Source organism: Dryobates pubescens, chromosome 13 (assembly GCF_014839835.1).
Source record: "Dryobates pubescens isolate bDryPub1 chromosome 13, bDryPub1.pri, whole genome shotgun sequence".
In the NCBI taxonomy this organism is placed as follows: Eukaryota; Metazoa; Chordata; class Aves; order Piciformes; family Picidae; genus Dryobates; species Dryobates pubescens.
Window position 1 is genome coordinate 22,853,182 of NC_071624.1, and position 121,195 is coordinate 22,974,376.

The 121,195-nt window shown below is 56.6% G+C and overlaps 2 protein-coding genes across 3 annotated transcripts; both read right to left on the reverse strand.

Moving 5' to 3' along the window:
• Window positions 1–11,757: 11,757 nt before the first annotated feature.
• Window positions 11,758–91,690, reverse strand: TSPOAP1 (TSPO associated protein 1). 2 transcript variants are annotated; one of them, XM_054166237.1, is made up of 31 exons: window positions 91,226–91,690; window positions 72,581–72,688; window positions 70,435–70,563; window positions 67,775–67,951; window positions 61,634–61,891; window positions 55,135–55,242; window positions 54,282–54,365; window positions 51,658–51,747; window positions 50,163–50,285; window positions 49,161–49,265; window positions 48,295–48,345; window positions 45,191–45,211; window positions 40,357–40,540; window positions 38,959–39,179; window positions 37,722–37,831; window positions 36,661–36,770; window positions 34,949–35,764; window positions 33,384–33,535; window positions 31,322–31,912; window positions 30,099–30,401; window positions 29,675–29,869; window positions 26,351–27,451; window positions 25,519–25,657; window positions 24,514–24,665; window positions 23,952–24,120; window positions 21,895–21,963; window positions 20,575–20,610; window positions 18,832–18,935; window positions 17,242–17,313; window positions 14,939–15,067; window positions 11,758–11,816 (listed from the first exon to the last, which is right to left on the reverse strand). In XM_054166237.1, the coding sequence occupies exons 1-31, from the start codon at window positions 91,565–91,567 to the stop codon at window positions 11,790–11,792; spliced, it is 6,276 nt and encodes a 2,091-aa protein (XP_054022212.1). In that variant the 5' UTR covers window positions 91,568–91,690; the 3' UTR covers window positions 11,758–11,789. The 2 variants fall into 2 exon arrangements, with proteins under 2 accessions (XP_054022212.1, XP_054022213.1); XM_054166238.1 differs by having other exon boundaries at window positions 20,575–20,607; window positions 91,226–91,317.
• Window positions 91,691–112,911: 21,221 nt separating this feature from the next.
• SUPT4H1 (SPT4 homolog, DSIF elongation factor subunit) lies at window positions 112,912–114,858 on the reverse strand. The gene is made up of 5 exons (XM_054166239.1): window positions 114,727–114,858; window positions 114,293–114,399; window positions 114,006–114,061; window positions 113,669–113,722; window positions 112,912–113,226 (listed from the first exon to the last, which is right to left on the reverse strand). Exons 1-5 carry the CDS (start codon window positions 114,793–114,795, stop codon window positions 113,159–113,161), a joined length of 354 nt encoding a protein of 117 aa, XP_054022214.1. The 5' UTR covers window positions 114,796–114,858; the 3' UTR covers window positions 112,912–113,158.
• Window positions 114,859–121,195: the final 6,337 nt, after the last annotated feature.

A 121,195-nucleotide genomic window follows, 5' to 3' on the forward strand; every position in this document is an offset into this window, starting at 1 on the left:
CCCTGCAGGGCTTCCCCTGCTTTGTAGTGGGGGGAGATGGAAGGCAGCATAGAACAGAAGAGTTGGGGTTGGAAGGGACCTGAAATATCATTTCATTTCAACTCCCCTCACAGAGCTCCAGCTGTGGTCTCAGCAGAGTGGAGCAGAGGGGCAGAATCCCCTCCCTGGCCCTGCTGGCCACACTTCTCTTGCTGCAGCCCAGGCTCTGCTTGGCTCTCTGGGCTGCAAGTGCTCCCTGCTGGCTCCTGCTGAGCTTCTCCTCCCCCAGCACCCCCAAGGCCTTTCCTTCAGGGCTGCTCTCCAGCCAGTCCCTGCCCAGCCTCTATCAGTGCCTGGGATTGCCCTGCCCCAGCTGCAGGACCTTGCCCTTGGTCTTGTTGACCCTCCTGAGGTTGTCCTGGGCCCAGCCTGTGCAGGTCCCTCTGGATGGATCCTTGCCTCCAGCTGTCAGCAGCACCACACAGCTTGGTGCCACCAGCAGAGCTGCTGAGGGAGCCTCAGTGCCACTGTCCCTGGCACCAACAAAGATGTTAACCAAACCTGGTCCCAGGACTCATCCCTGAGGGACTCCACTTGGCCCTGGCCTCCACTTGGCCATGGACCATTGGCAGCCACCCTTTGGGTGCAGCCCTCAGGCCAGTTCTGTAGCCACTGAGTGGTCCTTCCATGGAACCCATCCTGCCCCAGCCTGGAGACCACTTTGCCCTGGCTGAGCCCAGCACAGCCCTGCAGGGGCTCAATGCAAAGGGACTCAGTGGCCATGGTGGTGCTGGGTTGATGGCTGGGCTGGATGAGCTTTTCCTACCTTAATGGCTCTGTGGTTTGAAAGAGTTAAGGCCTTCAGGCTTTGGCTGCCAAGACCTAAGGGCTGCCAGAAGCATAAAGTGCAGCTGGAGAGTGGAAGCTGTGCTTTGCACCCTCTGCTTTCAACCCCTCTGCTGTGCCCCAGGGGCTGATGGCACAGCTCTGCTCTGAGCTGCTGCAGGAGGCTGGAGCCAGCTGGGGGAGCAAGTGAAAGGCTGAGAGGAAATGGCCCCAAGCTGCACCAGGGGAGGTCCAGGTTGGCTATGAGGAGAAGCTTCTCCACTGAAAGGCTTCTCAAGCACTGGAACAGGCAGCCCAGGGGGGTGGTGGGATCCCCAGCCCTGGAGGTGTTTCAGAGCTGTGCAGGTGTGGTGCTGAGGGCCTTGGCTTAGCACCAGACTTGGCAGAGGCAGAGCATGGTTGGACTCTGGTCTGAAAGGGTTTTCCCAACCAAAGTGGCTCTGTGGCTCTATGCCCTGCTCTTGTTTCCTCGCTCTAGAGGAGCAGGAGCTGGCTGAGGGTGTCCCTGAGGGAGAAATTCTTCCCAGCAAGAGAGATTGGCCACTGGGATGTGCTGCCCAGGGAGGTGCTGGAGTCCCCATCCCTGGAGGTAGCCTGGATGAGGCCCTGGGTGCCATGGTTCAGTTGATCAGATGGTGCTGGGTGAGAGGTTGGACTGGATGATCTCAAAGGTCTCTTCCAACCTGGCTGATTCTGTGATGGTTCTCTGTGCTGAGTGCAGAGGGGATTGGTCTGGATGAGCTTTGGAGGTCCCTTCCAAGCCAGACCATGCTGTGACTCTGGGTGGCCTTTGCTGCTGAAGGTGGTGAGCAGAGGGCTTGGTGCTTGTGTTGGTGCTCAGCAGGAGGCTCCCCAGCACACCTCATAGGATCATAGAATCACACAGGTTGGAAAAGACCTCAGAGAGCATCAAGTCCAACCTGTTACCTGATACCCAACACCTCCTGACAACTCAACCATGGCTCCAAGTGCCACATCCAATCCCCTCTTGAACACCTCCAGGGATGGTGACTCCACCACCTCCCTGGGCAGCACATCCCAACGGCCAACAACTCTCTCTGGGAAGAACTTTCTCCTCACCTCCAGCCCAAATTTCCCTTGGCACAGCTTGAGACTGTGTCCTCTTGTTCTGGTGCTGCTTGCCTGCCTGGGAGAAGAGACCACCCCCCCCTACACCATGCCCTGGAAGCAGAGCCATGATCCCCAGGTGAACCTGCAAGAGCCCCCTCAACCCCTGCCCCCCTCCTGCTCCCTCAGCAGCTCTGAGGGCAGTGAAGCAAGCTCCTGGTTGTGCAATGCAGCTATCAGCAGAGCTCTGCACCAACTGTCCCCCTGGCCTCTGGGGAGCCCTCCCCCTCTGGCTGGGGGGGCTGCATGAGGCAGCAGATGAGGGACCCAGATAATGGCTTGGAAATGCCTCCAGCGCTGCCCCTGGGCAAGCTGCTGCTGCTGCCACCTCAGGCAGCTGCCCCAAAGCCCCAAAGGGCAGGGGTGGGAGCACCTCTGAGGCTCTGCTGGCTCACAGCTGCCCACAGCAGGGCTACCTGAAAAGCCACAGGAGGTTGCCCAAGGCTGCCCTGAAGGTCAGGGGAGGTTGTCCAAGGCTACCTTGAAGGCCAGAGGAGGTTGTCCAAGGCTACCTTGAAAGCCAGGGGAGGTTGCCCAAGGCTGGGTGGATGGATGGGTGGGTGGATGGATGGATGGATGGATGGATGGATAGAAGGATGGATGGATGGATGGGTAGGTGGATGGATGGATGGGTGGGTGGATGGATGGGTGGGTGGATAGATGGGTGGGTGGATGGATGGATGGATGGATGGATGGGTGGATGGATGGGTGGGTGGATAGATGGGTGGGTGGATGGATGGATGGATGGATGGATGGATGGATGGATGGATGGATGGATGGATAGAAGGATGGATGGATGGATGGGTGGGTGGATGGATGGGTGGGTGGATGGATGGGTGGGTGGGTGGATGGCACCAGGGCAGTCATGCCAGGTTTAACAAAGCCAAGTGCCAGGCCCTGCATCTTGGGTCACAACCACCCCAGGAACACTCCAGGCTGGGGACAGAGTGGCTGGTGGCCTGGTGGAAATAGCCCTGGGGGGTGGTGACAGCAGCTGAACGTGAGCCAGGGAGTGCCCAGGTGGCCAAGAAGGCTACCAGCAGCCTGGCCTGGATCAGCAGTGGTGTGGCCAGCAGGAGCAGGGCAAGCATTGTCCTCCTCTACTGGGCACTGCTGGGGCCACATCTCAAGCCCTGGTTCAGTTTTGGGCTCCTCACTCCCAGGAGGACCTTGAGGGGCTGGAGGTGACCCTGAGAAGGGCAACAAAGCTGGGGAAGGGTCTGGAGAACAGGGCTGGGCAGGAGCAGATGAGGGAGCTGTTCAGCCTGCAGGAGGCTGAGGGGAGACCTCATTGCTCTCTGCAGCTCCCTGGAAGGAGACTGGAGCCAGGTGGGGGTTGCTCTCTCCTCCCTAGTATCAAGCAAGAGGATGAGAAGAAATGGCCTCAAGCTTTACCAGGGGAGGTTTGGGTTGGCCATTAGAAGAAACTCCTTCCCAGAAAGGGTTCTCAGAGACTGGCAGAGGCTGCCCAGGGAGGTGCTGGAGCCCCCAGCCCTGCAGAGCTTTCAGAGAGGCAGAGCTGTGGTGCTGAGGGCCATGGCTCAGCCCCAGCCTTGGCATGGCCAGAGAATGGTTGGAGTGGATGAGCTTCAAGGGCTCTTCCAAGCACAACAGTTCTCTGGTTCTGTGACTCTCTGAAGGTGTGCTGGGAGGCAGCTCAGCAAGAGGAGCAGAGGCAACCTGCCCCTTCTGGCCTCCTGGGAGCCCCAGGAGTGAGGGAGCAGCCTGCAGGCACCTGGCCTGCAGCTCAGGGCAGACCCCAGAGCCCTGCAGCTGCTGCTCCTCTCCTGCAGGGCTCTGCTCCTCAGTTCCCCCTCTGCTGATCTGATAAAGCAACGACAGAGGCTCTTTCAAAAGACCTCAGAGGCCTCCTTTAGGGAACTGGGGCTGATAAAATCAGTTAGAGCAGCAACCAACTTCCTCCTGCAGGGCCAGCTGAGGAGAAACCACTGGGTCATGGTGTTATGCAAATGCCTTCCAGCATCCATAGCTGCAGCAACTTCCTTGCTTCAGAGCTTTCTGCCTGCCCTTGCCCTCAGTCATGGCCACCCCAGGAGACAGAAGCTCACTGGTCTCAAAGGTTGCTTCCATCCTGGTTCCATTCCTTCTCTTCTCTTCTCTTCTCTCTTCTCTCCTCTCTCCTCTCTCCTCTCTCCTCTCTCCTCTCTCCTCTCTCCTCTCTTCTCTCTTCTCTCTTCTCTCTTCTCTTCTCTTCTCTTCTCTTCTCTTCTCTTCTCTTCTCTTCTCTTCTCTTCTCTTCTCTTCTCTTCTCTTCTCTTCTCTTCTCTTCTCTTCTCTTCTCTTCTCTTCTCTTTTCTCTCCCTCTTCTCTCCCTAAGATGCAGCAGCTCTTCAGTGCTGCTCTGCTCTAGAGCTGACATCATCAGGGAATGGAGCACTGTGGGCTGCATGTAGCCACCATGCCTGGTGCTGCCTCTGCAGGGAACATGAAAGAGCAGAGAGCTGCAAGAGGGAATGTGGCTGAGCAAGGTCCTCCTTGGCTTGGTGGCACCCACAGCAGAGGGGTCCCATGCCCATATGCAGGGACTACTGCAGCATGACCATGGGACAGGCTGTGGGAGGTGGGGCTGTTCAGCCTGGAGAAGGCTTCAGTAAGAGCAGCCTTCCAGTAGCTGAAGGGGGCTACAGGAGAGCTGGGGAGGGACTTCTGGCAAGGGCTGGGAGTGACAGGAGGAGGGACAATGGCTTTGAGCTGGGAGAGGGGAGAATGAGACTGGAGATGAGCAAGAAGCTCTTGGCAGTGAGGGTGGGGAGACACTGGCACAGGGTGCCCAGAGAGGCTGTGGCAGTCCTCTCCCTAGAGACATTCAAGGCCAAACTTAATGGGGCCCTGAGCAACCTGATGCAGTTGGAGGTGTCCCTGCTCACTGCAGGGCATTGGACAGGATGAGCTCTAAGGCTCCCTCCAGCCTAAACCACTCTGTGAAGCCCCTCAAGCAGTGCAGCAGGGCTGTGTGCATGGCCCACGGAGGGCTGGGTGTGGGGTAATGGAGCTCAGGCACAGTCTGGCACCAGGGCCCCACACCCTGGGGCTTGCTCTTGCTGCTGTGCCCAGTTCTGGGCCCCTCAGTTCAAGAAGGACATTGAGAGACTTGAAGGTGTCCAGAGAAGGGCAACAAAGCTGGGGAGGGGTCTGGAGCACAGCCCTGGGAGGAGAGGCTGAGGGAGCTGGGGTTGCTTAGCCTGGAGAAGAGGAGGCTCAGGGGAGACCTTCTTGCTCTCTGCAACTCCCTGAAGGGAGGTTGTAGCCAGCTGGGGGTTGGTCTCTTCTCCCAGGCAGGCAAGCAGCACCAGAACAAGAGGACACAGTCTCAAGCTGTGCCAGGGGAAGTTTAGGCTGGAGGTGAGGAGAAAGTTCTTCCCAGCAAGAGAGATTGGCCATTGGGATGTGCTGCCCAGGGAAGTGGTGGAGTCCCCATCCCTGGAGGTGTTCAAGAGGGGATTGGATGTGGCACTTGGTGCCATGGTTTAGTTGTCAGGAGGTGTTGGGTGACAGCTTGGACTTGATGATCTTTGAGGTCCCTTCCAACCTTATTGATTCTGTGATTCTATGACAAGGAGCAATGGATGTAAGCTTCAGCACAGGAGGCTCCACCTCAACACAAGGAGGAACTTCTTCCCTGTGAGGCTCCCAGAGCCCTGGAGCAGGCTGCCCAGAGAGGATGTGGAGTCTCCTTCTCTGGAGCCTTCCCAGCCCCATCTGGATGTGTTCCTGTGTGACCTGTGCTGGATTCTCTGCTCCTGCTGTGGCAGGGGGGTTGGACTGGAGGATCTCTTTGGGTCCCTTCCAACCCCTGACCTCCTGTGAGCTGTGTTTGGTATCATTCCCCTCCCTCCCCCACCCCTTGAAGAAGGCAGCACTGAAGCTTTTGCTTTTTGTTGGTAAGGAAAAAGCCTTTTTGTGAAAATAGACTTTTATTATAATAAAATTTGATCTGAAATAAAAACAATGTCACCAAACCCCCTTGCTGGCATCACTCACCTGCCTCACAACTCTTCCTTCACCAAAAAAACCAACCAGCCCCACACCAAACCTCAAGGGAAAAAACCCACTGGGGAAAAAACAACAAAAGAATAAATCAAACAGAAAAACAAAACAAAACAAAACAAAACCCAAACCAAACCCAACCCCAACCCAAAACCAACCCCAACCCAAAACCAACCCCAACCCAAAACCAACCCCAACCCAAAACCAATCCCAACCCCAAAACCAACCCCAAACTAAAAAACAACCCCCAAAACAACCCCAAAACCAGACAAACCAAACCCAAACCAAACACCAAACCAAACCCAAAACAAAACCAAAAGCAAACCAAAACCAAAACAAACCAAAACCATACCCAACCCAAAACCAAAGCCAAACTGAAACCAAACCAAAACCAACCCCAAAAACAATCCCAAAACCAAAACCCAACCCCAAAACCAAGGCCAAACTCAAACCAAAAAACAAACCAGAAACCAACTCCAAAACCAACCCCAAAACCAAACCAAACCCAAACCAAAAACCAACCCCAAAACAAACCAAAAACAAACCAAGGCCAAACTCAAACCAAAAACCAAACCAAAAACCAAACCAGAAACCAACTCCAAAACCAACCCCAAAACCAAACCAAACCCAAACCAAACCCAAACCAGAAGCAAACCAAAAACCAAACCAAAACCAACCCCAAAACCAAACCAAAACCAAACCAAACCCAAAACCAAACCAAAGCAACCCCAAAACAAACCAAAACCAAACCAAAACCAAGGCCAAACTCAAAACAAAACCAAAACCAAACCAGAAGCCAACCCCAAAACCAACCCCAAAACCAAAAGCAAACCAAAAACCAAACCAAACCAAAACCAACCCCAAAACAAACCAAAACCAACCCCAAAACAAACCAAAAACAAACCAAAACCTAATCCAAACCAACCCAAAAGAAATGAAAAACCAAACCAAACCAACCCCAAACCAAAACCAAACAAAAAAAAACCTAAACCCAACCCAACCCTAATCAAAACCAAACCAAAACCATGCAGAGAAAGGGGGAAAAAATAAAACCCCAAAGCACTGGGAAGGATAAGAACCCCCTGGAGTGCACACCAAACCCCCACCCCCCCCACCCCCTCTCCATGGCTTTAGGAAGGGATGTGCCTGGCCTCAAGGGCCACATCACCTCCTCTGACAACAGCTCTCCAGCAGCCTCCCCCTCCCCAACCCCAAGCTCTGCTTCTCCCCAAGCAGCCTGAGAGAACTGTGAGGAGGCAGACAACAAAGAAGGGACTCAACAGAGTGGCTGGAGAGCTAGGTTCCATCCATCCATCCATCAACCAATCAATCAATCAATCCATCAATAAATAGGTCAATAAATAAATAAATAAGGCAGAGTCCCCCAGCCAGGAGCAAGCTTCCAGGCCTGAGCCTCTCTGCTCCTTCCAAGCCCTGGGAGGCCCTGGGTGCTGTCACCTGGCTGAGGCCCTGTGGGATGCTCCCAGGCACAGCTGCTTCTTATTTACAGGTTTACAGTACAAAGAGACTCACTCAGCAGCCCAGAGACAGCAACAAAACCAAGAAACCAGGGCAGGGAGCGGGGTGGAAAAAACCAAACCAGTGCAAATCTTCTTTGCAGGAAGAGAAGGAGGTGACACAACCCCCTGGGGAGCAGAGCAATGCCAGGCAGGGGCAGTAGGAGGTGAGGGGAACTCTTGCTAAGGGGCTATGGGGGGCTCTGCTGGGAAAAGCCAGGGAGTGAACTTACAACCAGGAGGGGAAAAAAAAACCAACCCCAAACCTATTTACAGGGGAGCAGTGCAGGGAGGGCTGCAGGGAGCAGGACACACTGCTGTGCAGGTAGCTGTGGCCTGGAGCTGGGGCCCCACGCCACCCCCACCACCCCCCAGCACCACCAGGCTGTCTGCAGAGCCACTGCTGGGCCCTCCCAGCAGAGACCACAGCTCACAGAGCCACCCAAGAGCTCTCTCTGGGCCCCAGATGCCTTTCCCCTCCCCAGGAAAACACTCAGCTCAGCTCCTTGCAGAGGGCTTCTCCTCAGTCCTCAGGCCCTGGGTGGGCTGCACAGAACCAGTGCTCCCTGGGGTTAAGTTTTCTTAGTGGAGCCAAGTCTCCTGAAGAGCTTTTTGCCCTTGAAGAAGAAACCTCTCTTCCTTTTGCTCTGCCCAGAGCTGCACTGGAGCCCAGCCAGCAATGCCTGCTCTGGACACTGCTCACCCATGACAAGGCAGGAAGGTGGTGGAGGAGTTGGTGAGGAGCCACTCTGCTCAACAGACACATCTGGAATGAGCTGTGGAGGAGGGGGGAAAAGGAAACAGAAGAGAAAAAAATACCCAGGAATTAGAACTGGTGAAGGACATCAACATAAAGCTCAGCCAGGGAACTCTGCCTTCCCCCCATCCCCTCACCCTGCAAGGCTCAGCCCCACTCTGCAGCTGCAGAGCCAGTCAGGAAGCTCCCAGTGGAAACTGCAAAGCAGCCAAAGGAGCAGCTGAGGGAGCTGGGGGTGTTCAGCCTGGAGGAGAGGAGGCTGAGGGGAGACCTTCTGGGTCAGTTTTGGGCTCCTCACTCCCAGGAGGACCTTGAGGGGCTGGAGGTGACCCTGAGAAGGGCAACAAAGCTGGGGAAGGGTCTGGAGAACAGGGCTGGGCAGGAGCAGATGAGGGAGCTGTTCAGCCTGCAGGAGGCTGAGGGGAGACCTCATTGCTCTCTGCAGCTCCCTGGAAGGAGACTGGAGCCAGGTGGGGGTTGCTCTCTCCTCCCTAGTATCAAGCAAGAGGATGAGAGGAAATGGCCTCAAGCTTTACCAGGGGAGGTTTGGGTTGGCCATTAGAAGAAACTCCTTCCCAGAAAGGGTTCTCAGAGACTGGCAGAGGCTGCCCAGGGAGGTGCTGGAGCCCCCAGCCCTGCAGGGCTTTCAGAGAGGCAGAGCTGTGGTGCTGAGGGCCATGGCTCAGCCCCAGCCTTGGCATGGCCAGAGAATGGTTGGAGTGGATGAGCTTCAAGGGCTCTTCCAAGCACAACAGTTCTCTGGTTCTGTGACTCTCTGAAGGTGTGCTGGGAGGCAGCTCAGCAAGAGGAGCAGAGGCAACCTGCCCCTTCTGGCCTCCTGGGAGCCCCAGGAGTGAGGGAGCAGCCTGCAGGCACCTGGCCTGCAGCTCAGGGCAGACCCCAGAGCCCTGCAGCTGCTGCTCCTCTCCTGCAGGGCTCTGCAGATCCAGTTAGGCAGTTCCCAGTGGAAACTGGAAAGCAGCTAAAGGAGGAGCTGGGGGAGCTGGGGGTGTTCAGCCTGGAGAACAGGAGGCTGAGGGGAGACCTCCTTGCTTTCCACAGCTCCCTGCAAGGAGGCTGGAGCCAGGTGGGGGTTGGTCTCTTCTGCCTGGTATCAAGTGATAGGATGAGAAGGAATGGCCTCAAGTTGCCTCAGGGGAGGTTTAGGTTGGAGATGAGGAAAACTTTCTTCACTGCAAGAGTGGCCAGGGATTGGCAGAGGCTGCCCAGGGAGAGGGGGAGTCCCCATCCCTGGAGGGGTTTCAAAGCCATGGAGCTGTGCTGCTGAGACACAGGGTTGAGTGGTGCCCTGGCCCTGCTGATTTCATGGTTGGATTTGCTGACCCCAAAGGTCTCCTCCAACCAAAACAATTCCCTGCTCCTGTGTGGGGTTAAACTTGTTTGGTACCCAGCAGCCAGACTGAGCTCAGAGCTTCTGAACTCCTTTCCCCTGGGGCTAAGAAGAGGACAGCAGAGGAGTCCTGCTGAGCTGCTGTGGAGCTGTGCATGAAAGGCTGCAGGGAGAGGCAGGGACCCAGCTCAGCTCACAGATGCCACAGGTATGTCCCTGGGACAAGGATGCTGCAGCCCCACCAGCAAACAGCAGTCAGGGAGGAGGAGGTGAGCAGCAGCTTGTGGCTGGGAAAGCCCTGCAGATGCCCAGCTGGGCTCCACAAGGCCCAGGCAGATTGCCACACACAGAGGCACTCTCACACCCAGCCAGCAGCAGGCACTCCTCTGAGGTCTCTCTGTGGCAGCAAAGCAACAGAACCAACTCCCAGAGTTCACCTGGGAAGGAGACAAAGGACCCTAAGACTGAGGGCTCCTCCTCCAAGAGACACACAGAGGGAACTCTGCTCTGCCAAGGGCCTGAGGAAAGCTTTAGGGCTGCTGAAGGGAAGAGTCACCTTAGTTTCCAGGAGGGGTGGCTGCCTCAGGGAGTGAGGATTGGCACCATTCCAGGGCAAACAACGTTTGACAGCTGCCTAAACAGGAGCCAGCAGTGTGCCCAGGGGCCCAAGAGGGCCAATGGCATCCTGGCCTGCATCAGGAAGAGTGTGGCCAGCAGGAGCAGGGAAGTCATTGTGCCCTGTGCTCAGCACTGCTGAGGCCACACCTTGAGTCCTGTGTCCAGTTCTGGGCTCCTCAATTCAAGAAGGACATTGAGAGACTTGAAGGTGTCCAGAGAAGGGCAACAAAGCTGGGGAGGGGTCTGGAGCACAGCCCTGGGAGGAGAGGCTGAGGGAGATGGGGTTGCTTAGCCTGGAGAAGAGGAGGCTCAGGGGAGACCTTCTTGCTCTCTCCAGCTCCCTGAAGGGAGGCTGTAGCCAGGTGGGGGTTGGGCTCTGCTCCCAGGCAAGCAGCACCAGAACAAGAGGACACAGTCTCAAGCTGTGCCAGGGGAGGTTTAGGCTGGAGGTGAGGAGAAAGTTCTTCCCAGAGAGAGTTGTTGGCCATTGGGATGTGCTGCCCAGGGAGGAGGTGGAGTCCCCATCCCTGGAGGTGTTCAAGGGGGCACTTGGTGCCATGGTCCAGTCATGAGGTCTGTGGTGCCAGGTTGGACTTGATGAGCTTTGAGGTCTCTTCCAGCCTTGTTGATTCTGTGAAACAACACAGGTCTGCCCCTCCCAGAGCAGAGGTCTCAGCCCCTCCCCCCTCCAAACTGCCCAAGTGTCCTCAGACAGAACAATTATCCACACAAGGTAGGGGTCAGGGACTCAGTGCTACTCCTTTCTTAGGCTGATGGTATTCAGGGGGGGGTCAGGAAGGAATAACATCCAGAGTTGAACCCCCCAAGGGTGAGGCAGTGGCTGTGCTCAGCCTGAGCAGGACCTTCCAAACACAGCTTTGGCTGTGGATGTGCCTGAGCAGTGGTGGAAGGGCCAGGCTGGATTACACAGCAGCTCTTTGCTACAGCTGAATGTGCAGCACAGCCCCATCAGTCCCCAACCCCCCCCAGATCATTGCTCCCAACAGCTGTGCTTCATGTGCTTGTCTTTGCTGTTGGCTGTCAGGAACAAGCTCTGCACCAGGAGGCTGCTGGAGCACTGCAGCAGGCTGCCCAGGGAGGTGGCTGAGGCTCCAGCCCTGGAGACATTGCAGGTGAGGCTGGGCAGGGCTCTGGGCAGCCCTGATCTGGTGGAGGATGTCCCTGCTGAGTGCAGGGGAAGAATTCTTTCCCTGGGAGGGTGCCAGAGCCCTGGAGCAGGCTGCCCAGGGGGGTTGTGGAGTCTCCCACTCTGGAGGTATTCCAACCCCACCTGGATGTGCTCCTGTGTGAGCTGCTCTGGGTGACCCTGCTCTGCAGGGGGGGTTGGGCTGGGTGAGCTTTGGAGGCCCCTTCCAACCCAGAGCATTCCATGACTCTCAATGGATAGCCTGCCAGCAGGGGACTGGAGGATGGGTTTGCCAGCAGAGCCCCAACCCAGCCTGGCAGCCTGCAAGCAAGACAAGGATCAAACCACAGGCACAGCCCCTGGGCTGGGTGGGAGGCTGAAGAGGCCTTCCCCCCCCTGAGACTTACATGGTTGCTCTCTAGGTACCCTTCATAGCTATCACTGGACTCTTCTCTTCCTCATTCTCTGAAGAAAAGGAAGCAGCAGGGGGGCACGAGGCAGGCAGAAATAAACAGAGGAGATCAATTAGAACCAGACAGGGGCTTCCCAATCAGCCTTTGACACAAGCTGCAGGTGGCTGAGGCCAAAGCCCAGCAGCAAAGCCATTCCACAGCTGCAGCATCAAAGCAATTGCTCCAGGGGGGGGAAGCAGGAGTGCTGCAGGGCCCTGGCAGGGGGCTGCAACTTCTTGGCTGCTCCTCTCGGTGCTGGAGTTGTGCTTGCTTTCCCTTTGCTTAAAAGCTCATCTCCCAAGGCTGGAAGGGAGAAGTGCTGCACCTCTTCCAGGCACCAGCACCCCCAGCTTCACTCTGAGCTGCTGCCACCTCGTGTCCAGCCCAGGCTGGGAAGGAAGCTGTCCTCTTCAGGCCTTGTAAGCTGTCCTCGCTCTCAGGCCCCTGGCACGGCAGCAGGGAGAAGGGGAGCAGGAAAACACATCCAAGAAGTTACAGCTGAGTTGAAAACTCACTCCTGATCATGCTGGAGAAGCTTCTGCCATGGCTGGGACTGCCTGTGGCACACTGGAACTGCCTGTGGCACAAGGTCCAGAGCCCTGCTGTGATACCTTGGTGCACACACATGACTGGAACTGCCTGTGGCACAAGGCTCAGAGCCCTGCTGTGATACCATGGTGCACACACATGACTGGAACTGCCTGTGGGACAAGGCCCAGAGCCCTGCTGTGATACCTTGGTGCACACACATGACTGGAACTGCCTGTGGCACAAGGTCCAGAGCCCTGCTGTGATACCTTGGTGCACACACATGACTGGAACTGCCTGTGGCACAAGGCCCAGAGCCCTGCTGTGATACCATGGTGCACACACATGACTGGAACTGCCTGTGGCACAAGGCCCAGAGCCCTGCTGTGATACCATGGTGCACACACATGACTGGAACTGCCTGTGGCACAAGGTCCAGAGCCCTGCTGTGATACCTTGGTGCACACACATGACTGGAACTGCCTGTGGCACAAGGCCCAGAGCCCTGCTGTGATACCATGGTGCACACACATGACTGGAACTGCCTGTGGGACAAGGCCCAGAGCCCTGCTGTGATACCATGGTGCACACACATGACTGGAACTGCCTGTGGCCTATTGGAGCTGCTGGAACTGGAACAATTCCAGGACAAACAACATTTGACTGCCACCTAAACATGAGGCAGCAGTGTGCCCAGGCAGCCAAGAAGGCCAATGGCATCCTGGCCTGCAGCAGGAAGAGTGTGGCCAGCAGGAGCAGGGAAGTCATTGTGCCCTGTGCTCAGCACTGCTGAGGCCACACCTTGAGTCCTGTGTCCAGTTCTGGGCTCCTCAGTTTAAGAAGGACATTGAGAGACTTGAAGGTGTCCAGAGAAGGGCAAGAAAGCTGGGGAGGGGTCTGGAGCACAGCCCTGGGAGGAGAGGCTGAGGGAGCTGGGGTTGCTTAGCCTGGAGAAGAGGAGGCTCAGGGGAGACCTTCTTGCTCTCTCCAACCCCCTGAAGGGAGGTTGGAGCCAGGAGGGGGTTGGTCTCTTCTCCCAGGCAAGCAGCACCAGAACAAGAGGACACAGTCTCAAGCTGTGCCAGGGGAGGTTTAGGCTGGAGGTGAGGAGAAAGTTCTTCCCAGATAGAGTTGTTAGCCATTGGAATGTGCTGCCCAGGGAGGTGGTGGAGTCCCCATCCCTGGAGGTGTTCAAGAGGGGATTGGATGTGGCACTTGGAGCCATGGTTTGGTTTAGTTAGCCATGAGGTGTTGGGTGACAGGTTGGACTTGATGATCTCTGAGGTCTTTTCCAACCTTACTGAGTCTCTGATTCTGTGATTTTGAAGGGGCAAATGAGTCAGGAAATCCTCCCTCCAGGTTGTGTAGCCTCAGGGCTCTGAGAGCCTGGCTCTAACAGCTTATTAACCTGTGGTTCCCCAGTGTGGACCAGCACTTATAGGCTGCAGCACAGGGTCCAGGCAAGCACAAGGGACCCAGACAACATCAGAAGGTGATCCACAAGCTGTCCACAAACCTTATTTCTGAGGCAGGCTTGAAACCTGCCCTTCATAAGGTGGCATCAAGGGTGTAGCTCAGAGCCTGCAGCCACAAAGCCTGAAGTGCCTGGAAGCAGGAGTGGGGCTGCAGGTGGAGCCCAAGGGAGCTCAAGCAGCATTTCAAGGCAGAGATGGGACAGAGAATGGTGGGCCCAGAGGAAAGGGAAGAGCTGAGCATGGAAAATAGGACAGGGAACACTGCAGAGAGCAGGAGAGCTGGGGTGGCACCAGTGAAGGACTCAGGGAACTCCCTAAGGAGTGGCTCAGAGCCAGGCTGGGCCTGCTCTTACACACTCCCATGGGCCTGGCACCACTGGGCAGTTCCAGTAACCCCCCAGGATCAACAGAAGGCTGAGTTCAGGTGAGCTGGGACCAAGCTGTGGCCCTCTCTGCTTCCCACTCTCTGGATTGACACAGGGGATGAGGTCCAGGAGTGACCAGGGAGGTGCTACACTTTTGGCCTCCCTCACTGAGGACTGACTGAACCTGGCTCCTCCTGCTGAGACATCTGTGCTAGGAGCACTGGCAACATCATCCAGAGGGTCAGGGTCAACCTTTGAAGGCCCTGCATCTGAGAGATGCCTCAGGATCCACCCCAGAGATCCCCAGAGTGTGCTGGGAGGGTAGCTGGAAGCCCCTCAGGCAGATCTACCTGAGGCTGGGTGGAAGAGCTTGGTGTTGGGGTGTCACTGCCTCCAGAACACTGGGGCATGGTCAGGAGCCTGTCTGAGGAACTCCCTGTGCCTGGGCACTCAGCTGCTCTGCTTGCAGCAGGATTTCACCACTGACCCTTCTGTGGAACTGAAGCATTTGCTGCTGGGACCTGGGCTGTGCTTTCCTCACCTGACCATCAGGAAAGTGAGGCCCCAGAGGACACTGTTGATCTGTTTGCACTAGAGGCAGGCCTTCAGGGAGACCTCCCAGCACTCCCTTCCACACTTCTGAGCATCTCCCAGGGGATGAAGCAAGCTGCATGCAGTAATTTAGGTGGCTGCATCAGGTGCTGCATGCTGTGCAATGCCCCAGCAGAGGCTGGGTGGCTGCCCTGGGCAGGGTCCCAGAGCCTTACCTGGCTCTCAGCACTCACTGCAAAAGCTTCTCTCTCTTTTGCAGGATGTTCCTTGGCCATGCCTCCATCTGCAGGGACAGCTTCCAAGAAGTTAGATGGGACAAGCCCTCTCTGGTGGTTCAGCTCTCCCTGCAAGACCAACATTCAGTTCTCACATCAGGTTTGCTGGTTGAGGGAGAAGTAATGAACAGAATAGAATAGAATAGAACAGAACAGAACTAACCAGGTTGGAAAAGACCTTTGAGATCATCAAGTCCAACCTATCACCCAACACCACCTAATCAACTACACCATGACACCTCCAGGGTTGGGGACTCCACCACCTCCCTGGGCAGCACATCCCAATGACCAATCTCTCTTGCTGGGAAGAATTTCTTCCTCACCTGCAGCCTAAACCTCCCCTGGCACAGCTTGAGACTGTGTGCTCTTGTTCTGGTGCTGGTTGCCTGGGAGAAGAGCCCAACCCCCACCTGGCTACAACCTCCCTGCAGGGAGTTGCAGAGAGCAAGAAGGTCTCCCCTGAGCCTCCTCTTCTGCAGGCTAAGCAACCCCAGCTCCCTCAGCCTCTCCTCCCAGGGCTGTGCTCCAGACCCCTCCCCAGCTTTCTTGCCCTTCTCTGGACACCTTCCAGCATCTCAACATCCTTCCTAACCTGAGGAGCCCAGAACTGGACACAGGACTCAAGGTGTAGCCTAACAGAGAAGCAGACCACAGTGGAGCAAGGGCCTGAGAGAAGCCCAGGAACACACTCAGGATCCTCAGCAAATGCCACTGCTCACACACTTGCTTAGTTATGGAACAACTGGAGTGCCACAGGACAGCAGAGAGCAAAGGAAGGAAAGGTGGCAGCAAGCTGTTGACAGATGCATTCCAGCAACATCATCACTTCTACATTTCCACTGCTATCCTGGAGGCAACTGGAGTAGGAGTGTGCCCCAAGCTTCCTAGAGGCCTTGATTTGCAGTGCTCCTTGGCCACCACAGGATCCCAGCATGGAAGTGGTTGGAAGGGACCTCTGGAGATCTTCAGGTCCAACCCCCCTGCCAGAGCAGGAGCAGAGAATCCAGCACAGGTCACACAGGAACACATCCAGATGGGGCTGGAAAGGCTCCAGAGAAGGAGACTCCACAACCTCTCTGGGCAGCCTGCTCCAGGGCTCTGGGAGCCTCACAGGGAAGAAGTTCCTCCTGCTGGTGAGGTGGAAGCTCAGCATCCTCCTTCCATGCAGTCTGTGCCCTAACCTCCAGAGAGCCTGAGCCTGTGCAGTGTGCCTGCATGCTTGGTGACAGCTCAGCTTACAGCAGATGCTGATCTCAGACAGGTGTAGGAAAATGCAGCCTAGGCTTCAGGAAACCTGCAGCCAAGTTATGCCTAGAAGCAAACTCAGAACCTCAGTCTCAGTGGTGAGACACTGGAGCAGGCTGCCCAGGGAGGATGTGGATGTCCCCTCCCTGCAGGTGTTCAAGGCCAGGTTGGATCAGGCCTAGAGCAAGCTGGGCTAGTGGGAGGTGTCCCTGCCCATGGCAGGGGTTGGAACTGGATGATCCTTAAGGTCCCTAAACCATTCTAGGACTGTGTGACTCTGTGACCCACTTGGAGATTGGGTTAAGAGGAGCAGTGTGGAGTGGCAGAGAGAAGCTGCCCTCCACTGAGCAGATGAGAGGTGATTTTTTCCTTCCACAATAGGCCACAGCTTGAGTCCTGTGTCCAGTTCTGGGCTCCTCAGGTGAGGAAAGATGTTGAGATGCTGGAAGGTGTCCAGAGAAGGGCAACAAAGCTGGGGAGGGGTCTGGAGCACAGCCCTGTGAGGAGAGGCTGAGGGAGCTGGGGTTGCTTAGCCTGCAGAAGAGGAGGCTCAGGGGAGACCTCATTGCTGTCTGCAACTCCCTGAAGGGAGGTTGTAGCCAGGTGGGGGTTGGTCTCTTCTCCCAGGCACCCAGCAGCAGAACAAGAAGACACAGTCTCAAGCTGTGCCAGGGGAGGTTTAGGCTGGAGGTGAGAAAGTTCTTCCCAGCAAGAGAGATTGGCCATTGGGATGTGCTGCCCAGGGAGGTGGTGGAGTCCCCATCCCTGGAGGTGTTCAAGAGGGGATTGGATGTGGCACTTGGTGCCATGGTTTAGTAGTCAGGAGGTGTTGAGTGACAGGTTGGACTTGATGATCTCTGAGGTCTTTTCCAACCTTACTGATTCTATGACTCTCTGAAAAGCAGTTATTTTGCTCCCTGAGTTCTGCTCTCCTGCCACTAGATGGACTCCAACCACTTCAGATGCAGCCGCAGCACCTTCCCCACCCCTGCACTTACATAGTAGAAGCCATCATCATCCATGGATCCAAACACAGTGATAATGTCCCCAGCGTTGAAAGTCAGCTCAGCCTGCAAAGAGCAAGAGAACAAAGGTCACAGGAGAGAAGCACTGCTGTGGAACTTCTCACCACAGACACAAGGTCACCCTGGGCACCCAAGCACAACCTGACCCTGAGGGAAGGAGGCCACTCTGCCAACACCTGGAAACCCAGGCTGCAGAAGAGCAGCTGCAGTGGGTAGCTGTGGAACTCAGTGCCAAGGAAGCATCTCCTGAACTCCCACAAGAGCAAAGCCCATTCCCTTCAAGCAGTTTGAGTAAGGCTTCAAAGCAGTCCCTGCCACCTGCCCTGGAAAGGTCTGGGGAGAACAAGCAGATGACAGCAAGCTGGGGGCAGGAGTTGAGCTGTTAGAGGGTAGGAGAGCTCTGCAGAGGGACCTTGCCAGGCTGGGCAGATGGGCAGAGGCCAACAGGATGGCATTCAACAAGTCCAGGTGCCAGGTGCTGCACTTTGGCCACAGCAACCCCAGGCAGAGCTACAGGCTGGGGGCAGAGTGGCTGAGAGCAGCCAGGCAGAAAGGGAGCTGGGGGTAGTGGTTGACAGCAGCTGAACATGAGCCAGCAGTGTGCACAGGTAGCCAAGAAGGCCAAGGGCATCCTGGCCTGCATCAGGAAGAGTGTGGCCAGCAGGAGCAGGGAAGTCCTTGTGCCCTGTGCTCAGCACTGCTCAGGCCACACCTTGAGTCCTGTGTCCAGTTCTGGGCTCCTCAGGTTAGGAAAGATGTTGAGATGCTGGAAGGTGTCCAGAGAAGGGCAACAAAGCTGGGGAGGGGTCTGGAGCACAGCCCTGGGAGGAGAGGCTGAGGGAGCTGGGGTTGCTTAGCCTGCAGAAGAGGAGGCTCAGGGGAGACCTTCTTGCTCTCTGCAACTCCCTGAAGGGAGGTTGTAGCCAGGTGGGGGTTGGGCTCTTCTCCTAGGCAAGCAGCACCAGAACAAGAGGACACAGTTTCAAGCTGTGCCAGGGGAGGTTCAGCCTGGATGTTAGGAAGAAATTCTTCCCAGCAAGAGAGATTGGCCATTGGGATGTGCTGCCCAGGGGGGTGGAGGAGTCCCCATCCCTGGAGGTGTTTAGGAAGAGCATGGATGAGGCCCTTGGTGCCAGGGTTCAGTTGGTGTTGGGTGATAGGTTGGACTTGATGATCTCAAAGGTCTTTTCCAACCTGGTTAATTCAATTCTGTTCTATTCTATTCTATCCTATTCTATCCTATCCTATCCTATTCCAGTGTAAAGGAGCTTCTGTGTTCTGCTCAGAAGGAGCAGGTGCTCCAAAAGGGATTGGAAGTTGGACTTGGAGCCATGGTTTAGTCAGCCATGAGGTGCTGGGTGACAGGTTGGCCTTGACTGCAGGGAGAGCAAACTCTGCAGTCTCTGACTTCAGGGAAGCCCTTTTCAGCAGCAGTGGTGCCCAGCTAGAATTGTCTCTGCCCTGAGCACAGTGCAAAGGGTCTTGGGATAAAAAGAAAGAGAAAAGAAAAGCACAAAGAGAGGAAAAATAAACTTCTGCAAGCAGTGAGCAGCTGGAGGTTACCTCAACATCTGCATTGGGAGAGCTCTCCTTAGGGTTGTAGTCAAAGACAGCCACCATGCTTCGAGGAGCCAGCAGCTCAGCTTCAAAGTCTTTCTGCTTCTGTCCTGCATGAGAAAAAGAAACCAAAACATCCTGAGCTGGAAGTCTGAAGGACAAAAATCCCCAAAGCACAGCCACTCCTCCCCCAGGCTTGGCATGGACTGAGGCAAGAAGAGCAGGAGGGGGAAACTGAATGGGAGAAAGAGGGCCTGGATGCATCTGGTGAAGTAGGGATGGGATAGGGATAGGATGGGATAGGATGGGAAAGACCTTTCATAGTATCAGTGAGGGTTGAAAGGGACCACAAGGATCAGCTAGTTCCAAACCCCCTGCCATGGGCAGGGACACCCCACACTACATCAGCCTGGCCAGAGCCTCATCCAGCCTGGGCTTAAACACCTCCAGGGCTGGGGCCTCAACCACCTCCCTGCACAACCCATTCCAGGGCTTCACCACTCTCATGGGGAAGAACTTCCTCCTCACCTCCAGCCTCAATCTCCCCACCTCCAGCTTCATTCCATTCCCCCTAGGCCTATCACTGCCTGAGATCCTGAGCTGTCCCTCCCCTTCGAGATCATCGAGTCCAACCTCTCACCCAACACCATCTGATCAACTAAACCATGGCACCAAGTGCCTCATCCAGTCTCTTTCTAAACACCTCCAGGGATGGGGACTCCACCACCTCCCTGGGCAGCACATCCCAAGGGCCAATCTCTCTTGCTGGGGAGAACTTCTTCCTAACATCCAGCCTGAACCTCCCCTGGCACAGCTTGAGACTGTGTCCTCTTGTTCTGGTGCTGCTTGCCTGGGAGAAGAGCCCAACCCCCACCTGGCTACCACCTCCCTTCAGGGAGTTGGAGAGAGCAAGAAGGTCTCCCCTGAGCAGCTAAGCCCTGCTTCAGGTCAGCACTGGATGGGCTTAGCAAGGAGTTTGCAGGCTTGGCCTCCCTGGCCATCCACAGATGCTTGTGCAGCCAAGCAGAGTGAGCTCCTTCTCAAGGGATCTTGGATTTCAAGGACTGTGGCATCATAGAATCAATAAGGTTGGAAGAGACCTCAAGGCTCCTCAAGTCCAGGCAAGGAAGGAATCCCCTGCTGCTCCAGAACACAACCATGTGTGCCCTCCACCTTCAGGCTCTCCCTGTGGAGTCAAACTCTTTGTTCAGGTTGGATGTTAGGAACAACTTCTCTCCTGCAAGAGCGGTCAGGGGTTGGCACAGGCTGCCCAGGGAGGTGCTGGAGTCTGCCATGCCTGGAGCTGTCCAAGAAATGTGTGGCCATGGCACCTGGGGACAGGGTTTAGTGGCCATGGTGGTGTTGGGCTGGATGATCTTGGAGGGCTTTGGCAACCCAATCACTCCTGTGTGTACAGAGAGGAGCCCAGGATGCTGGAATGGGCAGGTGCCCTCTCTTTAGTGCTTGGGAGCTGCTAGAGGAGATCACAAAACTGCTCCCCCAAATGCATCCAGCCTGTGCCAAGGTGGTGTTGGGTTGAGGGTTGGGCTGGATGATCTTGGAGGGCTTTGCCAACCAAAACAATTCTCTGACTGCACCCACTGCTAGATGTAAGCACCCAAAGCACTTCTGTTGTGAGAATGACCTTCTCCTTCCAGCACAGGGGTCCTGCACCTGCCCCTGAGTAGAGAACACCTCTGGATCACTACCATCCATGAGCTACTCAGAGCAAGAAAGAGCAATTCTCACCTGGAGGAGGCTTATACTTCTGCTTCTCCAACCCTGCTGGAGCAAGGAAAGAGCTCATCAGTGAGAGTTCATCTTGCAGCAGTGCCCACACCTCACACACCTGACAAACACCAACCAAAAGAACGGAGACCAAGGCAGCAAACTACAGAAGCAAACTGTTCATGCAACTCCAAGGCTACACCAACCATGACCCATGGACATCCACAAGAGTCAGAGAATCAATCAGGTTGGAAAAGACCTCAGAGATCATCAAGTCCAACCTATTACCCAATACCCAACACCTCATGACTACTAAACCATGGCACCAAGGGCCTCATCCAGGCTCTTCCTAAACACTTCCAGGGATGGGGACTCCACCACCTCCCTGGGCAGCACATCCCAAGGGCCAATCTCTCTTGCTGGGAAGAATTTCTTCCCAACATCCAGCCTGAACCTCCCCTGGCACAGCTTGAGACTGTGTCCTCTTGTTCTGCTGCTGGCTGCCTGGCAGAAGAGACCAACCCCCACCTGGCTACAACCTCCCTTCAGGCAGTTGGAGAGAGCAAGAAGGTCTCCCCTGAGCCTCCTCTTCTGCAGGCTAAGCAACCCCAGCTCCCTCAGCCTCTCCTCACAGGGCTGTGCTCCAGACCCCTCCCCAGCTTTGTTGCCCTTCTCTGGACACCTTCCAGCATCTCAACATCTTTCCTAAACTGAGGAGCCCAGAACTGGACACAGGACTCAAGGTGTGGCCTAAGCAATGCTGAGCACAGGGCACAATGACTTCCCTGCTCCTGCTGGCCACACTCTTCCTGATGCAGGCCAGGATGCCCTTGGCCTTCTTGGCCACCTGGGCACACTGCTGGCTCCTGTTCAGCTGCTGTCAACCAGCACCCCCAGGTCCCTTTCTGCCTGGGCTCAGCCTCCAGCCAGTTCCTAACCCAGCTCAGAGTGCTGCTGTCCCAGCCAGGGGCTGCCAGCTTGGCCAGGAGTTTGCTGTGGGGGATGGTGTCAAAGGCCTTGCTGAAGTCCAGGCAGACTTCATCCACAGCCTGCCCCACAGCCACCAGGCAGAGAAGGAGATCAGGTTAGTGAGGCAGGAGCTGCCCTTCCTGAATCCATGCTGGGTAGAAGCAGCAGAGGTCAAGCTCCAGAACTAATCAAAGGCATCAGTGCTGTTCAAAACTGAGACAGCAGCACAGGGTTGGGCTCTCTTTCCACTTCCTAGCAGTTGTAGAGGGACAAACACCAGAGTGCCCCCTGTGAGGAAGTGGTGAAAGACCCAAGGCAGCTTGCAGTGCTGCTGCAGAAGTGAATAGAGAGGAAGCAGGGGCTGGCACAGACCTTTCTTGGAGCGTCTGGGTTTGGGAGGAGCAGTTTGGCGGCGTGGAGGTGGAGGAAATGTGCCATTCCCTTCAGGAAAACAGAACAAACAGACAAACAACAGCCAATAAATAGACAAGGGAAACCAGACAGTGAGTGGAGAGTGCAAAGCATCCTCAAGAGTGAACAAGGCAACACCAAGAGCAGCAGGCCATGCCTCCCCTGGGCAGCAGCCACGTCGCCGTGGGCCAAGCCCAGGGCTGCAGTCCTCGTGTGCGGGCTCAGGTGAGGCATGCTCCACATCCCCCCCACACAGCAGCCCAGCTGCAGCCCTGCCCAGCAGCCATGCCACAGCACACAGCACACAAACTGCCCTCTGCTGCCTGCTTCACAGAACCAGAGACTCAATGATGTTGGAAAAGACCTCAGAGATCATCAAGTCCAACCCGTCGCCCAGCACCATCTGATCAACTCAACCATGGCACCAAGTGCCACATCCAATCCCCTCTTGAGCACCTCCAGGGATGGGGACTCCACCACCTCCCTGGGCAGCACATCCCAATGGCTAACAACTCTCTCTGGGAAGAACTTTCTCCTCACCTCCAGCCCAAATTTCCCTTGGCACAGCTTAAGACTGTGTCCTCTTGTTCTGCTGCTGGCTGCCTGGGAGAAGAGACCAACCCCCACCTGGCTGCAACCTCCCTTCAGGGAGTTGCAGAGAGCAAGAAGGTCTCCCCTGAGCCTCCTCTTCTGCAGGCTAAGCAACCCCAGCTCCCTCAGCCTCTCCTCACAGGGCTGTGCTCCAGACCCCTCCCCAGCTTTCTTGCCCTTCTCTGGACACCTTCAAGTCACTCAATGTCCTTCTTGAACTGAGGAGCCCAGAACTGGACACAGGACTCAAGGTGTGGCCTGAGCAGTGCTGAGCACAGGGCACAAGGACTTCCCTGCTCCTGCTGGCCACACTCTTCCTGATGCAGGCCTGGATGCCATTGGCCTTCTTGGCCACCTGGGCACACTGCTGGCTCATGTTCAGCCTAGTAGCAACCAGTCCCCCCAGGTCCCTTTCTGTCTGGCTGCTCTCAGCCACTCTGCCCCCAGCCTGTAGCACTGCCTGGGGTTGTTGTGGCCAAGGTGTAGAACCTGGCACTTGGATGTGCTCAATCTCCTGCCCTTGAATACAGGGCACAATGCCCTCCCCCTTTCAGAAGGAAAGAAACCCTTGCACCAGTAGCAGCTGCAAAGGGCCAGGTGAGGAGCACCCCACCAGCTCACTGTGGTGGGAAGGATCCACAGACTGCATTGGGTTGGAAGGGAGCCTCAAAGGGCATCATGTCCAACCCCCCTGCAGGCAGCAGGGACACTTCCAACCAGAGCAGGCTGCCCAGAGCCACATTGAGTCTGACCTTGAATGCCTCCAGGGACAGGGCCTCAACCACCTCCCTGGGCAGCCTGTTCCAGCATCTCCCCACCCTCACTGTGCAGAACTTCCTCCTGATGCCCAACCTAACTCTGCCCTGCTCCAGGTTCAAACCATTGCCCCACATCCTATCTCCACAGGCCCTTCTGAACAGTCCCTCCCCAGCCTTCCTGTTGCTCCCCTTCAGACACTGAAATGGAGCTCTTAAGGTCTCCCCAAAGCCTTCTCTTCCCCAGGCTGCAGAGCCCCAATCCTTTCAGCCTGTCTTCATAGCAGAGGTGCTGCAGCCCTCTGATCATCTTTGTAGCCCCTGACTGGATCTGCTCCATCAGGTCCACATCTCTGCTGTGCTGGGCACCCAGCAGCTGCAAATTCAGCCTTGGGCAGTGCTGTGCTGCAGCAGAATCAGGTATGAGAACCCAGGCCTCACAACACCTGCCTCACCCAGCCCTCCAGACCTGCCCCACAGCCAGCCCTCCAGCCCTCCCTGTTTGCCACTGCAAGGGCCACTAAACCTTCAGACCCTGGAGAGCATACCTAGGGACCCTTTTGGTGGGCTGTGCTGGCCTCCCAGCTTGGCAGCACAACTGAGCTCTCCACACTCAGTGAGGAAAGCTGCTGCCAGCAGCAGCCCAGCCCAGAGGTAAAGCAGGCACAGTACCTATGCTCTCCATGGGGGTGTCAGCAGGCAGGAACCCCTGCTTCAGGAGCTGCTTCTTGACTTCATTATTCTCCACTTGGACTTCTGATACCATGTTGCAGGGAATGTAGCCTTCCCTCCCTGCACATTCCCCCCTGTAAAAGCCATCAGCATCCTTGTCTCCACACACCTGCAAGGGAAAAGCCAGGTCAGGGTGTTGAGGCTCACAGGGACTGAGAGAGAATCACAGAATCAAGCAGGCTGGGAAAGACCTCAGAGATCATCAAGTCCAACCTGTCACCCAACACCTCCTGACAACTAAACCATGCCTCCAAGCAGCCCATCCAGGCTCTTCCTAAACACCTCCAGGGATGGGGACTCCACCACCTCCCTGGGCAGCACATCCCAGTGGCCAATTGCTCTTGCTGGGAAGAACTTTCTCCCCACATGCACAAAGGAGAAAAGGAAGGTAAGGAAACTCCCCAGATGAAGGAGTCTCTGCCTGCCAAGGTTTCTGCTGCCCCTGGAAGATCAGGCAGACCCACACACAGAGTAGGAGATGCTCACCAAGCTGTGTTCTTACTTTCAGGATTTGTCCTTCCTTAAATGGAAGCTCCTCTTCTGCTGCATCAGGGTTAGGAGACATGGAAACAGGGTCATAGTCAAAGAGAGCCACAAATATTCTAACACCATCATCTTTAAGACAGGTTTCTGAAGCAGAGCTCCTTGGAGGACCTGTGGGCAGACAGGGGACACACCATAAAGAACAGAGAATTGTTTGGGTTGGAAGAGACCTTTAAGATCATTGAGTCCCAAGATCCAACCTAAATCTCCCCAGCACAACTTCAGGCCATTCCCTCTTGTTCCACCTCCTGACACTAGACAGAATAGGCCAACAATCCCATCTGGCTCCAACCTCCTTTCAGGGAGCTGCAGAGAGCAATGAGGTCTCCCTTCAACCTCCTCTCCTCCAGCCTGAACACCCCCAGGTCCCTCAGCTGCTCCTCACCAGCCCTGATACAGAATCACCAAGGTTGGAAGAGACCTCAGAGATCATCAAGTCCAACCTGGCACCACAGACCTCATGACTAGACCATGGCACTAAGTGCCACATCCAATCCCCTCTTGAACACCTCCAGGGATGGGGACTCCACCTCCTCCCTGGGCAGCACATTCCAATGGCTAACAACTCTCTCTGGGAAGAATTTCTTCCTCCCCTCCAGCCTAAGCTTTCCCTGGCACAGCTTGAGACTGTGTCCTCTTGTTCTGGCGCTGGGTGCCTGGGAGAAGAGACCAACCCCCACCTGGCTACAACCTCCCTTCAGGGAGTTGGAGAGAGCAAGAAGGTCTCCCCTGAGCCTCCTCTTCTGCAGGCTAAGCAACCCCAGCTCCCTCAGCTGCTCCTCACAGGGCTTGTGGAGGGCTTGTCTGCTCCCCAGACCCTTTCAGCATCTTCATTACCCTTCTCTGGACACTCTCCAGAGATGATGTCAGCCCTGTTTCCCTGTGTGGCTCAGCTGCTGTTAGCCTCTCCCCTGCCATTTCCAACAGCCTCCTGCTGCCCAGCTCTCTGCCCCTCACCACTCACCTGGGCTGGAGAGCAAAGGTTTCTGCACCTGGCTTCTTCTTACGCTCCTGCTGGCTCTTCGGCTGGGAGCCTGCCAGGCAGCTGTGCCAGGCAGCTCCTGGCTCTTTGCCTCTCCCCTAGGATCTTTATTACCAGATGCCTGCAACAGGAGAGTTAAGCAACCAGAGAGTTAGTAGCAGCCTCTGCCTTCCAGCCTGGCCTGAACAGCGCTCAGCCCAAACGCACTCCACAAAGAGCAGCGCATCCAAATGCAACATTCCTCTTCTGGGACACTCCAGAGCTGCAAACACACCCAGGGGGCTGGGCACAGGCAGCTAAAGGACAGGGCAGGGCAGGCAGGCAGCCTGCCAGGCCCCCCACGACCGGCCCCCTTGGGGAGCGCGAGGATGCAGGAGAGGGCGGTTTCAAAGAGAGGGCAATGGGGTTGGAACCAGATGATCCTTGTGGTGCCTTCCAACCCTGACTATGAGACCTGAGAGTCATAATCTACACAAAGCTTTCCCAAATGGGCTTATTTCAAGCAGGGCTTTGCCTCTGGGGGGGGGTCCCTCAGCCTCCTGCCGTGGGGAGGAAAGGCCCAGGCCGAAAAGGAATACTGCATCGGTGCCACTCGAGTCAGTCAGCAGGAAAAGCAGAAGCAGCTAATACAAGAAAAGCCATGGAGCAGCACAGGACTACAGCAGCTCTCAGATAGTCTTCCAGACAATCCTAGAGGAGGGTCCTTCCTCTGGACAACACCGAACAAAGCAAGAGACAGGCAGGCCAGGGGAGCAGAGGGAAGCCAACGCCACTGCAAGCCGCTTCAAAGCCAGAATAGGAAAGGTCACCCAACCCTTTTGTGCAAGGAGGTGCTACGTATCCCCTTCCAAGGATGTTGGAGCCTCCTTCTCCAGCCAGGTGACTTACAGTCCAGCTCCCAGCCCTGCTCCTCAGAGCTGCTCTCACACCTCTGCGCCTCCTTGTCGCGGCAGAAGTCCGGCAGGCGCTGGCGCGCGGCCCCGGCCCACTCCGCGCTCCGCTCCTCCAGCCCGCCCGGGGCCCTCCTGCCATCCGTGGGGGCAGCCTCAGACTGGCTGGAGCAATCACTCCAGTCCCCCTGGCAGCTCTGGGACCTCTCTGGCCACCTCCTGCTCTCAGGGGGGGATGCACAGGTCGAATCCTGATCATCTTCAGAGTCGTATTCGATGTCTATCTCCAGGCTCCTGGGGCCGGGGCAGTGCGTCCCAGCGGGCTCTGCGAGCCCTGGCCCCGCTGCCCGCGGGTGGCTCCTCCGCAAGCTGCCTTGCCTGGCACGGCTGTACAGATCAAACCCCTCCTTACCACCAGCACTGCTCACGATGTTCAGCTCCTCCCTGAGGCTAGGAGCTCTGTATAAACCACTCCCCATCTGGCTGCAGTTGCCCAGCAGACGACTGCAGTGCTCTGTCGAATCGCTCTGCCTCTTCCTGCCCGGCTCAGGCCGACTCCGGCTCTTCTCTCGGGAACCGCTGCCCTTCCTCTTGCTCCAGGTGGGACCTGCCCCGCTTCCAGACTTTGGCTCATTCTCCTGGTAGCCCCAGTTTGCCTTCCTCTGACTCCATGCCAGCTGGGCAAAGGCAGGGTTTGCATGGTCAGCATCCCCTCTGCTCTCCTTAGCGCCGTGCTCCTCCCGTGGAGCCACGGCGGATGGATCCGTGGAGCTGTTGCTCCCTTCTGCCCTCTGAAAGGGCTCCTTGAGCAGCTTCTCTGTCCCTCCTGAACGGTGGCTGTGTGTTTCCAAGGAGTCCTGAGGCTCTGCCTTTTCCTCTGTAACACACTTCTCATCCTCATCTTCATCCTCATCCTCAGTCACTTCAGGGATGCTGAAGAGTTTCTTGCTGTGGGTCTTCTGCAGCGGCAGCTCCAGAATCCTCTCCAGAATCTCCTCATCGCTGTCAGTATCACAAAGATCCATCTGTACCCAGCCCCCAGAGAAAAGCCACAGCCAGGACAAGCAAAAGGGGGGAAAAAGAGAGGAAACAAACATTAAAAAGAGAGGCAAAGTGAGAGCTGTTTCCCTCCCAGCACAGCAGGATGGAGCGGCGACGGTGGGCTGCAGCCAAGCAAGGGGAGGAAGCGATAGCCAGCAATGGATCTTCTGGCAAAGGACACTCAGATGGAGCAAAGCAAGGAAGGCCAATGCATGGAAGAGCTCCCTCCCAGCCTCTGCCTCTGCACACACAACTCTGCATCACCTCTCACCCTGCCCACACGGTTCCCCCACAGCTTCAGCAGCCCCAGTGTGGGATGACAGGGCAGGAGAGACACAGTTCCTCCGGGGCTGCTCACTGCACTCCAGAGCTCATCAGGTTCCTCCCTCCACGGGGGTGAGTCTCACAGCAGGATCCATGGACTTTTCTTACCTCTCTGTCCTTGCACTGGAACAGAAGGAAGTGACTCTGTGCAGCAAGGCACCCCTTGGAGATGTTGCTGCTGGGGAAGGCCCTTCCCATCACCTGTCAAGGTCCAGCTCGACAGTAGTTCACTGTCTGTAAATCCAGGGGCACAGAGTTGCCACAAATCCCCATGGAAGCCCTTGACCTCAAAGGGGTCACACAGGCTTGGATTTCACTTGCAGCTGGCTCAGAGCCTACCAGGTCACACAACACTTTGGGGAAAACACTGCTGGATTTTCAAAGCTGCCTTAGACCAACCTTGGAATCGATGGTTTTGGCCTCTTACTGCATATACAACTGGTAGGAAAAGGTAGAATCCCAGATGCTTAAGTGATGTAGGTTGAATTTAGGGTTTGGAAGGTACCTCTGGAGGTCTCTTGTTCAGCTTCCCAGACAGTTTGTATCAGGACATGGTCTGCAAACATTTGCAAAAGGTTTACAAAGCAAATGTAGCCATCAATGGTTTGAGCCACAGGCATGCTCAGGTCTCTGGAGAAAAGAAGGCTGAGGGGAGAGCTTCTGGCTCTCTACACCCCCCTGAAAGGAGGCTGTAGCAAGGTGGGGCTGGTAACAAGTGCCAGGATGAGAGGAAATGGCCACACTGCACTGCAGCTCCATTCTCCCCACCTGGGAAACAGGACCCCCTTCAGAAGGAGAAAAGGAGCAGCAGCAAATGTGTTCCATGTACCAAATGGACTCCAGAATCATTAGACTGTTTGCCTCTGATCAATTCTACTGCCCAGGCCCTGGGCAGCCTGAACTAGCTGGAGGTGTCCCTGCTGACTGCAGGAGGGTTGGACAAGATGACCTTTAAGGGTCCCTTCCAACCTAATGCAATCTGTGAACCTGTGAATTTAATGCTCCCCAGACTCACCCTGTTTGTGCTGCAGGCTAGCAGGCACCCAGATCAGCACCAACCATCCAGAGATGTTCCATTGTCACATGAAAACAATGAGGGTGCCCTCCTGCTACCCAGGCTTACCACATTTCCTGCAAGCCTTTCTCCTTTCTCAGGCATTCAACCTCTAAACTTTCCCTCAGGCACATTCATCTCAGCTGCTGTCATCTGCATCCTCACACACCACTTCCCAGCCACGCAGCTGGAAGCTCTTGACCTGTTTCAGCTGCACTGTAACACACTGCAGAGCTTCATCTGTTTGAACTTGGGGAGATGAACCAACACAATCCCTCACAGTTCATGCCAGGCAGTAGTTCCTCACTTGCTGCCACATCTGAGCTGCAAAGCCAGGGCTCTGCTCCTGCAAACCATCCATTCCTACAGACAGCACCAAAACAATCTGTGCCCAGCGATTCTTCTGCTGCATCCTGCTTGCAGGACTGGCATTAGCTGCTTGTTTTGCCTTAGGAGGCAAGGGAAGGGTGGCACAGGATCTGCAGATGCCTGGACTTGACACTGAGTGCCCACCCATGCTGTCTATATTAAGAACCTGATCAATAGGATTGATTTCCAAGCCTGGGTTCCAAAGTTCCCATTACACCGTGTGTTTTTCCAACTCATTACACCCTGGCTGCATTGATCACACACAAACACCCTCCCCTCTCACAAGGAACTTGCATTTGTACTGTCTGAACACAACACTGGGAGTAAAAGCAGAGAAGGCAGGAACTCAGCCAAGCACTCTTGGGAGTGCTGGGCTCAGACCAGCACCTCCTCCCGTGAGCTGATGACATGGGATGGCTGCACTGGAGCTCCCCAGAAGCATCCCTCAGCTACAAGTTACCTTTTCCCCATTCTCCTGGTAACCTGAATCTCTCTGGTCCCACTTCTTCTCTTCCAGAGCTTCTGAAGACAGTTCATCTTCTTCCTCCTCCTCCTCTTCCTCCTCCTCCAAAATATCTGAGAGGTCAGAGCTCCGGCTGTGCTCGGCAAAGAGAGTCAGCTGCCGCCTTCCCAGCTCAGACAGCTTCTCTTCTTGCTGTTGAAAAGCAAAACAGACTTCCTCAGGCACTCCAGCAACATTTGAGCTTCCTCCAGCACACCAACAGCTTGAAGTGTGTCAGGAAACAGCCTGGGCAGCACCCAGTGCAGCACTGCTGTGTGCACACACACACAGGCAGGCTCCAGAGCCTGCTGCCTACGGCTCAGCGCCAAACACAAGCCACATCCCTCCACGGGCAGAGACATTCAACCAAGGTCAAACCAACCTCTCTTTTCACTCTGGACATTTCTTTTATCACCTCCTTGCCAGGGGACAACTTCAGGAACTCCTGGCAGCTGCTCCCACCCGTGCTTGAGTCTTGGAAGGTGCCCTCCGAGCCCTCAGCCTGGCTGGGGGAGGGCAGGGGCTCTGGGCTCAAGTGCTTCTCCTTTGCCTCTTTCTCTCCATCAGCACTGGGGCCTTCTGCTGACTCTTCCACAGAGCATGCATGGCAGGTCTCCATAGGCATCTTCAGACTACTGTGAGGTGAGCTTTCCAGCTCTGCTGCTTTGGTTACAGACTGCTCCATCTGGGAAACAAAGCAACAAAAGGTGCTGACAAACCATGACCCACCCTGGGGGAGATAGCACACAACACTTGGGCACCAAAAGCAGCCTTTACCACCCCAAACTCTCTGCCATGAGCACCACATGCTCTGGGCTGCTGGCATATGGGGAGCCACTGGAGAGAATCCAACAGAGCCTATGAGGATGATTAAGGAACCTGAATGGCCAATGGCATGCTGGCCTGGATCAGGAAGAGTGTGGCCAGCAGGAGCAGGGAGGTCATTGTGCCCCTGTACACTGCACTGGTTAGGCCACACCTGGAGTCCTGTGTCCAGTTCTGGGCTCCTCAGGTTAAGAAGGACATTGAGATGCTGGAAGGTGTCCAGAGAAGGGCAAGAAAGCTGGGGAGGGGTCTGGAGCACAGCCCTGTGAGGAGAGGCTGAGGGAGCTGGGGTTGCTTAGCCTGCAGAAGAGAAGGCTCAGGGGAGACCTTCTTGCTCTCTCCAACTCCCTGAAGGGAGGTTGTAGCCAGGTGGGGGTTGATCTCTTCTCCCAGGCAACCAGCACCAGAACAAGAGGACACAGTCTCAAGCTGTGCCAGGGGAGGTTTGGGCTGGAAAGAGTGATTGGCTACTCAGATGGGCTGCCCAGCTAGGTGGTAAAGTCACCATCACTGCAAGTGTTTAAAGTAAGACTGGATGAGGCACTTGGTGCCATGGGTTAGTTGATCAGATGGTGCTGGTTGATAGGTTGGACTTGATGATCTCTGAGGTCTTTTCCAACCTGGCTGATTCTGTGATCTCAAGCAAGAAGGATGATTTGCTGGCTCATGTTCAGCTGCTGTCAACCAACACCCCCAGCTCCTTTCCTACCAGGCATTTCCCAGCCACTCTGCCCACACATGTGGTGCAGAGGGCACTGGGCAGGAGATGTAAGCACTCACCTGCACCTTCAGCCCTTTGCCCAGGCCTTGCAGTTCCGCCTCCCTTGAAGGCTCCATGCCCTGCCCGGGGGGCACTGTGCTGCCAGCTTGCTGAGGAGGCACAGTCAGGCATTTCTGGTCTTGTGCAGCATCCAGTCCCTGTGGGGCAGTGCCTACAGGCTGCACGGAGGAAGCAGTGGGAGAGGAGAGGCGCGGCGGAGAGGAGAGGCGCGGCGGCGAGGAGGCTTTCTCCGGCAGCAGGGGTGCCGAGCCGCGGCGGCTGGAGGAGGGATCAGGCAGTTTGGCATCTGAGCTTCCAGAGGGAACCTGCTGCCTGGGCAGGCGTGGGGCTGGGCTGCGTGCAGGCAGAGGGGCCCTGGCTTCCCCCCGGGGCAGCCTAGAGGTAAGAGTGGCAGAGGGAGCAGAGTGTGCGGGGGCAGGGCGCTGAGAGGCTCGCAGGAAGCCGGGGGAAATCTGAGCTGGAACGGAATCCACCGACTCCCCGTAGGGAGACATCGTCCTCACAGACACCTCCCGGCACACCTGGAACATCTGGAGCTGGGACAGGTCCACCAGCACGCTCCCAGCCGTTGGGGAAGTCACTTCTATGGCCTGCAAGCCAAACAAAGAGGGAGTGATTATCGGCGGTGCCGAGAGCCACGACTGCTGAACTCGGAGCTGAGCACAGATCCCGAGGCTCTCCAGAGCAGGGCTGCACAGCTCTCCCCTCCCTGCACAGCATCAGTGAAGAGGAATTGTTACCACAACCAGCTGAGGAGCTGGATATTCTCTCCTCCCCAGACTTTAACCTCTTGTTCCCTGTGCTTTCAAAGCCTATCTGGTTTCTTTTCTGGTTTTCTGCCTCCCCTTCCAGACCCCTCCTTTCTTTTTTGACCTGTGTGGAGCAAAAACCATTTCCATGAGAAAAGAGCAACCACCCCAGACAGCACTGCTCAGATTTGAGCTGTGCTCCTCCAAAGAGCTGGGGCTTGCCCCTCCCATGGCCAATGGCACATCACCCATGTCCTGTACAGAACACCACAGGACACTTTGAATATGGAATAGCCTTGGAGATTCTTTGCCAGTATTCATCCTGGCCCCTGAGGGGTTTGCACACCTCTCTCTTTGCCTACCCCTAATTGAGGAAAGCACTGGAGTACTTCACCTCACCCTTCATAGTCCAGAAACAAGCCCCAAATGGTGGCAAGGTTGTGCACTTGTACTCTGTCCCTGTCCTGTGGACTCACTGCATTCATAGCTTCCCCAAGGATCAAGCTAGTGCCCAGTGACACCACTGACCATAGATCATAGAATGGGTTGGGTTGAAAGGGACCTTAAAGATCATCCAGTTCCAACTCCCCTGCCATTCTCCAGAGAAGGAGACTCCACAACCTCCCTGGGCAGCCTGCTCCAGGGCTCTGGGAGCCTCACAGGGAAGAAGTTCCTCCTCATGTTGAGGTGGAACCTCCTGTGCTGGAGTTTCCATCCATTGCCCCTTGTCCTATCCCAGGGTGCAGCAGAGCAGAACCTGTCCCCTCCCTCCTGACTCCCAGCCCTCAGATACTGATAGACATTTATTAAATCCCCTCTCAGTCTTCTCTCCAGACTGAGCAGCCCCAGGGCTCTCAGCCTCTCCTCCCCAGGTAGTGCTGCAGTCCCTTCAGCATCCTTGCAGCCCTCCCTTGGACTCTCTCCAGCTCCTGAACTGGGGAGCCCAAAACTCGATGCAATGTTCCAGGTGTGATCTCACCAGGGCAGAACAGAGAGGGAGGAGAACCTCCCTGGCTCTGCTGGCCACACTCCTCTGAATGCACCCCAGGATCCCATTGGCCTTCTTGGGCCACATTGCTGTCCCATGCAGAACCTGCTGTCCACCAGCACTCCCAGGTCCTTCTCCACAGGGCTGCTCTCCAGCAGATTGCCTCCTAACCTGTATTGGTGCTATCACTCCTTTCCAGGCCAAGGAATGTCACTCATGGCATGCTTACTGGACCAAGCTTTCCAGGTGCTGAGGCTCTGCCCCTGCAGCAGCCTGCAGGCACCCCTCAGCCCTGGCAGCAGCCTGGCACTGCCAGCACGATACCTTCTGTCCGTCCGCGTACACGGCGTAACCTGTGACCCGAACCCCGTTGGAAGATCCTTCAGCATCAATGGTGACAGGCAACCAGCTGATAACCAGGATACCTGGTGAGGGACCAGCTTCTACCTGGACATCCAAAGGAGCATCAGGTGTGCCTGTGAGAGACCAGCAGACAGACAGACCGACAGTAAGACCTGCTGTTTGCCTGACTACGGCGTAAAGTTAGCATCGAAGAGAACGCTCCCACACCAGAGCCGTCCCTGCACCAGGACAGCCAGCCTAGTCTTGGGGGGCTGCTAGGCAGAACCAGAGCAAAGGAGCTGCTCTTGTTCTGGGGAAGCTTGGAGGCACAGAAACCAGAACTTTGCCAAAGCAGCTGAGGCCAAGCTGCAGTAACCCTCACAGCAAGGTCATGGCCAAACAGAGATCATCCATGCCCCGAGAGGCATGCTGCTCGAATCAGCAACGGGGATGCTTCCCCACAGCAAAAGAAACCAAAAGAGAAGGCATTGTAACAACAAAGGAAGGGAAAAACAAACCAAAAAGAAACCCAAAACAACCAAATCCCCAAAACATTAAGACAGGAGAGTACAGCACCTCAGGCCCTGGCACCTAACCAACCCTTCGCTTCCCTTCGCCCCATGGGCCTGCAGCAACGGAGCCAGCTCTCCGAGCACCTCAAGCACACCAGCAAGGGGTGTGGTAGATTTAGGCTAGGCCTTTAAAAGTTTTGTTACACATCTGGAGCAGGAAAGTGGACAAAAAAGATAAAACAAATCACTATTGGGTGTAAAAAAGGAAAATGAAGATAAATCTAAGTGATTCCATTGTTAAGATCTGCTGTAAGACTGCTCCTGGGGGCTTCTCTTCTCTGCTTGCTTCTGCTTGACCTTGGCTGCCAACTACTATTCCTCTGCTCCTTTCTCTCTTTGGGACAGGGGTTGGGGAAGTGGGGAGCAGAGAGACAGCTCTCCTGGTCTCTGACCAGGGGAGTTCTTGTATTGTTTGTTAATTGTATAGAAAAATAGAATCAGTAAGGTTGGAAAAGACCTCAGAGATCATCAAGTCCAACCTGTCACCCAACACCTCATGACTACTAAACCATGGCACTAAGTGCCACGTCCAGTCCCCTCTTGAACACTTCCAGGGATGGTGACTCCACCACCTCCCTGGGCAGCACATTCCAATAGCTAACAACTCTCTCAGGGAAGAACTTTCGCCTCACCTCCAGCCTAAACCTCCCCTGGCACAGCTTGAGACTGTGTCCTCTTGTTCTGGCGCTGCTTGCCTGGGAGAAGAGACCAACCCCCACCTGGCTACAACCTCCCTGCAGGGAGTTGTAGACAGCAAGAAGGTCTCCCCTGAGCCTCCTCTTCTGCAGGCTAAGCAACCCCAGCTCCCTCAGCCTCTCCTCACAGGGCTGTGCTCCAGACCCCTCCCCAGCTTTGTTGCCCTTCTCTGGACACCTTCCAGCATCTCAACATCTTTCCTAACCTGAGGAGCCCAGAACTGGACACAGGACTCAAGGCAATTTCAACCCACCACAAGGGGCTTGACAGCTCTGATACCTGCTAGCGGGGTAGTGAAGTGTATCACAGCCGAGCTGTGCTCCTGCCCCTCTGGGCCCTCCTCCCAAGGCGTCTGCGGGGGCCGGGCCTCCAGCTTGGCCTCGTACTGAGTGCTGGGCTGCAGGCTGCGGAAGCTGTACCAGTAGACGCCGGGCTTGGTCAGGTCCCACTGCTCCCCGTTGAGGAAGACGGCGTGGCTGTAGTTGCTGCTGCAGGGCAGCCAGGTGAGCTCCGCCGAGGTGGCGGCGAGGCTCCGGACCTGCAGGCCGGTGGGCGCCGCGCCGGGGGCCGGCCCCAGCAGCAGCGTGCAGCGCAGCCGGTCGGAGCCGCCGCGCTCCGTCACCGCCTGCACCGACAGGCGGCAGGGCCGGCTCCGCGGCTCCAGCTTCTCGATCACCGCCTTGGGCTGCGGGCCGCTCCTCACGCTCTGACGCAGCTCCTCGTCCACGTAGATGTTGTAGCTCTGCACCTCCGGGCAGCCGGCCGGCAGCAGGGGGGGCTCCCAGCCCACCACTATGCTCCGGGCGAGCTGCTTGATCACAGTCAGTTTTCGCGGGTAAGGCACTGCTGTGTGACTGACAGGTTCCTCCTGCCCTCCTTCCGCTCTGCTGGCCAGCGGGCTGACGCTGCTCTCCTCAAGGGAGAAATCGCTCTTCTCTCCGCTGCTGGTGCTCGCACTGACCAAGCTTCTCTCCTGGTAAGAGCTAGGGGTGAGGTCGTTGAGCTCGGAAGGCGGCAGCGTCATCAGGTCGTCATCCGAGACCCTCTCAACGAAGTTGGAGGGGACCAGCCCTCGCCGGCCATCCATCAGCTCCCCTGAGCAAAGAGCAGGACACCTGTTACCGCTGCACCCACCATGCAGCCTCCCAGCCCAGCTCTGAAGACCATTCTGCGCTAGGTCACAACTGCACTGCACTCAGGGACGAAAGAAACTCCCCGGGAGGTTATTCACAGCATCAGCCAGGTTGGGATGGACCTCAGAGATCATCAAGTCCAAAGACTGGCCATTGGGATGGGCTGCCCAGGGAGGTGGTGGAGTCACCATCACTGGAGGTGTTTAGGAAGAGCCTGGATGAGGCACTTGGCGCCATGGTTTAGTTGGTCAGATGGTGTTGGGTGATAGGTTGGACTCCATGATCTCAAAGGTCTCTTCCAACCTGGTTAATTCTACTCTACTCTGTTCTACTCTACTCTGCCTCCTGACTCTCCCTCCGTGCCTAGGGAGGGACCATATGGGGATGAAACCCAGAGCTCTGCTGAACACAGGGGCAAAATTCCCTCTGAAATCACAGAATACAGAATCATTTTGGTTGGAAAAGACCTTTATGATCATCAAGCCCAACCCAGAACTGCCAGGCTGCCACTAAGCCATGTCCCTCAGCACCAGATCTGCAAGTCTTTTAAATGCCTCCAGGGGCACCAGCCCAGGACTTCATGTTTGAACCTAACTGAACTGATGGTTGGATTCAGTGAGCTTAGAGGTCTTCTCCAACCACAACAATCCTGTGGCTCTACAACCCTGACATCAATACAAACATCTTCCAAGGGAACCTGCCCCTCCTTCTGACAAACTAACTTTGGGCAGGAAACCTTTACCTTGAGGTTTCAAAATGCACTGAATTCCCCTCTTGTTCTGTTTGTTTCTTGGTTTTGAGATCAACTCTCCACAGCATTTCAGTCACCTTTCCCCCCACACACACACTAAAACACACCTTCAAAGAAGCCATCTTCATCCATGTCTCCATAGATATAGATATACTCTCCAGCAGTCAGTGGAAGCTCTGCCTCAGGATTTTCATTAGGTCCATCAAAAGGATTGTAGCTGAAATAGTCACAAAATGAAGACTTACTTTTGTGTAAGAGCTTTCACAGGACCCCAGGCTCACAGGAGGGCAGGGCTTGGAAGGGACCCAAAGAGATCATCCAGTCCAACCCCCCTGCCAGAGCAGGGCCAGAGAATCCAGCACAGGTCACACAGGAACACATCCAGACAGGGCTGGAGAGGCTCCAGAGAAGGAGACTCCACAACCTCTCTGGGCAGCCTGCTCCACGGCTCTGGGAGCCTCACAGTGAAGAAGTTCCTCCTTGTGTTGAGGTGGAACCTCCAGTGCTGCAGCTTCCATCCATTGCTCCTTGTCCTATCCCAAGGAGCAAGTGAGCAGAGCAAGTGAGCAAGTCTCTACAGTGGTTTTTTCTTTACAACTAAGGAAGGATCTATTGCTCCACATGCAAAGAGCAGCAAAGAAGACTTTGACGAGTCACAGAACAGAAAATGTGAAATTGGAAGGAGCAGATCAGAAGGACTCAAGAAAATGGTTAAGAAAAGGTTTAGAATCATAGAACCAATAAGGTTGGAAGAGACCTCAAAGATCATCAAGTCCAACCTGTCACCCAACACCTCCTGACTACTAAACCATGGCACCAAGTGCCACATCCAGGCTCTTCCTAAACACCTCCAGTGATGGTGACTCCACCACCTCCCTGGGCAGCACATTCCAGTGGCCAACTACTCTTTCTGGGAAGAACTTTCTCCTCACCTCCAGCCTAAACCTCCCCTGGCACAGCCTGAGACTGTGTCCTTTTGCTCTGGTGCTGCTTGCCTGGGAGAAGAGACCAACCCCCACCTGGCTACAACCTCCCTTCATCCCAAGAAGTCACTTGGAGGAGTAAGGTACAACCCAACATCCACCTCTAACTGTGGTGAATACTAGAGAGGAGTGTGAAGCAGACAACCATGAGACAACCTCCCAGGTCACAAGAGATGAGCCAGTACCTGTAGCGAGCTAAGAACACCTGGAGCTTTGCAGGGCCTTGGCTGCCTGCCTCTGGCATCAGGGAGATGCTGTCAACATCCAGCTCTTCCATCTCACTTGCAGTGTCCACCTGAAAACGTGAAAGATGAAGGATGTGACAGTGCCCAAAGCAGAGTAAAGGAACATTCTAATGGTGTCCAGAGAAGGGCCACGAGGCTGAGCAGAGGGCTGGAGCTGCTCTGCTCTGAGGACAGACTGAGGGAGTTGGGGCTGTGCAGTCTGGAGAGGACAAGGCTCTGAGGAGACCTCATTGTGGCCTTCCAGGATCTGAAGGGGGCTCCAAGAAAGCTGGGGAGGGACTTTTGAGGGTGTCAGGGAGGGATAGGACTCGGGGGGATGGAACAAAACTAGAAGTGGGGAGATTGAGATTGGATGTGAGGAAGAAGTTGTTCCCCAGGAGGGTGGTGAGAGCCTGGCACAGGCTGCCCAGGGAGGTGGTGGAAGCCTTCTGCCTGGAGGTGTTTGCAGCCAGGCTGGAGGTGGCTGTGAGAAACCTGCTGTAGTGTGAGGTGTCCCTGGCCATGGCAGGGGGGTTGGCACTGGCTGAGCCTTGAGGTCCCTTCCAGCCCTGACAGTTCTATGATTCTGCAACACTACCTAAGAGCTCCTAGGAGGAGAAGCAACAATGATCTGGGAGCTCTCACTGGCACCAAGCAGCAAAGCCTCTTAACTTCATCCCTCTGCTAGCACCAACTCAGCAGCTTTTCAAGGATCCTTCCACCAAGTAAAATTTTAATACCCAAAAAATCATCAGCAAAGAAGTTTGAGCCCTTCATCCACAGCTCAGGACCAAAAATAGCCTGGCCACAGCTCCTCAGCATGCTAAAAATACATCAGCAGCTTTTGTGTGTGTGAGTGGTAGCTGAGATGTCACAAGGAAGCTTAGCCAGAGCTTCTCCACACTTCCCCCTGACTGACACCCCCACTTCATTCCCTTCTCCAGGCTCCCAGCACTCTCTTCTACCCAGTTGTTTCCTTCCTGGAGCACAGCAATGTGTTCAGATGAGTACTTCAGATACAGGCATGAGCATCTGAGGCCTTTTCATTTTATTCCTGCAGCTTTTCTCTGGTGTTTTCCCCCCCACTGTTTCCTTCAGGCAGCCAGGAGGTGCTCTCAGCATTACTGGAGCTCTCAGCAAGGCCTTTACCCCCTCGTGGCTAGAAAGCAGAGGCTGCAGAGGGGATCCCCATACTGACCTCTGGGGTTGGGCAGGATTTGGGGCTGTTCTGCATGGATTCTGATTTGGAGGAGTTTGACTGAGACTCCAGTTTCTTGGCTTGCTTCTGAGTGCTGGGAGCAGCACCGGGGGAGCCACCGGTGGCATCAGGCACCAGCTGTGAGGACTCCAACTCATCAGCCTCTTCATTGTGAGCCTTCTTTGTGCTCTGGTGAGCAAGAAATGCAGGAGCAGTGGATTCTGCAACACAAGAAGCTGCTCATCACTTTTAGCCACAGGCAGAAGACAAGGTCAGCAGTGAGCATCACAGTGAGCAAACTCCCTTCAGAGCAGCTCAAGTCTCTCACCTAACGCTGCAACACACTGCACACTCTGGGCCCTCTTTGCTCAGAGAAATGTTCACTTCTCTCTCTGACTACAACATGAGCCAAAGGTATTTACAAGAGAGAGAGAGAGAGCCCAAAATTTCACTGAGCATTTGTGCTATTTCCCTTATTCCCTTATTGTGTTATTCCCTTATCCCTGCCCACCTCGACAGGCTGCACAGATGGGCAGAGGCCAAGGGCAGGAGATTGAACACATCCAAGTGCCAGGTGCTGCACTTTGGCCACAGCAACCCCAGGCAGAGCTACAGGCTGGGGTCAGAGTGGGTGAGAGCAGCCAGGCAGAGAGGGACCTGGGGGGACTGGTTGATAGTAGGCTGAACATGAGCCTCCAGTGTGCCCAGGAAGCCAAGAGGGCCAATGGCATCCTGGCCTGCATCAGGAAGAGTGTGGCCAGCAGGAGCAGGGAAGTCATTGTGCCCTGTGCTCAGCACTGGTTAGGCCACACCTGGAGTCCTGTGTCCAGTTCTGGGCTCCTCAGTTTAAGAAGGACATTGAGATGCTGGAAGGTGTCCAGAGAAGGGCAACAAGGCTGGGGAGGGGTCTGGAGCACAGCCCTGTGAGGAGAGGCTGAGGGAGCTGGGGTTGCTTAGCCTGCAGAAGAGGAGGCTCAGGAGAGACCTTCTTGCTCTCTCCAACTCCCTGAAGGGAGGTTGTAGCCAGGTGGGGGTTGGTCTCTTCTCCCAGGCAAGCAGCACCAGAACAAGAGGACACAGTCTCAAGCTGTGCCAGGGGAGGTTAGGAGGAAATTCTACACAGAGAGAGTGATTGCCCATTGGAATGTGCTGCCCAGGGAGGTGGTGGAGTCCCCACCCTGGAGGTGTTTAGGAGGAGACTTGATAGGGTGCTTGGTTGCATGGTTTAGTTGATTGGATGGTGTTGGATAATAGGTTGGACTTGATGATCTTGAAGGTCTCTTCCAACCTGGTTTACTCTATTCCACTCCACTCCATTCCATTCCACTCCACTCCATTCCATTCCCACAAACAACAGCTCATTTGGCACAGCACCCGCAGGTCATCCCCAGCAATTACCCTTCTGCCAGTGGGGCTGGGGGGAAGAGCTGCAGAGAGCATGAGGAAGCTCAGAAGTCACCAGAGTAGAGGTGAGCAGGTCGATTTTCCCTGTCTGAAGGCGGAATTGCTGGAGTTCCTGGGACAGGAGGCTGAACTGCTCGCTCTGACTGCGGCATTGGTCTTCCAGATCCTTCACCCGAGCCTGGCAGGAGAGACACAAGGTGAGGCACAAACCTGGGTCAAACCCCACCCCAGAGAGGCTGCAAACAGCTTTTGTCTTTGCTGCATCTTTCCAGGGGATTCAGACTCCAAGAACCACACTACAGGTATGCCCTGCCCAGGGATGGGCATTAGGAACTGGCAGCTCCACAGCTACAGCGCCTGTGAAAACCTGAGACTCATCAAGGAGGAGACTGGCTGGGAATCAGCTGGGAAGCAGAGACTTGTCAGGGTTGGAAGGGACCTCAAGGATCAGCCAGTTCCAACCCCCCTGCCATGGGCAGGGACACCTCACACCGCAGCAGGTTGCTCACAGCCACCTCCAGCCTAGCTGCAAACACCTCCAGGCAGGAGGCTTCCACCACCTCCCTGGGCAACCTGTGCCAGGCTCTCACCACTCTCCTGGGGAACAACTTCTTCCTCACATCCAATCTCAATCTCCCCACTTCTAGTTTTGCTCCATTCCCCCCAGTCCTATCACTCCCTGACACCCTCAAAAGTCCCTCCCCAGCTTTCTTGGAGCCCCCTTCAGATCCTGGAAGGCCACAATTAGGTCTCCTCAGAGCCTTCTCTTCTCTCCTCCCTCAAATGCTGAGTTTAAAGCTCAACATCCTACCCAAGCCCTGCAGCAGACCAGGTCAAACAAGCTAAAGACAGCTATGCCTTGAAAACAAGAGGGCTGAAAAGGTTTTGCATGTTTATTGGAGCATTAAAGTGACATCTCCAGAAGGAACTGCTCTCCCAGTGCTCATTCCAGAAGCTCCAGCAAGCTCCCAAAACCTTACCCTGTCCTCCCCACCGTTCTGGGCAGGACTTCCAATTGTCCCTTGCTCAGGGAGTAGGATGCAGAGGGAACATCAGCACCCTGGCCCAGGCTGCAGAACATTCCTTTGCTGCAGGCAGCCCACACATGTTGCTACCAGGTCCTACAGGGGTGACTTGCTGCAGAAGGATGCATGCTGAGTAGAAGCCAGCCACATCTCAGCAAGATGAGATGCAGGGGAGGCCTGGGAAATGCTGTGGGGAGAGGTGGGGGGAAGGACATTCCTACCAGAAACCCATTTGTATTTCCTAATACTCTCCTTCTAGCATCTCTAGATCATAGTATCACAGAATCACCAAGGTTGGAAGAGACCTCAAGGATCATCGAGTCCAATCTGGCACCACAGACCTCCTGACTAAACCATGGCTCCAAGTGCCACATCCAATCCCCTCTGGAACACCTCCAGGGATGGGGACTCCACCACCTCCCTGGGCAGCACATCCCAATGGCTAACAACTCTCTCTGGGAAGAACTGTCTCCTCACTTCCAGCCTAAACCTCCCCTGGCACAGCTTGAGACTGTGTCCTCTTGTTCTGGGGCTGCTTGCCTGGCAGAAGAGACCAACCCCCACCTGGCTACAACCTCCCTTCAGGGAGTTGCAGAGAGCAAGAAGGTCTCCCCTGAGCCTCCTCTTCTGCAGGCTAAGCAACCCCAGCTCCCTCAGCCTCTCCTCCCAGGGCTGTGCTCCAGACCCCTCCCCAGCTTTCTTGCCCTTCTCTGGACACCTTCAAGTCTCTCAGTGTCCTTCTTGAACTGAGGAGCCCAGAACTGGACACAGGACTCCAGGTGTGGCCTGGGCAGTGCTGAGCACAAGGCACAATGACTTCCCTGCTCCTGCTGGCCACACTCTTCCTGATGCAGGCCAGGATGCCCTTGGCCTTCTTGGCCACCTGGGCACACTGCTGGCTCCTGTTCAGTTGCTGTCAACCAACACCCCCAGGTCCCTTTCTGCCTGGGCTCAGCCTCCAGCCACTTCCTAACCCAGCTCAGAGAGCTGCTGTCCCAGCCAGGGGCTGACAGCTTGGCCATGAGTTTGCTGTGGGGGATGGTGTCAAAGGCCTTGCTGAAGTCCAGGCAGACCACATCCACAGCCTGCCCCACATCCACCAGGCAGAGAAGGGCAGCAAAGCTGGGAGGGGTCTGGAGCACAGCCCTGTGAGGAGAGGCTGAGGGAGCTGGGGTTGCTTAGCCTGCAGAAGAGGAGGCTCAGGGGAGACCTTCTTGCTCTCTCCAACTCCCTGAAGAGAGGTTGTAGCCAGGAGGGGTTTGGTCTCTTCTCCCAGGCAGGCACCCAGCGCCAGAACAAGAGGACACAGTCTCAAGCTGTGCCAGGAGAGGTTCAGGCTGGAGGTGAGGAGAAAGTTCTTCCCAGAGAGAGTTGTTAGCCATTGGGATGTGCTGCCCAGGGAGGTGGTGGAGTCCCCATCCCTGGAGGTGTTCAAGAGGGGATTGGATGTGGCACTTGGAGACATGGTTTAGTCATGAGGTCTGTGGTGACAGGTTGGACTCGGTGATGTTTGAGGTCTCTTCCAACCTTGGTGATTCTGGGATACTGATACTGTAATCACAGCCCAAATCCATTCACACTGGTGGCCAAGCCAACAGCCTGGATAATCCACAGTTTAATTCTGAGATCCCTAATTAGTTGGGTGTCTTTTCCATCTTGTGTTGCTCAGAACAACACACAACCCCCCTGAGGTCTTGCCAGCACAGCACACACAATGCCTGCTTCTGGCAGGCTGCTTGCAGAGGTTCACAGACACTTGGGCAAGCAGCAAGGTTCCAGGGCAGTGCTGGGAGGCAGGGGGCCAAGGAAAAGGAACCTAAGCACATGGTCAGGAGCTTCAGTGAGCCAGCAGGAATCAAGCCTCAGGCACAGAAGAGACAGGTGACTTTTGTGTCTATGCCCAGGCCAAAAAGGAGAGAAAGAGGAGCCCCACACCAGCTGAGCCTGGGTAGCATGAGTACCAGAAGTGGCTGGGAGCAGAGGGTCAGGCTAACCACCAGCTCAGCAACTTACTCTGATTCTGCACACCAAGCTAGGCCTGGCCACCACCAGCTCAGCCCTGTCCCCTCAGACACTCTCCTTCTTGGATGCTCTCCCACACTTCTCCTAGAGAGGCCATTCCCCATCCAGATGTCCCTTGTTACCTTTCTCCTCATCTTCTGGCCCTATGCTTTTTGGGATCAGAGAATCTTGGGTTTGCTAGAAGGGGACTCTACAGCTCTGCAATCCAAACTCCTGCTCAAAGCTGGGCCCAAGGGATTAAAGGAACCTCCAAAATCCCACACAGCTGTGGGTGCTACTGGGGCAGGATGGATGTGGGCATATAATACCCTGGGCTGCTCCCAGTTCCTCTCCTGAAAGCTCCCAATGCTGCACTTCCCTTTGGACCAGGCTGACCTGAGACCACCACCCTGCCTCAGGCACTGCATTTCCTGCCACAGTGGCCACTTCAGAGCCCACCACTGTGACCCTTTGGGCATACCTGCTTCTGCAAAGGCATGTGTCAGTGCTACCCCTCAGTTCACCTCCCTGCTACCCAGGAGATCTTCATAGAATCACAGAATCAGGCAGGGTTGGAAGGGACCACAAGGATCAGTACCAACCCCCCTGCCATGGGCAGGGACACCCCACACTAGATCAGCCTGGCCAGAGCCTCATCCAGCCTGGGCTTAAACACCTCCAGGGATGGGGCCTCAACCACCTCCCTGGACAACCCATTCCAGGGCTTCACCACTCTCATGGGGAAGAACTTCCTCCTCAACTCCAGCCTCAATCTCCCCACCTCCAGCTTATTCCATTCCCCCTAGTCCTATCACTACCTGAGATCCTGAGAAGTCCCTCCCCAGCCTTCTTGGAGCCCCCTTCAGATCCTGGAAGGCCACAATGAGGTCACCTCAGAGCCTTCTCTTCTCCAGACTGAACAGCCCCAACTCCCTCAGTCTGTCCCTCACAGCAGAGCAGCTCCAGCCCTCTGCTCATCCTCCTGGCCCTTCTCTGGACACCTTCCAGCACCTCCAGACCCCTCTTGTAATAGGGGCTCCAGAACTGGAGGCAGTACTCCAGCTGGGGACTCACCAGAGCTGAGTAGAGGGTAAGAGACTCAATGAGAGAGTCTCTCATTAAGAGATTTGAAGGTGTCCAGAGAAGGGCAAGAAAGCTGGGGAGGGGTCTGGAGCACAGCCCTGTGAGGAGAGGCTGAGGGAGCTGGGCTTGCTTAGCCTGCAGAAGAGGAGGCTCAGGGGAGACCTTCTTGCTCTCTCCAACTCCCTGAAGGGAGGTTGTAGCCAGGTGGGGGTTGGTCTCTTCTCCCAGGCACCCAGCAGCAGAACAAGAGGACACAGTCTCAAGCTGTGCCAGGGGAGGTTTGGGCTGGAGGTTAGGAAGTTGTTCTTCCCAGCAAGAGAGATTGGCCATTGGAATGTGCTGCCCAGGGAGGTGGTGGAGTCTCCATCCCTGGAGGTGTTTAGGAAGAGCCTGGATGAGGCACTTGGTGCCATGGTTTAGTTGTCAGGAGGTGTTGGATGACAGGTTGGACTTGATGACCTTTGAGGTCTCTTCCAACCTGGTTAATTCTATTCTACTCTACATGTCTACATTTAACTAGTTGAGAAAGCAAAGCATTTAAACAGGAAAGCAGCTGCTCCACCAAACTCATCATGGTAGCTCCTTCAATGGCATTTATCCCTTGGAGGTGACACTCTTGCAATCTTTGCCAGAGCATACTTCCAACAGGGATATCAAGCACCTGTCAAAGTCAGGACAGGAGGAGAGAAGTGTCCTGTTTGACAGGATTATAGCAGTACCTGCATGCAATCCAAAGTACTCTGGGAGCAAGAAGAAAAGCAAAGAGAGATATAAAACCACATCAGCAAGTTGCACCAGCCCCAAAATATCAACAATCCACCAAAGATAGCCCAACCCTCAGTGTGGCTGAGATGATCCTCCCACCAACTTGGAGAGGCTTCCTTGTTCCACACTGAGATCCCCACCTCATGCCCAGAAGCATCTCCTTGCTAAGCAAAAGCCAGCTCCCACACCCCAAATGCATGAAGAAGGCAACCATGCATCACCACTGCCACATTTCCAGTCCTCTCTGCCCAGCACACTGCCATCACTCAGGAAATCCATGCAGTGGATGCTCTGTCTCCAGACCTTTCCCCAGATCTGAGGCCAAGGAGCAGTGGGAATCAAGGCCCAGCTCAGAACCTGGCTCTGACATGGCTTCAAGGAGCTCAGCCTTGCTGCCTGCTCCTAGGTCTGGCAAGAGAAGCAGAATTCAGCTCTGCTCACCAATGAATTCCCCTGGACTCAGGCTGTCACCTTTTGAATCCAGGCAGTGTCAAAGGCAGCTGAGAATCTTCCCTCATGTACTCTGGAACCACTGCTGAACTCCTCCACTCCCTCAGCCACAGGCCTCAGGGTTTCCTTTGCTTGCTGAGACAGACTTTCTACCCATGAAACTTCTGCACACAAAGCTCCCCTCACCTCTGCTCACTCCCATCACTGCCCTGCCCCAGAACTAGAGCACAGCTGAGGCTGGATATCACCCAGCCCAACTCCCTCAGCTCAAAGCAGTGCCAACCAGGGCAGGCCCTGTCCCTGGAGGTGTTTAAGCCCAGGCTGGATGAGGCTCTGGCCAGCCTGATCTAGTGTGGGCAGGGGGGTTGGAACTAGCTGATCCCTGTGGTCCCTTCCAACCCTGACTGATACTGTGATACTAGGTTGCCAAGAGCTTTGTCTAGCTGACTCTTGAGTATCTCCAAGGAGGGAGACTCCACTTAATAGAGTCAAAAGCATTAAGTTGGTTTGGTTGGACAAAGCTCATCCACTCCAGCCATTCTCTGTCTCTACCAAGGCTGGGGCTAAACCATGGCCCTCAGCACCACACCTCTGCCCCTCTAAACCACCTCCAGGGATGGGGATTCAACCACCTCCTTGGGGAGGCTGTTTCAGTCTTTGAGAACCCTTTCAGTGAAGAAGTTTCTTCTCATGCCCAACCTAAGCCTCTCCTGGGGCAACCTGAAGACATTCCTTTTTGTTCCATCACTTGAGACTAGGGAGAAGAGACCAACCCCCAGCTGGCTACAACCTCCTTTCAGGGAGTTGTAGAGAGCAAGGAGGTCTCCCCTCAGCCTCCTTATCTCCAGGCTGAACAACCCCAGCTCCCTCAGCCAGGAGAGGGAGAGACCACACTCAATCCTCATCAGTATCACATCAAACCATCCAAACAGCTGCAAAACCCTACAACATGCAGTGTGGGCACCCCAAACCCTGCACTGATGGGTCTGGAATGGCTTTGGGTACAGACAAGTTGTTTAAGTGCCTGCTGCTCCACATGAATCCAGCTTTTAATGACAATTTCTCTCTCTTTGCTCCACCTGGTGCTGCACCTCTGTCCAAGTAACCTGAAAGCCAAGGCTGATGAAGCCCTTGCAAGAGAACAGGACACAGAATAAAATCACTGTCCCTTGCTTCCTTTGCACAGGTAGATGTCTGGTTTGAACCTAAGCTACTCCAAGCCTTCAGTGAGTTAGTTCAGGGAACATCTGGCCAGCAGCAAGACCTTTCTTTCCTTAAAGGCTTCTAAGGAACCAGCTAAACCCAAGTGACTAAAGAGCAGCCCTCACACCAGCTCTGATCCTGTCTCTGCAGCTGAAGGATGACCCAGAAGTGACAGAAATGGGGCAACAAATAATGTCACTTCCCCACAACATCCACCCAGCCTGCAGCAATTTCACTCCCAACCAGAGTGAGCCCAGCACTCCTGAGCTCTCCAGTTTGGACAGAGGTCAGGCCCCCTTCAAGGGAGATGCTGTTTGTAGCCAGGGGCTCAGGACTGAGGGAGTAGAGGCTTTTCCATTTGCCACCACACCTAACCCAACTCCCTGACAGCCACACAATCAACCCATCAAATGCCAGGGTTTGGTGCTTTGCCTTTGCAGCTCTGGGAATTCTCAGTCAAGGTTTTCTCCAAAGTCATCCTGATAACAAACCAGACCTAAACCAGTGCTCCACCTTGAGCATCTCCAGAATCACACAATGCTCTGGCTTGGAAAGGACCTCCAAAGGTCATCCAGTCCAACCCCCTTGCAGTAAGCAGGGACAGCCTCAACTAGATCAGGTTGCCCAGAGCCCTCTTGAGCCTCACCTTGAGTATCTCCAGGGAAGGAGCCTCAACCACCTCCCTGGGCAACCTGTTGCAGTGTTCCACCACCCTCATGGTGTAGCACTTGTTCTTAGCATCCAACCTAACCCTGCTCTTCTCTAGTTTGAAGCCACTGCCCCTTGTCCTATCACCACAGCCCTTTGTGAACAGTCTCTCTGCAGCCTTCTTGTAGTCCCCCTTCAGCTACTGGAAGCTCTCTATTAGGTCTCCCAGCTCATCACAGCTGCCAGGCTGCAGCACTCAGCTGCCTGCCACCATGGCCAAGCATGCTCTGGGTGGATGGCAGCTGGTTCCAGCCTAGCAAACAAGGGAGACAAGGGAGCTGCCTCAAGCTTCCCACTCCTTCTGCTCAGGTAAAGGCCACATTTCTCCTTTTCTTCCCCTATCCAAAAGCACAGAATCACAAATCTCAAACCACATGGCTGCAAGTCCTCTTCCTGCTGGTGGCTCTGCAAAGTGGAGCAGGCAGAGCTGAGGTTGGTTACTGAATATATCCCTGAAAAGAGCTGTTGGGCACATCAATCTGAATGAAGGAACCTACCTGAGGACTAAGCAGGCCAGGATTTAACCCCTGAAAACTCTGACCCCAGAGACTGCTCCACTAGCACAACTTCTTCACAGCTCCAACACTCTGCACCTTACCAAGAGCCAACAGAACCCAGGGCTTCAGGAAAGCTGACAGTAAGAGCAAGAGACACCAAATCCACAGCCCCCAATCCATCTTATTTTCCTCTGTCTTACCTCCAGAAGCTGCACTGCTCCTTCATGTTCTCTTTTGGCCTCTGCCTGTGCCTAGGAAGAAATAAATAATGGGGAAAATAAGAAAGCAGCCTCCCTAAGTTCACTTCTGTTGGCAGCAGCACCTTGGTTTAAAGCACTGGGCTAGATTTAAACAGTCTTTGGACAAAGAGCAGTGAGATCAGAACTGCCATTCATGAGCAAAGCCCCTCACTTGGCTCAGGTACCAGAGCTCTCCTAGGTGCACTCACCCTTCCCTGGTTTGCTTTGTCCTGTAATCTCACCTGTATGGGCTGCCCAGGGAGGTGGTGGAGTCCCCATCCCTGCAGGTGTTCAAGAGGGGACTGGATGTGGCACTTGGAGCCATGGTTTAGTTGTCAGGAGGTGTTGGGTGAGAGGTTGGACTTGATGATCTTTGAGGTCTCTTCCAACCTTGGTGATTCTGTGATTCTGTCCCTCCTCCTTCCACCCAAGGAACCAAAGGAGCACAGTCCCACAGTACATTAGAGGCTGGAAGGCACCTCCAGAGGTCATGCAGTCCAACCCCCCTGCCAGAGCAGCACCACCCAGGGTAGTCTGCACAGGAATGCATCCAGGTGGGTTTTGAGCCTCCAGAGAAGGAGACTCCACAACCTCCCTGGGCAGCCTGCTCCAGGGCTCTGGCACCCTCACTGTCAAGAACTTTCTCCTCATGTTGAGCTGAAACCTTCTCTGGTCAAGGTTGTATCCACCGCTCTTTGTCTGATCACCCAAAAGAGCTTGGCCCCCTCCACCTGACACCCAGCCCTCAGGTACTGCTAGACATAAAGCAGCAGGAGTCCCATCACTTCCCAGGGATTCAGAGAGGGGAGATTTCCATTCCCTCCTACCTGCTGCAAGCGCCTGACCTCCTCCTGCTTCTCCTGCAGCACTAGCAGGGCCTCCTTGTGCTCGATTTCCAGCTGCTGCCGGCGCTCAGCCACATTTCTCATGTGCTGCAGAACAAGTCACAGACAGCTGAAAGGGGACATTCCTGAAACACTGCCCCCAGGCCTGTCAAAACAGGGCCTGCACTTCATGTCACCAGCCAAGAGAGGAGGAAGGAAGAAACTCTGAGCACAAGCCACAGCAACACAGCTAATGACATTCTTCCGTCGGCGAGGGTCACCTTATCGCCCTGCCCGCCCGAAGCCCTGACAGCAGCCTTGCTCAAGCACCTCTCCTCACTTTGGCAGGTCACATCCCAGGATCCCAGTGAAGCAGGATTCCCAGTGGAAGCACAGATACATACAGAAGAATGGACTAAAAAGAAGCAAACAGGCAACACAGCCTCATAGAATGGTTTGGGCTGGAAGGGACCTCAGAAATCATCCAGTTCCAACCCCCCTTGCCATGGGCAGGGACACCTCACACTAGCTCAGGTTGCTCAAGGCCTCATCCAACCTGGCTTTGAACACCTTCAGGGCATCCACTGGGAAACCTGTGCCAGTGTCTCACCACCCTCACTGTCTCCAGTCTCAATCTCCACTCTTCCAGCTCAAAGCCATTGTCCCTCATCCTGGCAGTCCACACCCTTGTCAAAAGCCCCTCCCCAGCTCTCCTGTAGCCCACTTCAGCTACTGGAAGACTGATCTAAGGTCTCCCTTCTCTTCTCCAGGCTGAACAGCCCCAACTCTCTCAGCCTCTTCCCACAAGGAGAGGTTCTCCAGCCCTCTGATCATCTTCATGGCCTCCTCTGGACCCTCTCCAACAGATCCATGTCCTCATTTCGCTGGAGGCACCAGCACTGGACGCAGCACAGCAGAGCACCAGAGCAGAGAGGTGGAGAAATGGCCTCCTTCCCTCCCATGCCATCCAAAAGCAGCACTAAGTGTTGTGTGGATCTTACTGACCTTCAGCACCTGCTCTAGATTCTCCAGCTTGGTTTGGAGTCCTTGATTCGTCTGAATCACTGAATCCCGTTCCTTGGTGACCAAAACAACCTGCAGCTTCAGGTCAGCATTCTCAGATTCAACCTGAGGAGAAAAGATTTCATGAGCACAAGTAGCCAAAGCTATTCCTTGCCTAATGAATGCAGGACAATGGAGTTCTGTATCCCTCTAGGTTGTTTCTCAGGCCTGCTTTCTGCTTGTACTGACACCGAAGCCAGGAGACATTTGGATGGGTCCTATGGGCTTTATTTGTGCTACTTCTCCCACCCAGAGTCATCTCCTCTCCGGGGAGAAGAAGAGGGGAGAAGAAGAGGGGAGAAGAAGAGGGGAGAAGAAGAGGGGAGAAGAAGAGGGGAGAAGAAGAGGGGAGAAGAAGAGGGGAGAAGAAGAGGGGAGAAGAAGAGGGGAGAAGAAGAGGGGAGAAGAAGAGGGGAGAAGAAGAGGGGAGAAGAAGAGGGGAGAAGAAGAGGGGAGAAGAAGAGGGGAGAAGAAGAGGGGAGAAGAAGAGGGGAGAAGAAGAGGGGAGAAGAAGAGGGGAGAAGAAGAGGGGAGAAGAAAAATTAACCAGGTTGGAAAAGGCCTTTGAGATCATCAAGTCCAACCTACCACCCAACACCATCTGATCAACTAAACCATGGCACCAAGTGCCTTATCCAGGCTCTTTCTTAAACACCTCCAGTGATGGTGACTCCACCACCTCCCTGGGCAAATGACATATGGGGAGGGACTTTTGAGGGTGTCAGGGAGGGATAGGACTGGGGGGGGATGGAGCAAAACTGGAAGTGGGGAGATTGAGATTGGATGTGAGGAAGAAGTTGTTCCCCATGAGGGTGGCGAGAGCCTGGCACAGGTTGCCCAGGGAGGTGGTGGAAGCCTCCTGCCTGGAGGTGTTTGCAGCCAGGCTGGAGGTGGCTGTCAGCAACCTGCTGCAGTGTGAGGTGTCCCTGCCTCTTTTTTTTTTTGGCCTCTTTTTGGTGGTGCACAGTAATCAGACAAGGAACAACAGGTACAGCCTTGAACACAGAAGATTTCACCTCCACATGAGGAGAAAGTTCTTTACAGTGAGGGTGCCAGAGCCCTGGAGCAGGCTGCCCAGAGAGGTTGTGGAGGCTCCTTCTCTGGAGCCTTTCCAACCCCACCTGGATGCATTCCTGTGTGGACTACCCTAAGTGATCCTGCTTTGGCAGGGGGCTTGGACCCCATGATCTCTGGAGGTCCCTTGCAACCTCTGATGTACTGTGGTACTGTGATACTGCCCACGGCAGGGGGGTTGGAACTGCCTGAGCCTTGAGGTCCCTTCCAACCCTGCCAAGTCTATGATTCTGTGGCGTACACAGGACAGAGAGGTAGAGAGATGGACACACACCAGTGGTGTCAGCTGGCAAACCAAAAGCCCAGCATGGTGGCAAGCTCTGCTTTTGCAGAAGCTCCCTCTGCCCCAGGCACTGCTCCTTACCTGCCCTGCCCAGCCAGCCTTCTCGTTCAGCTGCAAGTTCTCTTCTGCCAGGCGTGCATTTTCACTCTGCACCTCCTGCAGCTGGATCTCCTGTCCAGAGAGAGCTTGCTGTTACCACACCAGGGCCCACAGCTGACCTCCCCCCAAATCCAGCCTGCAGAGCAGCTCCACTGGGGGGCTGATGGTGCAGGCTGCTGAGGGGATGCTGCCTGAAGGGTGGAAGCCCCCAGCATGCAGCACTGCTCAAGCAGATAGCAGCCCTGTGCCAGATGACCTCTTCAGTTGCTTTTGCCATGTATGGAAGGCCCAGAGCAAGGAAGGCATTTCCTTGCCTGCTTCACAGCTCCAGTGTCAGTGGAAACTTGATAGGGTGCTTGTTGCATGGTTTAGTTGATTAGGTGGTGTTGGATGATAGGTTGGACTCAATGATCTTGAAGGTCTCTTCCAACCTGGTTTATTCTATTCCATTCCATTCCATTCTCTACATGCTGCTGTCTAGAACAGCATCTCCATCCACAAGAATTAGAGGAGATGGCCTCAAGCTGCACCAAGGCAGGCTTAGTTTGGAGATCAGGAAACATTTCTTTCTTGAAAGAGTGGTCAGGGACTGGAACAGGCTGCCCAGGGAGGTGGTGGAGTCACCATCCCTAGAGCTGGGTTGGTGGTTTGACCCAGTGATTCATAGCATGGTTTAGGTTGGAAGGGACCTTCAAGATGATCATGGTCTAACAGGGACACCTTCCACTAGACCAGCTTGCTCAAGGCCTCATCCAGCCTGGCCCTGAACATCTCCAGGAAGGAGGCATCTGCAACTTCCCTGGACAACCTGTTCCAGTGTCTCACCACACCACCCTCACTGACCTTAGAGGTCTTTTCCAACTGAAACAAATCTCATGACTCCAATGCATCAGGTTTCACTGTTGGGTCAAGATCAGAGTCTTCTCAACAAGTTTCAGTGAAGGAAGAATAACTATTTGGAAGAATGATGCTAAATAGAGTTCCAGGCTGCAAACTCAGGAGATTTAAATGCCTGATTGATCCAGGATTCAGTTGGAAGAGACCTTTAAGATCATAGAGTCATCAAGCCAGCACTGCCAGCTCCCTCAGCATCACATCTCCACAGCTTTGGAACTCCTGCAGGGATGGGGATTCCACCACTGCCTTGGGAATCCTGTTGCAGGGCTGGACAATCATTTTATGGAAGAAATTGTTCCTCAGGTCCAACCTAAACCTCCCCTGGTGCAACCTGAGATCATATCCTCTCATCCTACCAGCTGCTACTTGGAAGAAGAGGCCAACCCCCATGGGGTTCCAACCTCCTTTCAGGGAGTTGGAGAGAGCAGGAAGGTCTCCCCTGAGCCTCCTCTTCTCCAGGCTAAGCAACCCCAGCTCCCTCAGCCTCTCCTCACAGGGCTGTGCTCCAGACCCCTCCCCATCTTTCTTGCCCTTCTCTGGACACCTTCCAGCATCTCAACATCTTTCCTAACCTGAGGAGCCTAGAACTGGACACAGGACTCAAGGTGTGGCCTCAGCAGTGCTGAGCACAGGGCACAAGGACTTCCCTGCTCCTGCTGGCCACACTCTTCCTGATGCAGGCCAGGATGCCATTGGCCCTCTTGGCCACCTGGGCACACTGCTGGCTCATGTTCAGCCTACTATCAACCACTACCCCCATGTCCCTTTCTGCCTGGCTGCTCTCAGCCACTCTGACCCCAGCCTGTAGCACTGCCTGGGGTTGTTGTGGCCAAAGTGCAGCACCCAGCACTTGGACTTGTTGAATGCCATCCTGTTGGACTCTGCCCATCTGCCCAGCCTGGCAAGGTCCCTCTGCAGAGCTCTCCTACCCTCTAACAGCTCAACTCCTGCCCCCAGCTTGGTGTCATCTGCAAACTTACTGAGGATGGACTCAATCCCCTCCTCCAGATGATCAATAAAGATATTGAACAGGATGGGGCCCAGCACTGAGCCCTGGGGGTCAGAAACTCCTCACAGGACTCTCAGATAGCTGACAGAGTAAATAAACATTTCCAGCCTCAAGGGCTGGAGCTCCAGATACATGACTTTGGTTCAAATGAAGACTGCTGACTCCTTCCTAAGGTAAACTGAAGTGAATCCAAGAGAAGCACACCACAATCCAGTTCCTCTTCTGCCATTATTTGGATTGGCTGTTAGGAACAGTTTCTTTACCATCAGGGTGGTGGAACACTGGAACAGGTTGCCCAGGGAGGTGGCTGAGGAGATATTCAAGGTGAGGCTTGACAGGGCTCTGGGAAGCCTGATCTAGTTGGGGATGGTCCTGCTAAGTGGAGATGGGGTTGGACTGGATGACCTTTGGAGGTCCCTTCCAACCCAGACCATTCTATGATTACCTTGCAGCCTGCTCTGTCAAAAGAGCAAGAGGTAACCAAAGCTCTCCAGCCCCTGCAGGTCTGGCTCAGAGTGCAGTCACTGGAAAGTGGCAAACAGCATCTGCAGAGGGTGCCCAGGGCTGTGCATGTTCCCCTCCATGCCTAGGGAGGGACCATGCGGGGATGAAACCCAGAGCTGGATGACCTTTGGAGGCCCCTTCCAGCTCAGCTCATTCTCTGCCAGTGCTCCCTAGAGCAGGCCACAGGAACACTCACCAGTTCTTTGCATCTTTTATGCTTTTTCCTCACTTCATGCTCAAGGTTCTCACATTTTTTGCGCTTCTTCTTGAGCTCAAACTCCTGCATGGAAGGAGCAGAAGCAGATCAGCAAGCCCAGGCTGGTCAAATGCATCAAGAAACCCAAGCCCCAGTGCCATCACTAGCTGGTTTTACTCTCTTCAGGAAACCTCTTTGTGGCCAAGATAAACAACAGAGAAAGCAAAAGGCAGTCAAAGCAAGGAACTCCTTCCAGGGGAACAGCTACCCCTCTCTTCCCCAAGCTTTCCACCTCCTGCAGCCAGGCCTCTTGTTTGCCCTTTGCACAGATGTTCAGCTTGAATATGCAGCTTGCAACACCAGCTGTGCTATCTTAGCCCCCCAGTCTAATCCAAATGACATCTAACAGACAGCAGACATCCTCTGAGGGTTACATGCCTTTAGCTGCAGTTATCTGCTGCCACTCTTGGTTCCTCGGCCAGCTAAGAGCTGCTAAACCTCACTGTGAACTGTCCTAGTTTGCTGGAATGATTCACAAGGGACACATTCCTGACACAACATCTGTCCCAGGTCACTCCTGCCTGTCTCCAGTTCAAACAAGACAAAAGCAAGCCCAGCACACAACCTACTGGCTGGTTGCCCCTCTCGTCTGAGTGTGAGACGTTCCCCGGCCAGCCCCTGTAACCAGGAGCTGCCACCCGCCCCCACCCTGCAGGCAGACAGCTGCCCCCTTTTGAAGTGCAAGGCTTTGCCTGAAGTCCCCAAAATCTCCACCTGGATTCCCCAGGGTATTAAAAACCCCCAAGAGAAAAACCAGAGCACTCCCTCACCCAAAGCCAAGCTCACAACTCACCAGCTGCTGGATCTGTGGGCTGCTCTCTGGGGCTCTTACTGCAGTTTTGGGAGGGAAATTCTCATGGCCTTCAGAGGCAGGTCCCAGGGGCTGCACACTTGGTTCCACCTGGAAAGCAAGTGAGATGATCTAGATGAGGATGACCTGCTCACTGCAGGGGGGTTGGACTGGATGGCTTTAAGAGGTGCCTTCCACCTTGGGTGACTCTATGATTGGATGTCAGAGAGCTCGGGGCCAGCCAGGGCTACAGAGCACGCCAGGCACACTGAGGGAGAAGTGGCTCTCCTGGTAGTACCATCTAGGAGAGCCTGAAAGACCCTGAACTGCACCACTGGGCAAGGAGAAAGGTGAACAATGTGCCAGGGATCTCTCAGCCACCAAAGACCTGCCCTGGGAGCCTTCTGGAGCCCAGAACCAATCAATCCAGCTTGAGTTAACCACCCAGGAGCAGCAGTGGGCTTCTGAAAGCTCCCAGATCTGAGTTGCTACACCTAAGAATGCAATGAGAGGCAGCAGCAACACCTTTCAGGTCACCTTCCAAAGCAGTAACAAGAAGGTGGATGACAGATGGGAGAACACAACCCTCACAAACAGCACAAAGCAGGAATCAGTGAGGATGTCAGAATATGGAATGGAATGGAATGGAATGGAATGGAATGGAATGGAATGGAATGGAATGGAATGGAATGGAATGGAATGGAATGGAATGGAATGGAATGGAATGGAAAAGGCCTTGGAGATCATCAAGTCCAACCTCTCAACCAACACCATCTGATCAACTAAACCATTCCAGCACATTCCAATGGGCAATCACTCTCTCTATGAAGTGATTGAGCAATAAAGCCTCCCCTGAGCCTCCTCTTCTCCAGGCTAAGCAACCTCAGCTGCCTCAGCCTCTCCTCACAGGGCTTGTGCTGCTTCCTCACAAAGTGGACTGCTGCATTTTAGCCAACTTTAGTGAAATGTAAGGCCCCAAGGAATGCTGAGTGGCTGCCAGCTAAGGCTACCAACACCACACAGCACCATGTGCCCCAAGCCAAGCTCTTTTCAGGTATCACAGAATCAGTCAGGGTTGGAAGGGACCAAAAGGGTCAGCTAGTTCCAACCCCCCTGCCATGGGCAGGGACACCCCACACTAGATCAGCCTGGCCAGAGCCTCATCCAGTCTGGGCTTAAACACCTCCAGGGATGGGGCCCCAACCACCTCCCTGGACAACCCATTCCAGGGCTTCACCACTCTCCTGGGGAAGAACTTCCTCCTCACCTCCAGCCTGAATCTCCCCACCTCCAGCTTCATTCCATTCCCCCTATCACTACCTGAGATCCTGAGCAGTCCCTCCCCAGCCTTCTTGGAGCCCCCTTCAGATACTGGAAGGCCACAATGAGGTCACCTCAGAGCCTTCTCTTCTCCAGACTGAACAGCCCCAACTCCCTCAGTCTGTCCTCATAGCAGAGCAGCTCCAGCCCTCTGCTCATCCTCCTGGCCCTTCTCTGGACACCTTCCAGCACCTCCAGATCCCTCTTGTAATAGGGGCTCCAGAACTGGAGGCAGTACTCCAGCTGGGGTCTCCCCAGAGCTGAGCAGAGGGGGAGAATCCCCTCCCTTGCCCTGCTGGCCACACTTCTCTTGCTGCAGCCCAGGCTCTGACTGGCTTTCCAGGCTGGAAAGCACACAGATAAGCAAGGCAAACGTGCTTGCTCCTGATGATGTCCCAAGCACAGGGCTACACAAAAGTCTGTCAGCCCTAATGACAGACAACTTACCAAAGGTACAGGCTTCCAAATCTGCCCCCACAGAGCTGCCTTCCACCCCCAAGAACAAAGAGGTGCCCCCAGCCACGGTGCTCAGGCACTCCTGTTCTTAGACACAGTGCTCAGCCCCATCCCCGCACTCAACAGCTGACAAACAAGGCTGGCACAGGCTGCCAAGAGAGCTGTGACCTGGAGCTGTGCCACCCTCATTCACAGCAGGGACTTGAAGATGCTCACTGAATGAGCCAGATGCAAAGAATCTATTCAGCCATACAGTTGGGAAGGGGAAAAAAAGATCACTGTAGAACAGCTGCTTTCCAACAGCCCCCGCCCAGAACTACCCACCTGGGGTGCCCGGACGCTGGCAGAGCTGCTGCCAAGGAAAGCAGGATGGAGCTGCACCAGCTAAAGCCAAAAATGAAGAGGATGGGAGTAGGAGAGGATGGGAGTAGGAGAGGATGGGAGTAGGAGAGGATGGGAGTAGGAGAGGATGGGAGTAGGAGAGGATGGGAGTAGGAGAGGATGGGAGTAGGAGAGGATGGGAGTAGGAGAGGATGGGAGTAGGAGAGGATGGACCAGACAAGATTGGAAGAGGCCTTTGAGATCATCAAGTCCAACCTACCACCCAACACCATCTGATCAACTAAACCATGGCACCAAGTGCCTCATCCAGGCTCTTCTTAAACACCTCCAGTGATGGGAACTCCACCACCTCCCTGGGCAGCACATCCCAATGGCCAATCTCTCTTTCTGTGACAAATTTCTTCCTCACCTGCAGCCTAAACTTCCCCTGGCACAGCTTGAGACTGTGTCCTCTTGTTCTGGTGCTGGTTGTCAGGGAGAAGAGACCAACCCCTACCTGGCTACAACCTCCCTTCAGGGAGTTGGAGAGAGCAAGAAGGTCTCCCCTGAGCCTCCTCTTCTGCAGGCTAAGCAACCCCAGCTCCCTCAGCCTCTCCTCACAGGGCTGTGCTCCAGACCCCTCCCCAGCTTTCTTGCCCTTCTCTGGACACTTTCAAGTGTCTGCCCACAAGAACACAGCCCATGGAGCCTGGGGTGTTGCCTGCTACAGGTTTCAGCTGAGAGACTGCCAACAGCTCCCTTGCTCTCCCTTCACTCCTGCTGTCAGGCTTAGTTGTGTTGGTATTTATCAGCCAGAAAAATCTTTGAACACTGAGGGCAGAGAAGCAGTTTCTCTCCTGAAGCAGAGAAATAAAGAGCACCCATGAGGAGGACTGTGATGCATGCTCTTGTCTGGCAGAATCTGCAGGGTCAGTTGAAAAGCAAGGCCTGGAAGAGCTGCTCCAGGAAGACAAGGGCAGAGCAGTGGGGAAAACATCCAGGTCTATGCATCCCTCTTCATCACAGAGAAATCTGGGAGGGTAAGAGGCCAGGAGGGTGGAGACTTCAAACTACAAAGACCAGAGCTGAGGATCTCTCTCACACTGAACTGCCTACAAGAAGGCCTGGTGAAGCCAACAAAATGAACAGCAACAAATCACCAAGGTCAGACAACATTCACCCACGAGTTCAACCTCCCCTCTTTGGCATGAACCCCAGCAGTGAGCCACGATGTGCAGGGAGTCATTCCTCCACCACTGCCTTTAACACAAACAACTGGAAGGTGGCAAGTGTCAGGTTCTAGGAGTGGAGATCCATGGAAACACAGACATCTGACACCTGCTCTGGGAAAACTGATAGAAACTGCCACAAAGATTAGGCACACACTTTTATATATATATATATATAGGGGGGAAAATCCACACTCACAAATCTACTGAGTTTTTCTAAGGTGTCAGCAAGAAAACAGGTGAGGGAGATCCTGCAGGTGCATTACAAACCCTGTGAAGAGAGGCTGAGGGAGCTGGAGGTGTTTAGCCTGGAGAAGAGGAGGCTCAGGGAAGACCTTCTTGCTCTCTACAACTACCTGAAGGGAGGTTGTAGCCAGGTGGGGGTTGGTCTCTTCTCCCAGGCAACCAGCACCAGAACAAGAGGACACAGACTCAAGCTGTGCCAGGGGATGTTCAGGCTGGAGGTGGGGACAAAGTTCTTCACAGAAAGAGTAAATGGCCATTGGGATGTGCTGCCCAGGGAGGTGGTGGAGTCCCCATCCCTGGAGGTGTTCAAAAAGGGATTGGATGTGGCACTTGGAGCCATGGTTTAGCTGTCAGGAGGTGTTGGGTGACAGGTTGGACTCAATGAGCTCTGAGGTCTTTTCCAACCTTATTGATTCTATGATTAGTTACTTGGGAGAAGAGATCAACACCAGCCTCACTCCAACCTTTCAAGTAGCTGCAGAGAGTTTGCTCTTTATACACTGAGGAAGTTCTCTGGAAGTTAGGGTTCTATGATTCTGCTTGGGTACTCTGAACACATTCAAGCCAGAGTGCTCTGAAAGGCTTCTTACAGACACTGAGCCTGGGATATTAAGGGAAAGTTTTTTTCTCTTGGGTAAATATCTAGTGAAAAACTGAAGGACTGAAAGAGAGGCAGCAGGAACCAGGCCCTCCAAGCACCGACACAGCTAAGACAAACAGTGAAGAGGACCTCATGACACTGAGAGATTACAGAGGGCCACCAGACAAATGATGTTTTAACAGAACCCAGCGCTTAGGCACAAAGACAAAGAGATCTATTGGGAAAGGGAAAGAAAACTTCATTATGCCACCATATAAATCAAGGAGACAGCGTGTGGGGTACTGCGTGCAGGGCTTGCCTCCCCCAACACAAAGCTGAGAGAGGGGATGTACGAAGGAAGGAGGCAGAGATGATTAACAATGAGGAATGGAAGGGGCAAGAAAGAAACATTAATAAATAAAGGGCTCATAAACTCCTGAGTGACTTGGGAATGATGAGCAAGGAACAAGAATTCAATACATCCTCTGTGAGAGCTAAATAAATGAGATGCTGGTGGGAGTCTGGAGGGAAGAGGAGAAGCTCGTCCTCCCACAGCCTATAGATGAGGACACAGTCTCAAGCTGTGCCAGGGGAGGTTTAGGCTGGATGTTAGGAAGAAGATCTTCCCAGCAAGAGAGATTGGCCCTTGGGATGTGCAGCCCAGGGAGGTGGTGGAGTCACCTCCCCTGGAGGTGTTTAGGAAGAGCCTGGATGAGGCACTTGGTGCCATGGTTTAGTTGATCAGATGGTGTTGGGTTATAGGTTGGACTGGATGATCTCGAAGGTGTTTTCCAACCTGGTTAATTCTATTCTGTTCTATTCCTTCCCCGGGACACCGCGGGCACTGGCAACTTCAGAGAGAAACGGCGGAGCCCACAACAGCAAAGCCCCGCGGGAGCCAGCGGACCCCTCCCTGCCTCCGGACACCCACGGACGGCGGAGCGGGAGGGCGGCAGGGCGCACCCGGCCCCCGCGGCCCGGCCTGACGCCCACACCCGCCTGCCAGCCCGGCCTGCGGGCAGCCCTGCCAGCCTCTGCGGCGCCTCACCCCGCGCCCAGCCCCGGCTCCCGCAGGCGCCCGCCCGGCCCGCTCCGGACCCGAGCCTCCGCCGCAGGCTGAGCCCCGGCCCGACCCACGGCCTCTCACCGCGGCTCCGATCTCCGTCCGGGAGGGTTTCGCCGCCGAGCGCTGCGGGAAAGCCCCGCTGCCCTGCCCGCGAGCAGCAGAGGCCCGGCCGCGGCACGGGCGGCTCCCGGCCGCGCCTCGGCGCCGCCCGCCCCGGCCCCCGGCGGAGGCAGCAGCGCCGCGGCCGCCCCCAGCCCGCCCCGGCCCCGGCCGCAGGACCCGGCCTTACCTGCCGGCTGCGCGGCCGCCAGAGGGGAGGCGGCGCCCTGGGGCGGCCCGGATTTAGCGGCACGTACCACTGCGGGGCGGGGGGGCGGCCGGCACCGGCGGCGGGAGGCGAGGCCGCGGCGCAGCGTGCCCGCCGCTCGGCCTGCCCGCCCCGCCCGCGGGTGCGCTCCGCATGGAGCCGTAGCGCCGGGGAAGGTGGGAGACGGACGGGGCCGTCCCTGGCAGGCGACGGAAACACAGCACAGCGAAGTGGAAGCGGCTTCTGGGGTCATCGGGGCCAGCACTGCCAGGGCACGGCTGAAGCATGTCCCTCGGTACCACGTCTGCAAGGGTGTGAATCCCCCTGCGGGATGCGGACAGCACCGCTGCCCTGCGCAGCCTGCTCCAGGCTGAGCAACCGCCTCAGTAAGGAATTTTTATCCTAACATGCAATCTAAACCTCCCCTGGTGCAACTTGAGGCCGTTGCCTCCTGCCCTATCTCTTGTTCCTAGGGAGAAGAAACCGACCCCCCCTGGCTCCAGACTCCTTCCAGGGAGTTGTGGGAAAACAGAAGCTCTCCACTCAGCCTCCTTTTCTCCAGGCTGAACAGCTCCCTCAGCTGCTCCTCACCAGCCCTGTTCTCTAGACCCTTCCCCAGCTTTGTTGTCCTTCTCTGGAGCCGCCCCAGCCTCTCCGTGTCCTTCTTGGAGTGAGGGGCCCAAAACTGAACCCAGGACTCCAGGTGTGGCCTCACCAGTGCCAAGGACCGGGGTACAATAGGGAAGGAGGTGAAGGAGGTTGGAAGGGACCTCTCATCTAGTCCAGATTCACCCAGAGCAGGTTGCACAGGATGGCATCCAGGTGGGTTTTGGGTGACTCCAGAGATAGAAAGTCCACCACCTCTCTGCTGGATGAGTACCACAGCACTCACATACCCTTAAAAGGTTTCCTGAGCACAGTAATTAGCTGAATAATTAAACAGCAAAAGGTGTAGGTCACGGACCCTCTTGTCTCACCTCTTTGTGTGCTTCCCCTCCCAGGCGAGCCTCCTTTGGCAGGGGTGAAGCTTTGATGCAGGTATTTAGCCTTGGCACAGGTGGTGCCAGGCGTGCAGGGGCGCTGGGCAGAGCTCCTCCTGGCGTGATTTTAGAGGAGCTCCGTAGATACTCCTTGAAGTTCTTCAGGGCGATCTGTCTCTGCAGCCGCAGCACCTCCCGCTGGGACTCCCGCAGCAGCCGATCGAACTCGATGACGTTCCGGCAGCGAGGGTCATCCTGCAGGGAGCACCACACAATGCGGCTGGTTGGGAGAGACCTCCAAGCTCATCCACTCCAACCTTTGACCCAGCACTGAAGGGGCAACACCAAACCATGTCCCTAAGCGCCAGCTCCACGGGCCGCTCGAACACCTCAAGGGGCACCGCTGCCCTGGGCAGACCATTCCAATGTCTGATAACCCTCTCTGAGAAGAATGATCTTCTAGTGTCCAGCCTGAACCTCCCTGGCACAGCTTGAAACCATTTCCTCTAGTCCTGTCACATGGCACCAAGGAGAAGAGGCTGCCCTCTCCTTGCTCCACTTGGCACCAAGGAGAAGAGGCTGCCCCCTCCTTGCTCCACTTGGCACCAAGGAGAAGAGGCTGCCCTCTCCTTGTTCCACTTGGCACCAAGGAGAAGAGGCTGCCTCCTCCTTGCTCCACTAGGCACCAAGGAGCAGAGGCTGCCCCCTCCTTGCTCCACTTGGCACCAAGGAGAAGAGGCTGCCCTCTCCTTGCTCCACTTGGCACCAAGGAGAAGAGGCTGCCCCCTCCTTGCTCCACTTGGCACCAGGGAGAAGAGGCTGCCCTCTCCTTGTTCCACTTGGCACCAGGGAGAAGAGGCTGCCCTCTCCTTGTTCCACTTGGCACCAAGGAGAAGAGGCTGCCCCCTCCTCGCTCCAGCCTCACTTCAGGTAGTTGTAGAGAGCAATGAGGTCTCCCCTCAGCCTCCACTTCCCAACCCCAGCTCCCTCAGACACTCCTCTTGGGTCATGTGCACCAAGCCCACATCATCTGGACAGATGGGCAGAGTCCAACAGGATGGCATTCAACAAGTGCCAGGTGCTGCACTTTGGCCACCACAACCCCATGCAGTGCTACAGGCTGGGGGCAGAGTGGCTGGAGAGCAGCCAGGCAGAAAGGGACCTGGGGTGCTGATTGACAGCAGCTGAACATGAGGCAGCAGTGTGCCCAGGGGGCCAAGAAGGCCAATGGCATCCTGGCCTGCATCAGGAAGAGTGTGGCCAGCAGGAGCAGGGAAGTCATTGTGCCCTGTGCTCAGCACTGGTTAGGCCACACCTTGAGTCCTGTGTCCAGTTCTGGGCTCCTCAAATTAAGAAGGACATTGAGAGACTTGAAGGTGTCCAGAGAAGGGCAACAAAGCTGGGGAGGGGTCTGGAGCACAGCCCTGTGAGGAGAGGCTGAGGGAGCTGGGGTTGCTTAGCCTGGAGAGGAGGAGGCTCAGGGGAGACCTTCTTGCTGTTTAAAACTCCCTGAAGGGAGGTTGTAGCCAGGTGGGGGTTGGTCTCTTCTCCCAGGCAACCAGCACCAGATCAAGAGGACACAGTCTCAAGCTGCACCAGGGGAAGTTTAGGCTGGAGGTGAAAGAGGAATTGGCCATTGGGATGTGCTGCCCAGGGAGGTGGTGGAGTCCCCATCCCTGGAGGTGTTCAAGAGGGGATTGGATGTGGCACTTGGTGCCTTGGTTTAGTAGTCAGGAGGTGTTGGGTGATAGGTTGGACTTGATGATCTCTGAGGTCTTTTCCAACCTTGTTGATTCTATGATCTTCCTGCCAGGCTCTCAAAGGTGGAACAGGTCAGGGTGGTGATGTAAGATGCAAATGCCTTACAGAGGGGACACTGGTGAGAACCAGCTAGCGTGGCTCACGAAGATTTCTCTTTCCCGGGTCTCCAAAGCCTCAAGAAGCAGTCACTTTGCATCCCTGATGCAAACACCTCATTCCACCTGAAGATCAAACCCAGGCTGGGATGCTTCTGCAGCGCAAGGGCTTGTCGGCGTGCGGGCTTTCTCGGTGCTTGCCAGCAGAGAGCGTGTCAGGATAACGTGATTGCATTCCTCAGCCCAACCAGAGCCTCAGCTTTAGTTTACCACCTTGGCGTGGGTGCTGGCTTGCTCTGCAGCCCTAACGGTGGTTAGGGCTTTGCAATGCTGGGAAGAACGAGGAACATCTGGGATTTGTTCAGTTCTTGCTCGGGATCATGTTTAGCTTTTCAAACATTCTTGAGTCCTACCCTCTTTGGAGACAGTTTCTATGGAGGAGCCTCTATCTTTAGCACAATGAGTCACTCCCATCCACTCCAAACCCCAAACCAGCAGCTTGTGAAGGAAACCAGTGCAATCTGACTCTCACAAAGGGGTGGGGTGGGGGGACCCAGTGAGAATATGTCAGCAGCTTGGTTTAATTCTTCAAAGCTTTTCAGATTTCAGGAAGCTGGGGGGAAAGAGGAACCTGCATGTCCATAGTGAGGTAGAGAAGCTGGCTGTCAAAACCTGCCTTTACAAATCTGCTGCTGGAGGAGACGTGGCTCATCCCCCCCTTGGAAAGCTCCTGAGCCAGTGGATTCAGCTCACAGTTGGTATCCAGGACAAATTTAAGCTGCTTCCCTCTTCACTTCTTATTTGCCCTAAAAATAGCCTGTGCTTGATAAATACAGTTTGTGTGGAAAGCCATGGTGACTGTCATGCTGCAAGGGGGAAACTGAGGCAAGCCTTAATGGGAACTGATTACAGATTCAAGAAGTGAGCAGCTGGGGCCTCCTCTGTGCCAGACTCCTGCTCAGGCCATCAGGGTGGTAGTTCTTTAAACAAAACTGGCTGTGGCTCTGCATAAAATCTCCCTTCCCCCACCAAAAATGAAAAGAAGAGGCAGCTCTTCCCAACAGACAGCCTCAGAAGCCTGAACAAGGGACTAGGGGGGAAAAAAAAGCTCTGTCCTCCACTCACACTTTCTATCATCCACATCCCCTGCAGCTGCCCTGCTGGTCCCTGCAATCCCCTGCTTGCAAGAATCCATGTGGCAAGCAATTGTGGCCTGGGATTTAGCTGGGGCAGGGGTTTGGTTGGAAGCCCATCTCAGGAGGTCATTTTCTCAATTTGAGAAGGACATTGAGACACTGGAAGGTGTCCAGAGAAGGGCAATGAGGCTGGGGAGGGGTCTGGAGCACAGCCCCGTGAGGAGAGGCTGAGGGAGCTGGGGTCAGAACTGGATGATCCTTGAGGTCCTTTCCAACCCTGACAGTTCTGTGATTCTCTAAGTGCCACATCCAATCTTCTCTTACAGCCCTCCAGTGATGGTGACTCCACCACCTCCCTGGGCAGTCCATCCCAGTGCCTCACCAGCCTTTCTGTGAGGCAGTGCTTCCTAACACCCAACCTAAACTTCCCCTGGCACAGCTTCGTGCCATGCCCTCTTGTCCTGTCACAAGAAGAGAAGAGGAGGCTCAGGGGAGACCTCAGGGAGACCTGAAGGGAGGTTGTAGCCAGGTGGGGGTTGGTCTCTTCTCCCAGACAACCAGAACAAGAGGACACAGTCTCAAGCTGTGCCAGGGGAAGTTTAGGCTGGAGCTGAGGAGAAAGTTCTTCACAGAAAGAGTAAATGGCCATTGGGATGTGCTGCCCAGGGAGGTGGTGGAGTCCCCATCCCTGGAGGTGTTCAAGAGGGGATTGGATGTGGCACTTGGAGCCATGGTTTAGTTGCCAGGAGGTGTTGGGTGATAGGTTGGACTTGATGATCTCTGAGGTCTTTTCCAACCTGGTTGATTCTGTGATTCTGTGATTCTATCCTAGGAGCCCTGACTTTGCAGAAGGAGGCCAAAGCTTTTGCAGCACAACATGCAGGGTGTCCTCTGCCCTGCCACTGGCAAGGAGCTGAGCTGAGCCCCTTCAGAGCTGCTGGGGAAAAAAATGTGTGCTGATTTAAATGCCCAAGATTAGAGCTGATTTGGCTACAAACTGGGAGCGTGCACATGATAGCTCTGCCTCTAAAGCCCTTCATTGGCATAATGCATTTTGCATGCTGCAGGCAGATTAGGAGAATTCTGCATTTTAACTAGCTGGGAATTAAAATTTAATGAGCAGCTTGCTTGGAGGAGAAATGGGGAAACCAAGATCAGACAGCATGATCTCCTCTCTTGCTCTCTTCTCTGGGGGTTCCCTGCCCATGTGTCGATGTCCCCTGTTACTGGTGCCTCTGTTACACAAGCAGGGTCCCCTCCTCAGCCCTGGCTTAGCAAGGCTGAGTTCAGCCAGCCTGCAGATGGCACCCATGTGTGCTTCCCTGGCCTTTTTCACCTGCCTTTTGTCACATTCCTCTACAGTTTGCTACTTCTGTTCCCTGGCAGAGTCTGACTGCCCAGCAGGCTCTGCTAAGAAAATCAAGCTGCTCTGGAAAGGGTCTGTTCCCTCTTCTGTGGGGGTCTGCAGTGGGAATTCAGGGGGACAGGAAGATAATTTCTTCTGGGGGATGCCATAGAACAAAACCAGACCTAGATTTCTTTTCCTGTGGTTTAATGCCAGAAGGGATCAGTGGGCAGCCTGGACAAGCAGAGCTCATGGAATCATAGAATGGGTTGGGTTGGAAGGAACCTTAAAGATCATCCTGTTCCAACACTCCTGCCATGGGCAGGGACACCTCCCACCAGACCAGGTTGGTCAAGACCACATCCAACCTGGCCTTGAACACCTCCAGGGAGGAGACATCCACAGCCTCCCTGGGCAGCCTGTGCCAGTGTCTCACCACTCTTCACTGTAAAGAATTTCTGTCTAATCTCCAGTCTAAATCTGCCCTCCTCAAGCTTCAAACCATTGTCCCTCATCCTGTCACTCCCAGCCCTTGCCAAAAGTCCCTCCCCAGTTTTCCCATATCCCCCTTCAGGTACTGGAAGGCTCCCTAGAGCCTTCTCTTCTCCAGGCTGAACAGCCCCAACTCTCCCAGCCTGTCCCAACAAGGGAGGTTCTGCAGCCCTCTGATCATCTCCTTGGCCTCCTCTAGACCTGCTCCAGCAATTCAATGTCCTTCATATGCTGGGGACACCAGAACTGGACACAGTTCTTGTCCTGGTGATATCTATGTCAGGGAAAGACTGAGAAGCTACTTTCAAACCCATTGTTAAACATAGGAGGAGGTCAGGGACAAAAATGAAGCTGCTTTCAGTGAGGAAGTGTTTGTCACCTAAACATCCTCTGAGTAGGGTAGGTACAAACCTAAGTTCAACTCAGCTGTGTGCAAGGGGAAATCTAGTGTGAGCACAAGCATTACTGAGCTTCTCAGTAATGACCTAAACTGAAAGGGGCCAGCTCATGAACAAAAGACCTCTCTGGTATGTCCAGAAGATGTTGTTTTAGTCACCTAGAATGGGAATCATGTCACCTTAGCTTCAGATGTCCGCAGGTTACTCCCTCCAGAGTAATCCCAGAGAAGCAGTGCTTGGAGGGAGCAACCCATCCAATGAGTGTTAGAGGTATGGCTTGGGATGAGCTGAATTATCCTTTTATCCCTTTTACCCCATCATTTACACTGGCAAATTCGGAGCCAGTGCTGAGGGGAAGCTGGGTCACCAGCCCAGCTGCAGCCATGAGCACTGGAGGTGGTTTCATGAGCTCCCATCCTCAGCTGATGGTTTGTACCCTTCCTCACAGTCACACAGGGATGCACCCAGTTACCACCAGTGCCAGGGTGGTTGTGAGCACTCAGAAAGCTGCAGCTCACCACGTGGCACTTAGGCAGGCTCTTGGGAACATGCTTGGTTGGTTTGCTTTGTAAAGGAACACCTTAAAAGGAGGTCCTCCTTCCACAGCTTGCTTGAAGCTCAGCGCTGTGGAAAGTCATCTTGGGGTTTCCCCAGGCAGGGAGTTTTAGCTGCTGCTGCTGAAAGGGGTAGCTTAGACTCATAAATTCATGGAGGGGCAACCAAAGTGTCCCTTATACTGTTCTGGAGGGGCTCCAGGCACCATCTCTTTGTCCCCTGTGCAAATCACACCCCAAATGCTCTCTGTTTTGAGACCACGCCTGGGACTAATTGCCCTCCCACTGCTTCCCGTAGCCTGGTTCCCATCACTGCTTGTCCCCAGTTACTCAGTGATGTCCCAGAAGGTTTCTTACCTTCCCTGCAACGAGTTTGGCCTGCAGCTGCCTGCACTCCTGCTGCAGAGCTTCAATCTGCTTGTCCTTGGCCAGGAGAGCGCTGGCTTGCTCTGTCAGGTCCTTGGCACGCTGGCGGGCAAAGGCTTTTTTACACAGCTCCAGGCTGGAGCCCTTCAGGGGCATTGGAGCAGTGACCTGCACCAGAGACAGCAGCCACATGTGTTGGTGTTTGTTAACCACCATCCCATCACCCCAGCAGCCATCAGGCAGGGAGCACTGTCAAGAAACCAAGCCTCAAGGGAGCAGACGAGCAGAGGGAAGAGCAGGACAGACCTATGGAAAAGTGGGAGGAAAGAGGAAGGGCTGGATGGAGGAGGGCTTCAGGAGAAGGTGCTGAGCAGATGAGGCCACTGGGGTTTGTCAGCACTGCAGGGTGGAGGGAGGGAAGAAAAACAGCATGAAGAGGGAAGGACAGGAGAAGGTAGTAGGAAGGAGGAGGAGAGGGTGGCAGAAAAGGTGAGCATGGGAGCAAGGATGGGGGTGGCCAAGCCAGGAGCTTCTGTGGGTTTCATTAGGCAGCAGGAAAGGGCTTCACACTGGTGAGTGGAAGCTACAGGCAAAGGGGGAGGCAAAAGAAAGCCCAGGGAGGGCCAGGACAGCCAGAGAAGGACTGGGAGGTGTTCACTAGAAGCAGCTGAGCTTCACATGCTCCCTGAGAAGGAGGGAGGCAAGAGCAAGGGTGGGGATGGCAACATGCTTCAGGGGGAGCAGGGCAGAGACAGGCAGCTGGCTCTGGGCAGTGACCTCAGGCAGGAGCTGAGGCTGCCTGGCCACAGTGTCCCTGGGACTCTTGCCTTCAGCACACATCCCCATGCCTGAGGCCAGTTCACAGCTCCCTTGCCTGATCAGGAACCGTGTTGCCATCAACCTTCATGCAAACTTTTCTTCCCCAGGTCTTTCCAAGCATCTCACCCATGTGCCAGCCTGTAGAGCCCTGGCCCACAGGACATGTGCACCAGGGCAACTGCTGCCAGATGATCCCCAGCTCCTCGGGGCCCCTTCTCTGGGCATGCAGCTCCTGGTCCTGCCTCCAGCCCACCCTCCATGAGCCTCAGCCATCCAAGCACTTTCTGCTGCTGGGAGACCTGGCCCAGCCCAGGAGCCCAGCAGGTTGATTCTCCCAGACTTTGCACAGGTCTTAAGCTGTCACCACCCCAACATTTACCTCAGGGAGGCAAATAAACCACTATCTGCAGAGGTGCTGGAGGGTCTGACTAGCAGTTGGATGCATAGCAAATTATTTCTCCTAATGGAGGATCTGCCAAGTCCATCTGGCAGCAACTGTTCCCCTGCAAGTACCAAAAGCCCATGACAGATGGGTGGCATAGTGCCTGGGGACAGAGAGGGCAGGCAGGCCCAGGGAAACCCCCTACACCTTCTCTCCAGCAAAGCTTTCACTTCCTTCTTTTTGCCCTCAAGGGCCCAAATTCTCCATCACAATCCCTGGTTTCCTTCCAGTGGAAGAAAGCTTTTGCCTTACTCCACCCAAATGAGGAAGGTCAAGAGCAAGAGCCCACATCCAACAGCCACCTCCCACCTCTCCTGCCCTCTGTCAGATGCTAGAGGGTCTGCAGCCAGCTGTAGCTGGGCTGGAGAAAGCAAAAACAAAAGCCTGCAGCTTGCACAGCACTGCAGAGAGCTGTGGATGGGGCAGAGCAGAGCCTCTCTCCCCTTCCTGTTGTGCTTTACCACACTCCAGTTCGTATGCAAATGCTTCCTGTGTCCTTTAGGTGAAGTCAGATGAATTATTTTTACCACTTGCCCGAGGGAAGCTGAGCTAATTAACCTCAAGCTAACACCTTCAGGTGGGTCAGCACCTCTACAGCAAGACAGCAGGTAGGAAATGCTTGCTCAAAGGCAGCTGCCCAAGCAGGAGCAGAGGAAAGTGGTGCTGGCTGGGTTTCGTGATTCTTAGGCTCATAGAATGGGTTGGGTTGGGTTGGGTTGGAAGGGACCTTTAGAGGTCATCCAGGCCAACCCCCCTGCAGTCAGCAGGGACATCCCCAACTACAGCAGGTTGTTCACAGTCCCAAACAACCTGACCTGCAATGGTTCCAGGGATGGGACATCTGCCACCAGTCTGGGCAGCCTGGGACAGGGTCTCACCACCTTCAGTGTCAAAAACATCTTCTTTCTCCCCCAGTCTGAATCTCCCTCTTTGAGTTCAAACCATCCCCTCCTTGTCCTGTCACGAGAGGCCCTGCTCAAAAAGTCTGGCCCCAGCTTTCTGATCTCCTCTTCAAGTCCTGAAGGGCCACCAGAAGGTCTCCTTGGAGCCTTCTCTTCTCTGGGCTGAACAACCCCAACTCTCTCAGCCTGGCCTCACAGCAGAGGGCTTCCAACCCTCCCAGCATTGCTGTGGCCTCCTCTGGTCCTGCTCCAACCTGCCCCTGTCTGTGCTGAGGACTCCAGATGTGCCCCAGCACTGCAGGGGAGGTCTCACTGGAGCGGAGTCCATTCGTGCCCAGCAGCTGATGTGCAAAGCATCGTCTGCTGCAGGTGTAAAAGGAAGGGGAAGAGAAGGCCTTTCTGGCTCAGAGGAGCAGCCAGCCAGAAGCCCTGGTGAGGAGGTGCTCTCCTAGCTCAGCTTCCCTGCAGCAGCCAGCCCCAGCACTCACGACTTTGAGGTTTGCCTCCTGGAGTTTGCGAGCTCTCTCCTCCAGGCGCTTGGCGATCACAGCCAGCTCTGCGTTCTTCCTCTTCAGGTGCTTCACCTTCTCCTCCGTCTGGGGGAAGCAGCTCCTGCGCTAGAGAACAGAAGGAGAGCTTTGAGGTGAAGCCCCCTGCTCAGCTCAAAGCTGCATAGAATCAGAGAATCAATAAGGCTGGAGAAGACCTCAGAGATCATCAAGTCCAACCTCTCACCCAACACCTCATGACTAACTAAACCATGGCACCAAGTGCCACATCCAGTCCCCTCTTGAACACCTCCAGGGATGGGGACTCCACCACCTCCCTGGGCAGCACATCCCAATGGCTAACAACTCTCTCTGGGAAGAACTTTCTCCTCACCTCCAGCCCAAACCTCCCCTGGTGCATGTTGGGGGTGTTAGTGGGAGCCAAGGGCCCCAGCCCTGCCTGACCTGCTCTGTACCCGCAGGGCTTTTGCCAGTCGCTGGGAGGTGGTGGAGTCACCGTCCCTGGAGGTGCTCAAGAGGGGATTGGATGTGGCCCTTGGTGCTGTGTTTTGGTAGTCAGGAGGTGTTGGATGACAGATTTGACTTGATGATCTTTGAGGTCTCTTCCAACCTTGGTGATTCTATGATGCTATGAATCCTGTGTGTTCCTGGGTTTCTCTTCATGTGACCTTTCGCTCCCCACGAGATGCCCCTTGCCCCACCCTGTGCTACCCCTCGTGGTGCCTCTCCATCCAGAAGACACTCATTGCAGGCTGGGGCTCGGCACACACCCAGCATCAGCCTTTCCTAGCCTCTCCTCCTTTGGGCATTCTTCTCCCAGGCCTTCCCAGTTTGTTCCCCAGGGCTGCAGAGCTCGACGCAGCGCCGAGGATTTGTGCCGCACGCTTAGCTCTTGGCCTTCCTCTCCTGACACCCAAGCAGGAGCTGAGGGGAATGGGGAGAAAGCAGCAAAGGGCTTTGTGATATTTGCAAAGCAAATCTCCTTTTTCTTCCCATTGATTCTGGTGGCTCCTAATCCCCTTTGATTTGTTATCTGTCCCTTCCCATAAGCCGGCGCTCGCCGACGGCTCCTTCTCTCGGGGTTGCACCCAGATGTGCTGTGCTGTCTTTTCACATCAGCACAACTGTCAGGCTGGTTGATCCTTCCCACTGTCCTCCTCTCTACCCCTCTGGGATCCCACCACTGGTGCTCGCTGCTCTCAGCCTTTCTCTTCAGCCACAAGACCCAGGCTGAGCTTTGAGGGTAAGAGTCGAAGAGAGCTTTGCCTGAGCGTGCTTTGGAACAGCCAGATGACTGATAAGGGCTAACCCCACAGCCTGCAGGTCATGCTGGACTGATGGTGTTCTGTGCAAGAAAATGATCTCAACTATGCACTTTGAAGCTGGTGATACAAATCTGAAGTGCTGAGCCACCACATGGCCAGGGGGTGGCTGGAGGTGGCTACATCCCCACGCTGCAGGGCTGCCTGAGGGGCTGCTGCTCCCCTCCAGGGAGGGGGCTGGAGGGGACCTTTATCTCTTCCTATTTCCCAAGAGTCCTGGCTGCACACCATGGGCCTGGGGAGCCAGGGGTGAAGGAGTGAGGCAGAGTGGGTGGCCCAGGCTGTGTCAGCCTGGCTGGCACTGGGTGTGGGGTGTGCAGCTGGAGAGGAGCTGGGCGCTGAGCTGCCGTGAGAGCAGAGGGCAGTGCTGCACTGTCACCCAGAGCCCAAGGCAAGTGAATCAATGTTTCTGCTTCTCCAATTAAAGAGGAAACAAGAGCGACTTCCCCTCCCCTGCCCTCGGCTCTCTGCTGCCTTGCTCTCCGCAGTGGGTGCCTGTCAAAGCCTCTTGCGGCTTCGCGCAGACAAAGACGGCAGAGAGGACAGCGCAGGGTCCTGGCTCTGCACCGTGAGGAAGGCATCCTGCTCAAGCCAGCGATGGGTGTAGTGTGAAAGCGCCCACGGGACCCAAAACACCCAGATCCCTTTCCCCCAGCCCTGCCCAGCTGATCCCGTGTGCCAGCATCCCGTGAAGCTGGCAGCCAGCAGCAGCTCGCCTTGGCCGGGACTCCTTCCCCGTGGAGCATCCCGTGGCAGCCCAGTCCCCAGTCAGGGTGCAGCCCAGGACCCGATGCTCTGCTCACCAGCAAGCTGTTCTCCTCGGCCAGGCTGGAGCAGCGGTGCTGCAGGCTCTCCAGGGCGCTCAGCAGCTTCGTGTTCTGGCTCAGCAGGAAGCCGTAGTCAGCCCCGCTCTGCAAAACAAGGTGGGAGAGGCAGGGGAGGGCTTCTCCTGCCCAGGGCGAGGGGCAGAGGCACACAGCCACACGCCGGCCCTGGCCCCGCAGCCAGCCCAGCCTGGCTGTGCAGGGAGCCTGGCAGCATCGGGGTGAGGGCAGCAAAGGGGCAGGGGGGTTATGGAGAGGCCGATTTCAGGAGGAGGCGAGGGGCTGCATGTCCTCTGAAGGACAAGAGGCCTATGGGGCCAGGCTACATCACCTGTTGGTGACAGCCACCACAGCTTTAAGGATGCCCAGTTGTCCCCAGCCACTTGCATTTTGCCTTGGTACCATCTAAACCAGCTCAAGAGCCAGATGGGCAGAGCACAAGCCCTGACACCTCAGCCACATGTGCTGCTCCCCACAGCTCAGCGACCCTGTAGCCTCCAGCACCACACCACGTTCAGAGGTGCTGAGAGCTCGTTGCCCATCTTCCTGGGCCATCTTCCCTGGAGCTGCCCAGCAGCCAAGCCCCAGGCTGTGGCCTCCCATTGTGAGCCTCAGCTGCAGAAGAAGTCCCCATGCTGGCTGTCTTTGCAAATCAGCACCTTCATTCTGTCACATCCCCAGCAGCAGCAGCTCTGCCAGGAGCTGTATATAGAGCTCTGTGGTTGCTGCTTCCTGCTCAGAGCAGCTCCTGCAGACTGGCTGCTGAGGCAGCCTCCCAGAAAGTCTTAGCTCGTAGCCCAGCTCTGTCTTCACAGCTGCCAGACAGCAGCAGCAAGCTGTGCACCTTGATGTTCTCCCAGGAGCCTACAGGAGCCTGCAGGACTCCCTCCTAGTTCCCAACAAGTCCCACTGTCACCCGAAGCAGATCACACAGGAACACATCCAGGCAGGTCTTGAATGTCTCCAGAGAGGGAGAATCCCTGGGCAGCCTGCTCCAGGCCTCTGTCACCCTCCCAGGGAAAGAATTCTTCCTCCTGTTTCCATGGCACTTCCTCTGCCTCAGCTTCCACCACTGCCCCTTGTGCTGGCATTGGGCATCCCCCAGCAGAGCCTGGCTCCAGCCTCTGGGCACTCACCCTGCACAGCTCTAGCAACAGCAATGAGGTCACCCTCAGGCTCCTCCTCTCCAAGCTACAGAGCCCTCAGCTCCCTCAGGCTCTCCTCATCAGGAAGATCTTCCACTGCCTTCATCATTTTCATGGCTCTGTGCTGGACTCTCTCAAGCAGTTCCCTGAGGTCCTTCCTGAACTGAGGGCCCCAGAACTGGACACAATATCCCAGCTGTGGCCTCACCAGGGCAGAGTAGAGAGGAAGGAGAACCTCTCTCGACCTGCTAACCACAGCCCTTCTAATCCACCCCAGGATGCCCTTGGCCTTCTTGGCCACCAGAGCACATTGCTGGCTCATGGTCAACCTCCCCTCCACCAGGACCCCCAGGTCCTTTTCCCTTTCACTGCTCTCCAGCAGGTCAATCCCCAGCCCATACTGGTCCATGAGGTTGTCCTTTCCTAGGTGCAAGACTCTACACTTGCCCTTGTTGAACTTCTTCATCTTAGTCTGCTGCTGGCTCTGGTGCCAGCGCTGGAGCAGTGCCCCTGCACACCAAGAGATGTTCCTCTTGGGGGTTTTATACCTTAGCCTTAGCTCTCTCTGCCTCCTAGGTGGAGAGGAACCTAGCCATAGGCAATTAGCATGTACTTTGGCTCATTAGCATACCAAGGGCTGTTAACTTGAATATTAAAATGGCAGTTAATTAGGCAAAGGTCTTTGCCTGGCCACTCTGGCCTTCACAATCTGTTTTGGAGTGGGGTGTTTCTGTTACTCAAGTCTTGCTGCCTCAGTTTTAGCCAAAGCAGGGCCAGCTTATCTCCATGGGCTACCCTCCCTCCCTCAGCTGCTTGGCAGCTCTTCATTAAACACCAGCACCTGCTGATTGGAGATGACCTTGGGTCCCAAAGCTACTAAACCAACTTCCCTTCCTGTCCCACAGCAAGCTGGGCAGCTACCCCACAGCCTCTCTGGATTTCAGCTCAAGGGAAAGCAAAAAGAGATTTTCTCCTTTATTTTTTTTTTTCCCTTCTCTTCCTAAACACAGAGGCACAGCCCCCAGGGACACAGAGCCATGGAATTGTCAGGGTTGGAAGGAACCTCAAGATTCAGCCAGTCCCAACCCCCCTGCCATGGCCAGGGACACCTCACACTACAGCAGGTTGCTCACAGCCACCTCCAGCCTGGCTGCAAACACCTCCAGGCAGGAGGCTTCCACCACCTCCCTGGGCAACCTGTGCCAGGCTCTCACCACCCTCCTGGGGAACAACTTCCTTCTTACATCCAATCTCAATCTACCCACTTCCAATTTTGCTTCATTCCCCCCCCCCCCCCCCAGTCCTATCCCTCCCTGACACCCTCAGAAGTCCCTCCCCAGCTTTCTTGGAGCCCCCTGCAGATCCTGGAAGGCCACAATGAGGTCTCCTCAGAGCCTTCTCCTCTCCAGCCTGCACAACCCCAACTCCCTCAGTCTGTCCTCACAGCAGAGCAGCTCCAGCCCTCTGCTCAGCCTTGTGGCCCTTCTCTGGACACCTTCCAGCCCCTCCAGATCCTTCCTGGCACAGAGGCTCCAGAACTGGCCCCAGAGCTCCAGCTGTGGTCTCAGCGGAGTGGAGCAGAGGGGCAGAATCCCCTCCCTGGCCCTGCTGGCCACACTTCTCTTGCTGCAGCCCAGGCTCTGCTTGGCTCTCTGGGCTGCAAGTGCTCCCTGCTGGCTCCTCTTGAGCTTCTCCTCCCCCAGCACCCCCAAGGCCTTTCCTTCAGGGCTGCTCTCCAGCCAGTTCCTGCCCAGCCTCCATCAGTCCTTAGGATTACCCTGCCCCAGCTGCTGGACTTTGCACTTGGTCTTGTTGAACCTCAGCATCCACCACAGCACCCCAGGAACCTGGCTGCCCTCTCCTCTCCTCTAACAACTCAGGGCTGCTCCTATGGTTGACCAAGACTGACCCAGGAACCAAAGACCTCCCAAAATTTCAGCAGCCTGGGGAAGCCAAGAAGCTGTCCTGGGAGGCATTCACCCTGCTCAGTGCAGTGCTTCAGGCCCCAAGACCCAGCAGCAGATCCTGCATCCACAGAATCACAGAATCTGACAATTGTCTGGGTTGGAGAAGACCTCTCAGATCATTGAGTCCAACCATCAACCATGGCCATTAAACCCTGTCCCCAGATGCCATGGCCACAGGTTTCTTGACCACCTCCAGGGAAGGAGACTCCACCACCTCCCTGGGCAGCCTGTGCCGACCCCTGACCACTCTTGCAGCAAAGGAATTGTTCCTCATCTCCAACCCAAACCTCCCCTGGCACGATTTCAGGCAGCTTTACAGGGACAGTGAGATGTCCCAGAGAATTTCTCCCCCATCACACGCTCCAGGGACATCAAAACACTTCCTCAGGCTGGGCAGCCATGCAGAGGATGCTGCAGGTGTTGCTGGGGACACAGAGCAGGGTGGGTGCAGGGAGGAATTCTACCAGCACCTCCCATGCCGTGCATGGCATCGCCTTGGGCTGCTTCACCACTGCCATCCCCAGAGCCCAGCAGGCAGCCCCTGGGATGAAGTCAACAAGCATTAGTTCCATCTCCTTGCCACTGCCAAGAGGCCTCAAGCTTCTTGTCAGCAGTTGCCTGCACTGAGCCAGGCTGAGCAAACTCAGCCAGCAGCCTCTGCACTGGGGGTAGGAGCTGGGGAGCTGTGGCAGAGGAGCTGATGCGCTCCTGCCCCCACCCCCATCAGGCAGGCAGGGCTTCTGCTATCATCATCACTGGGCTTCTGCAAGGGCACTTCCAAAGTGGCACTTCCAGCGTGGCAGAGGGATCTTTTGGGGGCCTACATTCAACTCTCTGCATTTGAAAGCCCTTTTCTGGAGCCCTCAAACAACCTCTTCTTCAGGGCAGGATGCAAAGCCTCACGAGCACTCACCTCCATCCTGCCCCAGCTCAGCCCAGGTTTCAAGCCTATGACCTGACAAAGGCTGGGATGTTCTGGCCCATGCAGAGACCCTCCCAGCTCCCTGGGTGTTGCAGGACCCCCAGGCAAAGCGCCACGGAGCAGGAGAGCGTGGCTGCGTGCTCCGGGCTGGGGCTGGGCGCCCAGCCAAGCCTCCCCGCTGCCAGCACGTCCTGCTGCGGCCACAGCTCCTTGGGGCTCTGCCCAGAGAGGCACAAGGGGCATCTGCAGGGAGAAGATGTGGAGGCAGCAGATCCTGGCTGTGCCAGGACGCCTGTCTGTCCCACGAGGGGACCTCACTGCCCAACGAGGGCTTTGCCAAACCTTCCCCTCGGCGCTGAGCCGCTGCTGGCTCCAGCAGGCAGCTGAACCCTCCTCCTCCTCCAAGACCACGCAAGGGCTGGAGCTGAAGGGCTGTCTAGACGTCATCCCATGCTCATTAAACATTCATTTCCTATAATGAAAGAGCTTTTCATTTATGAACCACTCGGCTGCTCCTTAAGGTGCTCGCGCTGCGTGCTGCAGCCGCCGCGGGCCGCCGCCGGTGCCCGGCGAAGGGAGCTGGAGGAAATCATTGAGGACGAGAGGCACAAACACTCTCCCTGAAGAGACTCCTCTTGATACAGATGCAGAAGTGCCAGCAGGAGCTGGAATCCAAAGGCATCTCTGGATCAGAGAGGTCTGCAGGGAGCTGGGGGTGGCAGGAGCTGAGGCAGAGCTGATACCATGAGGTGGCAGGGAGGGTCCCCAGGCATGCCATGAAGCATAGAACCACAGAACCATAGAATGGCTTCACTTGGGAGGGACCTTAAGGATCATCCAGTTCCAACATCCCTGCTGTGGGCAGGGACCTGTCCCTGTAGCCCAGGTTGCTCAAAGCCTCATCCAACCTCGCCTTAAGCCTGGTGTCCACAGCTTCTCTGGGCAGCCTGTTCCTCTGTCTCACCACCCTCAGAGTAAGGAACATCAGGTCACATCCCCTGGATCAAGAGCATCCTTGGCCACTGAAAACCTAACCCAAGTGACCTCTTCTTTGGCTGGGGGGGGGAAATTTTCTACAGCCAGGGTGAGGCAGAAGAAGAGCGGTTGGGATGCTGAGGGAGGAGAGCACCGCACAGCAGGGCTCCCCTGTGCTGCAGGCACGAAGCTTTGAAGCCTCCCAGAACAGGGAAATCATCATCATCATCTGCTGTCTCTTTTGGCAGGTAGAGCCCAAAACACAGCTTCTCCAGGCTGCTTTGAGAAGGAGCAAACAAAGAACAGCCTCAGCAGGGCAGCTGCAAGAGAGCTGCTGCTCTCTCACCTGAAAGCTTCAAAAAGCAGCAGAGAGCTGCAGCAGCTTTTGCAGGGAGGGGTGCCCAGCCAGGCTGCTAAATGGGTCACGTAGTCAAAATCCCTGCGGAACACCCAGGATCCTGCGGAGTCTTTAAAGTCCTGTGGAAAACTTGCAGGAAGCCGTTCGGGGGGGGACAGTAAATCAAACGGCAGCGAGGACGTCAGGAGCTGCCTGCGGCGGCTGCTCCGCAATGCGGCTCCGGCGGCTGGGGCCGCCCGGCACGGCCCGGCCCGGCACGGCTCAGAGGGCTTCCCCCACGCCAGCCCTGGGGAAGGTGCCAACATCCTCAGGCCAGCCTTGTTTTCAAATCCCTGTGCAGAGCCAGATGGGGAGGAGGTGGAATTCGCCAGGTGGCCTCATGGCTGGGAGGTCTCAGGTGGCCTTTGGAAACAGGTGGTCTGGTGGCTGATCTTAAAACACACTCAAGATTTAGCCAACACATTCAGCTTCAAGATTTAGCCAACACACTCAGCTTCAAGATGTATCAAACACACTCAGCTTCAAGATGTATCAAAGACACTCAGTTTCAAGGTTTACCAAACACACTCAGTTTGAAGCTTTACAAAACACTCAATTTCAGGATGCCTAAACCACTCTCAGTGTTAAAGATTTATCAAACACTCAGTTTCAAGCTCATAGAATTACCAGGGTTGGAGGGGACCTCAGGGATCAGCCAGTTCCACCCCCTCTGCCATGGCCAGGGACACCTCACACTACAGCAGGCTGCTCACAGCCACCTCCAGCCTGGCTGCAAACACCTCCAGGCAGGAGGCTTCCACCACCTCCCTGGGCAGCCTGTGCCAGGCTCTCACCACCCTCCTGGGGAACAACTTCTTCCTCACATCCAATCTCAATCTCCCCACTTCTAGTTCTGCTCCATCCCCCCCAGTCCTATCCCTCCCTGACACCCTCAAAAGTCCCTCCCCAGCTTTCTTGGAGCCCCCTTCAGATACTGGAAGGCCACAAAGGATGAAGCATTGCAGGGGAAGACAGCCAACCCTGGCTCTCTTGGGGCTTGCAGGCATGGTGCTGAAGTCAAAGAGTTATTTGCTTGGTGCAGAGCAGGGGGTGGGCTCTGGGCAGATCCCTCCAGATACAGGAAGCCTCTTGTGGGAAGAGCTGAGAGTGCTTCAGCCCCTGGCCAGGGGAGGAGAGCCTCCTCCTGGGTAAGCTCCTGGCCTTGGGCACAGAAGGGAGCTCCCCAGGGTGTTCACAACATCCCTGCTGAAGGTGCAAAGCACTTTGAGCTACCTGATAGCTGCCCTCCAGGCTTGCTTGGTTGGAGGAAACTGGGCAGGAGATGTAGCTTGGACAGGCCCAGTAGGTCTGTGGGAGAGGTGTCCTGGCAGCCCAGGGCATGACTGCACAGGATGCTCAGGTGTGGACATGTTGGCTGTGGAACTCTGGGCCTTCAACCTGTGCCAGTGTCTCACCACCCTCATGGGGAAGAATTTTCTCCTCACATCCAATCTCAGTCTCCCCATTTCTAGTTTTGCTCCATCCCCCCCAGTCCTATCCCTCCCTGACACCCTCAAAAGTCCCTCCCCAGCTTTCTTGTATAAAGCACCCTCAGATTTAGGCTTTATAAAACACACTCCATTTCAAGCTTTACCAAACACACTCTGTTTCACCACATCCCCACAGTGCCTTGCCTGTTTGCAGCAGCTACTGGGTCGAGCTGCTGGGTTTGCACCCCAGCAGCCATCTCTGCAAACCAACCCTGCCCTGGCAGGCACTTTGTGCAGACCCAATTTCTGCAGCAGCTCTCCTGCTGTCTTGGATATATATTAAAGCCACCACTTCTGCTTCATTTGAGATCACTGTCACCAAGCTTCCACCATGTCAAAGCCCTTTAGCTCTTCATTCCAGCTGACTTCAGTAATTAGTTTCCTTAACTCCTCAATCCTCCCCTCCTGGAAATGAAACCTGTCATTGCCAATCTTTTTCCCCCCCCTTCTTCCATTCAGTTCCAAGGGAGCCGATGTTCCCTCCCAGAACAAAGTTATTTTCCATCAGCTGCTCTTCTGCAGTGCCCTCCCTTGCATGTCAAAAGCCAGCCAGAAATAGCATCACCTCCTGTTGGGTCAGCGAGCCAGAGCAGCCTCCACCCTCCGCCACCAGCAGCATCCCTCACGCCTCGGCGAGCACCATCCCGGCGGAGGTGAGAGGGAGGTTTTGGATGGGGCTCTGGGAGATGTAAGAGACATGCCTGGCTGGCAGCAGCCCTGCTCACCCTGCCACTGCTTCTCCAGGCAGTCCCTGTCCCACAGCACTCGCTCTGCTTCCCTCATTCTGCAGCAGCAGGTTCCCCGTTTCAGACCCCAACCTCTCTGCTCTTCCCCTGACTCCCTGGCACTTCCCCGCCAGCTCCTCGCCCTCCGTGGGGCCCAACTCCTCTTTCCATGAGTCAGCTGGGTTTTTTTCCTCTCCTGCTGCCCATCCCTCTTCCAGCCTGCTACTTGCCCTTATTTATGTGATATCCTCATTTCTCTGATGTGTGTGTGTGTGTGTCACTCCATGTAAAAAACATTCACGGCAGGAAAAATCCATCCGAGGCCATTAACGTCAAAGGCACTGCCTGCAGCACGGGGACTGCTGGAGCCACCCATTGTGAGAGACTAAGAGGATATTCAGGAGAGCATCCATCCACTCTGTATCTGCTCTTTCTTACACCAGCCCCAGGCCTCCTCTCCTGCACGCCCTCTGCCCGCTGCCAGCCCTTCATGTGCTCCTCACGGTGTGTTTGAGATGAGACACGCAGCTCAAATTGGACTCTCACCAGCTCAGATCCTCTCTGGCTGTTCAAAGCTTCTCAGGAAAGCACCAGCACTGATCCCAGCAGTGCAAACCCAGCCAGGCCAGGAGGAGAAAAGGCAGCTCCCTAGCTCTGACTGCCCTGGCTTAGCTGCTCTTGATGAGCTCAGCTTCTCCAACCTTCCCAACCAGAGGGAAATGAATGTTCCTGCAAAAGCGAGGCAAGGAGGGACGTGAGTGGAAATTAAATTCTCAAGGCAGAGGCTCTCCCAAATCACAGAATCACAGAACTCCAGGCTGGAGGGGACCCCATGGACCATCTGGTCCAATTTTTCTAGGTAACAGTAGAGATGAAATGATCTGGCCCAGCACCCTGGCAAGAGGAGTCTTAAAACTGTCCAATGTGAGGGAATCCACAGCTTCCCTTGGGAGATGATTCCAATGCCCAGCTGTTCTCATGGGGAAAAACTTCCTTCTGGATCCCAATGGGACTCTCCCCAAGAGTAATTCCTCAGGACTCCTTGTAAAAAGGGAGTCTCCATCCTCTTGGTAGCCACCCTCCATGTACTGGCCCAGGGCTACAGCCAACGTGGCATGATTGCTCACCTCTGCCAGCTAATCCAAAACCCAAGAGGTTTTGCAAGCAGGTGAGAGCAAGTGAGACCAAAATGCCACCTGGATGCTGGAGGAGAACAAGTGAGACCAAAATGCCACCTGGATGCTGGAGGAGAGCAAGTGAGACCAAAATGCCACCTGGATGCTGGAGAACAAGTGAGACCAAAATGCCACCTGGATGCTGGAGGAGAGCAAGTGAGACCAAAATGCCACCTGGATGCTGGAGGAGAGCAAGTGAGACCAAAATGCCACCTGGATGCTGGAGGAGAACAAGTGACACCAAAATACCACCTGGATGCTGGAGGAGAGCAAGTGACACCAAAATGCCACCTGGATGCTGGAGGAGAGCAAGTGAGACCAAAATGCCACCTGGATGCTGGAGAACAAGTGAGACCAAAATGCCACCTGGATGCTGGAGGAGAGCAAGTGAGACCAAAATGCCACCTGGATGCTGGAAAGACAGCTCTGAACTGCTCCTGACACACAGTGCATGTGTCCCTTCACCTTTCACAACCAGACACGCACCAGGGCAGGCAGCTGAGGAGGACAGAGGGTTTGGAGAAAGCTTTTCCTTCCCCCAAAGGAAGATCCCAGCACAAAGATCCACAGCAAGCTGTCCTTCCAGGGAGGGACCCACTGGGGACACTCACAAGAGAAGTGTCCTGCTCAGGGTGCAGATCACAGAATCGTAGAATCAATAAGGTTGGAAAAGACCTCAGAGATCATCAAGTCCAACCTGTCACCCAACAGCTCCTGACTGACTAAACCATGACTCCAAGTGCCACATCCAGTCCCCTCTGGGACACCTCCAGGGATGGGGACTCCACCACCTCCCTGGGCAGCACATTCCAATGGCCAAGCTCTCTCTCTGGGAAGAACTGGGAAGAGCCATGGTTTAGTAGTCAGGAGATGTTGGGTGACAGGTTGGACTTGATGATCTCTGAGGTCTTTTCCAACCTTACTGATTCTATGATTCTATACTTCCCCACCACCACCACTGCAGATTTTCCTGGGTGCTGCTGAGCAGGTCATTGAATCAGCAGAGTAGGCTCCACGAGCAGTGGTATTGACAAGGGAAAAGAGCAAAACACAGAAGTGGGAAGGAAAGGTGTTAGCATCTTCAGTGCAAACACAGAGAGACTTCACAGCCTCTGCTTCCTCAGTGCTCATGCCTGGTGCCAGCTGTGTGAGCTAAGAGGAGGCCACTGGAAGCTTGCTAGAGGAATTGTTGGGGCTCTTTGTGGTTTGGGTCTGAGCAGAGGTCAGCCTGCAGCTGCCACCAGCGCAGGCTCAGGCACAGGCAGCCCTGAGGTCCTCATGGAACATCTGGAGGCTCTTCTAGGCTGCCACATGTCAGATAATTTTGGTTTGTATGCATGACAACAAAACCCAAACAACACAAAACTCTGGGGGAAAATGATAAAGCTGAGCTCCTTCCAGGTCTGGCACGTTGAGGGCTGGAGCAGGGAGTCTTGTTCTCTGCTATCACATCTTTCTCATAACAGAAACTCTAATCCAAAGAAACACTCCCTAGGAAGGTGTGGGACTTTGCTACTGATGAATGCACTTGGGAACAAAGCTCCTGGCCACAGACAGTGGCCCTGGGCTGGCTCAGGGATTTACCCTGAGGTAAAGGCCCTGAGCTGCAGTTCAGCAAATCCCTACCCATAGAGAAGTGCCACTGGGCTCTGGCAGGGTCAGAGCTCAGAAAGTGAAGGGCAGGTCTCTCCTCCCCATCTTGGAGCCTCAGCAGTGGTGTTTGTGGTCTCACCAGCTGGGCTCTATGGAGTGGAGAGATTGCTTTACCTACCATGTTCAGCTTGGAAGAGACAGATGTGCTCCTCCACCTGGGAAGGGAAAGTCCTGTCCCACACACGGGGGTGGAAGTGAGTGGAGAGACAGTGGCTGCCTGGCAACACCATCCCCAGCCTCTGACGGTGCTGAGACACTGCCCCAGGTTGCCCAAAGATGTGATGGATGTCCCACCTCTGGAAACATTCCAGGTCAGGTTGGATGGGGCTCTGAGCAGCCTGCTCTGGTTGAAGATCATAGAATCATAGAATCAATAAGGTTGGAATGGACCTCAGAGATCATCAAGTCCAACCTGTCACCCAACACCTCCTGACTACTAAACCATGGCTCCAAGTGCCACATCCAATCCCCTCTTGAACACTCCAGGGATGGGGACTCCACCACCTCCCTGGGCAGCACATTCCAAGGGCCAATCTCTCTTTCTATGAAGAACTTCTTCCTAACATCCAGCCTGAACCTCCCCTGGCACAGCTTGAGACTGTGTCCTCTTCTTCTGGTGCTGCTTGCCTGGGAGAAAAGACCAACCCCCACCTGGCTCCAACCTCCCTTCAGGGAGTTGCAGAGAGCAAGAAGGTCTCCCCTGAGCCTCCTCTTCTCCAGGCTAAGCAACCCCAGCTCCCTCAGCCTCTCCTCATAGGCTTGAGGCCTCTCCCCAGCCTCATTGTCCTGCTGACTGCAGGGGGGGTTGGACCAAGTGACCTTGTACAGGTCCCTTCCAACCCCAAATGTTCTATGGCTCAGCTCAGGTTCTGCCCACATTCTCCCCAGCCTGTTGCTGGTTTCCAGACTATTTGCAGTTTCCCCAGGAGGCCAGGAGCACCTTTTCTGCTTTAAGACCTCTTCTAGTCATCCAGGCTCCAGCAAATTGGGAAGGATGTTCCTTGCAGCTTGTAGTAAAGCAAGAACTCAGCTGGGGCAGTGGTAGGGTTTTGTCCTGGAATGAGAAGCCCCAAATCTCCAATGTCTTTAAGTAGCTAAGAGATGGAGGGGAAACATCATCCCCCTGCACCACTCACTAGGGGATGGAGGGAAAACATCATCCCCTTGCACCACTCACTAGGGGATGGAGGGAAAACATCACCCCTTGCACCACTCACTAAGAGATGGAAGGAAAACATCATCCCCTTGCACCACTCACTAAGACATGAAGGGAAAACATCATCCCCTTGCACCACTCACTAGGGGATGGAGGGAAAACATCATCCCCTTGCACCACTCACTAGGGGATGGAGGGAAAACATCATCCCCTTGCACCACTCACTAGGGCATGGAGGGAAAACATCATCCCCTTGCACCACTCACTAAGACATGAAGGGAAAACATCATCCCCTTGCACCACTCACTAGGGGATGGAGGGAAAACATCATCCCCTTGCACCACTCACTAGGGGATGGAGGGAAAACATCATCCCCTTGCACCACTCACTAAGACATGAAGGGAAAACATCATCCCCTTGCACCACTAGGAGAGGTGCACCTCAGCACGGGTGCTGCTCAGTGGACAATGTGGAAATGTGAACACCAAGAGCAGCACAAGACCTGTGAAATGCTGCCCCAAAAGGGTACTTTCCCAGAAGTGCTGAGCAGATGGTTGGGATGCAGCAAGCCTGAGCTGACAGCAGGAGGAGGGCAAGGAGGCTGCCAGCACTGCCATGCCATTTCTCTTCCTGTTATTCCAGCAGGAAGGAGGACTACAGCCACGGGACACCCAAACCAAGGCAGCACAGACATTGGTGGATCCCCTCACCAAAAATCTACAGAGAGTGAAAGGAGAAAGCTGCTGAGTGCTGAGAGCTTGCTGCAGTGATGGCCAGCACCCAGGTGGTGTGACAGCCCTGTCCCCCAACACCACGCTGTCACCAGCAGTCCATAGGAGCCAAGAACACAGTGAGATGGCAGTGGCTGCTGTCCCTCGTCCTCCATGTCCCACACAAGGGCCCTGGCCAAGCCATTTGGCCATTTCTTTGTGAAGAGATTATGAAAGACAGGTAAATGAAATGACCTTCCCCTTGCCACAGGCTGGGCTTTGCTGGGCTGAGAGAGCCTGGGCTGTTCAGCCTGGAAAAGAGGAGACTTAGAGGGGACCTTAGCACTCTCTACAACTACCCAAAAGGAAGTTGTAGTCAGGTGGGGGTCAGGATCTCCTCCCAGGCAACTTGTCATAGAATCACAGAATCAACAAGGCTGGAAAAGACCTCAGAGGTCATCAAGTCCAACTTATTACCTAATACCTAACACTTCCTGACAACTGAACCATGGCTCCAAGTGCCACATCCAAGCTTTTATTGAACACCTCCAGGGATAGGAACTCCACCACCTCCCTGGGCAGCACATCCCAATGGCCAATCTCTCTTTCTGGGAAGAACTTTCTCCTCACCTCCAGCCTAAGCTTCCCTTGGTGCAGCTTGAGACTGTGTCCTCTTGTTCTGGAGCTGCTTGCCTGGGAGAAGAGACCAACCCCCACCTGGCTACAACCTCCCCTCAGGTATCTGTAGAGAGCAAGAAGGTCTCCCCTGAGCCTCCTCTTCTCTTCTTGTGACAGGACAAGAGGGCATGGCACGAAGCTGTGCCAGGGGAAGTTTAGGTTGGGTGTTAGGAAGCACTGCCTCACAGAAAGGCTGGTGAGGCACTGGGATGGACTGCCCAGGGAGGTGGTGGAGTCACCATCACTGGAGGGCTGTAAGAGAAGATTGGATGTGGCACTTAGAGAATCACAGAACTGTCAGGGTTGGAAAGGACCTCAAGGATCATCCAGTTCCAACCCCCCTGCCATGGGCAGGGACATGTTCTGGAGCCCTCAGTTTAAGAAGGACATTGAGAGACTTGAAGGTGTCCAGAGAAGGGCAACAAAGCTGGGGAGGGGTCTGGAGCACAGCCCTGTGAGGAGAGGCTGAGGGAGCTGGGGTTGCTTAGCCTGCAGAAGAGGAGGCTCAGGGGAGACCTTCTTGCTCTCTCCAGCTCCCTGAAGGGAGGTTGTAGCTGGGGGTTGGTCTCTGCTCCCAGGCAAGCAGCACCAGAACAAGAGGACACAGTCTCAAGCTGTGCCAGGGGAAGTTTAGGCTGGAGGTGAGGAGAAAGTTCTTCCCTGAGAGAGATTGGCCATTAGAATGTGCTGCTCAGGAGGTGGTGGAGTCCCCATCCCTGGAGGTGTTCAAGAGGGGATTGGACATGGCACTTGGTGCCATGGTTTAGTCATGAGGTCTGTGGTGCCAGGTTGGGCTTGCTGATCTTGGAGGTCTCTTCCAACCTTGGTGATACTGTGCTACATGGTTTAGCTGACGTGGTGGTGTTAGGTCATAGGCTGGACTTGATGGCCTCAGAGGTCTTTTCCAGCCTCCACACTTCTGTGATTCTCTTCCATTCCCTCCTGCAGCCGGAGTGCTGCTGGCTCCCCACGGCGGGCAGCTCGCCCGGGCGGGCCGCAGGCTTGCAGGGGACAGCGCTGTGTCATCTGCATGAGGCTGAGCACTGCCAAGGCAGGACAGATTAATTGACTCCCATGTTGAGTGAGATGGAGATTGGTCCTTTCCTAAGTGGGCATTGCGGGAAGTGGTGTCTGGAACAGCAAGAACTGAGCCTCGCTGTGCCAGGAAGAACTTCTCACCCCAGGGCCGTCTCTTATTCTGCTGACCTACCCCTTCTAGTCAAGGGTAGAGCTCTGTGTGCCCTCAGCCATTAGAGGAATGGGTTTTCCACCTTTGCCAATGGAAAATGGAAGCTCTGGAAAGGCCACAAATTCCTGCCACAGGCACTGAGCTTATTGTCACCACAGCTTGGCCTGCGCCCCTGGCCTGGAGCATCTCCACCAGCGTCTCACAACCCTTCCTGTGCCTCTGCTTTGTGCTGGTAAGCCCCACAGGGAGCAACAGGCTCCTCCTGGGGGTATTTAAGTCCCTACTAGTTGGAGTGTTCCTTGGTTTAAGCATTTTTCAATTGGGCTTTATGGATTTATTGATTTATTCTTCCCCGGGAGGGTGGTGAGAGCCTGGCACAGGCTGCCCAGGGAGGTGGTGGAAGCCTCCTGCCTGGAGGTGTTTGCAGCCAGGCTGGAGGTGGCTGTGAGCAACCTGCTGCAGTGTGAGGTGTCCCTGACCATGGCAGGCAGGTTGGAGCTGGCTGAGCCTTGAGGTCCCTTCCAACCCTAACAATTCTCTGATTCTGTGAGTCTCAGCTCCATCTGACCTCAAGGGAAGCAAGAATGCCAGGATGGAAGGGACCCCAAGGATCATCTGGTCCAACCTTTCCTGGTAGTAGTGTAGTTGAAATGAGCTGGCCCAGCACCCTGTCAAGCTGGGTCTTAACACTGTCCAAGACAGGGCAATCCACTGCTCCCCTTGGGAGGTGATTCCAGTGTCCAGCTGTTCTCATGGGGAAAACTTTTCTTCTGGAGCCCAGCAGTAACCTGCACCCATTGCCCCTTTTCTTTTCCATGGGACTCCTTGTAAAAAGGGAGCCTCCATCCTCCTGGTAGCCACCCTTTGTGTACTGGAACACGGTACTGAGACTTGGCTTTAAAGAAACTCAGATGCAAAGCAACCTCTTGAGACTGAGCAGTAGCCACACTGGCCAACCCTGAGCACCCTGGCTGTGCTCCTTGCTTGTGTGGCTCATAGGATGCCAGACCAGGACATGGTCAGGCACTGAGTGCAGTGGGGAAGGCTTGGAGGGGTGAGTAACCCTGGAAGGGAAGGGCACAGGGAGCATGCCAAAACTGAACGACTTTGCCCCTCTCACCTCCACCAATTTAGGGCATCAGGAGAGAGCCTTCACTTCAGCAACCCTCTTGCAAACCATCCCAAGTTTCCAGGACCAAAGCAGATCCCACTGGAGCAGCATCCCATTAGAAATGCAGACAGCTGAGCTCTTGTGGGAAGTGCTCTAAAATCCATCTGACAGCATCATGGGAACTTTCCAATTTCCAGCCAGACTGTATCTGTGCCACTTTAACCCCCTTCTGCCTACACAGACAGCATTTTGCTCCTTCTCCTGCTGCTCAGTATTCTGACTGGGATCCTACCTCTGCAGAGCCTGGAGAGCCTCAGCAGGAAAAATCATAGAATCATAGAACTGGCAGGGTTGGAAGGGACCTCAAGGCTCAGCCAGCTCCAACCCCCTTGCCATGGCCAGGGACACCTCACACTACAGCAGGTTGCTCAGCCTGGCCTTCAACACCTCCAGGGATGAGGCTTCCACCACCTCCCCCAGTGTCCATTTCTTACCTCCTGTGCCCTCACAGACATTTTGGAAAGCATGAGCAGAGTGGTTTCAAAGGCACAGGACCACTTGGGACAGCACCCCCCCCTCCCCTAGATGACAGAATTCTTCAGTGGTATCATGGTGGGACAGACTGCAGAGGAGCTGGGAAAGACCTGCAGTGCATTGCAGGGTTCAGAGGCACACAGCTAGGGGATGGGGAGACATGGGCATGACTCACAGCAAGGAAACTCTCACCAGGCCTATGGAGAATGTTCTTCTCCATGAGAGTGTTGTAGCCTCAGGCAGGGTTATAGGAGTAGTGGCATCCCAGCCCTTGGAGACAGCATCCTAGAATGGGTTGGGTTGGAAAAGGCCTCCAAGATCATCGAGTCCAACCTTCAACTTAAGACCACCATGGCCATTAAACCATGTCCCCAAGTGCCATGGCCACAGGTCTCTTGAACACCTCAACACTTGCCTGGTCAGACCCTGAGCAACTTCTTCCAACTGGGAGACAGCTCTGCTCGGGGCAGGGGCTGGATGGGAGGCTCCAGATGTGTCCCTCCAACTCACCTCCCTACCTCCAGAGAGTCCTTGCCAGCTCCCACATGGGAGAAGGGCAACAGCTTTCCACTCTCAGCAAGCAGGAGGGACCTGAGCAAGAAAGCTGAGATCAACTTGCCCTACAGATAATCTTACCATAGATGGTCCCTGAGGGGATGGCAGAGCAGTAGTGGTGGGGGCTGAGACACACAGCAAGAGCTTCGGCGTAAAATCAACATCTTTAATCAACCCTGTCAGTGGTGAGCCCTCAGGAGGCTCTTCCCCACACTAGGAGATCACTCCCTGGAGGCAGCTGTCCTCTTTGCATAGTGTAGCACTGACATCCCAAGGACAGATGTCCCAAAGGAAGCCCAGCTGCAGCAGCAGGACACACGGCGTCCAGTGCTTGTCCCGGCCATGCTTTTGGAGGGGGCCTGTCTATGTGCCCCCTCGTCTGCCAGCTGTAACACAGCACCTTGCTCCCTGGGAAGTGGCTTCCACAGCCCAGCAGCACCAGCACTTGCTCTGCCAGGGACAGCAGCACTGTCTTCCCTCCTGGGTTGGAGCTGGAAGCCTTTCACATCACCAGAGCCACTTGGAGAGTGGAAGTGATGGACATTGTTTTCCCAGGGAAGGACAAGCTAGCTTTCCTGGGGATCCACATCAATGTTAAGGACGGTGCCACCATGGTACCACCAGTACAATACAGCAGAGTACCACCAGGTGCCACAGTGCCATTGCTCTGCTCATCACAGCACTGCCAGCACCTTCAAGCACCACCATGGCACTGCCTTGGTGCACTGGTGATGCTCCATGGTGCTGCCACAGCCCCATGGGAGTGGGAAGGGGGCTATTAACCACCCACCAAGCCAGAAGCCTCAGGGATCACAGGGAAACACTCGAAGTTCAGCACTCAAGAATGAAGGGAAACTGGCTAGCAGGTGCTCAGCAGTCACCACCACAGTCCTCACCCCTTCCACCACAACCCATGTGCAGAGCTGGTGCATGGGGGACCCACTGCAAGGGATCACTAGAGCTGGGTGCACAGCCCCCACCTCACAGGACGTTGCTGGAGCACCCACAACCCCCCTTGGAAGCAGCCACCTGCCCCCCTGCCGTTCCCAGCCTCTCCCAGCAAGACTCAGGGCCATCCCCCTGACAGCCCTCCCAAAGGAGAGAGAGACAGCAGGTTTGGCACAACCGATGTGACTCTCAGGATGGCTGGAGAAAGGAGGTGGGAACAGCAATGCCTCCCAGTGTGCTGCCCTGTTTTTCGGCTGGGCTGCTTCTAGAACGGCCAGGAGCTGTGGTCAGAGGCAGAGCAAGGACTGTGTGCTTCAAGGTGGCTTTCCCCAAAGCATCACAAGGAACAAACAGCCCTTCAAAAAGACTCCTGAGAAACCATTTTCTCCTTTGGTGGGTTTCTATCGGTGTCATTTCTCCTGCAGGCTGCTCCAGCCTGCTCACCAGCCAGGCTCAGAAGCACAGCACAGGCTTAGCTCAAAAGCCTCCTCCCAAATCTTGCTCAGCTCTGCTCAGCTCTTCATTTCCATGCTCGAGAAGAACAGGCCAAGAGCTGATTTCTCCCCTAGCCTAAAAGCACCACAAAGCTACCCCAGGGGATCCCAGGTCGATGGCTGATTTTACCCATGGGGAAGGAGGGGAAGCTGTCCCAAGCAGGATGAGCTGATGAACTTTAGAGGGCTGGATCGAGGAGGTCAGACCTAGGGAGCCTTTTGGGGCTGGTTTTAGAGAAGTGCTGCAAGGGGCTGGGCATTGCACTGCCTCAAGGTGCCCCAGTGCTGTCTGCAGGGCCAGGTTCCCCTGCAGCACAGGTACCCCAGGTCCTCCTGGGCTACCCTGAGCAGAGAGGGGATGCTCTGGAAGGGGATGGTGTTGAATCACGTCTCTGCAGAGCCATCGATGCTGCCAGAGCGAGGAGAAGACGCAGAGATGGTTCAGTCTTTGCTGGTGCAGGGGTTGGGTCTGCACCGGGTGGGCTCTGCCCAGTGCTGGCTCTGGTGAGACCCCACACCAGCTCCAGCACCAGCTCGGGCTGGGGCAGCTGGAAATCCCTGCAGAAGGGCTCCGAAGGCTCCTTCTCCCGCATCCCGGTGCGCGGCAGCGGCTCTGGCAGATCCCAGCCCCACGGGGGAGGTTTCCTGTGGGCGGCTGAGCCACAGCCAGGCGCAATGATTTCCCGTGCCCGTCTCGCACCAAGGTGACATCCCCCCGGTGTCCCGACGCCTCTCCCCGCTCACAAAACGCTCACCGCCGCTCCGCACCCGCCAGCAAACGCCCCCGGCAGCTGCCTTACCTGGGGGGGTCGGTCCTGCCGGTCCCGTCCGAGCCCTTCCATCGCTCGCAGCGGCCTAACGAGCTCCGGAGCGGAGCGAACCCGCTGCTGGTCTGCCGGCGGGCAGCGCGGGGTCCCCGGGGACTCTTCCTGGGGCTGGGGCACTCCGGTCCCCTCCGGCCCCGGGGTCGGCTGGCAGGTCGCTCCGTCCCCTTCACCCCCGACGCCTTTCGGAGTGTCCGGCTGCGGACAGGCGGAGGCCGCGGGGGTGGCATCGCCCGCTGCCGGGGCACCGCTTTGCCCAGTTCCCGGCTGCGCTGGGGCCGCACTGGGCACCCCCCGCTCCGGCTCCGGTTCCTGCATGGTTGGGGCACGGCGCTGGGCTCAGCCGCTGCCAGCGAGAGCTCCCCGTGGCTCCGGGAGCCGGCACGGAAAACCTGAAGGCATCAGAGGCGCGGCGGCGGGAGCAGCCCGGGCCCCGTTCCCTGCCGGTGGGAACGGAGGCGGCGGCAGCAGCAGCATCCGTGCGCCGGGGGAGGCTCCATCCCCGCCTGGATCCGCCACCCCCCCGCCCGCCCCTCCGGCTTCTCCACACCGTACAAAGGCTGCTGCCCGCTGCCCGCTGCCCTCAGCCCTCCGCCGCCCCCGGCCCCATGCCCGCCGCCCGCCCTGCCGGGGATGACGTAGCGGAGGGGCCGGGGGAGCTGCCAGCCCCTCACCGTGGCTTCGGGCAGCCCCCGGCGCAGACGCCGCCGACTCATCAATATTAAGCCGGGTCCGTTGCACCCCGGGGGGGGGCCGCGCCGCGCCCCCGGCCGCCAATAGCGGCGGCTCCGCCGGTTTCCACGGCAACGCTGCGGGAATGGGGGTTGCTGCCTATTGATGAGGCGGCGGGGGTGATGCGGCACTGAGGGGATGGGGTGGGGGGAGAGGATGGCTGCCCCCCTCCACAGCCCCCCTCATCGCATCACCCCTCCCCACACCGGGGTCGGAGTCCCTTAGAGCCCCGCGGCCCGCCAGGATGGGGGCTTTTGAGGACAGCCCTGAGCAGGGCAAAAGCATCTGGCCCTGGGCATGGCAGCACGTTTGTGTGTGTCCCTATGCCTCAGCCTCCTGCTCTGGTGACCCCTGGGCATGAGAAGGGCCAGCTCGGTCCTGCTCCAGGGATGCTCAGCCCTGCTCTGGGGGGGTGTGCTTGAACAGCTTCCATCTGTGCCAGCAAAACCTTAACACCCCCCTGAAATGTGACCTGCAGAAGCAAGTCCCTGCCCAAAACACGGTCTGGGCCCTGCCTGCAGCATGGACCAGGGCAGAGGCTGTGGTGGGCAAGAGGCAGAGGGTGGTGAAATCCTGGAGGGAGGTGGTGGTGGAGAGCTGATAAAGGCTCGCAGAAGAGTTTGGGTTGGAAAGGACCTTTAACGGCCAAGTCCAACCTCCCCACGGCCAGCAGAGACATCTGCAGCTAGAGCAGATTGCTCAGAGCCCCAAACAACCTGACCTGCAATAGTTCCAGGGATGGGGCACCTACCTACCACCTCTCTGGACCCAGAGTCTCCCCACCCTCAGTGTCAAACATTTCTCCCTTCTCCCCAGTCTGAATCTCCCTCTTCGAGTTCAAACCGTCTCCCCTTGTCCTGTCACAACAGGCTCTGCTCTAAAGTCTGTCCCCAGCTTTCTGGGTGTCCCCTTTAAGCACTGAAAAGCCACCAGAAGCTATCCCAGGCTGAACAACCCCAACTCTTTCATCCTGGCCTCACAGCAGATCCAGGGAGACAGGAGGCAGCAGCATCCTGCTGGGCACTGCCATGCCTGCACACACACCACACAGGCAGACAGTGCTCTGATCACTTCATTCACCATGCTGCACAGCAATGCTCAGAGGAAAGCCACTGGGCCACCCTGAGGGACATCTCTCTGTCCTTGCTCCCCAGCTCTGTTCAAAGCTACATCAGCTGCAGAGGAAGGTTTGGTGATTATTGTGGCCTTCTAGTATATAAAGGGGGCTCCAAGAAAGCTGGGGAGGGACTTTTGAGGGTGTCAGGGAGGGATAGGACTGGGGGGATGGAGCAAAACTAGAAATGGGGAGATTGAGATTGGATGTGAGGAAGAAGTTGTTCCCCAGGAGGGTGGTGAGAGCCTGGCACAGGCTGCCCAGGGAGGTGGTGGCAGCCTCCTGCCTGGAGGTGTTTGCAGCCAGGCTGGAGGTGGCTGTGAGCAACCTGCTGGAGTGTGAGGTGTCCCTGGCCATGGCAGGGGGGTTGGGACTGGCTGATCCTTGAGGTCCCTTCCAACCCCGACAATTCTGTGATTCTATGATCCCAAAGCCACGAGGGGTGGCACATATCTCATCCCAGTGCCGAGGAGCTGGGGGGCAGGTCCTGCCTCTCTGCATCTTTCTGTGTGGCAACAGCTCCCACCCTCGCTGCTGGTGCCCCCTGCTGTGTGGTGGGGACAACATTTGGCATCAAACAGTGTGGCTCCTTTTGTGGTCACGGCTCCTGCGCCAGGAGAACCTACTCTGGTTTTGCTCCAGGCAAGATACCGTGCAGGGGGTCATTGGTGGCCCTTTCAGACACCCATCAGGACATCCAGATGTGCTCCGTGCAGCTGTGTCAGCTCTTGAAACAAGACACAGCCGGCTGCATGTCAGCGCTGCCTGAGCAGAGCCAGCCCAGGCAAACCACCACGGAGGCAAGCCGACCACAAAGGCTGCAGATGACCCACATAGATGGAGTCCTGCACTGTGGGGGGTCACCACCGGGTCTGGCAGCCTCACACCTCACAGCATGCAGGAACCTGTTATCCCACCCAGATCCCAGATCCCGGAGCCATCCCTTTTGAAGCAGTGCAGGTGCGAGGCAGGGGGAAGCCCCCGGCTGCTGAGGAGCAGTGAATTCCACCACCAGACCAGAGGGGGGATTCCAGGCAAGGCATCCAACCTTCCTGCATTTGCTGGTACTCGTGCACCTGCAGCACACCACCCAAGCGATCCCTTCCCCTCCAGGATGAGTCCCACCACCTCCCACCGCTGGAATCCCCACCCCCCTCCCCGGTCCCTGCCCACAGCTGCTTTCCCCCATCCCAAGGTGACAGCAGGGAGGCTCTCCAGGTGCTGCCCAGCTCCCTGGCAAGACTGAACAGGCAGGAAGGGCTAGCAGGAGGCAGTGGGAAGGGAAATGCAGCACTGATAAGATCTGGTGGTTGTGAGCAGCTGGCGGCGCAGCCTCCTTGGAAACCCTGCTCTGACACATTCTGTGTTGCACTTCCACTGCCCTGTGCTGCTCACCAGCTCTGCTCAGCTCATCTGGGACATGCTGCCACCACAGCACACACACCCCCCCAGCAGCTTTCTGCTTCTCCAACTCACTGGTGCCAGGCCCACAGGGCTGCATGGTGCTCCCAGGAGCTGCTACCCTGGGGAACAAAGGGCCATGAACAACCCCTTAGGGCCACCACGCCAGAAGGTCTCCTGGAACCTTCTCTTCTCCAGGCTGAACAACCCCAACTCTCCCAGCCTGGCCTCCCAGCAGAGGGCTTCCAGCCCTGCCAGCATTGCTGTGGCCTCCTCTGGCCCCACTCCAACAGGTCCCTGTCTGTGCTGTGCTGAGCACCCCACAGCTGGCCCCAGCACTGCAGGTGGGGTATCAGCAGAGCCCAGCAGAGGGGCAGAATCCCCTCCCTGCCCCTGCTGCCCACACTGCTGGGGATCAGCCCAGGATATGACTGGGTCTGGCACAGCCCAGCTGGGAGGCTGTTGGTGCCCACAGTCTTCCCTAAGCCACCGTGACAGCACTGGGATGGTGCCCTGCACCCTCCACAGCACCTGAGGTGTCTCAGCCCCAGCCCCTGCTCAGCTTGGGGAATTTCTGGGGGTGCAAAGCAGCAGGGAGCAGAGCCCACGCAGCCTGCCCGCCTCTGTAGCATCGAACTGGGGCAAGGACAGACTCACAGAAGTGTTTTGGTTGGGAAAGCCCTTTAAGAGCATCCACTCCAACCATTCTCTAGCTCCACCAAGGCTGGTGCTAAGCCATGGCCCTCAGCACCACATCCCTGCCTCTTTGAAACACCTCCAGGCATGGGGATTCAACGACCTCCCCCAGGCAGCCTGTGCCAGTCTTTGAGAACCTTTTCAACCAAGAAGCTTCTCCTAACGTCCAACCTAAACCTCCCCTGGTGCAACATGAGGCCATTTCCTCTCATCCCTTGTTACTAAGAAGAACAAAGCTACCCCCAGCTAGCTCTGACCTCCTTTGAGGCTAAACAAGCCAAGCTCCTCCGGAGACCACCAGCTCACCCCAATAAGGAGAGGACACATTGCTCTGGGCGGGGGGGGGGGGGGGAGGGGAGGGGAGAGGGAGGAAACAGGCCAAACTACAACCACGTGGAGGGAGAGCACTGCAAACCAGAGCTGCTTCCCTGTTGCTTAAAAGAAGAAGAAGAAGTCTCAGTTTCTGTTTTGCTGCTCTCAGCAAGAACCACACTTCCAAGCACCGCGTTTTCAAACCTCTGCCCCAGCAGCAAGGGCAGAGGGGCTGTGACACTGGTAACCACAATTAGCCCTTGATCACAACCACTGGGTTGATTTTTGTTTCTTGAGGTGGTTTTTTTTTTCCCCCTCTTCCTAAACCATGAATATTCCTTTTTAAAAGGGGAGGGAGCTGGGGGGGATGTGAACTTTCAAACCATTTTGCCTCTTCAAAACTCCAACTCTTTGCTTTCTTTTTTTTGTCCTCCCCCAGCCTGCAGTGAAAGGAAAGCTGCTTGGGGTGCTCTGTGCTGCCTGCTTGAGGAGCTGAAGGGTTTAGCCCTTTTTGGGGTTGCCTTCTTGTCACCATGGAATTTTTTTCACCTTCTGCTTCCCTTTCAAAAAGCCACAAAGCCAGGGAAGGTTTGGGCTCCCCAGGGCAAGAGAGAGAGGGACCTGCAGGAGAGAATCCAACAGAGAGCCACGAGGATGCTTAGGGGACTTGAGCATCTCCCCTGTGAAGAGAGACTGAGAGCCCTGGGACTGTTTAGTCTGGAGAAGAGAAGGCTGAGAGGGGATCTGAGGGGTGGGGGTCAAGGGGAAGGGGCCAAGCTCTTCTCAGTGGTGCACAGTAATGACAAGGGGCAGTGGATATAAACTCCAGCACAGGAGGTTCCACCTCAACATGAGGAGAAACTTCTTTACTGCAAGGGTGACAGAGCCCTGCAGCAGGCTGCCCAGAGAGGTTGTGGAGTCTCCTTCTCTGGACACATTCAAACCCCACCTGGATGCATTCCTGTGCAGACTAACCTGGGTTGGACTGGATGATCTCTGGAGGTCCCTTCCAACCCCTAACATACTGTGGAATGTGGGAAAGCCAGAACAGCAAAGGGAAGCAAAACACCTCAGTCCCAAACTTGATGGGGCCCTAAGCAACCTGACCTAGTTGGAGGTGTCCCTGCTCCCTGCAGGAGGGTTGGACAAGATCACAGAATCACCGAATCAACCAGGTTGGAAAAGACCTGAGAGATCATCAAGTCCAACCTGTACAGATGACCTTTGAGGGCCTCTTCCAACCCAATGCATTCTGTGATTCTGTCCTGTCTGGGGTCAAAGTGAAAAGTGAAATTCCCTTTAGATTGGATCTTAGGAAGAAGTTCTTCACTCTGAGGGTGGTGAGACTGGAACAGGTTACCCAGAGTGGTCATGGATGCCCCCTCTATGTTCTTTACTCTGAGGGTGAGGAGACACTGGCACAGGTTGCCCAGGGAGGTTTTGGATGCCTCCTCCCTGGAGGTGTTCAAGGCCAGGTTGGATGAGGCCTTGAGCAACCTGGGCTGGTGGGAGGTGTCCCTGCCCATGGCAGGGAGGTTGGAGCAGACAATCTGTAGGAACCCTTCCAACTTAGGCCATTCTATGATCCTGTGGTAGCCCAAACTCGATACAGCCACCCACAAACAGACACCCCCAAGAGCTGCACAGGATGCTTTACAGAAAGTGAAAACTTTCCATTAACATTTGGGCTCCAAAAAAAGGACCCCCAAAATTGCATTTTTAATAGATTTCTCCCCCCCCCCCCCCCCCCTACTATTTTTAGATGCCCTCTCCCGTGGGCAGGAGGCTGGAGGAAGGGGGAAGCAACGTCAAGGTGGGGCTTGACTGTGGGTGTTGGGGGAACAAGGATCCTCCTCCCACATCCTTGAAAGCCAGGCTGGTTTTAGATACCCACACTGCCCCCAGGAAGGATGGGCCAGGGGTGTGTGGCTGAAGGAATCCAGGGATGACCACAGGAGGTTCTCTTTGCTCCCTGTGGCTTTGTGAGCGCGGAGGGGCTGCCACAGGCCAGGGCAGCTTTGCTGGTGAGCTCTGGTGGCCTGAAAGCGACAGCCCCGTGTTGATGGGCTGAGATTTGCTGGCTTCCTTCTGAGCTATTTCCACCACCCCCTCCCGTGGTCCCGCCGAGGCTCCCCCGGGGGCGCTGAACACGGTCTCCGGCAGCAGGGAAGCTCATGGTACCTCCTGCTGTGGGATGACCCTGCTGCCCGTGGCCCTGGGCACTGTGAGAGTCTCTTCCCTGGTTTTGCCTTTCCCGGGAACAGAATAAAAAAGTCGACAAATCGATGCCAAAAAGAGGTTTTATTTAGCAGCCCCTTGCCCCACTGCACCCAGAATCACTCAGCAGCACAAAGCCATTCCAGAGCCTCTCCTCGTTGCACGTGGCCCCCACCTTCCCCACACCCACACCCCCCCAGTCTCTTCCCAGGGTTTTGCCAAGTGGAAAAAGCAGATGGGAGGAAAGGAAATGTGGGACTTGGAGGCTTTGCTACCTACCTGACCTCCCTGACCCAGCGTGCCCCTCCTCCACACACGTGGCACAGGGGGGCCATGCGGCTCCTCTTCCCCACATGGCCAGTCCCCAGGTGCCAGAGGGGCAGCAGGGACAAGCAGAGCATCCAGGGAGGGCGGTGGTGCCCGTGGGGTGGGCGGCCAAGCGTGGGCAGCCCCCGGCTGGCAGGGCACAGCCCATCCTCCGCCGCTGGCGAGGGGCACGGGGGCGACGGTGGTGCTGCTCTCTTCTCCGTAGCCCACAGTACACTCATCCATAAAGTAGGAAACACTACACCCTGCAGTGCTGTTTAGTAGTGCTTTCTACTTTATGGGTGACTGCACTGTCTCTCAGTCGGGGTCCGGCGCTGGCTCTCCTCCGGCGAAGTCCTGGCGGCCCTGCCCTGCCGCCTCCGCTGCCCCGCGCCCCCCGCCCTGGGGCTGCTTTCGCTGCCAGCCTGCCCAGCGATGGAAGCTGCAGGGCTGCTCTTGCCCCAGGGACAGAGAATCCCTGCCAGCGTCGCCTCCCGCCTCGGGGAGCCATGTTGGACACGTTTGTGCTCACGGGGCACCTCCTGCCTTGTGCTCCCCCGCCTCCCCTAACCCCCCATCCCGAGCACGTGGGGCATCCTGCCCTCATCCCCGTGGGCAAGGTCCTACCTCATACCTCCATATTCCCACCTCGAGCCTTATCCTGCGCACAAGGGACATCCCCACTCTGTTCCCCAAGTGGAAAAGCCACCTAATACCCCACCTTGGTCACAGGGGCCAGCTTCAACTTGTCCCCAAAGTCGGGACCCCACCTCAGACCCCACCTCAGTCATAGGAGTCCCTTGTCCCCCAAGGTGGGGACTCCACCTAACACTCCATCCTGGTCATAAGAGAACTTTGACTTGTTCCCAAAGAGGAGGACTCTACCTCAGCCCCAGTCCTGCTCAGAGAACACAATTGCCTCGTCCCTGCCGGTGGAGACCCCACCTCAAACAACACCACCCCCATCTCAGACCTTGTCTTGGGCACAGAGGGTGTGTTTGCTGTGCCCCCACAGGGAAACCTCCAGCTCACAGCCCAGCCCATCTACAGAGGAGCCCCTTGCCCTGTGCCCACAGGGGAGATCCCCCCTTGAACTCCATTGTTGCCTTTCAGCTCCATCCCAGTCTCAGAGGACATCACCTTAGTCCCAAAAGTAAGACCCCACCTCAACCTCCATCACTGTGGATCCATCTGGATCAGAAAGACACCCTCCCCCCAGGTCCGCACGAGGGGACCCCACAGAATCGGCACCCTGGTCAAAGAGAACTCTTTTGCCTTGTCCCCATGGTGGGGAGCCCAAAGCTAACTCCACCTGCATCACAGAGACCCCTTGCATTGCCTTGTCCTCATGGAGAAGACCTCACCCAAATGCCACTTTGGTCACAGAGGGCTCCACCACCTTGTCCCCCTCAGCAGAGATCCTATGGCAGACTTCTTCCCTTCACCCTTGAGATGTCCCCATGGGGGACCGCAGCTCATCCCCCTATCCTTTACCAAAGACCCCACTGCCCCATCCCCCTGCCCCTGAAGCCAGAGCAACTCCATGGCGTGAGGTTCCCCATGGGACTCCACCCCATCTGCCAGCCACACGGAGACCTTTTGGGTGCCCCCATTGCCCTCCAGGCCATGTGGCGGGGCTCACCGGGAGGTCCTGACACACACACGGCCACACAGACCCCAGCCCAAAGACCCTCACCTGCCCCACCAGCCTCTGCGTCCATCCAGTCCAGTCCTGTCCCGTCCCTGCTGCCACCAAAAGTCCCTTCGGTGCAACTTCTGCTTTGGGCACTTCCCTCCTCCACCCTCCCGCCAGCCTGGCACCTCCTCCCCCCACACCACCCTGCTGAGCCCTGCTCCCCGGGATGGGGGGCACCCCCTTACCAGCCATCGGCCCCCAGCACCCACCGAACCCCTTGCAGCGGTGTTGGGGCTGCCAGCAAGCCAGGACACCACATGCTGCTCCTCAAGTGCCACGTGGGCCCCTCGGATGGGTCCCTCCGATACCGCCTTGGGGCGCGGGCGGCCCACGCTGGGTGCTGCTGGCCCACGCTGGGTGCTGGTGACCCACGCTGGGTGCTGCTGGCCCACGCTGGGTGCTGATGGTGCGAGCCGGGTGCCGGTGACCCTTGCCGGGTGCGGATGGTCCTCGTGGGGTGCCGGTGCAGTGGGGTGCTGGTGGTGCCCGGGGATCAATGGGCCCCTGCGGGGAGCGGGGCCGCTTTTAACCCCATCCTGCCCACGTGGCCCCGACCACAGGAAGAGCCGTAGCTGCCGAGCAGATAACGGTGCAGGGTCCCACCCAGTGCCACCACGCAGCCCGACCGCAGCCAGCCCAGCCGTGGGGCGAGGGGCGGCCGCCGCCGAGCGCCGGAAGCCCCGGGGGCCGTTGCAGAGCAGCCGGCTACGCTCCCCCGGGCTCCGCCGCCGCCGGCGACAAACATGTTTGTGCGAAACCCAGAGAGACACAAAGCCCCACGGGCTGTTTGTGCAGGGTGGCAGCGACCAAACCCTCCCCACCACGGCTGTGAAAGGTGACAGCAACCAAACCCTCCCTACCATGGCTGTGCAGGGTGGCAGCAACCAAACCCTCCCCCACCATGGCTGTGAAGGGTGGCAGCGACCAAACCCTCCCCACCATGGCTGCACAGGGGCCAGGATGGCTGCGTGGTTCCACCATGTCCCCTCCTCACATCCTGGTTGTCAGAGCTGCTCAGGAGGAAAATGTTCCTGACCATGGAGAGAGTTTCTGGAGAAGCCAGCAGCCCATGGTGGGGGTCTGCAGGATTCAGGGTAGTAGGGTGAAGCAGGCAGGGATGCAGGTGCTAGCAGGCTGCAAGCCCTAAACAAGCTTTTAGGAAACAATGTGTTGCCCAAGAGACCTCCTGAAGTCTCTCACCCACTCTGAGCTCTGCAACAGCAGACTTCCCTCAGCCCTGGGGAAGCTGTAACGGCCAACGGGGACAGGAGGCCCCTGGGAAGAAAACCAAAAGCTGAGCTTGCAGGGTTTGCACACCCAGGTCACAATGGCTGTCACTGCCTGATGGCCCCAGGGCTGGAGCAACCACAGCACAAGGAGCAGGAGCAGTTGGCATGGCCAGCACTGTGCTGTGTGCCCAGAGTATACCCTGCCCAGTGCTGGGTGAAGCTGCCCATTAAATGAGATTAAAACTGATGAGCTAAAAGCCCCCAACGTGACTGGAAATGGGGACACATTGGTGCCTGTGATGGCTTCCATGTGGTGCTGCAAAAGGCTCTCTTTTTTTTAGGCCAATGCAATTTGCTCTCTGCATTGATCATCTGCATGGGAAGGTTAAAAAAAAACCCTCCCTGGTGAGGTTTGCAGAAGGCAGGGGAAGGGCAAAGCCAGAAATCACCGAGCAGTGGCACAGTCAGGAGGGATCTGACCTGAGCAGCACATGAACTGATGACAGCAGGGAGCAGGGGGTGAGGACCAGGAATGTCCAGACCCAGGCTGGATTGCTCAAAGAGTTTCACTGGGGGGGGAAAAAACTCATGGCTGGAGTGAGCCTGGCCACCTGCCCAGGCAGCCTCAGCCCTGCAGCCCCAGCTCCCACAGGCCTGCCCTGCCTCCCACCCTTCGCTGGCCCTGTGCTTGTCTCCATCCCTTGTGGTCACAGGCTGGGGACATTGTGCTGATGAGAGATTCCACCGGGAAAGCTAAGCAGCCACTGGTGATGCCTCCACAGAGTCTGTTTGGCAGCCAGTGCAGCTCTGGCACAGGAGAGCATCTCTGGCACAGGAGAGCATCATCTCTGCCTCACCATGCGGTGAGCAGCTCCTCGCCAGCGGCAGAGCCACCACGTGCACGGCTGGTCCCACGTGGAGCTGGGCCAGGAGCCTCCAGAGCTTCTTGAGTTAAGCTCTCCTGGAGACACCTGGAAAATGGGAACAGAGAATAGCATCACAGTCTGGTTTGGGGTGGAAGGGACATTTAAAGGTCAGCCAGTCCAAACTCCCCACGGTCAGCAGGGATGTGTGCAACTAGAGCAGGTTGCTCACAGCCCCTAACACCCTGACCTGCAATGGTTCCAGGGATGGGGCATTTCCTACCTCTCTGGACAGCCTGGGACAGGGTCTCACCACCCTCAGGTGGTGAAAAAATTATCTTCCTTCTCTCCAGTCTGAATCTCCCTCTTCTGGTTCAAACCATCACCCCTTGTCCTGTCACAACAGGCCCTGCTCAAAAGTCTGTCCTCAGCTTTCTGGCTGACCCCTTCAAGTACTGCAGGGTCACCAGAAGTTCTCCTGGACCCTTCTCTTCTCCAGGCTGAACATCCCCAACTCTCAGCCTGTTCCCCACATCAGAGGTGCATGAGCAGGTTGCTCCTGACCCTTCTGGAGAGCTCCCAGCGCTGCCACTCATGGGGTGGCCCCCAGCAGTGGTGGGTGCCTTCACGGGGCCTCAAAGCTGGCTGCAGGCAGCCATGCTCTTGCAGCAGAGCTGAGCAGCCTGGGTCCCAGAGGTGCTGCTGAGGGACTTTCCCCCATGCTCCAGGCCTGAGGTCACATTTGCTGCAGCATGCTGTGCTCCTGCTAAACGCAGAGGAGGAGGGCGGAGGTGAGAAGCCAGGCCCCGGGCAGAGAAGGTCCATTTAAGGTTAACTGTGTTGCAAGCAAGGTGCAGAGGTCTCCTCAAGGATGGTCTCTCCAGAGGGGAGATACCAGGGGGTGGGCAAAGCAGATGGCAGGAGCTGAGCCCTCCCAAACCGGGGGTGTCCCGCGGAGCCCTGCCGCTGCCCAGCTGGTGCCGGTGTGCCAGCAGCCCCGCGGCAGGGCCACGGGTGCCTTCCCAGCAGGGAAGTGGGGGGAGGTGACGCTTCCTCTTTCCCCAGCCCAGCATGGACTGGGGGGGGTGGGGGTGGGGGCAGGACATTTTGGGTATCCCGAGTTAGTTTCCTCCTGCCAGCGGCCACCCACCGCCTGCGCGGCTGCTCGGCAGGCAGGAAATCAGCAGATCTGTGTCCTCGGGCTCAGAGGAGCTGCTCTGAAAGCCTCCATCTGCTGCTGAGCCTACCACAGCCCCCCGCTGCTGCTGAAGTTTGGTGACAGGCACAGGCAGCTGTGGGATTTTCTCCTTCCAGCCCTGGGACTCTGATGGCCGATTCTGCCCCGCTGGCTAGAGGAGCTCCCAAGGGAGACAGAGCACAGAGGACTTTTGGGGTTGGGGGTGCGTGCAATGGCTGCGTGCTCTCCCCTGGGGCCCTCACGAGAGCTTCGGGTCCCCAGCACTGCTCAGCTCCTCTCTGCACCCTGCCCAGCTGCTTGGCACCTCCCGGGGCCCTGCTGCTGGAGCCCAGGGTGCTGGCTGCCGCTCCCTGGGGTGCAGCTTCCCAACCAGCCACAGCTGCCTACCCCAAACCACCTCCCACCACGGCACCGCTCCCCCAGCTCTGCCCTTGTCTCAGGGCACCCAGATATGGGTCAGACACCCACAGCACCCCCGTGCACCCAGTTTCTGCTCTGTAACCAGCACCGAGGGCGCCTCAGCACCACCCCCAAGGTCCAAAGCTCCCCGTGGGACGCAGGCTGTTGCTTTTCCAGTAACTCTCCCAGTATCGGCAAGCACAGGGGAGCAGGGCCGGGGGGCTCGGGGGGCAGCGATGGCACCGGCCCCGGCCGGCGGGCAGGGGGCAGGGCGCTTGTCGGGCGCCGCAGCCCGAGCGCTGCGGAGGCGCTGATAGTTCTTATCGTGCCTCGCAGCGACTTCCCCTCCTCGCCTGCGGTCTCGGCGCTCGCTGCACGCAGGGGAAGTGGCGGCCAAGCCAGCTGCTGCCTTCGGGCTCACGCTCCGCTTAAAGGGGACAGCTCCTGCCACAGTCCTGGCCTGGGAACAGAGCTCTGTGCTGGGGCAGGCAGGTCCTGCTGCCCAGCCGTGCCCACATGGCTCCATCCATCCCCATCTGCCTCCAGCCAGCCAGCATCTCCTGGGCCTGAGAGCTGTGCCGGGGGAGGAGGAGGAAGGGGGTGGTCTCTCCCAAAGCCTCCCTGAGAGCCCCTCCACTGCCCTGGGGCTAGTGGGAGAAGGGATCTGCTAGCCTCAGGGACGCAGGCAGCCGGCAGAGTCCCCTGGCCATCATTCTGCCAGACCCCAACGAAGCCACAGTGCTTCAGTGGTGTCACTGTTACCACCGAAACCTAACGGCTGCGTGCCCAACACAAGCCACCACATCCCCCCCGGGGACAGGGGACAGAGGGACGGGGATGGGCACAGCTCACTCTGCTTTGCAGCACAAGGGGTGGCCTCAAAAAAGACCCCTGGGACAGAGGGCTCTGGCCTGGCAGTGCTCCTGGAGAGCACAGGGAGAGCAACTGCTGCACTGGGGGGCAACAAAAAGATCAGGCATGCCCAAAACCGCTCCCGAGAGCTTTTTGGGTGGGCAGAGCACTGTTTGCCACCACCCTGCCGGGCACCACGGGGCACAAGGAAGAGCTGCAGCACCTGCGGCAGGGCTGAGCGCCAACCTCCGCACCCCGAAGAGTAGGGCTGGGCTCGGGGCCAGCCACCTTGGGCTGAGCCGCAGCGGGCAGCAGGCCGGCAGCGGGCTGGCAGCGCCGGGCGGGATGCTGGGCCGGGCTCCCCGCACGCTGCCCGCCTGACCCCGCTGCTCGTCCGCCCCGCCGGGGCCGTTAGCAGTGAGTCAACCAGAAACTGCCGGGTGAAGGCGGCGGCGGGGCGGGGGGGAGGGCGAGGGGGAGAGGGGGAGGGGGAAGGAGAGGGGAAGGAGAGGCGAAGGAGAGCGCGAAGGGAAACCTCAAAAAGCCGAAGTGCGGCGCGGGGTGGGCGCCGGGGCGCGGCGGCCGCTTCGCCTTTGCCCTTATATAGGCAAATCGCGGCCCGGCTGCGCCAATGGCGGCGGCGGGACCGTTGGGCTGGCGCTGGCGCGGGGGCACCTCTCGCTTTCCATGCCACCTGCTGCAACCGGCCTCGCAGGTGGGGGAAGGGGAGGCCGCAGGTCGGAGCCCCGTGGTGCCCCCCAGAGAGGCTTCCCACAGGCGCGCCCCGCTCCGGCAGCTGGCGCTGCGCCGCCCTGCCGCCGATGGGAGCCTCCTGTGCTCCTCTGTCCCACCTTCAGCCGAGGGTTGTTCGACCTCCCCGGGGCTGCTCTGCCCCGGGGTGGGCTCGTTTGGGATGGAGGCTGCTCTGGGACGGGGCCCAGCAGGGATGTGGGGAAGGAGGGATGAGAGCTCCCCACCGGGCTGCTGGGGCAGGGTGGGCTCAGATGTGGAGCTGAGCTCTGTGGTAACAGTCCCTCTTTTCCCAGTGGTCCCTGCACCCCCCAGGACAAGGCACAGGAAAAGCTGAGCATCTCCAAGGTCCAGAGACCCTGAGGAGTGGGGAACAGGCACCCAGGGCTGCCAGGGAGCATCTCCCTAAGCCTGGCATTGATGCCACCTTTCCAGACTAGCCAGGTGATGCTGGGAGAGCAGTATCAGTGCCCCCAAGCCTGGCCAAGGGGCCAGATCCTGCAGCCACTGGGGTGTGCTGAGACCCTCTGCCATGCATCTGGGCTGTTTGGGAGCCTACCAGAGCAGGTACAATGTCCTATGGCTCTGCTTGGGCACTCAATGGCATCTTCTACCAAGCCCATTCCCTCAGGGGCAAAAAGCCCCTTTGCAGACCAGCACCTGCTTTGGGCAGAGCCTGGGGTGATTGATGCACATCTGGCCAGGAGGAGGAAGGACAAGTGCTACCCAGGATGCAGCAGGAAGTCCAGAACTGGGGACAGGGTAGATACCACCAGGTTCTCAAATGCCTCCTGTGACTTCAGTTGTGGTCTTCCTTAGGGTCTCCAGGCCCTAAGGAAATGCACCCTCAGCACCCCCAGTGACCTCCACCATCAGGATGAGACCCCACTCTGCCCCATCAGCCCTTGGTGTGTCCCCTTCCCATGATGCAGAGCTGCAGGAGCAGGCCAGGGAGGTGAGAGCACTGGAACAGGCACCCCAGAGAGGTTGTGGAGTCTCCTCTGGAGACTTCCAAGCCCTGTCTGAGTGCATTCCTGTGTGACCTGTGCTGGATTCTGTGGTCCTGTTCTGGCAGAGGGGTTGGACTTGATGATGTCCAGAGGTCCCTTCCAACCTGTGAGCCTGTGAGAGATCTCAGACATGAGGAGATTTGGGACCCTCCAGCAGCTTCTTGCGACCTCCAGCCACCAACCCCCCAACTCTGTCAGCAGAGCAGCGAGTTCAGAGGTGCCCAGCATGAAGCAGCAGCTTTGAACCTCTTTGCAGGCAGCACTGAGCTTGCAGGGGCTGGCAGTACCCTTCACATGCCCCTTGCAAGCCTGCTTCAGGAACTGATGGCCCACAGCAGAGCCTCCTCTTTCCACCACAGCTCCTGAGAGGCAAACACCCAGAAGACCACAGCTCCTCCTTGTCCTTTCAGATCCCATCAGCAGGGAATGTTCTCCTAGTTCCTCACCCACCAGCCTCCATCACCAGTGCAGCAGGAACCCCTTGAGATGAGACATGTGGCAGCCCTGCCTCATTTCTGCCATGCTTTGAAAGCTTTTGTGGTTGCCTGCACCTCTGAAACCTGTCCCAAAGCCCTCTGCAGCTTGCCTACAGCTGGTGGCCCCCTCCTCTCCCCACCACATCACACTCAAAGACCCCCTGTGGCTTCTGCCCCAGCCCTGACCAGAGGTGATGGTCAGGATGGGGCCACCCCACTGACATGGTTACACCATGGCTTTGCCGTCCTTGCTCCAGCAGTGTCTCACTCCAGCCCTAGGCAGGCAGCATGGGTACCAGGAGGACAACCCAGGTCATCTTCCCCTGCATCTCTACCCTGCCAAGGTCTCCTTGGCCATTTTCCAAGGAAAACAATTTTGGGCTGGGGTTGGTTTGTTTGGGGCTTTTGTCCTGCCCAGCACCCACCACGGAGGGTCTTCACAGCCCTGCAGTAAGCAGCCCCTCCAGGCACACAAGGACAGCTGAGAGGCACCTGGCAGAGCCCCGGTCCACGCACTGGAAGGCAGAGGGGCAGCAAGTGAGAGCAGATTTAGGCTGAAGCAGGCCAGATGCTGCTGCAGCCAGCCCTGGGCAGCACCTCAGCTTGCTTGCCCTCACACCAGCACCGAGGTGACAGCGCTGGAGGATGTCACAGCCTGCGGCCACAGCACGTGCAGAGCACCCACAGGAGCAAAACTGGGGCAGGGGGACACACTGGCCCACCTCAGCCACAACCCCCTTTGGCTGGAGCCCACTGAGCTCCAGCACATGCCCCCTGCCACCTGAATCCCACCTTGCCCAGGCTGCCAGACAAAGGCCAAGGGGAACCAAGGTCCCAGGGGTGGGCAGCAGGGAGCCTGGGCAGGTCCCCTCGTGGAGGGGGCTCAGCCAGGCATTTCCCAGCAGCAGCAGCAGCTGCTTCAGCAGCAGCAGTGTGTGCTCTGTGGTTTGGAAAGTCACTTTTCTCACCCGGGGGGAGGGGGGCCGCCGGGGCACAGCCCCGGTATCGGTTCTCAAAAGCCCCACAGAGAAATCCACCGGCCTGTGCTTCCTGCTGGGGGGCTGCCCTGGGCACCCCTCCCTCCCAAGCTGCAGATCATCATTGTAGTAGCATAGTATCATTCAGGGTTGGAAGGGACCACAAGGGTCAGCTAGCTCCAACCCCCCTGCCATGGGCAGGGACACCCCACACTAGATCAGGCTGCCCAGAGCCTCATCCAGCCTGGGCTTAAACACCTCCAGGGATGGGGCCCCAACCACCTCCCTGGACAACCCATTCCAGGGCTTCACCACTCTCCTGGGGAAGAACTTCCTCCTCACCTCCAGCCTCAATCTCCCCACCTCCAGCTTCATTCCATTCCCCCTAGTCCTATCACTACCTGAGATCCTGAGCAGTCCCTCCCCAGCCTTCTTGGAGCCTGGAAGGCCACAATGAGGTCACCTGGGAGCCTTCTCTTCTCCAGACTGAACAGCCCCAACTCCTTCAGTCTGTCCTCATAGCAGAGCAGCTCCAGCCCTCTGCTCATCCTCGTGGCCCTTCTCTGGACACCTTCCAGCACCTCCATATCCCTCTTGTCCTAGGGGCTCCAGAACTGGAGGCAGTACTCCAGGTGGGGTCTCCCCAGAGCTGTGCAGAGGGGAGAATCCCCTCCCTTGCCCTGCTGGCCACACTTCTCTTGCTGCAGCCCAGGCTCTGGTTGGCTTTCTGGGCTGCAAGTGCACACTGAGAGCTCCTGTTGAGCTCATCCTCCCCCAGCACCCCCAAGTCTCTCTCCTCAGGGCTGCTTTCCAGCCAGTCCCTGCCCAGCCTGGATTTGTGCCTGGGATTGCCTCGACCCAGCTGCAGGACCCTGCCCTTGGTCTTGTTGAACCTCCTGAGGTTGGCTTGTGCCCACCTCTCCAGCCTCCCAAGCACAGGGCCCCTGCAGGCATCCTCTCCTCTCCCCTGGGCCGGTGGTGCTGCGGACATCCCACCCAGGGCTGTGAGGGATCCCAAGCCGAGCCTGGCTTGTGCTCAGCCCCTCTCTTCCCCGGGGTGGCAGGTGCTGGCAGTGCCATGGAACCTGCAGGGCTGTCGGGCCCGGGTGAAACGTGTCTGTGCCACTTGGTGCAGGGGGAGGAGCCGCCTGCAAGTGCCTGAGAGCCTCAGCTCCCTGCACGCTTCCCCGCCGCAGCCCCAGCTGCCGCCGCACATTGCGCCGCCGGTGTCTCCAACGTGAGAGCCGCTGCCCTACTTTCCTCGGCAGACACGGCTCCACATCCCAGGGCTTTTTGGTGCCGCAAGCCGCTCCCGGGCCCGGGGTTTAACCGAGCCGCTCGTCTCGGGTGCTCTGCAGAGGTCCGAGGCTGGGCTCTGGCGGCAATGAGTCACCGCGGGCGGCGTGGGCTGGCGGAGGTGGAGCAGGTGTGGGCGAGGGAGCTGCCAGGGGAGAGGCTCACCCAGCCAGCCCCGTGCCAGGCAGCAGGTTGTTGGAGGTGCTGGGGGCTGCTGCAGGCAGAGGGGGAGCAGCTCTCTGCCGGACCACCAAGGGGGCAGCCCCTTGCCTTCCCCATTCGGCCTCCGTTCCTCTCGCTCTGCAGCCCTCCCCGGGCTCAGCTCCTGATAACCTGCAGTGGTTGTGAGCCTGGCAAAGGCTGAGAGCCCCTGGGGGTTCCCAGTCCCCTCCTCATCTTCCTCAAGAGGCACAGTGACAACGCACACTGCTTCCTGGGGACAGTTTATGGGCTCCTTGGTTCGAGAGAGACTGGAGAGAGTCCAGGGGAGGCTACAGAGATGCTGAGGGGCCTGGAGCAGCTCTGGGAGGAGCAAAGGCTGAGAGCCCTGGGGCTGAGAGCCTGCAGAAGAGCAGCCCCAGAGGGGAGCTGAGCAATGCTCAGCAAGAGCTAAAGGAGCTGGGGAGGGCAATAGGATAGGGCCAGACTCTTGTCAGTGGTGCACAGGGGCAGGGCAAGGGGCAGCAAGGGGCACAAAGTGGAACTCAGGAGGTTCCATCTGAACAGGAGGAGAAACTTCTTTGGTGTGAGGGTGCTGGAGGCCTGGAGCAGGCTGCCCAGAGAGGTTGTGGAGTGTCCTTGTGTGGAGAGCTTCCAAACCCCCCCCAGGCATTGTGATCCTGGGCAAGCTGCTGTGGGTGCCCTGCTTGAGCAGGGGGGGTTGGACTGAGGGGGGATGGCTCTCCAGAGGTCCCTTCCAACCTCACCACACTGGGATTCTGGGATTTCCTAAGGAGAGGTCCCAGTCCTGGGCAGTGTGTTACTGCAACCCGCAGCTTCCCAGGAAGGCAGAGGCGAGCACCACCCTGCCTGCAGACCAGCCCAACAGCCCACCCTGCCAGGGTCACCTCCTCTGCACTGTGGGGCTAGAGGACAAGGTGGCCTGGGACTGGGGAAGGGGTTCTGATGAGCCTCCACACGGCAGCAGCTCCAGCAAGGCCATCCCTGGAGCCAGGGATGAGGGAACACAGGCTGGGAAGCTGGCAAGGAGTGAAAGATGCTGTGAAATACAGTGGAAAATAGCTGTGCTCCAGGCATCTCTTGCTCAGGTCCAGCAGCAGCAGCTTCCCCCCAGCCTTGCTCAGGTCCAGCAGCAGCAGCTTCCCCCCAGCCTTGCTCAGGTCCAGCAGCAGCAGCTTCCCCCCAGCCTTGCTCAGGTTCAGCAGCAGCAGCAGCTTCCCTCCAGCCTTGCTCAGGTCCAGCAGCAGCAGCAGCTTCCCTCCAGCCTTGCTCAGGTTCAGCAGCAGCAGCAGCTTCCCCCCAGCCTTGCTCAGGTTCAGCAGCAGCAGCAGCTTCCCTCCAGCCTTGCTCAGGTTCAGCAGCAGCAGCAGCTTCCCCCCAGCCTGGCTCAGGTCACTTCAGCAGCAGCTTCCCCCCAGCCTGGCTCAGGTCACTTCAGCAGCAGCTTCCCCCAGCCTGGCTCAGGTCACTTCAGCAGCAGCTTCCCCCCAGCCTGGCTCAGGTCACCTCAGCAGCAGCTTCCCCCCAGCCTGGCTCAGGTCACTTCAGCAGCAGCTTCCCCCCAGCCTGGCTCAGGTCACCTCAGCAGCAGCTTCCCCCCAGCCTGGCTCAGGTCACTTCAGCAGCAGCTTCCCCCCAGCCTGGCTCAGGTCACTAGCAGTACTTCCCCCAGCCCGCAGCGGTCCAGCCCCGCTCCACAAAGCTGTGCTGCCACCCCGTGGCACCCGAAAGCTTTGAGGGCAGGTCGTGGATCTCCATCACCTCCAACACCCTTCCGACCTCCGTGGAGCCAAACCCTCCCTGTCCAGACCCAAGTCCCTCCAGCTGCAGGAGCTGCCTCTCTCATCCTTCTTGACCCCTTTTCATCTTGCACCTTGCCAGCTCTCCCCAGCCTCCCATGGCTGCCCAGGCAGTGCTGGCTGCAGCTTCCCTGGAGCACTCTGCAGGGGATGAACCTACCCCAAACACCAACACACCCCAGGGGGACCCCAGCTCACCCCAGCCCTCTCATGTTATCACCAGTGGTGGGAAAGGCCTCTAAGATCATCGAGTCCAACCTTTAGCTAAGTGTACCAGGCCCCCTCCTACCCCATATCCTTGACCACCATATCCAGATGGGTTGAGGGCCCAGAGCTCCACAGCCAACATGTCCACACCTGAGCATCCTGTGCAGTCATGCCCTGGGCTGCCAGGACACCTCTCCCACAGACCTACTGGGCCTGTCCAAGCTACATCTCCTGCCCAGTTTCCTCCAACCAAGCAAGCCTGGAGGGCAGCTATCAGGTAGCTCAAAGTGCTTTGCACCTTCAGCAGGGATGTTGTGAACACCCTGGGGAGCTCCCTTCTGTGCCCAAGGCCAGGAGCTTACCCAGGAGGAGGCTCTCCTCCCCTGGCCAGGGGCTGAAGCACTCTCAGCTCTTCCCACAAGAGGCTTCTTGTATCTGGAGGGATCTGCCCAGAGCCCACCCCCTGCTCTGCACCAAGCAAATAACTCTTTGACTTCAGCACCATGCCTGCAAGCACCAAGAGAGCCAGGGTTGGATGTCTTCCCCTGCAGTGCTTCATCCTCTGTGGCCTTCCAGGGGGCTCCAAGAAAGCTGGGGAGGGATTTTTGAGGGTGTCAGGGAGGGATAGGACTGTGGGGGATGGAGCAAAACTAGAAATGGGGAGACTGAGATTGGATGTGAGGAAGAAGTTGCTCCTCAGGAGGGTGGTGAGAGCCTGGCACAGGTTGCCCAGGGAGGTGGTGGAAGCCTCCTGCCTGGAGGTGTTTGCAGCCAGGCTGGAGGTGGCTGTGAGCAACCTGCTGGAGTGTGAGGTGTCCCTGGCCATGGCAGGGGGTTGGGACTGGCTGAGCCTTGAGGTCTCTTCCAACCCTGACAATTCTCTGATTCCATGATCCCTACCAATGCTGCAGCCCCCTGTGCTCACAGCAGTCTTCCCCAGCCACACACCTGCTCCAAAACCCTGCAGGAGCCATGCTCTGGCTGATTTGGGGGGCTTGGGTCTCTTTTGGGGGGGCAGCTTTACAGAGTGGAGCAGTTCAGAGAGATCAGCTCCAGCTCCTGCCACGTTCCCCTTGCTGCAGCCACTCTTGTCCAGGATCAAGTGCAGCTTTCAGGTGGTTCTGGGTTTCCACTACACTTCTGTTTGTCTACAGCAAAACAAAAGTGGAGCTTTCCAGGCACAGGATCAGCTAAGAGAATTAAAATGGTTGTTTCACAGAGCTGCTGGTGTAGGACTGCCCCTGGACAAGCCACCCCTGTGCTCTGTGGCTGCCGCTGCTGAACTGGAGCAAGCCAAATTCAGCAAGAGCCCCTGGCTGAGACCAGACCTCTCTGGAGCCTGGGCAAAGCAGACCCCATCCAAGCTGACAGCTCAGCCAGTCCTCTGCACATACAGACCTGGGTTGGTGCTTCCACCCTTGCTTGTCCCTCCCTACCCTCTGCAGGACCCAGTGCTGCCTCCCAGCCACACCAGCAGCTGGCTTGCTCTGCCTGCCCTGGAGGCCAGCTGCAGGTCCTTCAAGTTCAACATCCCTTATACAGGACCAGGGCTCTGAGCAACCTGTTCCTTGCAGATGTCCCTGCTCACTGCAGGGGGTTGGAAGAGATAACCTTTAAAGGTCCCTTCCCCCCCAAACCATTCTGAGTCTCTGATTCTGTGACCTGCAGGTAACTACCTCTAGATGAACTTCTGAACACCATCTTACCAGGTCCATCCAGCTGGCAGCTGTGAGGCACAAGCCACTGCTCTGCTTGATCCTGCAGTGCAGGGCAGGGTGGCCCTCTCAAGGCAAGGATGTGGCCCGTGGCAGGAGTGGTGGTGACTGCAGGCTCCAGCCCTCCAGCAGGCAGGAGGCTGGTGTGAACCCCCTCACCACAGCAGCTGCTCCCTGCAGCGGGTGAGAGCAGTGCCCCAGCAGGCAGCTGGACTCAGCTCTGAGCAGGCAGGATGTTTATTGAGATATTTACACAGCTAGAGCCCAGCTCACCTCTGTTCCACACCACCCCCTGTGTCTAACACCCCTCTCCAGACCTACTCACACCCTCCCCCTGGGCAAGGCTCAGAAAAATGTCCGTGGTCCACGTGGGCAGAGTCCAGAGGTAGGGAGTGAGAGGAGGCAGCAGGCTCCCTCCCAGGGCAGGCTCACTCTCCCCACTGCTAAAGCTGAGAGGCTTTGGAGCAGTGCCCCTGCCAGCCCCTCAGGTCTTTATGGCTGTGTCTCGGGACTTGTAGGCCACCCCTCGGCTCTTCAGCTCTCGCACGATGCCTGCAGCAAGGAGACAAACACAGCTCAGTGCCCCGGGCCTGCCGCGGCTGTCACGGAGCAGCTCCTCCTCATCTCGAGGTGGAACCCCCTCTGCTGGAGTTTATATCCACTGCCCCTTCTCCTCTCCCAGGGTGCAGCTGAGCAGAGCCTGGCCCCTCCCTCCTGACCCCCAGCCCTCAGATATTGATAGACATTGATCAGATCCCCACCTAGTCTTCTCCAGACTGAACAGCCCCAGGGCTCTCAGCCTCTCTTCATCAGGCAGTGCTCCAGGCCCTTAATTAATTGTCCTTGCAGCCCTCCCTTGGACTCCTTCAAGTAGATCCCTGTCCCCCTTGAACTGGGGAGCCCACAACTGGCTACAGCCCCAGCACCTAGCAGGCAGAACAAGCCCTCGGCTGCCACCCGTGCAGGGGTCTCCCACACGAGCTGGGAGCATTACCTTGGGGCAGGCGGCCGGTCACAGACACTGCATAGACACCGGGCTTGAAGTTACCTGGGGGAGAGAAAACACCAAGTCCCCTGGGCTGGCAGCAGGGGGGTGGGCAAGCATCCCTGCCAGCCTCTGCCTGCAGAGCTGCCTCCTCTCTGCGGGCAGAAACTCCCCCACCTCGGGAGGAGCAACCCCATCACAGCGAGTAGAAATCCCCTCCTCAGGGGCAGAAATCCCCTCCGCAGCCCCAGCAGGAACTCCCAAGGCCCCGGAGAAAGGCTTAACTGAACAGAAAGAGTTCCCCAGCTCCCAGAACAACGGGAAGAAACCGGGAGAAGCCACTCACTGATGCGCTGCCACTTGGAGACCCAGCTGTCCTCAGGGCTCATCATGGCGATGATCCTGCGGGAGGGATGGGGGTCAGGGGACGGCTCTCAGGCTGGCGTCTCCGCGGCGCCCCCGAAGTGGCAGCCCGGGGAAGGCAGCCCGGGGAAGGCAGCCCGGGGAAGGCAGCCCGGGGAAGGCAGCCCGGGGAAGGCAGCCCGGGGAAGGCAGCCCGGGGAAGGCAGCCCGGGGAAGGCAGCCCGGGGAAGGCAGCCCCGGCCGAGGCAGCCCGGGCCGGGCCCCACTCACCCGTCGAAGGAGGAGCTGGTGCAGTCATAAACCATCTCGCGGTTGCCCTTCATCTGCAGGTAGGCATCGCAGTTGTCACAGCCGTCGTACTCGAACTGGTCGATGGTCTGAGGGGGACAGAGGCCTCAGCGCGGGGCTGGGGAAGCAGGGAGCGGGGCCTGGGCAGGAGCCGGGGGCAGGACGGCGGCGGGAGGGGCACGGGCGGGAGCGGGGCAGGGCCGGGAAGAGGGAGAAGGCAGGGCCGGAGGAGTCGGGGAATGGGAGGGAGCCCCAGGAAGGAGAAACACCCCGAGGCCAAACCGGGCCGGGGAAAGGCCGGGCCGGGCAGGCCGGGGCCAGGCGGGGGAACGTCTAGGCCGGGACAGGGAGGCTCAGGCCGGAGGGGTGAAGGCTGGGGCCGGAGCCAGGCGGGGCCGTCCCGGGGCCGCTCTTACCTTGACGAGGGAGCAGAGCAGGCAGGCGCGGAGGTGCCGCAGGTCCTTGGGCACGGTCTCCAGCGCCATGCCGCCAGCGCCGCCGCCGCGCAGGCGCAGAGCGGGGCCGGGCCGGGCCGCGGCGGGGGCCGGGCCGCGGCGGGGGCCTGCGTCCGGCAGGGGGCAGCGGCGAGCCAGGGCGGGGAGCCGGGGGCGGGACAGCGGCGGCTGCGGAGCCCGGCGGGGCCGCGGCGGAGGCTTGGCGGCAGCCGGCCATGTGCGAGGCTGTGCGATAAACAACAACAACGGCTCGCCGATAAAGCCCTGGTCTGCCGGGCTTAGCGCTTGGCACCCAGCTGGGCCAAGGGCTGCGCAGCGAAAGCGGCCTCTCTCTTTCTAGGAGAGCTGATCAACGCCTAAAGGTCAGGAGGATGGGGCCGGAGTCCTTTCGGTGGTGCCCAGGGACAGGACAAGAGGAAACGGGCACGAAGTGGAACCCAGCAGGCTCCACCTGAACAGGGGGAGAAACTTGTCTGGTGTGAGGGTGCTGGAGCCCTGCAGCAGGCTGCCCAGAGAGGCTGTGGAGTCTCCTCGGGAGAGCTTCCAAACCTGCCTGGCCACCGTGATCCTGGGCAAGCTGCTGTGGGTGCCCTGCTGGAGCAGGGGGTGGGACTGGATGACCGCATTGCTGGTGCTAAAGCTGTGCAGGGTGAGTGCCCAGGGGCTGGAGCCAGGCTCTGCTGGGGGTGCCCAATGCCAGCACAAGGGGCAGTGGTGGAAGCTGAGGCAGAGGAAGTGCCATGGAAACAGGAGGAAGAATTCTTTCCCTGGGAGGTGCCAGAGCCCTGGAGCAGGCTGCCCAGGGGGGCTGTGGAGTCTCCCTCTCTGGAGATATTCCAACCCCACCTGGATGTGTTCCTGTGTGATCTGGTGTAGGTGACCCTGCTCTGGCAGGGGGATTGGACTGGATGAGCTTTTGGGGTCCCTTCCAGCCCCTCACATTCTGTGATCTCCAGAGGTCCCTTCCAGCCCTACCACGCTAGGATTCTGTGAAGAGTAAAGCAGCAAGAACTAAAAAACCCAGCTGGGCATAGTCTTGGGCAACCTGTTGCAGTTGACCCTGCTTGAGCAGGGGAGTTTTGACTACATGGCCTCCAGGGGTGCCTTCCAAACTGAACTCCATCTTCTGATTCTGTGAAGCATCATCTCTTCTTTCCTGAGGAGGAAAAAGTTTAGCCACGCTTTAGGGGACTTCTATCAATCTCAGGTCCAGCAAGCCAGCAGAAGGGATGAGACAGCCTGAGGGGGTGAAGATCTAGAGGAGAGACAGGGAATCAGAAAGGCTCTATTAGATTGGGTGGAAATACAACTGTGATTCCAGCTGTGGAATATGGGCAAAGGAGTAAACAGAGGATAAAAACTTGGGATCCTCTGGAAATGCCACATGAGCCCCTGTGGAGTTTTGACCAGAGAGGTGTGTGTGCCTGTGACAGCCAAAGATCTCCTGCTCCACCCTCTTCCTGGGAAAAGCATCACCAAAGATGACCTTTAAAGCCCCTTCTGCTGGTTCTGCTGTGGCTCCTGAAACCCCAGAGGCAGCCTGAGAAGGGCAGGTGGCTTTCCTTGGTAAGGCCCTTTCAGCTTTCCATCACTCAAGAGGTTCTTCTGCAGCTCTCCTGCAGCAGGCTGCCGTTTGCCCTCGCAGCTGAGATGGAGCAGCAGGACGCAGCCAGGCTCCTTTGGAGCCCCTTCCTCCCAGCAGGGCTCTGGGGCTGCTGTCACCCTCCGGGGGGGGGTTGTATTTTGGTGGCAGTGGGTCAGAGCTGGCTTGGGCAGCCCAGCCCTGATGGACTTGGTGCAAGGAACAAAAGCAGGCAGGCAGACTGGGTACACATGGATAAATATATTAGTAAATAAATAGATTTCTGAGCACATCAGCATATTCACACATCTTTGTTTCTATTGGACATAAATACACAGTTTTGCATATATATAAAATGGATTCTTCCTTTTTTCCTCTTTTTTTTTGGGGGGGGGGGAGGAGGGAAGGGAAGGGGGAGGTCTCATAATTTATTCCCAAGCCCCAGGAGCTGTGAGAGACTCTCAGCAAATAAAAACACAAACAAACAAAAACCAAGTAATAAACCAAAACACAACCAAAACCAAACCAATATTCACATTTCCAAAGGATCTGAACATTAGAAAAGGGAGAGCAGAGGATCTGTGCAGGAGGGCTGGAGGTCCAGCCAAGCCTGGCCCATGGTGCCCATCTTGGCGGGGGTGGGAGGTGGCGGCTCCTGGGGAAGGGCTGGAGCTTTGGTTTGGGATAGAGTTCAGGATGGTCTGGCTTCCATCAGTTCTCAGCTGGGACTTTGGGCACAAGGAAGGCAAATCAGCTCCACTTCGTTGCAGTGACGCTGGAGAAACTGGGTGAGGAGCCCAAGGGTACTGAGCACTCCAAAGCACTGCCCAGAAGGGCGAGGTGCAGGCACTGAGAGGAGCTGTTCCCTGTTTGCTCAGCTATTGCTTCTTGCCTTCCTGGCAGCCAAGGATGGTAGCCCATCTACTGAAGGACTTAACCCCCACCTTCCTGGAGACTTCCTCCCTCTCCTCCCACCTGAGAAACCCCACAAGGCAGAGCTGCACACTCTCCTCCAGCTCAGCAAGCCCTGGGGAGGGAGCCCAGCATCTAAGATAGCCATTTTGAGATGAGAAGGAGCAGCAGCAGCATAACGTCAGGGAAGGCAAACACTTCAGAGCACGCACTGCCCTGCACAGCCTGGTAATAATGCAGTGGGGTGCAGTGGAAAGGGGGTGGTAGTGCTGACCACCTTCTCCAAGAAGCTTGGGGCTTGCCACTGATTCAGAGCCCTCCTTGGTTTGGGGTTTTTTTAAGGGCAAGGAGGGAAAGAAAGGAGGAGTTTTAGACTGCAAACTAGATGCTCATTCCTTTGAGGCAGTGACATGCAACCCTGCAGGCTCTCAGCCTCCTTGGCTCCTAAAGAAACTCGCTGGAACACACAGACTTCATGGCCCTCCCTCTGGAAAGTCACCTGAGCCCTCCAGGATGGTCAAGAACTGGAGCTGGCTGTGGTAAGCCATGGGCCACATGCACAAGAAGTTGAACAGGGGGACTCCAGACTTGCTCTGGCTTTTTGTGTTTGGTTTTGTTTTCCTCTAGTTTAAGACTGACTTCCTTGCAAAGGAAGCTTGTGTCTTCTGCTTGCTCTGCAGCAGAGTAAGAGCCTGGAGAGGTTAAAGTGTGATTCTGCTGGGCTGTTTGAGGACAGAAACCCAGCTCTGAAAGGTCCCTGCAGTGGCTCAGGCACAGGAGGCAGGAAATGAAGACTAGCATGGGAACAGTATTTTGTTTAAAGCAGTTATTGGCTGGCTTTAGAATCATCACTTGAACACCAGTGACTGGTCAGCAGCTGGACAAAGATGCCCCTTGTAAAGACTGAGGGCAGCAAACCCTGTGCAAAGCTTTCCTCACCAACAAAGGAAGGCAGAGGCAGAGTTATCCTGACCTGGGACTGCATAACCAGTGTGCTCTCTTGAACTGAAGAAGCTGCTGCTTCAAAGGAAGGCACAGAAAGCACTGAGCAGATGGGGGAAGACCCTCCCTGCTCCAGGTTTCAGAGGGCCAGGAGGTACCTTCACCTCCAGTGTTGCATCCTCAGCACTGGAGACACTTTGGTGCCATATCAATGTGCCCTTCCCCCGGGGCCCTGGCTCATCCTTTGGGCCTGATTGATGACTGAGGGCTGGGAACTTGCCAGTCTGATTCCCTGGCTCTGAGAAACTCGTTGGGTTCTGTCTGTTTGGAATCTGCCAGGCTTTTATTTGGCTTTGAATGCCCCCAGATCATGAGATGGCAGGAACCAGGAACCAGTGACACTAAGAAACAAACCAAAATGAAACAAACCAAAACCAAAACAGAAGGAAACAAAACAGAAGGAAACAAAACAGAACAGAACAAAACAGAACAAAACCAACCCAAACCAAACCCAAACCAACCCACAGGTGGGAGGGGAGGAGAACCAAAACAGTAATGACCCCCCAAGAGCTTAGCAATGTCTCAAGTTTGCTCTCTCCCATGTTAGGGAAGGCAGAACATTCTGAGCAGCTCCCCTGCAGGATTGTTTCAGGTGTCTCACAAACAGGAAGATCAGGCTGGGATTCTGCTCTGCAGTTACCATGGGTGCTTCTGCTGGGCATTTTTGCTGTGTCTTGGGGCACCAAGAGGAAGGAAAGAAGCAGGAGCCACGTGGGGGCAAGGATTTTCCATGACTCCTGGGATGGAGGCATCTCAGGGCTTGAAATACGCTCAACAAATGAGGTGTTCTTCACAGGGCTGACCATCACACCTATTTTGAGGGTAGGTGGAGGAGTTAAGAGGGTGAGAGACTTGTTCACATTGCCAGATGAGAGGGTGGATTCTTTGCAATGGAAAGAGTCTGACCCAGCTCCTTCCCAGAAATGCTGACACCGTCCTTGGGTTTTTCACCTCTCCTGCTGCCAAACTGCAGCCGAGGGGCAGTGAAGTGATCAAAAGTGGTGACAGATGTTGATTTCCAGTGAGGGCAGAAGCAGCATCTTGCAGGGCAGACCTGTGAAGTGGTGAGCTGGGGACTAGCCGGTTCCCGTGTCTGAAATAAGAGTGGAAAAGTTAAATGAAGAAGTCTGGCTTTTGACCTAAGTGAGGAAATGAAGTCAGGAGCTACCAGGCCACAGAAAGTCATTTCTGCAGCTTTTGGTCTCGAAGGCTTGTTTATTTTTGAAGTGTTTAGCAAAACCTTCTGTGGCATGGGGATGCCAAAATAGCAGCTTGCACTCGCTCCGTGAGCTCTTCCAGCTGGCGACTCCCACCGCCGGGCCCCGAGCGAGCCAGCCCCACGCAGCTGCCCCCCGGGTGGAGACGGGCTGCCTGTGCCTCCCCAGGAGAAGAGGGCCTGGAGAACACAGCTCTGGGGGTGTGGGCACCCGTGAGGACGCCACGAGTGTCACACTGCTGGCTTGCAGTCTGCTCCTCGGCGCGGGCCCTGCGGCTCTGGCGGTCCTGCCTTGCCCGTGCGGACGCGAGCTCCTCCGCGGCTGGGACGCTGACCACCTTTGGCCACCCCAGCTCTCCAGTAAGCAAACAGGCCAAGTGTCTTATTAAACTGAGTGCTCATGGACATCCTGGACCTCCTCTTCACACCCTGCATTCCAAGAAAAGAAGAGAGCAAAGTGTCAGCCGCACCTAGCTGGACATCCCCAGGCTCTGCAGCTGCTGGGGCCTTGACCCTGCGATACAAACAGATGGCACAGGCAAAGCCCCCATGAGGCAACCTCATGGAGTTCACCAAGGGCAAGGGCAGGGTCCTGCCCCTGGGGAGGAACAGCCTCCTGCAGCAGCACAGCTGAGGGGGGACCTGCTGGGAAGCAGCTCCAAGGAGAAGGAGCTGGGAGTGCTGGGGGACAAGTTCCTCATGAGCCAGCAATGTGGCCTGGTAGACAATAAGGCCAATGGGGTCCTGGGGGCACTCAGAAGAGTGTGGCCAGCAGGGCCTCTGCCTCTGCTCTGCCCTAGTTAGGCCACAGCTGGAATCCTGGGTCCAGTTCTGGGCTCTGCAGTTCAAGAGAGACAGGGAACTGCTGGAGAGAGTCCAGGGGAGGCTGCAGAGCTGCTGAGGGGCCTGGAGCAGCTCTGGGAGCAGCAAAGGCTGAGAGCCCTGGGGCTGAGAGCCTGCAGAAGAGCAGCCCCAGAGGGGAGCTGAGCAATGCTCAGCAAGAGCTAATGAAGCTGTGGGGGGCAAGAGGCTGGGGCCAGACTCTGCTGAGTGGTGCCCAGGGACAGGACAAGGGGCAGCAAGGGGCACAAACTAGAACTCAGGAGGTTCCATCTGAACAGGAGGATAAACTTGTCTGGTGTGAGGGTGCTGGAGGCCTGGAGCAGGCTGCCCAGAGAGGTTGTGGAGTCTCCTCTGCAGGGCTTCCAACCCACCCTGGGCACTGTGATCCTGGGCAAGCTGCTGTGGGTGCCCTGCTTTAGGAGGGGGTTGGACTGGCTGATCTCCAGAGGTCCCTTCCAACCCCACCGTGCTGGGATCCTGTGAAGTTTCCCCTGGTATTTTGGAGGGACTTTCCTGGCCACCCCTCCAGTTTATTCCTCTAAGCTACAGCACACTAAAATGTGAAGATAAGACACCAAGCTGCTCTAAATATTTCAGGAGGTACAGGCTAAGGGCATGGTGCACCCCAGGCTCCACACTGCTACTAGAGGATGGCTTTTGAGGCTCTTTGATGTTTGCTCTTTGAGGAAGAGCTCTACAAGCATTTGAAAATGATTGGCAACAGCAAGCACCAGGGGACTGACCTTCACACAGTGCCACACAGCACAGCACCTCCCAGGGACAGGGGACAGCAACAGCAGGAACTGCAGCCCAGAGAAGCAGGCTGCAGGTGAAGCCTGAGTGCACAGAAGGGATGGGTCAGGGTGCTCAGGAGG

Coding starts and splice junctions, on each gene's coding strand:
- SUPT4H1 (XM_054166239.1), bottom strand. CDS start 114,795: ATGGCGCTGGAGACCGTGCCCAAGGACCTGCGGCACCTCCGCGCCTGC. Junction 114,062..114,292: donor ACCAGCTCCTCCTTCGACGG/GTGAGTGGGGCC, acceptor TCCCTCCCGCAG/GATCATCGCCATGATGAGCC. Junction 113,227..113,668: donor GACCGGCCGCCTGCCCCAAG/GTAATGCTCCCA, acceptor TCCTTGCTGCAG/GCATCGTGCGAGAGCTGAAG.
- TSPOAP1 (XM_054166237.1), bottom strand. CDS start 91,567: ATGCAGGAACCGGAGCCGGAGCGGGGGGTGCCCAGTGCGGCCCCAGCG. Junction 24,121..24,513: donor AGGAAGGACAAATCCTGAAA/GTAAGAACACAG, acceptor TTTCCCTTGCAG/GTGTGTGGAGACAAGGATGC. Junction 18,936..20,574: donor GAAGTATAAGCCTCCTCCAG/GTGAGAATTGCT, acceptor TTTCTCATGCAG/GACAGAAGCAGAAAGACTTT.